This window comes from Corvus hawaiiensis, chromosome 5 (assembly GCF_020740725.1).
Source record: "Corvus hawaiiensis isolate bCorHaw1 chromosome 5, bCorHaw1.pri.cur, whole genome shotgun sequence".
In the NCBI taxonomy this organism is placed as follows: Eukaryota; Metazoa; Chordata; class Aves; order Passeriformes; family Corvidae; genus Corvus; species Corvus hawaiiensis.
The window spans coordinates 19,528,401-19,646,889 of record NC_063217.1 but is presented as its reverse complement, the minus strand read 5'-3'; the positions used below and the strand labels follow the sequence as shown (position 1 = coordinate 19,646,889).

General features: G+C 38.1%; 1 protein-coding gene and 2 long non-coding RNA genes across 4 annotated transcripts; 1 reads left to right on the top strand and 2 right to left on the bottom strand.

The window, feature by feature from the left end:
- Positions 1-15,058: 15,058 nt before the first annotated feature.
- LOC125326778 lies at positions 15,059-22,103 on the bottom strand. The gene is made up of 3 exons (XR_007203991.1): positions 21,874-22,103; positions 19,409-21,220; positions 15,059-18,935 (listed from the first exon to the last, which is right to left on the bottom strand). It is a non-coding gene; the product is annotated as an uncharacterized LOC125326778 (long non-coding RNA).
- A 9,837-nt stretch (positions 22,104-31,940) lies between these two features.
- On the bottom strand, positions 31,941-103,449 carry STIM2 (stromal interaction molecule 2). 2 transcript variants are annotated; one of them, XM_048304816.1, is made up of 13 exons: positions 103,176-103,449; positions 67,179-67,309; positions 56,344-56,458; positions 49,079-49,190; positions 48,317-48,432; positions 46,908-47,085; positions 45,826-46,003; positions 45,082-45,249; positions 44,787-44,887; positions 44,308-44,546; positions 40,481-40,682; positions 40,061-40,209; positions 39,550-39,673 (listed from the first exon to the last, which is right to left on the bottom strand). In XM_048304816.1, exons 1-13 carry the CDS (start codon positions 103,345-103,347, stop codon positions 39,636-39,638), a joined length of 1,899 nt encoding a protein of 632 aa, XP_048160773.1. In that variant the 5' UTR covers positions 103,348-103,449; the 3' UTR covers positions 39,550-39,635. The 2 variants fall into 2 exon arrangements, with proteins under 2 accessions (XP_048160772.1, XP_048160773.1); XM_048304815.1 differs by lacking the exon at positions 40,061-40,209 and having other exon boundaries at positions 31,941-39,673.
- Positions 103,450-103,480: 31 nt separating this feature from the next.
- LOC125326497 lies at positions 103,481-112,096 on the top strand. Its single transcript, XR_007203834.1, has 3 exons — positions 103,481-103,563; positions 107,017-107,080; positions 110,782-112,096. It is a non-coding gene; the product is annotated as an uncharacterized LOC125326497 (long non-coding RNA).
- The last annotated feature ends 6,393 nt before the right edge of the window (positions 112,097-118,489 follow it).

Here is a 118,489-nt window from a genome sequence, read left to right as displayed (position 1 = left end):
ATATTCAATAAAAGAAATAATAAAAGGTTAAGAAATGGAGTAAAGCTAATGAGAAAAAAGAGGTTTTTCCAGTATCATAGGAATTTCCAATATTTATTCTTATTAGTTTTGTCTCCTGCAGGCCATGATGACATGGAAGACAGAGCAAAGCTAGGCAATTCAGCTCATGAGTTACATCTCGTTCCCATGAGGAAGCTGATAAGAACAAGATTAAGTGGAATCATCTATAAACATTTGAACTATGAATTATTTTTCTGAAGCAAAATGGTAGCCTGTTTCACTGTGCCTGTTCAAAACACAGAATTCTATATCTTTTTTAAAATCTATAGAAAACTGACAATGTTCAAAAGTAACAAGAATTACATTCTTGTTCTGCAAATGGCCAGATGGAAAATAAACAAGCAAGCGCTCAATGCAATTTGTCCCCGCTAAAGAGTTTCATTGTTCTGGGGAAGGAAGGGGTTGTGATATTATTTTCTTTTTAAAAATCGGTCTTTCAAGAACATAAGTCACTTAAAGCAGAACCATTAAAATAAAATTTTTAAAAAACCAAACAAATTTCTGCCCTTGTTGTAAGATGGGTAATCACACAAAACCCAACAACAGTGAAAGCAAGAACATTACAGAGAGTTAAATAGAGAGAAGCTCCCAGAGGACCTTACTAACAGATGTGGATGGTATATTACACCATTGTTATCAGGCAAAACTATTCTCTTTGCTTGTAAATTAAGTTAATGTGTTAGTATTAATACTTAGGGATTTGAAAAATAAACCAGATTTCAATTACCGTCACATTTCTATACATGGTGAGGATCGAGTCCCTTGTGTCAGGATGCATCCTGCAGAGTATTACCTACTTAGAAGCAATTTCCCTAGTTTTTTACCTCCACTACTTGCAGGATAACAGGGCAAGAGCATGGGAGGGAGGGAAGGCTGACATGGGTGGCAGCAACAAGAATTCTGACTGGTCCTTCACTGAGCCCCCATGTAGGCTCCTAATACTACCCATCCACCAACCCAAGAGGGCTAAAGAAAAGCAAAATTAAGGCAGGCCTTAGAGCAGTCCATTCAGAATATCCTTAGGACTGATCTGAACCAACAGTGCAGTGCTAAGGGCTGTGGCATGTGCATAAGTGGGAAGAAGCAACACCCAAGGGCCCCAAGTCTGACCCAGTCAAGAGAGAGGGAATAAAAACATTTCCTCACCTCCCCTGCTGCAGCCTCGCAGCTCATTTGTGTTCTCCAGTTTGACCTTCCCATGGGCCTTGCCAGGGGACTCTCTTTGCATTTGGGCAAGGACCCTGAGCCTTTATATCCATCTCTCCCTGCACAGCTTCACAGAGAACCTTCCTGTCCCAGATCCAAGTGATACAAACCAGGCCAGAAGGTTCCTCAGTAGTACAAGGAGCCTTCCTCCCACCTCTGCAGCAAGAAACAGGAAACTTGCATAATTAGTTAATTTAGACCCTGTAATGAGCATTGTTTTATGTTCTGACATTAAAGAATGTAGGAATCATTTAAAACCTGGAAGGCAAATTCACTGTTGGTGCAAACAGCTGACTCCAGTGACATTCAGCTTGTTTATGCAAGCAGTGAATTTGGCCTGCATGTACTTTTTACTCAATGCTTCTGTCAGACAATGCAGAACAAACAATATCTGGCTTCGTCTCACTCTGGGCAGATCAACTATTTGCACCCAGGATTTTTTCTTTGCCTGCCAGTTTGAATTTTCCCCCAGCCCAGGCTTTGATGTACCTTTATAACAGCTGCAAAACACATTTCATGCCAAGGAGCAATTTGCAGGCACAGCACTAGACATTTCAGAGCATTGCTAGTTATTCATAGAGTATTTTTTTGGCAGCTTTTCGAAATATAATACCATAGAACTGTCGTCTCTCACAGTAACAAGTATTTTCATGCATTAGTCTTTTCTGTGAAAATAATTTATAATTTTTTACCACAACAGAGAACTCATCCTAGCAACATAGAAATTTTTAATCCAATAGTTTATTTTAATACTGCTAATTCTAAATCAGTCTTAACAAAAGCTATGTTGACATATGTGTACAAAACATCTCAGGTAACAGAAAGAGGAAAAAAAGCCAACCCCATAAAAAGCACCTTACGTCCCCACTGCATGCTGTAGCTGACCTAGGGAAAGAAGGCAATGCCTGATATATCACACACATGCTGTGAAAGTAAAGGCTCATGTCTCTGTTCCTGCTTTTTCTGTACAAAATGTACATAGAAGTACTTTTAATTTGGATAATTATTCCCCATAAGAAAAGGTTTCTGTTAAGCAGTCTTATGTACCTCATTTACTTGAAACCCCTAAAACTAGGCTAGGAAGGCCTTGCACTCTGTCTGAATTTATGAATGATTACATAGCAAAGATATGGTAAAAATATCTGTTTTAAAAATCCAAATGTATATTGCCCTCATAGTTCACTATCAGCAAAAAATAAAGCTGCTCATATTAGCTTTGCTCAATGAAAAGAGTTTCCATCACAGGCTAGGTTCTGGAATATGAGATAATGATTTGTTCTTAGTTTAGTTGCCTTTTAAGATCCAAATGTATCTCCTACAAAGTTGTCCAAGGACAGTTTCATCACAGAATTTAAATTCCATTGATATTCAACTACTAGTAATCCATTCCTACAGGCCAACAGCCCCAGGGCACCATTTCTAGCTTTCTATCTTTCTCAGTTCAGCAGGCACATCACTGTTTTCTTACTTTGTTTTTCACATCACAGGCAGACTGAGCCATCATCCTGAGCTACATTTTCAATGTAGAAATCAGATGTTCGAATCTCATATTTTGGAAGACATCCATCACTGCTCACCAAACCCTCCCGTCTCATTCACCTTGTCAAGAAGTCATCTCATCAGACTTAAAGGCATCCTGATATTCTGGCTTTTAGTAAAGTACTAATTCATCCCCAGGATCTGGGCTGCAGGCACTTCCATGAGAACCTCCAGAGAGGAGCCACCTGCAGCAAGTTTCAGGTCACCAGCGCTGGTCCCCTCTGTCCTGGAAGGCAGGTCAGCCCTGCTTCTGCAGGAAGGAGTGTGCTTCTCCCATCTGCTCCAGGCCCAGAACCTCTTTGGGAAAGAGAGAAAGGATAACTGCTGCCAATTCACCACTCTGCTCCTGCCCCCTCACACACCATCCCCAGCTGCCAGGCAATTTGATGTTTAGTTGGCAGCAAGCATCTTGTTCTCTCAGAGAAAGTAAACTAATTGCCTTCATTATTACTGCTGTTTCTCATCCCATTCCTGCTTTGTGCCACTTGGCTCTTTTGATCATTCATCTTAAATATACACAGACTTCAATCCTTTTAGATTTATCAGTGTTGTATTCTGCAGGTTATTACTCTTTTCAGAAAACAAGTTTTCTCATAGTATTTGGACAAGTAAGGAATCAGTGTCTCCCTTTGCACCTTATTTACTTTTCCCCTCCCTCCACATGTCAGTTAATAAAAATATATGGATGCAAAGTATAAGAAAATCTTATGAGATAAGAGCTGCTGCACAAACACAGAGAGAAGTTAAACACCATCACCTAGCAAACCAATAGCAAAGTCAGAAGAAGATCCAATCTCTTGATCCATATCCAACAGTCTCAAAAAAGTACTTTATTTCTAACATTCTGTTGGTTTCATTTATGACATATTTCTCAGTTCTGTTGCTTGAACTACTTTCAAGAGGGAAAGAAAAAATAAGTGATGAGCTCTCCTTTATTTTCCTGGTTTAGTTTTAAATTAAGAACCGAGTATCATCCCTAAATCCTATATTTCAAAATTTAAGTTTGATTAAAAAATAAAAGATCAAATGAACAGCAGAAATTGTGGATGATTTTTGTTTAAAATGAAAAAATTCTTACTTAAAAAGGAAGGAAAAGACCTACAAGTACTTCTCAACTGTAACTTGCTATACACAGATAGAAAATACAAGTATTTTAGTCCAATTTAGTTGACAGAATATTAAGTACATAAGAAAAATAGTCAAATCCTAAAGACTGATTTTTCAGGATTTTCTAATATTTAAAACTTTACTTAGAAATAGTTTTGGCTAACTATTTGGTAGGTGAAAGAGATACACATATCCAAAATGATCAGAGCAGGTAGCACACCAACCAGGTAGCTTTCGAGTTGTCATTTCAGAGACCCAGATAGCAAAATACACAGCCAGCAAGGCAGCTGGATGCACAGTTTATTTCCAGTCTCTTTTCTCATAATAAAGACTACTTTTGTGTCATGGCAGCAACATTCATTATATCTGAAGCAGCAAAACAATGAAAACATCATCACACTGTAATTGGCCTGAGGGATGCTGGCATGTCAGTTCTTTCAGTCAGAGGAAGATTGTGGCTCATTCCTCCAGAGATCCCCAACCTGAAACAGCTCTGCAGCTGAGAGCTCCTACACCTTTGTAATAGCTGTTAGTCTGTCCTGTCAGGGTCAGATATCCTAAATGGAGTAAGCAAACTCAGAACTAACAATCAGTAATCCCTACTGGATTCCACTCTGGCTTGTAACAAATTGTGGGGTTTATGAGCAATTACAATTAAATTATTTTGTGATGAAACTGTTTTTGAGAGGCACCATAGAAACAAAACCAGCAGCATAATTCAATTTGTTTTCTCACTAAAGATACTTTGTTGATCAGCATTTTTCAAATCAAGGCCTTCTACCCTTGTGTCTTGTAAAAGACAGAGGACATTTCTGTAACCTCATTAAGTTCTCAACAAAGACCAGAAGGAATACTGTCTTCAGTTTTCAAAAGATGACATATGGTGTGTTCCACAGGATTGTCAGAGCTAATCTCTGAAATCTTCACCTTAAATTGGCTGACAACTGTGCTAAGCTAAAGTTATTTTTGTATTAACCCTTAGGAATACAGATTGCCAGCAAGTAATAAAACTAGTAACCTTTGCAATTCCTTTTTGCTGTGTATCTGAAAGGCTCAAGGCAGTATACATGTGCCAGCCTTCAAAACATCCAGTAGGAGAGATACTAAAGCCACTTTAAAGATAGAAGCATTGAGTAACAAATAGAACAAATAGATGGCAAGAGAAGATTGCAACTCAAGGACAGAGATAATTTCCCAGTTCTAGCTCACAACTGCAGACAATCTTGTCATTAAAGGAAGTATTTCCTAAATGTTTGCCAGACCCACTACAATATCAGCATCAGCCAGTTTGAAAACTTCTGAAATCTAACATTTTTACATCCACAGAAAAACACATACACAAGGTACTCACTGCCATTTTGTTGACTTTTTGAAAGCTGTTCTGGTCAGGACTCAGAAAAATACTAATTCAAACACTTCTGTTGATGTAAATCTAGAATTTGATGAAACCTGAGAGATCCCTGCCAAAGCAGAGAATTAAATTGCTCTTTTCCTGAGCAAGGACCTAAAGTGAAATGCTCAAAAATATTAAGTAACTTTCCCCCCCCTCCCATAAATCTATAAAACATCATTCTGCACTTTCACAGATCCCATGGAGAAAGCTGATTAAATACTAACATAGTCAGTTATTACAGCCAGCAATCATGTAGGACAAGACTTTAGTAAAAGGAAAGTTTTTTCCATAAAGTACAGGTACAACTTCTCCCTCCATCATTTCAGATGGTCTCTTCTAGCTTTCGCTGAAGGCTGTTTCTAGCATTACTCCATACAGCAAGTGAGGCTATCTAAAAAGATCAATAATATCAGTGAACACTAGCAAAATCTGTTTTAACAACACATCCAAACTTATTTTTCTCAGAAACTAGACAATATAGGCATTCTGTATCTTCGTAGTAGAGAAGAGGAAAGCTCACATCTCTAGAAATCATTTCCCTTTGACCATTTCTTGATCAGACACAAGATATTCCCTCAACTCCATCTGGAGAAGTTGCCTTAACCTTACTAGATTTTCTTTGCACTAAGACATATCGCTACATAGCAGTGCTCCAAGGTAAGTTATTTTTTTCACAAAACATTTGACTAGAAGAGAAAAGCCTTTTTGGAAGCAAGGAATATCTATTGTCCCCAAGACAATTTTGTGTTAGATTCCTACATATTTTTATCTCTAAACCTCGCTCCTCACAGCTTCTTCCTAGCTGTATTTCCATAAACAGCTACAAGCCATACTTAATTTTGATCTGCGTGTTCATTGTGCTTGACTGTAGTGTTAGAAATCGCAGCCCATCTGGGTATGTCTTTTTTCTTTTTCTGACTACTGTTTACAAGAATTTGCCTCTGCATACTCCCCAAGCTGTGAATGTGGTTATTCAATCATAATACATAAAGATCATTTCAGAGATAATCTCAGATTCAACAAAAATTTTAAGCAAAAAGATAGGCATTCCTTTCATGGACAACAAGAAAAAAATCTTCAGCTGGTTTTTCTCAGGCAACAACATCAACTTAGACACAGTCTTTGGGAGACATCACTTGGATTCTCTGTGAATAGAGTCATCAGAGCCGGAGACTCTCTGGCATGCACCAAACATTAAGCTTGCAAGCTCCTCTAGGCAGAGAGAAAGAAACAAAGAAAGCATTCAAGTCCCTTTTATATCACATACACATAATACACAAGTGAAGGAGCAAAAATAACACCAGTATAAACCCTTCATCTAGCAGCTCATCACCTCCATGGGAACTGCTATAGCAAAGATTTCATGTCAGCTTCACATTGATCAGATGAAAATCAGTTAACCATTTTCTCCTCACAAAGATTCTAGTCATGAAACTACAAGCTTCTTTGTGATACAGAAGTTTCTTGCTCAGTTACAGAAGAGAAGCTTTAACTTCAACAGTTCTGAAAATTAGGCCACTAGCTGAATTGTGCTGCAGCCCATTTTCAAAACTCACTGCATTCAAAGGAATTATAAATGTCTATCTACTCTTCAAAATTTTATCTGCTGATTTTATGAGGGGGTTTTTTTTTGCAGCTGTACAGTCATAATAACATAGGTATGCCTAGATTCTTGCAAACTTTATTTCAATTATTCCCTAAAAATTAATTATGATCTTTTGCAGTAGGCCAGTATAAGTTCAGAATCTGTAGACTCTCTTACAGAGCTCTAAGAGGCATTCTCAAAAGAAATACAACCATTACTGCAGAAATTCACATCATCAGAACACATGAAGCACTGCACCTGAGAATACTATAAGGTTGCCAGATCAGTCACAGCTGGCCTATAATTAATAGCATTGCAGTGACAAGCATATGCATATATACTGAATTTTTAATATGCATAAAACAGCTTTATCTTGCACAATATTCATAACATATAAATTAATGTGTAATATAAATAATTCTCTCCTACAATGCTAACAATAGTGGTTTCCAGTTAGACCTCATATACAGTAAAAGCTTATGCCTTTGCCAAACTGTGTATCAGAACATACAACACTATCTGGGAAGCACTGGCAGCCAGCAGGCCCTAGGTTTGCAAACATCTAGAAATCCAAGCCTGTTTTACACCACCTATATTGGCAAAAGTGCTTTGCTTTTAAACTGAAATCTTCACCTTTCCAGGGCAACACCAGTTTCTACTCTGCATTGCCATTTCCAGATATAGGCAGAAATAGTCCTTTCTGTAGCAGGTTTACAGGAAGGCATTCTGTTCATTTTCAAGTGAAATACAATTTTATTTTCCCAAGCAGAGCAGGGAAATTCCAAGGTTAGGGGAAATGGTCTCTGCTGGCTTTCAGTGAGATCATGTCTGTTATGTGAAGATACATGGCTGGCCAGGATCTAAGTGTCCCAAGACATGTTTGTGAGACTGTCCAAAAATCATGAAGAGTGATAAGATACTGTTTCAATGGCATCTGTAGGTCCTAGCTCACACCACCTTTCCTCCTGGTTTCTGTGGTCCAATAGGTTTTACTGTGCAAGATTTGTGGCCGCACTTTAGTAGGCTCAGACTCCCCAGGTCTGTCCAGCCCTGTCTCTTCAGGTGGGGAACCAGCTCTGTAAATCAACAGTGCACTCCTGTATGAACACATAACTGCCATAAACACAACCCAGCAGCAGGGGACACTCTCCTTCCTCCTTCATCACATTTATACACCTCAGTGTTTCATCAAAATGTTCATCTTCATGTCCATAGCATATTTAGAATTCTCCTAGCTGGATACAGAAGAGCAGGATGCCACACACATCTGCTGCCTCCTCTTGACTTTTGGTTCAGCAAAACTTTAATAAACCCTATCATTTAAATAATCACATCATTACCATGGACAGTTGCCACCACTATGTTGCTTCCTCTCCTTGTACTTCCATCAGGTCTTTTTAACACATAGCATCTCTGAGATGAGGACTAATTCTTGCCTTGTGTTTGCACTCCAGCATGATTGAGCCCAACTTACCAGCATTTAAATAATAATTGCATATGTGTATAAATTGCCACAGAGACAATTCAGGCACAACTACTTTTCCTCAGTGCATGTAAAAAAAATAATATCTCACTTTACGGTCATTTGGAAAACAAGACACAGCATTGAGGACAATAGAAATTGGCAATTTTATATAGATAGAGATATGGAGAGAGATAAATAGATAGATAAATAGATAGATATTTAAATCCCCGTCTAAAAATTTCAGGACCTAGGACGAACTTTTCATACCTAAGTCTGTTCCTATCTCAACCAACTCTCTAGTGAATAGAGAAAACAATTAAATAAAGCTCATGGAGGCAGCCTTGAAATTTGGCTTTAAGATTAAATAACAAAAATTGCATGGAATTTCTTTTCCACTATTTGGGGTTTAATTAGATTAACATTTGCAAGATATAATATCATTTAGTCTAGACATTACATCTGATCTGGCCTCAAGTATCACAGACACAACCAATTCCATAACGTTTTTCTAGGGAAGCAGATTTTTGCCTGTAAAATAAGCAAAAGTGTTAGTAGCTCCAGGTTTACTCAATACATCATATAAATGATGGCATACATTAATGTGACATGAGCTTTCCAATGAGTTCATGATAGAAACATTTCCATGTTCATGCATCAGTGTGTCAAATTCCTTTCTAGTTTTATCAACATTCATTGTTCTCTCCATCAGATTATGAAGAGTAGTGCTGGGTTAGTTTGGGGTTCTTGCAAAGCAAAGAACCTGAGAAAAAGTGGAAAAATTGATCTATGTAAATATTAAACTAAATAAAATTATGATGAGACAGTTAAGGTGATACAGATTCTTACATTAACCTGCCTCAGCAGCTCATGAGGAGGAAAAGCTGCACCATGAAAACCAGCTGTAATTGTTTAATGTGGATGAAAACGAACAGTTTGGAACTGATCATTTAACTCACAGTTAGTGTGCAGTATTAATGTGCAACACCTATATGAGACAAAAAAGGCAAAAAATCTATTTTTTGATCTAGCGATTGTTTAGAGAAATGAAATTTAAATCAGAATTTAACATCTTAAAAGTGCCAACACAGAATATGAACAGTTTATTATGTTATTGTACTAAATACCCCAGTATTTTCAGGGAACAGGAGTATGTTTGCTTGGTTTCCTGGGATGTCATTAGGACATTAAAATTGCATGGGAAAGCATAATTGTGCCCACTTGCACGCATTAGTAACATCATCATGTGAAGATCTCGCACATGTCACATACTTCTCTGCCAGCTCAGTTTTCAGTTTATGAAACTTTTCATGGAATTTAGTTAACCCTGGGAATAAGCCCATAATGAGTAGCACAAATGTGACAGATAAGAGGCAGCTAAGGGAGATGCACTCTAGGCCAGCCCTGCGTCCCCACCGCTGATGAGCGCAGTCTGCCCATGGTACCCCCCAACCCCGCTCACAGGCAAAGGAAATTAAAAAGTTGAATTTAAGCTGAAAGGAAGAACAAAGTACAATATGCCTGCAGCACATGACTCATTCAATATCACTACCCCCCAGCCAGCAATGTTGGGGAACATTCTACAGGCAGTGTTTAATGCCATCTTTAATATGCTTAGCATAAGCTTTTTTTTTTAATTGGTTATACTGAGTGAAGGGGTTTTTTTTTTTTCAATTAACAATTTAAAAAGTTGGGTCCAGAACACCAAAGAGTCTTTCCAAATAAAAAGTAGCTCTAGTGGCAGTCTCTGAGCTTTTCTAACACAGTGAAATAAAGTAATTTCAGTGTCATTTGAAAGTGATGCTGGCTGCAGAATCCTGCTCTGTCCACCCCTCAGAAAGAAGCTATGGAAAATCTTCAGGAAAATTTGTTCCCCATTCAGAGGCACATGAGTAAAGACCACTTAGATCAAGTCAAAACCAAAAGTTATTTGTTCTCTCTGATTTTCAACGAGCTAATTTTGAGGTGTCACATTGATAAACAGATTACATGAGGGTCTGGCTGGGTACAGCACTGGAGTTGATTCCCTTCCTTCTCACAAATAATTTTAAAAATACAGGATTTTCAATTTAGACAATATAGTTTAATTTCACAAAAATTGTAGTCCAGTAATAAGCAAAAGAAAAAAAAAAAAAAAAAAACACCACATCAACAAATTTTAGGAAAGTTTCAATGTGTAGGAAAAAAAAAAAGGAAATATGTCTTTATGGGTTTTTGTTCCCTTCCTGTACCCACCAGAATATTTATACTCTTCACACAGTGTGACAGAGCAGTACCTTAATAAGTAGAATAAAATTGCTTTAAAATGTATTTCAGTACTGAGTAGGTATGAGTAGGATACAAACTCACCACAAGTGGTGGTATCCAAATTCTCCAGAGGAGAAGGGACTCTTCCCAAATGATTGCTTGACCTTCATAGGAGGTTAAAGAATAAGTTAGACCCCTTTCCTACCCACATATTTTGTTCTTCCTATTATTCTTTGTTTGGCTATCATAACCGATAAAAACAAAAAACTTCATGTTAAACAGCATTCCCAGTTATGGAAGTAAGATGGCACATATTGGGATTGAGGCAGTGAATAGTCTTGTAGTCCCCAAGATTTTCAAATATAGTACCTAGAAATCAAGAGAATGTGTGTGAGCAGATTCTCACATAGGGACATATGCACATGACAGTGCAGGCTATACCTGAAACACCACGTGACTTTCAGAATTAATAGGATTTGACCCCTAAAAGAAAGAAAAATATTCTGGGGGGAAAAAAAAATGTGCGACACTGAAAATACAATACCAAGCTACAACCACCGAAGCAGCTCTTGATAACTGTTATATTCTCTTCTCTGTGTGTATGACCTGTAGAGTCTCTCCAGAGACACTCACCTCACTGAGGGGCTGTAAGTTGTTCTCCAGACTGAACAGACACCCCTGCTCTGTGTGACCAACCACATGTGCTGCTTCAGGAGCTTCATTTGAGACACACAGACACAGAGACCAGAGGTGACTCTGCCAAGTAAGCTGCTTTCAATCTGCTCTGTTTTTACCTTCCCCATTCCAGCAACCATTGCACAGGGAAGAATGTAAAAGGAGAAAATCCCTGAAACCTACAAAAGAAAAACTAAGAAAATAGCAAATCTATGGCTACAGTAAAGCAGGCAGACCCTCATTGCCAGAAAGGGAGGAGCCTGAGACAAGTTCAGCCATCCTCAACATTAGCCAGGCTCAACATACTAGCAGAGCAACTGTCTGATTCTCAGGAGTCCTCAAACGCAGAAAAGATTTGTCAGATTGCCAGCAGCTGCAGGAAAAAGACCAGACCCTCTCCTCCTTCAAAATGTAAGGATGAGGGAATCAACCCTCCAAGACAGGCTCCTTTGCTGTCTAAAATCCTTCCGCTTCAAGTGCTATGAATAAATGCTGTATTTCAAGAATCTGTTCAGATGAAGTGCATGAGAATTAGTTTTGTAATCAGATTCTGGAATGTTTGGGGTTTTTTTTCCACATTGATTCAAGAACTAATATCGGCCTCTTCAAGTAAAACATCAGGTATTCGTATGTATTACTCAGTAGATATTAGAAAAGCGAAAAACTATCAAAATACAAGCAAATTTATATTGAGGTACATCAAGAGACACTTAAAAACCTATCTCATCACGAGACGGAGAGAATTTTAGCATTTTGAACAAACTTTAAAATTCCATTCTTGTGCTCTTCACAGAAAAAAGAATACAAACTATTGCCTGCAGCCAGAGAGTCTGCTCTGATAAGAGTTTTATGAGACTAAGCATGATTTAAAATGGAATAGTCTTCTTCTTTCTCCATATAATTTGATGTTTCTCCCCATTCTCTGCCTATCCCATAACTTCATTTTTTTAGAAGTAGTTTTCCCTTGAATTGGATTTTAAATACTCATCATTACAATTCTGTTAAGTAAGACTGCAAGCACAAATACTCCTCTTAGTCAGGAAAAATGTCTTGTGACAAGTAAAATTTTAAAGTTGCTTAGTTTTCAGGTAGCAAGTTTGCTTAGGTTTTAAAAAAACTACCAAAAAAAGCCCCCACCACTAAACAAAAATTCTATAACTGCTGAAAATCCAGCCTATAAATGGATCCACTTTGTTCAAGGATCTCCAAGCCCCTGTCGACAAAATAATCCTTCATGATCCTTCAATTTCCAACATGTGCCACCTATCCAATCTCATCTTTGCCATTTTTAATCATTAATAATGTTCTAGTATTAATCATTCTTTGACAATAGATGAATGATGCATCTGCATGGATTTTGAAGAAGTTTGAATCTCTAATAGCTGCAAGGTGATTCCTCCTCTCCCAAAACCTGTCACCTTATTGGTCCTAGGCTGAGTTAGATAATGTCTTTCAACAGGCAAGGAATCACGGCTAGCACTATTACAGTAAATCCCTTGGCTCCTCTCCCTCTTATAAGGATAAGAATAAATCAGCTATCCCCTAAGACTCTGTTCATTATTAGCTCCTGGAAGCTGGTTTTCTCAGCTTTACCTTCCTTACAAAAGTTGTAAATTGATATGTCCCTGTAACACGATAAATCCTCGTTGCACTTCCCTTTAAAACAAAACTGTTCCTTAAAATGCATGTAATGACACAAGCACCTGTTCCCTTTTCTTCCAGATAGTGAAATACTCCAGGCCAAAAACACTCCAGCAAACCAGGTATTAGGGTCTAGGCAGTATGTCCATTGTATGGGAGAAGGACAGGCAATGCTAGCAGAATAACTGTCTGACTCTCAGGAGTGCTCAAAAGAAGAAAAGACTTGTCAGATTGCCAGTGGCTGCAGGAAAAACACCAGACCCTCTCCTCCTTCAAAATGTAAGGAGAGTTATGTCTCATAAACAGCACATTTTAAGGGCGAGACTATAAGGTAACTTTAGCTAGGGACATGTTTTAGGTACTCCAACAGTGATATTACAATTAATACCCAAGCACTGTTCCAGCATGCATCAAACTCCATTGAAACACCTTTTAATACCAAAATCTTTATCTTTATTCTGATGAAGCCCTATTAATGCAGGGGGAGTTCAGTATTTACTTCATTTTCAGAATTTACTGTGTTGTAATATTCTCCTTTAATAATCGCATTTGAGATGCAGCATAGACTATATATTTTCAGACTATTTTGAAAACCACTCAACTTCAAATTATTTTTTCTGCCTGTCGGGGCTCTTTGGAAGTCTAAAATCATCAGACCTATAAATCATTATATTGCATTGTTCTGAAATCACAGATTTCTCACACCTCTCTTTTCTCTGCAGGTCATACACGTACAGTGTTACAACCATTCCCTAAAATGGCTCGTCCTTCTGTTAAAATGTGTTTTCCACAGAGAAAAGCTCCAAATTCAGAATAATAAAAAAAACCTCTGAAAACTGACTTCTCTCTTTTGATTAAAAGGCAAAATATTTGAGCAAATATTTACTACTACTTTATCTCCAGGTTTTCTCAGTGAAACTACAGCAGCCCCAGCAGGCAGCCAGCTTTAGCTTCTGGCAACATGCCTGCACAGGTTTTTCCCTGACAGGTTCTGCAGCAGCACAGCAGCTCACCGAGGTGGGCAGTGACCAGCACAGCACATTGGTTTCAAGAGGGCAGGCAAATCATTTCAATCACTGTGTTTGAGTAGTAAAACACTGAAGGGATATTGCTGAAGGAAAATATGGGGAACATTGATAAAAATGTCAAAGCACACAAATTGACATCTCAGAGAGAAGCTAAGACAATTTTACCTAACGCTATGTTAATAAGGGTGGAATAGATACCCATACTGTTTGCAGCTTACATAAATAAAATTATGCATAGTACTTGGTAAAGTGGTGGGTGTTAAGGTTTCACTTATGCTTTCACCAGGAGAAAACGCAAAGTCAAAAACTTTTGTATGACAGCTTCATAAAAAACGGCCAAAAAACCTTTTGTACAATAGCTTCATAACACACAGTAAAAATCCTTTTTTAAGATAGCTTCATTAACATTAAAAACATGTAAGAATATGACATTTCTCTTGTACAGGGAACAGCTACAAAGGTAGTAACCCTCACCTCCTGAACATCACTTTCTGTTACTTGATAGCAAACCCCTGTGGAAAGCACATTAAACAATATTAGCATAGAGCTTCCTGCTTCACAGAGAACAGAATCTCCTCACGGTGACTAGAGCAAGTAGAAGAAAAATGATGCCACAAAAGGTGACCTCTGAATAGTTTTATAGAGAGGTGATAATATAAACCTCTTCTCCCAAAATAGAACAGCACACGAATTGCAGTTACTACCTAAGGAGGATTACTTCAATTCTCCTATAGCAAGGAGAAAGTGTTTTGTTTAAATTTAAGAAACTACAAATTAAGAAATATGATTACACTAGGAAAAATTCAGTTTTGTATGACCTTTCCCATTGACAACAAGGTATGAGTAATCTATAGAAACACCAGTCTTGTCATATCAAGCAGTGCATAGCAGCATTAATGCTGAAGACCTTCAAGACTCCCTAATGATAAATGGTTGCATTGTGGTAGCACTAGTTAGCATGCAGAGTGCCAGAATCCCTCTAGAGTCAAAATATTCCCAAAAATCTATATCACCAAATTTGGAAAGTTTTGAAAAGTAAACACAACAGATTTCCTACAAACAAATCGAGCAGTCAAAGGCAGTCTTCAATTTTATTTGGTAATGGGGTTGATTTATTTTTTTTAGAAGCAGTAAGAATACAAATTAATACAAACTTTAGTCAATAAAATGCTGCTTTTATAGTCTATAGAAATGCTAAACTTATAAGCTTTGAGGATTTATACATAAATAAAGATGAAGCTCAGAAATAGGCACAGCATTCTTTCACTCCTGTTTAAAAATATTTAGGAGTCTTTGAACCAAGCTGAATGATGGATTTTTCACAAATTCAAGTACTCATATTTCCTGAAACTTTTACATTAAAATTTTTAGTTATTTATACATACTTTTGCTTTCCACTGTTAAAAAAAAAAAGAAAAAAAAAACCTCAACAGGATGGTTCTCCTAATTTTTCCTTTCAAAAAAAGAAGCATTGTTAAGGGATGTTGGGACCAGCATCTCCAGCCCAGGACTCAGTCCTGGTCCCTGGGGCCCAGCCCAGTGATGGGAACCCATGTCCATGCCCAGCCCAAAGGATGTGGCTGCTTCTTTTCCAGTTGCAGATTCAACCACCGGCAAAGCTGCGCACACATCCAGAGACACTGACAGGGCAGGTCATACAGGCTGCCACAGACAAGGTGCTGCCTTCAACACCTACAGAGCTCATAAAACAAACCAGACAACCAAGTGCCCTCCTCCTCTTCAGCTGGTGCCAACAGGAGGTCACTGGTGAGAGCACACATGTTTTTGTGCATCCTCCAAGTACCAGCACAGCCCATCTGTCAGCCCAACACCCCTGCCCACATCCTGGGCCCTCCTGCCTTCCCCACAGGTCCCCTCCTGGCCGGCTGGTCCTGCATGGGGTTTGCAATGAACACACCCAGGCACACCTGCTCTGGGGGGGACACTCACCCCAACAGCAGTGGCAGGTGCCAGGCACAGAGGCGCTGACCCACCCTCCCCCTCCAGCTGTGGGCACTGAGCCCCCACTCGCTGCTCCTGCCACAGTGGTGGGGACAAGACCTCCCTGCCCACTCCCGTGGGTGGCACAAAGATGGCACTGGCTCAGTGGGTGACACCAGAGGCCAGGGGAGCCCACAAGCTCAGTCTGACTCCAGCTGCTCCAAATCCATTCACACTGCACCCCAGCAGCTGGCACCCGGTCTTTGCAGCACTCACACACAGGGATTTAACAGAGAATCTTTAAGACACAATCTAATCAGAAAATCAGACAGGCTGTGGTGATCAGCATAGGGTTCAGTCAGGCAAACATACTGACCAGCTTTGTTTTGCAAGTGACCAACACCTTTTTAAACCCTTTCTGTCTGTATCCACATTGTTCCTCTTTGACTCCCCCTGCACATTTCCCCCACCAGTCTGGGCAGTACCACTGGCCCTTTCCAACATCCTGGACCCTCAGATTTACAACCTTATCAGTTTTTAAATGCCAGTTTGTTTGCAGATAGCTCGTTATTTTTTGTTTGTTTCTTGTCTCTGTCCTGTTATGTTTGTCTGCCAGGCCTGTCTCTGTATTTCAGTTATTGCTTCCCTCTTCTTTTCATCGCATTTGACAAGGTCCTTGACCAGATGATCTTACAGAAGTAAGTGTTCCCATGTTCCCCACACTATCAGTTAGTCTGACATACCTCTACATACTCCCACATAGCCTTACAAACTGCTGATTGAAGTGAAATCAAGTAAAAAATACACTTCAGAAGTATCCATGGATAAATTGCCATGGGAGACTTCCACCTTCTTTTCTTGCTTCTGGTGTTCTCAGGCAAAGACTGCATTCATACTCTTATAGAGAACTTATCTTCTCTGCATTTACAAAGCAGCTCCATTTTGTTTCAATGGATCCTCCCAGAAGGAAAGTTATACTCAGCACGAATAAAGGATGCTTTCAACTCAAAACAGAAAGCATATTATACTGCAACAAGCCAAGAAGAGAGAAGAAAAAAAGTCTAGATGGTCCACAAACCGAAGACAGCATGTAGTCAACAATTCTACTTTCTATGAGAAGGAGGAAAAAAAAATTACACTCTCTCCAACTTTAAGGAGAGTCTTCCAAGCCAATGCTATAATTGCTTTACTTTCTTTTTAATCCACTGAAAATGTAGAAAGCTTTTGGTAAAATGTAGCAAAGCTTTGAAAGAAAGGGTAATGTTTCTTTCCCTCATGTTTCAATATTTACATTTATGTGCCCAGTTTACACTCCCCACCATCAGTCTCGGGAGGGAGTAGCACTACAAAATAGTGTTACAACTCCCACAACACCAACCCTGCTACAAAATCCAGAAAAAATGGTAAGTACTGAGAAGATTTTTTTGTAAGTAGTTTTCATTTAGGAGTAGCAATAACATATTCACCATGGGTGGAGAGGAAGCCTAACAATGTGGGCAATGAAAACACATCCTAAACATAAGAAGTAGCGTCACTGAATCTGGGGAAGGAAGAACACGAACATCCTTGGAATTCTCCACCCCTCTCCACAGCTCCAACAAGAATTTCTAGACTTAAAATGTCTGGCCTCCTAAAGAGTGTAATTTAATCCTCCCTCCTCCTGAAAGCTTTCATTGCCCTCTTTTTTTCCCCCCTGTAATCTAAAGTTTGGAAACAGTGTCAGAAGGACACAAGAAATTATGCTTAAAATATATTACACTGGACAACAAAGAAATTGTATCCAATGTTTCAAAATTCTTGGAATTACAGGATCTAGGGTGGAGCTTTTGCCAAAGTGTTTATCTTGGTAACCATCAGAGGGGCTCAATCCTTCTAAGCTCTTACAATGCATGGAGCAGTTTACGCTTATGCATTTCAGCCTGAAAGAACAGCTTCTTTACAAACATGTCTAAAGCGTCCCATCTCCCTGTTTAACATGCATTTTGTGTTAGAATTTAATTCCTTCATATGCAAAGAATTTGACCTAGCACTGTTGGAAAGATTAGCTCTTCCCCCAGCCCCAACCCCTCCTAGGAAACTATACATATGCAGCAGTTCATACATGCTACCTCAAAGTCGCTTCAAGTATCAGCATTTTGTAGCAATTATACCTTACAAAAAATTCTGTAGCTTCTAATTGAGCCAGGCACTTTTCATAAAGGAAAACACTTTATTATTTTTTCCCCTTTAAAAAACACCGCTTATGAATTCTACCTGCTTACTGATACATTTGACACTATTGGAAAAATAAGGTAGTTGATTTAGGAAGCAAGAATTAGTCACACTAGGGAGATATATATCATTAACCATTTTTTGTTTCTTAATCTGTTCTTTGTGTGCTGTAGATAGAGCAATTCTGCCACCTAGAGTAGAATCCAGGTCCAAGATAAAAAGATTTTGGTGAACATAGACCATCTGCTTGACTAATTTGAAATGGAAGAGATACCTTCTCTGGCAGATAATTAAATGCAAATATTATGGGTTTATTCATTTATTTTTTTAAAGCACACTACAAAATATTTGGTAGGCTGCTTGCTATCAAAATCAGCAGCATTGCTAGAGAACCAGGTAAAATATATAATAAATACAGTTGAGATAATTTACATTTTTATTGGCCCTTTCATTACACACTTCTCCAAATATTTTCACAACTTCATATAGTTATTTTTCCCCATATAAATGGAAGAGAATTCCCTTAGCAAGGTTTTTAAATTAGGAATTAGTCTATTTGGGCAAATCAGAAAATTAAGAAAATTATAATCCAATTGAGCATAAAAATGGTTCATTCATATATATATATGTGTATATATATATATGTTATATTTCCACATATTTCTATTTTGGAGGCCAAAAACTGCTGCCAGTTGATACATAAAACACTGTCTGTTAGCTGGGAGGGGAAAAGTAAGGCAATGGCAAGGCAAAGCAATTCCTTACATAGAGCTGATGATCTTTGGTTTAATTTATATAAAAGCCAGGATTTTAACATCTCTTTAGTATGAACTAATGCATCTACATCTGTTGCTGCCTGTTTTGAGCTTCCCATCCCCCCTCCCAAAGACATGTGCTCCGAGTTCCTTTGTTCCAAGCGCGGGCAAAGCCAAATGTAACTCAGACTCTTCAGCAGTGTCTGATTGGCCGCTCACCCCGGGTCCGCCCCCAGTCATCCCCTTGCCCCTTCTCCGAATAAAAAGATGGTCGAGGGGAGGCAAAGGCTCTCTCTCAGCTCAGCTACCTTCCTGTAAACATCTCTGGTCGTCTGTCTCATTTGAAGGCTTCTAACTGCAGGGAATTGAGCGAGCAGGGAGCTATATTTCTCCCTCTTTGCTTCTGCTGATGGTATTTGCTCTGCAGCTGATTCAGGTACCGATTTTAGAGCTACTAAAGTGCTAGATCGCCCTTGCTACCTCTCTAGGCTGCTCAAGGCTTTCTAAGGCATTGAAATACAAGCGCTAGCCGGTATAAAGCTGAAAAGATACCTTTACATACATCCAGTTGTCTCACTCACAAGAATGAAGAACTTACGTCTCCTCAAATCAGAATCTGTGGTTTTAAAGATTCTGATAAATTTAAAGCAATAAATCATCCTTTTCTGGGGGCTGAAAGGACATATGCTGAGCTCTTCCATGAGCAGTTATGTCAAAGTACCAAATATCACAATTTTTCCTCTAGTGACTCAAATACATTTGTCACCGTGGTAGATGGAGATTTGCTTGCAACTAAAAAGACTAAAAATATTATTTTCTTCCTCTATTTTCTCTCTCTCGGGGAGAACACCCTATAAAGGGTATGCAAGGTTAATCCCTTGGCTCACCAAGCATTGGCTGAAAAGGCAGGGACAAGAATTCCCTTCAGGGGCAGGTACTGGATGTAACCTTCAGATTACAAAGTCTTTAAAAATTTGTTTCTAGAAGCCAGGAGAGTTTCCCAGATAAAGCCTCTGTCTTTTGTGCAGATCTGTTCCTTAAACACCTGCTACTCTTCAAGCTGAGATAGTGAGATAACGGAACCTTGGCACGACCTTTCCTGGCCATTCTCATGCGGCTGCTCTTGTGATAAAAAAAAAGCACCAAAAATTAGCTGTTGCTGGAATTAAAAATAGCCTCTGCTTATTGGCAGTAATATGTTGCACCGAATGCACATAGCACACTTCATCTGAGGATCTAAGTGTTTTGCAAACATTAATTAAGCTCTGCACTGCTATTATGATTCACAGAATGGCATTATCACACCCAGGGGATGCAGGAAAGAAAGCCATTGAAGCAAAGTATAGGGAAGCAAGCCCTTGAAAGCACAATGACTTCGGTTCCATTTCAGATCACGTCAACCTGCATACATCCCAGGACAAAGCAAATAAAGTCAAGGATTACTCAGAACAGAGCAGTTGATTTTTATGTGATTTATGAAGCATAGATACTTTTAAAAAGTACTGGTTTCTTCTGACCTTTCTTCCTTTTCTTGTCATTTACAGGATTATATATTATTAGCATTTCCCAGTCCTACTATTATTTCTGTATATTCTGTTATCTTCCTAACCTTGAATACATTCACCTTTCTTTTCAAATCTGCTAGTCTCGACCTATTTCCAATCATTTGACCTTTGAATATCACATTTCCTCCAAACACCCTATCCCTCAAGTTCTTTCACTTGACATTTCCTTCCAGAAGTCAGAGAACATTTTTTTCTCTCTCAACCTTTAGCACATTTTTCAATACTGCACTGATCATTGCTGACTCCCTGGGGAGCAAATCATTTTCTATTGCTAGGAGCCAGGAGTAAATAGGCAGAGTAGATCTTGGGAGCTGAGAGAAGTAAGCATTCACTGTCCACCACCACATCCTTTCAGCTTGTCTCCCTTACAGCAGGAACACACTGAAGGACACGTTCTGAGGTTCAATAACTGGTGTGTTGTGATAGGTCTTTATAGCATCAGTCATGTTATGTCATGTTATCAACAAGCAACCAGGATGACTGAGTGCCTCTCTGAAGTGCCTGTGCACCAACACTCAGTGTGCAGACACGAGGACTAGGAGGCCTGCACACAGTTGGCAGGGCTGAGAGCACACTGGGACCATGAAACATGGTGGGGTAACTTACACAGCTTCTGCAAGGGGTGGATGTGATGGTGAAGAGGTGAAGTTGCCCTTGAAGCAAGAGCACTGCCAGGAGCAGACAAGGGTCCCACCTAGGGATGAGTGATGAGTCAGCTGACAGCTCATGGGCCCAGAATCACTGGTCAGACCAAAACTGGTAATGCTGTAGTGAATGTCTGCTACCAAGCACCTGCTCATGCAGGCTTTGATTGTTGGGGAAGATGAAACAGGAAAGCCTTATAAATATGATTGCCTGACAAAAGATTTTGGGAATATGAAAACTACAGGCAACATCAAAATGAAAGCCACTTTTGAAATACCAAGTCTTAGTTACTGAACAACTGGAAAACAATGGTATGGCCAACTGAAGGTAATCCCCTCTTGATGGAACAATACCCTCTGCTTGCAAACAGGTCCAAGGGTCAGAGCAGACCCTACTAGCTCAGCAGAAGGGGTCCAAAGAGTAGTTTTTAGAAGTTAAGATGTAACACTCTATGGTAATATAAGAACTCTTATAGGCTGTATGTAAATGCTATAGGATTTGTATCTTGTATTAGATTGGTTAGTGACAATTAGAATATTCAGTACAGAAGATGATTTATTGTATTGTAACCAGGACTTCATTCCTTTCCTTACTTCCATTCCACTCCACTCTTGCTCTTACTCTCTCTCTCTCTCTCTCTCTCTCTCTCTCACCCGTTTACTCTCTTGCTCTCTTGGGCCTGCTCAGAGCTGAGTCTGGCAGCTCTGAGCAGTGCCCCAATACCCACGTCCTTTGCAATAAACCGACTGTGTCCCAAGGTCAGACTATAGAGATCTCTCGTCACCGTCTACGTCCGGCCGTCCAGTAACCTACATTTGATCACTCCAATATCTGGTGGAGGGACAATACAGCAGAGCACAAGTAAGTGATCAACCAGCCAAAAAGGGGAGATGCTCTGCTGGATTTTATCCTTGCAAAGAAAGAACAACTAGTCAGGGGTGTTGTGATTTAATCCCCACAGGCATCTCCACCCCATACAGCTGCTCACTCACTACCCTCTGCAGAGCTCTGAGGGAAAGAATTAAAAGAGGAGCAAAAGTGAGAAAAATTGTAGGTTGAGGTAAAAACAGGGAGGGGGGAAAGGGAAGGGAGAACAACAAAAAGAAAAAATTTGCAAAAGCAATTATTTAGCTCTAGCCAATTAATGTCCAACTAAGTCCCTGAGCAACAGCAACCCCTGGAAAGCTCATTCCCAGTTTTATTGCTGAGAACAATGTTATGGAATCTCCCTTTGGTCAGCTGGGGTCAGTTGTCCCAGCTGTGTGCTGTTCCAGCCTTGTGTCCACCTCCAACTTCCTCACTGCAGCAGTCAGAGTGAGAAACAGAGAAGGCCTTGATACTGTGTTAGCGCTGTTCAGCAATAGTGAAAATATTGGTGTGTGATCAGCATCACTTTGATCACCAGTCCAAAACACAGCACTTAACAGGTATTTTCTGCACAGGTACAGAAATTAACTCCATGCCAGGCAGACTTAGTACGGGGAGTGTGAAGGCTGGGGACAATAATGAGTTGTGGAGTTCAGGATCAAGAAAGGAGAGGACAAGGCAAATAGCAAGACCCTGCACTCCAGGAAAGAGTACTTTTGGTTTCCTCAGGGATCTGCTTGGAGAAGCCACATGGAGCACAGTTCCGGAGAAAAGAATGGGGCAGCTGTTCGATTTTTGTTCAAGGATCAAGCTCAAGATGTGTCTCTCCCAGTGTGCAGAAAGAGCTCCTACACACATGAACAGGGAGTTCCTGACAAAACTCATCTATCAAAAGGAAAAAAGAGATAGCAAGGACAAGTGGCCCGGGAAGAACACAGAGACACTGTCCTAGTGTGTAGTAATGGAGTTCGATACATCAAAGCCCATCTGAAGCTGAACCCAGTGAGGGACACAAAAGGCAATATAAAAGGCTTGTACAGGCATATCAGCAGTTTAAGGAAGATCAGGGGCAGTGTGGCCCTGCTGAATGGGCTCTATAGTGGCAGTCAACACAGATAAGGCTGAGGTACTCAATGCCCTCTACATGATGGTCCTTCCTAGGAAGATCTGCCTTTCAGAAATCTCAGGTTCTTGAAATCAGTGGAAAAGTCTGGAGCGGGGAAAGCAGTGTCAGTAGAGAAGGGATGCACCCACAAGTGCTGAGGGAGCTGGCCAATGTCATTGTGAGACCACAATCAATGATCTTTGAAAGGTCATAACGATTGAAGAAGGTTCCTGAGGACTGGAAGACAGCAAGTGTCATCTTCCAGAAGGGCAAGGAGGAAGATCTGAGAAACTACAGGCCAACTGGCCTCACTTCAAACCCTGGCAAGGTGGTGCACCAAATAATGCTGGAAGCTATTTCCAAGCACACAAAAGGTTATGAGTCAGCATAAACTTACAGAGCAGGAATCATGCCTGAACAGCCTGATTACCTTCCACAATAAAGTGATGAGCTCAGCAGGTGAGAAGAGAGTCATGGATATGTTTTATCTTTGCTTCATAAAGGCTTTTGACAGTCTCACATAACTTTCTTATAGATAAGTGACAAAATACAGACTAGATAAATGTACAATAAAGTAGGTTGAAAACTGGTTGATCTGCCAGGCTCAGATGGTTGCTGTGATCAGCAGTACAAAGCCTGGCTGAGGGACAATCACTAATGTATCCAAGGTTGATACTGGGGCCAGTAGTGTTTAACATCTTCATTAATGAACTGAAAGATGGAATAGAGCATGCCAATAGCAAGCTTGCAGATGACGAATGTTGGGGAGGAGTGGCTGATACACCAGATGGCTATGTTGCTTTGCTGCCATTCCAAGGGACTGCAACAGTCTGGAGAAATAAACAAACAGAAACCTCACAAAGTTCCAGGAAATCAAATCTAAAGCCATGTATTTGGAAAGAAATAACCCCACGCATCAGCACAGGCTGTGAGGGGTAAATGGAAGGAAAGCAGCCCTGCAGAGCAGGGCTAGGGGATCCTCGTGGACAAGGAATCAAAATTGAATGACTCTGCACCCTTGAAACATTCAGGAAGCACTAGGCAGAGCCAAGCCAGCAGCCAGAGGAAATGATACTTCCAGTGTTGATACACATCATAGGTGCTGTGACCCTTCTGCACTCCCCAGCACAGACATTCAGCATAGTCAAAGTGGAGCAATTCCGGCACAGAGATACTGTGGAATCTCCATCTGTGGAGATATACAAAACCAATCTGAATATAGTCCTGGACAACCTGCTGTAGGTAACCCTGCACTGAGCAGGGGTGTTAGATTGGACAGCCTCCCGTGATTCCTTCTGATCCTAAAGGTTCTGTGACTCTGATCCATGTTCCGGTGACTGAATAAGATGTAAATAAAATAAAATGGTTTTTTTAAAAAAAGAAACTGACTTTCCCCCAATATGTTTCAAACTCATCATACAGCAAGAGATCAGAGATTGTCAGACACTCGCACACACTACTGCGATCCACCAGCAGGTTAAACCTGCAGACATCTCACCCACAGTAAGAGCCCAGAACACTTTTGAAACACTAGGTGGGCTCAATGAGCACACTGAATTCCAATTAAGACAAGCTGCACGGCTTCTTCAAGAATGGAAATACAAACTACAGAAACAGGAACTATGCTTTAGCAGAATACTTATGTTAATGTTGTCAGCTAATGAGCAGAAATGAGGGCATAAGCTTGAACATTCCTCTCTCCTATTTGTGGGTACTCCATTAACATATACAGGATTTTAGAATAACTAGAACATAGATGTGAAATACATAGAGCACACTCCTGAAAGTATTTTTGATGTTTTCATACTACTTATGTTTTACATTCTCAGTACTTCTGTGTTTTCCATTCCCCCATCATGTCACTTTATGAAAGTCCCTGTTTAAGATGAAGGAAAGTGAAACCTGCTTTTTATAATATACTCCTTCCTGGATTTTCATTTTACTTTCCATTCACTCCTCCCCGCACCCCCCACCCTCCAAAATATTAATAGGTCCAAAATATGAATCTTGAGCAGCAGAGGAGAGTTTAATGTAGATTTGAAAATCAACATTTCTCTTTGCAATAAAAAATGCTTAGCTCTCAGAAGATTTATCCCTTAATCTGGTGAATTACTAATATCTAGAATTCAAAATAGTATTTTTAATTAACAGAAGCTTAACATTCATTCAACCCCTCGCAAGAAGCCAGTCACTATTGCCTTTATTTTACCAAACAATTGAACAGTCTAATGAAAAGTCACAAAACAAATAAGTGACAATGAGAACTAGATTTCAGCTTCTGAAGCTTAGCTAAATGTATTATGTTATCTACTTACATTCATTAGAGCAAAGATCTAAAGGCACTACCTTTGCTGATACTCACCTTTGAAGAGCCAGAAGACAAAAGAAATCTTTCATTTCAAAGTGACAATAGACAAAACAACAGAATTTTTCACTTGAAAGATTCATTGCTCTAAGGTATTAGCAGGAAATTATATAAATACTTAGCCATCTATTTATTTTACACATACATATGTATGTATACACATATAAAAATACACACACACACACTAGCTGAAGTTGAGCTTGAAGTAGTCAATGTCAATTTTCTTTTATGGAAGCTTTTGGGGTTTGGAGTTGTTGGGTGTGTTTTTCCCCTGTCACACTACTGTGAAGATTGCCATGCTAGGCAGTAGCTACTTCATCGAGACAGAACCTGGTTGAGCTGCTCAGGGTTGAGTCTTATCAGGTACAGCCCTCAAATCACACAAAGCACAGCCAGCAGCAGCCTAGGCAGATCAAATACAAAGCTGGGGTGCAGTGGGAAACCTCAGCTGGGACTGCTCTATCTGGCTCCTGAAACAGGAAGAACAAAGTCCTACCAGTTCATTAAAAGCAGCTTTGAAAGTCCTATAGTTTTGTCACCTATTTCCAGAGCCACATAAGATGAAGAGGGCTGTAAAAAGTTGTGTAAGGTTCATGAACCAAACTTCTTCCCAGTTCAGAGCAAGACATTGTTGTTATGTGTTATCACTAAAAAAAAAACAGAGAAATAAACACCACACAACCTCATTTCCTCTAAAGACAGGTAAATTACTTGCAATAGCGCAGAATATAAGTAATAATAAATTATGTTCTTCCACAGTGAGACTGCAGCTTGTGTTTTCATACACAATAGACATTTTCTGTATATTTCTACAACCCAGTTCTACAGTGTTGTGGAAAGAAAGTGCAATTAAAGATTCAATAATTAAGGTTTTAGTTGCACTTCCAGCAGGACTTAGCAAGAAGCTGACCATATCATACTAACAGAGATGGGGGGCGGAAGTGCAACAGAAACATTAGTAATAATCTAATTGGAAAATATTATTTGGAAGAAACTCCCAAGCTAACTTGCATGAGCTATAATTTCATGGTGGTGAGTTGATAGAGCACAATTTAAGTGTTTCCAGTTTATGGGATGGTATTTTAAGCCAACTTAAAACCCACAGGTGTTGATATATCTTTCTGGTGTCCATACCAGTAAGCTATAAAATTCAAGGAGCAAGGAGGCTTCCAACTATAGATCCACAATCCAACAGTATTTTCCTGAAAAGTAATACCAATGTGATCTTTGAATTCCTGCCATTTCTATTATTCTCTGTCCCCCAAATTGTCCATTGCTCCAATTACACCCTACAGTACAGTACAGATCAAAGCAGGTGTCCCTTTCTGCTGCAATCCCCTCTCTTCTTATATAGAAAAGCATCCCAGTAGGACACACAGATTTCCCTAAATCTTCATTAGGAAAATTGTGAATGTACTGTGTCATAAGCACAGCGCTGAAACAGTCACTCACTAGTGCAAGACCCTGAAGAAAAAAAACAGGAAACCGCCAATGTTTCGGCAGCGTTCAGGCTGCACCTAAAGTGAGGGAACTAGTTGTTTATTTTCCAAGCCTTTCCATTCAAATCAATGTCTGACTTCTCCCAGACAGGGAATAGAGTAAAAAGTAAAAGGTTTTTTTCACAAAAAGCTAAGAAATGGAGCTGTCTGCCTAGTTTATGTAATTCTTTGCAGAGAAGTCATCCTCTAATGTGAATACTAATTTTCCTTTGTGAAAAGGAGCAGCAATAGTAACCAACAAGTTGAATGTTAGCACATTTGCAACCTGTCAAACCAAAATGTGTGAATTACAGTGCTGCTTTCTCCACTGATGTTCAAAATCTAACATATGCCAATTTACACAGTGCTTGGAGATGGAGAGTGTCTTTAAAGACATGGAAAACATACACCCCCTCCTCCCTCTGGAACAAAAGAAGAAAATTAATGTTTAGTTGTAATGCAACAAAAAAATCAATCTTAGCGCTTTGATAACAGGTTTGTCTGAGATCCCCTGGAAAATAGGACACTTGAGAATTCTTAACTACAGTAGATAACAAATCCAAAATGGCCTTTGCTGTTACAGCAAATTAGTGCCAAGGAAGGCTGAATTATTTCCATACAAATCTCAGAATAGTTCGGTTTTGGCAGAAGCCAAAAAGAAAAGATGATCACTGGAACTAAAAGACACCACATTTACCTACAGATGTGTATGGCAAGTAAGTAGCATGGGGCAAATATTATTCACAATTTTGGCCAAGGGCATATTTAAGATAATCTAGAGAAAGGAATGAATATGTGTTATTGAGGATCCTACGCTTGATTTCAATAGCTCTAGATAAAATGGGGACCATGAGTAGCAAAACTGTATTCTCTGCTACACACCCAGGAACAAGGCATGGGGAAGTCTGTAGCCTTTAACTGAAAATGCCAGCTGGAGTTTCTGCTTTTGTGGAGCTCCCTTTCACAGTGCTCTGGGCAGGATCTTTATTTTTAAAACACAGAATCTCCAAATAATTCTCAAATTATTACCATACAATGTTACTAATGAGGCTCTGAACAGCAGGAGTCTCATCAGAAATGTGGAGGAGCCCCATTTGTGTTATTCTTAACTTGCTTTAATGCTGAAGAGTATATTACCTCTCTCAATATGATGACTCAAAAAGAGCAAAGTTAGCTCTTACAAGCGAAATTACTATTACAAGCAGCTAATGATTACTTTGCACAACAGGCCACACTGTAAGTGTCTTTATCACTGTGTTTGCACCCATCCAATCCCAAAGTTGTGCAAATTCAAGTTGATTAGCAGCTCAACACCAAATTCTACTTAAGACTGCCAAGTCTCTCTCCTGACATCTAAACTACATCTAGAGCATTCTACAGGATAAAGTAGTTGATATTATCAAAATTAATCATCTAATTGCTCTTGTACATTTTTTTATGCACATTCCATCTTTAATGAAATTAAAGACTGAAAAATCTAACAAGGTGCCTTCACTGTTCCTATCAGGTATGCAAACACATCACTCCTTTTAGTTTCTTAATTCCTGGCTGCTATGTCATGAACACTGTCACAAAAAAAGGGTTTGCAGACCTCTAAGAAGAACTACTATGTTTCCTTTTATTCACACTATTTTGGGACATTGCAGAATAAAATAGTACTAACTTTTTTCTTTTCAAGAAAATAACCTGATTCAAGACTGCAGTAACTAGAGCTCCTTGAAGGCTTTTCCTTAATTTATATTGGCATGATTTAGGTAGAAATTAGAGAATTTTCTCCACTACCTGCAGAGCCTCAACTAGTATATTTGTCTCTGGCTAATATTAGCAAAGGTACTGAGTAGCTACAGCAGCTCTCTCAGACACATGATCAATCACTAGCAATGCACAGTAGCTCTGGCCAGACCTGCCTGGACTGCAGTATTCCAGGTTCAAAAAAGGCAAAATTACAATAAAAAACCCTGAAAAAAAAATTAAAAGCCTTAGATTTGCCTGTAGGATGAGGAGATACATTGCCAACAGCAAAGCAGCAGAGCTGTCCCAGACCTGCTTTAGGCACTGGAGGCTGCAGAAGTCCATTGAAGACCATACACTGCACTGCAGAAACTTTGCATTGCATTACACAAGACAAAAGTCAGATTCACTACAAAACATAACTTCATGTCAAAGGAGATGCTGGGACTGATGGGTTGAGCAGCTGACTGAAAGAAATCAAGATCACCAACACACAACCAATTATTATATTTAGTTATTCTATACCAGAAAATTTGTCTTTAAAGGGTGTATTCTTTTCTATGAGAAGTTTCTAAACTGAGGGTTCTGAAATTGATATTTAACTTTTACAAATTAATTTTGGAACTTTTACTGTTTACAAATCAGAAGTCATACGTCAAAGCAGAAACTACAGACTTAAAGCACATCTGTGGCCAGGTAATGTCTAAATGCATGAATGCAAGAACTCTTCAAAGTGAGAGGAACCTTGTTAGAAAAAGTCCACATTCAGAAACCCTTTGCTTATTAGGTACTGGAGAGACATTAACTTTGCCAACTTTATCAAAACTCTGTGTGTTTCTTGTGTCTCTGCTACTTCTTCCAAATTATTCAAAATCTCTGACAATGTAAACTGCAGTTATCCAGGCTGTTGTATGCTCCAACTAGGCAACAGCAACCTGAAAAAAGAAAATACTTTAAACACAACAGGGTTGGGGGAATTTGGGGGTCAGGAGGGGGAGGTTGGTTGGTTTGTTTGCTGGGAGTTTTTGTCATTGTAAATATTTAGGGTAGTTATCTTGGAGTGTTCCTGGTAGATGACATTTTATCTCCAGAGGTCTATCAGATATTATTTCTGATATTTATCTTTCTCAAACTATATCTAAAATTGCTACAAAAAATTTATACAACTACAGATTGAGCAGAAAGCAGAATTGACCTTTTTTTTTTTTACCACAAAGCTGTATTTCCATTGACAACCCCTTTAGAATCTTATATCTACACCTTAAAAAAGGATGTGTTTCATGAGAGCAGGAGTAAGGGAGGAGAAAAAATTCCAAAATAATATCAATTACATAGTCTGTGTTTGAGCTTCCCTCATACATAATTTGTACCTTCAATCATTCTTCCAGACTCCTGCATTCCAGAGTACAAACAATTCATGGTATACCCCTTCTTCTCCTGTGCCCCTGTCCCCTGTCTCTTTCTTCACCCACACTTGCATTCACTTGCCTTCACACCCAGGCTGTAATTGTGACAATTTCTGGAATACTTCTTCATTGCTAAGTATCTCCTGTATAAAACTGATGAGAAAAACTGGAGGATGAGTCGTTTAGTAGTATAGATAACAACAGGAAATCTAGCATGAGGTTCAGAAATGCCTTGCAGAATATGATCAGCCACAGGCTGAAATATAAGACCTCTAAGAATAAAGACAAAACCTGGCCTTTGGAACTTAACTACTTAACTTGCTCTTTGAAACTTGGAAGAGGAAGAATTGAAACAGAAAAGTACTGCAGCATTAAGCTGACAGAAAATTTAGCTAAACTTCTCTTTGAATACAGATAAATTCATTGCATAAAGAAATATTTTCCACTGTATAGCTATGTTTGTGGATACCTAGCACATCCTTACAAGGCACTCAAAGTATCAGGGAGTATATGGTAGACCTTTCTGAAACTCTCCCAGAACCAACTGAACCAGGAACACTCTATGCCTAGGAAAAGCGAAATGCCCAAAGGACCTTACAGGAGATTACCTGTCCCATTTCAACCCTATTTCACATTCTCCATCTCACTTAGGGAAAGCACGATGCTATAGAATTTCACAAGTGATTCCATCACCCAGTGGAATTGAAAAAACTATCAGTTTAAAAGCCTAGTTTTGGCAGGGTAAGGCAATGGACTTTGATTCAATTGTAGTCAAAAGCAGTTCATCAGAAAAAAAAAAAAAACAAATCAAACCCTGACTTCATTGACTGCATGGCAGCTTGCTGAAGCTGTTAATTAACCAAAGCTCAGTAATGTCCTTTGGGATTAGAATGCTCTGTGCTCCACTTGCTTGGGTGCCAAGTCTTGCAGTAAAATAAGACATTTCTTATAAGCTATGCTGTAATAGCTCAAATCAACATTTGCAGGAGAAATTAACAGCAGGTTCCCAATAATTTAGCTCTGAGAAGATGCTGATTTAGGCTTTGCCAGCCTATATGATTTCCCCGTTGATGAACAGTTAACACTGTTTAATCAAAGAACAGGAAGGACAAATTGAAGTGAAACCAGTGACCAACTCACACACACACCACATTATTGCTTCTGAAGTGGGCTGTATTAGACAACTAGAGTTGAAAATAATTTATATACAGATTCAATTATCAGTATCCAGTTTTATCTGGAAAAAACTAATTTAAATTCTCTAAACATAATTCACACTGATCCTGTGGTTCACCCGTGTTGTCACTCACTCATTTACCCCACCACAATCTTGTCATCTCCACATATGTCGGACTTTTGGTTACAAGAGAAGCCACTTTGAAAAAGCTCTTCTTGAGCTTCTTCCTTCTCCCAGCTGCTACAAGTTAAAAGCAATATTAAACAACAACAAGGACTTTTTTTTTTTTGCTGGTAGAGAGCCACAGGCTCTCAAACTGATCCTCATGCTCAAAATCACAAGGCTACATATTATTCCAGCAGTCACTCGGAAAGGCTTTTCAGCTTGCTCAGAAGGAAAAAAAAAAAAGAGGGAAAATAAAAACCCCAACACAAGCCCAAAATCCCAAATCTTCAAAATGTTACGCAACTTAAACTCAGAAAGGCTCTTTAAAGCAAAAGCAGTAAGACTCAGGATTTACAAGCCTAACTGTAGCACCCTAGTTGCCATACAAAACTGTCCACCTTTCCTTTCCCAGTAATATTGCTGTCAAACTTTAATAATAGCATGAAAAAGAAATACTGGCCAGAACCCTAAGCAAAACCAACAAAACTTATCTCAAGAAAATATTTTTTTTAAAAAAATCAAAATTTATGTACTCAGGGAACAGGCTAAGATCAATTAAAATTACATAACATTTTCACTAACACAGTTTCACTTTTCAAAATGAAAGTCAGATTTATTCAACATTAAGTGCAACAACACATCAGAAATCAATAAAATCAATTTTCACTTATAAAGTAAAGCAAAGTAACATGAATAAACACAGGAAAATACTGTCTGAGACTCTCCAAGGAGGACATTTCTCATAAGACTCACAGAAAAGGAAAAAAAAAAGGATTTTTATATGCAAGACTAAATTCCCCAAAATTCAGATTTTTTCCAGTTGTAAAGCAATATATAGCTAATGGGAGGTAAACTAGAAAAGGGAATGAAATGCATCATGCTGTACAACACCAAAGAAATACTCCAAATGCATTTGTGTACAGCATTAACAACATGCAATAGATGAAGTTAAAAGCAAGTACAGTGTATATATTAGAGACAGAAACTAGTCAGTCTGAGGGCTTTGTTTCTTATTTTAGTTCAACTAACGAAAACAAACAGAAGCCAAGAGCAAACAGAGGAAGAGCAGAATCTGCATGGAGAACATCTCTTCCCAGAACAGTAAAGCATCTTAAGATTCAAATTTTGCACATATTTACTTGCCTTGGTCCTCTTCTTGCTATGTCATTAAAACATACCCAGATCCAAGGGGCTTTATGCAAGTATCTACATTTTCATAAAGCGCTAATAAAACAAAACAATGCAAGTCATTCAAATTCTGCTAATCTTTTAAGTCAGGCATTAATATGCTGAACACTCACTACAACTCAATGTTATTTAAATTAAAAATAAAAACAGGGCAAGACATCTCCCAAACAGCCTTGCTGAAATCTAGGGTATTCTAATTATATTTGTTGCTTGGAGGAGAGCAATTTGAAAATAGACGTGCTACCCAATTCATTTCTTTAGGAATTATTTAAACAATACTTTTAGACAACAGCTGGTCTCTTTGTTGGTTCTATTCAGTTCACAGCCTGACAGATTTCTCTTGCCAGACTTTTTTTTTTTTTAACAGCAATTTTTTAAGACAAACTCCCAAGATCTCCTATAGATTTTGTCAGCTATTGAAAAGCAAGCAAGCACAGCACACATGCAAGTTATTAGAGAGCCAAATATAATTAACTACAATGTTCCAAGCAGTAAGTACATCTACATTCCCCTGGGGAGACTCCATCTTACTGGGAGATGGATTTGAAAGCTGATAAAGAACACAGAACACCTGGTTCACTTCAGAAGTTCTCTGCCTTCCACCTGAAGACTTACAGGAATCCATTCTACTACCCAACAAGCTAACAAGCTAGTATAAATACTTAAGATTGTCATTAATTTCTGTAAGAATGGAGTGATGGCTGACAACTGCAGACTGACTTTTGTAGGGTTGGACATACTGACCTTAATTTTAAATTAATTCAAGTCTGAAAATAATTGTGCACCATTAAGACACAAATAAACAATCAAAGGATAATTTAAGGATAACTTCACCACTCATATACAAATTACACCAGGCAGTGGTCTACCTAGATCCCCTGAAGTACAGCAGTGTTTTTACAATATCCAACTGAGACCAAGTCTTTAAAAGGCAACTATTTACCATTTATTTATTAGCAATTCCCAACTGAAAAAAAAAAAAAAATGTAGTATTCTAAACAATTATCAGTACCTGCTTATTTTTTTAACAGTAGAGGGATCACAAAGAACTGAGTTGAATTAAAATAAAAGGAATGTGAAGGACAAAGTTTTAATTCAGACGTCTTTAGCACATATTAAACCAAAACTGACATTAAGACATGCTACTGAAAGTTATCTGAAACTGCTCTGAGGTCTGGCAATCACTCCAGTTAGTACTGTAACTACCAAATTTAATGCTGGGTGAAAAATAGAATAGAAATTAGAAATAAGAAGGTAATGCCCTGAAGAGTACACCTAAAGAAGAAAGTGAGGGGTTTTGTTGGATAAAAATTTACTGATCTGAAAGCCTTGAGATTGAATGTACCTTTTATCTCCAGCTATCTAAGTCATGAGTACTCCTTAGGAGGAGATTTAACACCTCTGAATATTTTTCATCCTCTCCAATGAGCAAGCAGCATTTTTTTTACCTTGCTTGAATGTGCTTTCCTTAACATCTAAGCAGAAAACAACCTTCTCACTTTCATTTCAGTGAAGCATTAAAGACACAGAACACACACACACACACAATTTGGTAAACTTGAGATTCAAAGTTGTAAAGAAAAACAAAAGATAACACTAATCTACTTTACTTCTGAATGCTTAAAGTGGACTGGTAAGTACTGCCATCTGCTTAAGCAATGCCAGATGCAAGAGCACCCAGGAATAACAGTTTAAAGGTTATTATTGTTACCATTTATATGAATTGGTGCATTCTATTTATGCAACAGAGAACTAAGTGGAGAGTCAGATAAACACCATCTGTACTGGGCTGGAACCAAAAACTATCCGTTGAACACCTGTATGACACATTTGAACTGCTACTGAAACCTCGAAGAAGGGTTACCTGAACATTTATACACTGTCAGGCAGCCAAACTCTGCAGGCAATTTTTGGTTATTAGTTATCCCAACATCTGTGTCACTAGCAGAAAATGTTAGCAGCACTTAAGACTCAATCAGACACAGTGGGCTTCACCACAAACCACTGAAGATGCAACATCCAGGATTAAAATGCCTACAAGCAATACGGAGCAGTGATTCAAACATGAGATAGTAACACACCCCTTTAGTGAGAGCAACTAGAACAGAAAAATGTGTTCTCCCTACTTAACATATTGCACGAGGAGATAAGCAAATAGACAAGAGGTCCAAGAACTAGTAATTCCTCTATTTGGCTTAAAAAAATATTTTATTTACATTCTCCACTGCTCGTAAATTTGCTTGAAATTAAATGAGAAAAAAAAAAATTTGTTGTATACATTATGAAGGTGAGGTAGTAATCCCTCTCCAGCAATGTATCATGGAAATGGAATGAAACTATTCTGAAACTCTAAGAGCTGGTGGTATAAGAAATACTAATTAGCTCACTTCCCTCCTGTGCATGCCATGTTCCCATATACTGGGAAGCAAAAGGGCAAAATCTTGAAAGCTTTGATTTCCAACTAGATTTATCTTTTTAGGCTTTCAATCAATTGTAAATTATTGCCTAACTCCAGCTGGCATCCATAAATATCATAAGAAAACTGAAATCAAGTATTCTTGGCTTCATCATCTTCTAGGCTTCCAAACAAGGAACTATAACATTACTACTTGGACTATGACTGAGAATTTTTCCTCTTTCAGCAAATTGCCCCTTAGGAAGTAGAGGGTAATCTGCTACCTAGGTACCAGTGAGGGAAGAAAAGCTGACATATGCCTGGAACTGTCAATGAACAATTTTAAGGTCCATCACTGAGCTGCGGGGGATGAGGGATGGAGGGGAACTGACCGAAAAGAAAAACCAAAAAACCCAAATACAACCAAACTGTTTTAATCTCTAAATGCAATGTAAACTGGCCAAAAGCATTCTCCATGGCAACGAAAATGCCCTTCCTAAAACTTTTAGGCTTTTAGTAATCAAGTGTCATATAGCTTTAGTAAGAATTGTGGAAAGGTTTGGGTTTGTTTAGTTTTGGAAGAACTGGGATTTTTTTTTTTCTTTATATAGAACCATACATTTGTCACTTCTTCATTTTACAAGTAACTTAAACAGCAACCTCTTTAGGGAGAAGTCTTTTAGGCAATTTCCACAAAGGAGCTGCTGTCCTGACAAAGTACTCTAACAAAATATTTAAAAAGCAAAGAGCCTCATCTTGTGAAATACCAGAAAATTAAAAACAGAACATGGATTTTAGCTATAAAAGCGAAAAAACACCCAAAAACAAAAAATCCACAAACCAATCCCTAATGACACTAGATGACTGTCTCAAGCGACTGATATGTCCTGTGAATCCTCGTGGTTGGAATGCTGGCTGGACTCACTGACTGCCAGCAAGTTCAAGTTACGCTGTTAGCAAATGGAAACGGAACAGAGAACCTTTTGAGGCAAATTGTGTCACTTCTTAGGTGTGGATATGTGCCAGGTACTTCAACACTAAGACTGGATTTGATAACTGCCAGTGAAGATCTACCTTAGGGCCAGTGCTCTGAACATCCCTCAGTAAAATGACTCGAACTATTTGAAGACGGGAATTTCCACAGTAGCTGCAGTAGGAGCAGTGGAAGCCACTTACACTGTGGACAAATTTAAACGGCAAGAAATGCAAGTGGCCTATCAAAATAATAATAAATAAACTCAATTAACTTAAAATTAGTTTGTGCTCCAACATGTAATACTCACCACTTCTGATTGTATTAATTTAAGCTTTTAGTTCTCTAACACTTATTAAGAAGCAGCTATAAAGTTACAGGACACCTGGTGATACACTGAGTGTTGAGAGTAGTCTGTGTTCCAAAGGTTTGTCATTTTGAAGACAAAATCGATCACTACGATAATTTCATCTGATTTGTTTGTACAACATCATGAAATACTACTTCCAGAAAATAGTTAAATTTTTTTTAAAAGATATTATTTTAAAAGATATTAAACACTTTAACTCTCAGCCAGTGAAGAGTTCAATAGCTCCTCTATTTCACTTTTTAGTTATACTTACTACAGAAAACTGAATTTGTCTGTTTTGGCTTCTCAGCATTTGAGTTTGCCCAATTTTGATATCAGAATTAAGAAGTGCTGCCCTCCCACTCCTCAGTACCAGATTTTTTTCCATGTGTAAATATTTACTCTCTAGTACCAATATGCCACTTCACCTTTTTTGGTAATGAAAGAGACACAGTTACTCAAATCTCACACCAAGATCTACTATCCAGCCCCAGATCTTATTTTAAACTCAATTATTGCTCTAGCCTTCAAGTGCATCAAGATTTTTCTGGTAGCAGTCTTCTCCACATTGTTTGGGAGGCACAATAAGTTCCCTACTAGCATAAAAGTAATTGTTCCCTTTGTAGATGTTCAAGTACTTCATCAGGCTTTAAACCACAGCTCTTGAAGGCTCAGCATTGAGGTCATTCTTCAGCACAAGTCTTTTTTCATCGCTGCTTTTTGTTGTCTGCCACGTACTGAGTGTACAATCTTTGTTCAAAGAGACCATTTTGATTACTACAGCTACAGCTGTTCAATCTGATGATTCAGAGAATAATGGAACAATATTATGTTCTCATTATTTTCTATTCCAACAATTTTTTCTTCTCCAGACTTTATCAAACAGTTGATTTGTCCCATGCTTTTCTGCATAGATGGCCTACAATCAGTCTCTGTTAGACAATAAAACTTTGGATTACTTCTGTTCTCTTAAGGAATTAACCAATGTACCAGGACATTTAAAGTACTTGCACATGTAAGGTCTCCACCCGATTTTATAACCCTTCTCTTTCAACCGTGTCACTAACCACAGCAAATCTGCTGTTAAAATCACCACCACTTCTTGAGGAGAGAACTAACACATTGGGTATGTACAGTAGAACCTAAATAGAAAATTATAGAAAAGACACTTATCACTTGATTTCAATTAGCTACAGGCTTTGAAGGCTCCTTACTAGAAAAAATTTAGGCAGGCAGTGAAATAATTCTTTCATACAGTACATCACAGACATATTGGCAAGAAGTGAGCTCCTAATCACAAGTCCCTGGCAGTGGCACCTGCTACTGAGGCAACTAGAACACCCCTATGGAAGATCTGAGACTGCTTAGTCATCACTGGGTAAATTGCTTGTGTTGACTAGAGCAGGAAATATTTCTTTGGAATGTACCTCAGAAGAAACTCCTGCTCAGTATTAACATTTTCAAACTGAATAAAAGGCACTGTTGCTTAAGCAGTACATTTCTTTTCTCCAACTGTTTAAAAAAAATAAAAAGATGTGTTTGATGAACTAGCTACTGCTACCCTAAGAAAGCTTTCTTGTTACCTCACAGTAATTTCATCTTTCCCTATAAAAGCTTCACAAAAATTGCTTTTATCTGAAGTATGTCATCTCACCTTTATATCTATCTTTATATCTAAAATTATGAGTTAGTATAACAGTATGCATTATAAAATTATACCATTTACTTCAGACATCTCTGAACAGCTAAATCTTCAAACTATACAAAAATAAAGTGTATGAAATCTTACAAAAGGAGGACATTAAGACAATAATAGCTAATTCAAAAAATATAACTTATACACAGCAGTAAGCATAAGCAATGTAGCCTACGACACCTTTCAATTAACAGGACCTCTGAAACATGTCTGAAACAAGCATCAGCTAAAATTGGAACATTCCGAAGCACAATAATGTTTCCAATTTATTATCTTTACCACAGTACAAACTTTCACAACCCAAATGTCCATTATCTGTCGATCTGTAAACAAAAGCTACTATTCCCCCTCCTCATTTTGAAAGGGTGAATTTTTTTCAGTCTTCAGTAAAGTTTCACAACCATCTTGCATAAGGAATCAAGAGCCTGTTCTCTTGGTAAATTACTGGTTTTTCTTTTTTTTGTGTTTTTCTTTTTTTTTTTTTTTTGTTTGTCATACAGCCTGCAGTGAATTAAAATCACAGTGAAAGTCCTGGGAAAAAAATGATCTTTACAGCAGGACTTGAACCATTCTAATAATAAATGCATCTAACAAAGCTTCCCATAATAAAAGCATGACATTTCCATTTCCAGAAATCAAGTCAATTAGAAATGCTAAATTCTACTTAAAAACCCCAAAAGATCTAAAAGTGAAAAGATTCATCTTCTCAGTCAAATACAAGTCTTTCAGTTTCACTTGCAGAGACTGTTCCAGTCTGTAAAACAGTAGTGCAATTCATTTAGTTCTACTTCTTTTATTTATGTTAAAGTCCAGTAGATAAATGTCCTAGTTCTATGGAAAGATAGGAAGATGCTCCAGTAAACAAGAAACTTTGGCAAGCCCAGGAAGGCTTACTAGTCCATTAAAGCTTAGGAGTCCAAAGTGGCTTAAAAATAGTTTATGGATAAACTTAAAAAAGCCCAACAAAACTAATTAAAAAAAAAGAAACAAACCTGAAAAAGACAAACTAAAAAAATAAAGAAATAAATAGGCAGAAATTTATGTAAACTGTCTGAACTTTTTAATGATTTCTCATTGACAGCTGGCACGACCGTTGACAGTACAGTCATTAAATATAGGTGACCTACAGAGTATTCCATTAGGGCATCCAGTCTGGAATGCTCAAATGGAATTACATTCCTAAAGATCTAAAAAATAGAGTTCTTATAACATTACTATAGGTTTTCTTCTGCCCACCTCACTTACACTTCTTCTTAAAGAGGTTTTTTATTTTTGATGGCTTTTTACTTTTTTCACCATTCTGGTAGAGGTCCTGTGGGATGCTGCTTATCCTAGGGACAGAAGCAGCTTCATGGCTGGGTTTACTATCACTGCCGGTTGAAGAACATGAGGTGTGACGAGGCTTTGGGACTGGGATCCCAGCTGAAAGCTGGTTCATGCTGCAAGACTTCTCCAGGATTCCATTATAAACTTTGCTTGCAGGACTAAAGATCATGCTCTTAGTTTCTGCCATGCCTACACAGTCAGGAGAGCCCCTAGAAATATCTGCAGTTAGAGAAGAGGAGTCTCCCGTAGAGGATTCCTCAAGTGAGAATTCTTCTGGCGATACTTTCTGAGGAGAAATTGTCTGGTACATCTCAAGACTTGCTGGAGGAGACTGTTTTCTTCCAATGGATGAATTTAAGGAGTCACATTCCGAACCTGTTTCCTGTACTTCCCTGAGTCAGAGCAGAGAGAAGAGAAAATATAATGAAACTACAATTTCCTTCATGCAGTTAGAAAGGAAATTAATTTAGAATCAATAACATTAGTCTAAAAGCACCACCCACACTTTTCCTTAGTAGTTAATTAAACAAAAAAAAATTAAGTTAAACATTTTAAGTTACAACTTGCATTACATCATTTTATTATCTAAACTTAAGGGAATTAGTTTGTGCAATCTTGCTTTTGTGGGCAGCAGCATCTGCCCAGAATCAGTCATTTGTATATCACTTCAAAGAAAAAAAATATCTTTCTGGCACGTGAAGTCAGAAAAATTATGAAACGAAAGAAGGAGATTTAAGCCTATCATATACAAAAAGTTTCTTCAGGACAAGTGTCCCTACCTTTCAACAAGCTCATTTGCTCCTTCCAAAAGGAATTTAACCTTTTCCTATGAGGCCATGTAACAAGAGTAGGTACACGCTCAACATGCTGTAAGAATTGTGTTACCATCCATCTCCTCTTCGCCCAGTAGCTGACATTGCTTTTGATCCTAGTTTCAGATGTAAAAGCCAGTAACATATTGTAATGGAGAATCAGGGTTAGTTCAGTGCACCCTGGATTGTAACATTACTTAACTGTATATGACATGCTAGCTATTTACATACACATACCAGACAAGAACTCTGTGTTCCATGTAGACTATATTAATTTATATTATCCTATAGATTACTTTAACTTTTGGTTTGGTTTAACCTCTAATTCTAAACTGTTAGTCTCAATAATCCTGTCAAGAGTTCCAAGCTGTTTGCTAGTCTCCGTACCATTGTTTATCAGCAGAGAAGTAAATGGCTTCCTCCTCCTCTTCAGTTCGATAAAGAGCTGGGCAGCTCGACACAGAAAGGATGTCAGGGTCAGGGGAGTGCAAAGCGTGCTGAGACTGTGGAGATGATGGCACAACATTGCGTCTTGATCTACACAAGCTACTGCTTCTTGCCAGTGTGCTGGGAGGTTTTACAATGGACCCTGAGGCAGAGAAAAAGCAAACCAAAACCCTCCAAGTGACATTGATGTTAACAGTATCTACTCTGAAGACTAAGTAGCAGGTATCTGCTTCAGTGACAGTAACTTTTAAACAACTTTGACATTGCTTGACTGTTTCAGAGGAAGAAAGACTGGCACACCTCATACATTCCACAGTTAGATGAAGCAGCTAATCAAGATGCAACTGCAGAGATTTTGTGCCTGCCAAATACTACCCTGACCAAGTACACCAAAGCTCTGGCTCACTATGCTCTCTTGAGAACAAAGAGAAAGATTCTACTGAAACTCCCAACCCTTTCTAAACTAAAAATAGTAGTGCTAAAATTAGTATGTTACACAATGTCCTGTATTTTACTTGTGTGGTGATTTGGAGCTTAGAAGAAAATGTAAAATTTTTGCAATGTAGGTATGACTAACCAAACAGCCCACTGAAACACACTGCACTAGTTGAAAAGTAGGTTAGACAAGACCAATTTCATTTATGTAACATGATAGGAAATATATAATTCAACCTCATTTTAAGCTCAAGAACTTCCTTTTAGATAAAATTTTCTCTTGCCAGGCTAACTGAATTTCTGGAAGCAAAAATACTAAGAATGGGTGGAGACATCCACACAAGACTTCATCAGCAAAGTACCCAACAGGAAGTGATAAACATTCCTAACCCAATTCCTTCTTCAAAAGATTATTAGGCAGGGATACTTGTACAGAAATATATCTACAGACCTGTTTTCAGGCTAGCTGTTACAAGTCTCAGGATATTTCATACCCCTCCTCAAAGTGTCCCACAGAATGCATCACTGCTTATGTAAGACACACCAGACTCTTACTGCTGTTCAAAATTGTTTGACAAACACAACATGCTAAAAATCCTTTCAATTATTTTTGTAGATGAGGATGTCTAGCCTGACAAAATACATTTCATTTTTTCCAATGCCAGTTTACCATCAGATAAATTACAGTTTCCCTTCCTGGAATCTCAGAAAAGCACAAGTTGTCCACTCTCTTTTAGCACAGGAAATCACAACTTTCACAAAACAAGAAGTAACTGCACCTTTGCCAACACATAGATTTACTTCCACTCCTGAGCAGAAAAGAAAGGTTTGCAAGTCTCAACATGAGAGTTGTCATGTAACTCAAACTTCTAATTTTACTTTCGATAAATTCCCTACTGACCTTAAAAACATATTGGGAGCTCAGAAATCATCTCGTGTCATTACAAAAAACATTCCTCAAAGAACAAATGTGAACTGAGGTAAGAGACTAAGGATATCTTTAGGAAATTTGTGCTACAGTCCAGGTAAATCAGATGCCATCCTACTTGCTGGTATAAAAAAAACCCAAAAACCAAGATTGCACCATCAGTGAATTTTGAGAGAAGTAACAAGCATTTTGATTCTTTGTAGGTGTATATACACAGGAATTTGAAGAATTCAGCTATGACAATTTAACCTGTGGAATTTTCTAGTACACATGAAACTCACTAAACCAAGGAACCAGCTGAATCCTAATCAGTCAATGAAAAAGCAGAAGTTTCACTATCATCTTCCTGCTGTAAGGATTTTGTTCCAGTGTTGGGCACTATTTCTTAATCCGTTTTTGTTCTCCAGCTTGAGACTGATCAAACAGCTCTATTACTTGACACCATATTAGCCTATCAATCCAATTGCTCTGGCACAAAGAAGCCTGTCCAACAGACTTCAAATTTTGTCAATCTCATGAGTCCAAAGGATGCTGGGGCAATGTAGTAGCCCAGCCCACTTTAGATCCAGTGACTGAAATAGCCCCATTCTTAAGTGACCTCCTGCACACTGCTTTTTGCCTGAAGCCTCATGACCAAGACAAGCTATTTTGCCTCTGTCCTTTCTCATGTGCATTTGTTATTTTTGTCTAAAGGATGGGAATAATTCAGCAGTTACCGAACTAACCTGCAATAATTTGACTCCCCAAAAGTAGTTTCAACAACAGACCATTTAGCATATTTTTCCTCTCCTTCCCCACTCCCAAGTGTTTCCATGTTTTATTTACTGAACAGAAATTTTAAAAGCTAGTAAATTAAGGACAAGCTACTTCCTTCATGTGATAACTTTGACAACATCAGGTTCTTGTGCCTTACCGAAATTCAGAAAGAAAAAAAAGGAAAAAAAAATTAAAATTTTTGTAGTGTTACTAAGATTCAGATTCCTTTCATCACTGAGAAAGAAATACTTGCAAATGAACTGATCTTTAGTCAAAAAAATTAAACAATAACTGCAAAAGCACACAGTAAAGTTTCATCTACCTATGCTCTTACAAACCGTACAGTCCTTTTCTAATTGTAGCTCCTTTGATTCAACTGCACTCCCTTCTCTGGATTCACTTCTAAGCAAGAGCTAAATGAGAAGAGTGACTAAAAAAACCACAAGTCTGAAGTCTTTTACACATATCCAAGTGTTGTCATTTTAGACCATCTGGAAAATCATGACAATAAATGGAGCTCTTCATTTTGAAGTCAGACCACAGGTTTCCCTATATAGAATTGGAAGCTTAACTCCAGGCATCCATATTTTATTGGGTCTCAAATAAATTTGTTGCTAGGGTTTAAATCAAAGTCGTTGCACTGAAGATGACTAGAGAAACAGCATTCCTTAAAAGTGATCAGAACTTGCAGTTAATAGTGTTGCAAGAGGATTAATGAACTTTTCAGCATGGTCTGAAGAAAAAAGGTTGGTACATTTAGAAGAAAAACAAATGCCCAAGGCACACAAAGCGAAGCCAGCAAAGTGGCGACCTTATGCTATTTTAAAATACAGTTTGAATTTCTTCTGAGATTCCCAGCCCTGGAAGAAAAATGTATCCATATGACAGTTTTCCTTCCTACTCATTCCTCAGCTTGAAACAGCTTGTTTGAATAGCTGCATGGGAGCTCATCTTTTTGATTTGCCTCTAGAGCCCAGTTAATCACAACTGCCATGAAACAGGCTCTTGTTCTGACACAATGACTCATGATATAAGGGTGGTCTGAATCCCCAGTGTATATCTTCTGATCATAGTTTAGCCAAAGCTGGATTTCCCTCCCTCCAGAACTCGGCCTCTCTGCCTGACACTCAAACAACCCACTGTATACAAACACAAACATTCTGCCTGAAATCTTCCCTTGAAAAACAACGGAATTTTGTTCCAACCACTAAAGAATGTTCGCAAGGCTATGTAGCATGGGGCCTCCCAAAGGATGTGATCTTCCTCGTAGATCAAGGAACCCTGGACTAAATTCATCCTTTCCATCTGAAAGAACAAATGTGCTAACAGAAACTCAGCATTATTCATTACAAACTTTTGTCTAAGCAGCAATCCAAGGTTGACAAGCACTATCAAAACTTTAGCTGAATTTGCCCCACTCTCCCACCGAAACATGAAGAAAAAGCCTTTATTTTGTTATCTTTATTGCAAAACCCAGTTTTCAATGTAAGTCCCACTAGATCTAGTATTTGAAATGCTACCTAATTTTGGTCCTTTTGACTTTGATCTAATTGTATTTGATTTTAGTACTCTTCTCCCGCCCACCTGACCTGAAAATCCCATGTCCCCACAACTTTTCCCCTTTCTTTTTACTGAGCTCATCACTTACCATGAAACTGTGAAACTATTGGAGGAGTGTCTTCATCTAAGTCATCAACTCCCCCTGCAATTGGGTAGGGAGGAATGGAAACTCGAGGCATAACTACCCAGCTGTGATCAGAGTAGAGAGAGGAGGTCAAGCTTGGTAGCCCAGAATTGTGTGCAATTTGAAACCCGCAAATCTTCTCAATCTGTTGCCATCGATAAAGACGCTCTCGCAAACATGTCGTCAGCTCAGAGAGTGCTTTCCTGAAGAAAGGCACACATTAAAATTATATACACTGTTCTTAATGATAAAGCAAAGCAACACATTCTTTCCAGCATACCAGAAGATCCATTACAGCTCTTGAAATATTCACATTTTATTATTTTTTCAACTGCTTTACTTAAAGTGCAAAACCACTCAATTCCATAACTCTCAAAAATGCCCTTGTTCTGGGAACAAATAATCACAAAAGAATATGCATCCAGTCCTGGTAACCCTCTTACTTTGCTTCAAGAATTTTATGGTCCACTTCATCCAGGGAGGAGCTGTGTGCAACATGTAATGTTCCAAATACAGTGCTTCTCTTCTTTTTTATCTTTTCTGCCTAAAAAGCAAAGTGAAATGTGTAAAACTAGTAGCATACTTAAGACATGACAAAACATTAGCAATATTGACAGGTAACAACAACAACTGAGAGATGAAAAAAACACAAATGCTTATCTGCGTCGTGTTTACTATTTCATATCTCTAGCAACAGATCAGAAAAATCTTTTAAGTAGCTGAAGAATCATTTATTACCTCATCTTTAGCAATTGCTAGTTGCATTTCTGCATGCTGTCTTTTGATATTGTAATACTGTACTTCAACTTCATGTGTTAACTGAAGCCACTTCTGCAAAGCTTCAGGAACAGACCAATTACTTCTCAACTCAAACTCCTTCTCAGCCTTTTTTAAAGCCATACGAACCTAGCAACCAAGAAGAAATAAAAGTGTCACCAAAAGTATCATTAGAACTGAGAGGTGAATTATAAGTACCTTTATACCCCACAGCAACATACTTGACAGAGCTTGACAGAGTTTTGGTGTGTGCCAATTGTTGTCAGGTAGGCAGATCTGGCATCTCTGAAATCTAGCATATGACCTTCCATACTTTTTCCAATGATATATAGTTCCTAATTCGAAGTTTAAATATTTTTGTAAGATGGTAATTTTTTTAGCACAATAATCCAAATTTATTGCCATTCAGATGAGACAAAGCTACTCTCTCATCTGATAAAAAGATAAAAAAAGGTTTTGTATATATTTTTGTTCAGTGAATCCAAAAACATTATGATAAGCTAATATACAAAGTTTACAGCTTCTAATAGCTTCAGGATTATTTTACTAGACAACGGCATGATTGACAGACAATCACTAAGCACTCTTAGACTGTTTCCATTCAAATCTAGCATTTGGGGAATATGCTTTAAACACTCCTGTGGACATAATAAAACTAGGACTGATTTAAAGTCAACACTAAAATTATAAACAGCTGGCAGATACCTGTACTAACTCTTCCTCTGCATATTTGAGCCTGCTCAGTTCACATTCAGCTCCCTCTCTCAATTCCCTTAAGCGATGAGCTTCACGTTTTGCATCATTGATCTCATCCATCATTTTGCGCTCCAGATTTTGCTTTTCAACAGCAACGTTTCTATTCTCTTCTTGTGCCTTCTCAAGCCTTCACAATTGAACAGAAAATATGAGAAAATACACAGCATATTTGTTAAAAGTTGCAGTCCTCAGGATAACAAAATGCATGCAGCAACAGGGCAAGAGGCTATGGGCACAAACCAAAGCACATGAGGTTCCATCTGAACATCAGGAAACACTTTCACCATGAGAGTGACTGAGCACTGGCACAGGTTGCCCAGACAGATGGTAGAGTCTCCATCCTTGGACATATTCAGAAGCCACCTGCACATGGTCCTAGGCAACCTGCTCTAGATGATCCTGCTTGAGCAGGAGAGGATGGACAAGATGAACTCCAGAAGTCTCTTCCAACCTCAACCACTCTGTGATAATAAAGACTCTGCAAGCTTCATGGATCAGCAGCAATTACATCACACAGCGTGAAATCCATGCCAGGCAAAACACCCAAACTTTTAAGTGAACCATCATTAAAAGTGTAGCATCAAAATACAAGTCTCTATAGACAACTGAGTTAGAAGTGCACCACAGACTATCAACTCTCATGCTGCTATATAAGCAATAGAAACTAATCAGTCGGGTGTGTTTCAATCTTAAGAGCTTAAAAAGAAATGTTCTCATTCCCATGAATGCAACTATTCAAAATAAACTGTAATTATATGAAAATAACAGTACATACTTGTAAATCTGTAGGAAAAAAGATTGAGCCTCTATTCTCTACCTTCATCCACAAGTTTGTATTGTCCGCTAAAATATACAGGAGCAATGTCTACCCAAGAAACCAGCACCACTGAAATCACAGTTTCCATGCAAAGGGAAGATGGGCAAAATCCAAAGGCAGTTAATGCAAAAAAATTAGAACTGCAAAGGATCTGCATTTGTGTTTAACCTCAAAACAAAAGGACAACTTTTTTTTTTTCTTTTAGGTTTTATACCTTTCCTGCAAGTCAAGAAGACTTTGCTCTGCTGTTTGGAGACTTTCTAAGTCCTTCATCATTTTTGTGATATGTTCTCTTGAGGTTCTGTTCTGTGTATATGCAAACCAGCAGCCTCCAAAACCGATAACTATAGAAACTGTTAATATAAAATCCTTCATCCAGTTGTGAGGGGGACCTGTGCGGAGAACAACACCATCATTAACTAGTTCATCGATACAGACAACAGACTAAAGGCCTTCCCCCCCTCTCCCCGGCCTAAAGGTGACAGAACCTGATGCTAAACAGAATTCTAGCTCATTTACCTCAAACCACCTCCAACAACTACCTTCCAAATGTATTCCACAGCATCTTCCATACAACATAACCAGCTCTGCTCTAATACTTAATCTATACTAAAACATTCATTAGATTGAGAAAAGCTTACTAAACCCCTTTGCAGTACATACTCTGTATCTTTTTTTAAAGTTAAAATAGAGTTCCACAATTGCATTTTATCAGGCCAGTAGGAGCTTTGATTACATTTGAGCAAGTTCTCCCCAGTTTGCACCCGCTTAAATACCCTATGCTGAGTTAAAAATGCACTTGGAGAAAATAAAATACATTTTAAAATGGTAACAGCAGCACTTTGTAAAAGTTGGATTGCCAAATTGTTGTATCCAAGATTCACACAACACATCTTTGTTAGTACAACATTTATAGTCACTTGCACCTTTGTAAAGACAGCTTCTCTGAGTATTAAAGGTTTAATACAAAGTGCTTCTTTTTCCCCCCTAAAAATCCCCAGCTCAGATCTGGCCTGACTAGTTCAGAAACCCCTGACACGCACAGTACCAGAGCAGAGCTGTAACTGTGTGCAAGCAAGCATGCAGAGCACTGCAGAGCACTGGTGATGTGGTATGGACATGGCTGCATATGGTAAAATGGGTCAGATGTGGAACTCCTGCATTAAATTTAACTGCACTTAAACTCAAGATGTTGGATTTGCACCACCATCTCCTTTTCTTTTCTTGGGGAAGGTCATCCCCTCTCATTTCAGCATCCCAGCTGTACTGTCCAAGCTAATTGAGAAGTGAATGTAACCTTAGCTATAAATGTAATTTAAACAGTCAAAAATATTTAGAGGAAACTTCTTGTGACACAAAAGCAAACATCCATCTATCAAGTGGGGTTAAACTAAAATTTCTACATGATCTTACACACAGAAGTGAACCTTTGTCCTGGTCACAGCATCTAAATAACCTTTTGTAATTCATTGCAGAGTTACACAATGCATGCCAAGCAATCCATCAGCATATCCACAAAATAGATAAGCTGTCCTATCTACAGTATCAAGTGTCATGGAAAACATGCTCTGTTGAATTCTTACAATTAAGAGATAAGAAAAAAAACTCCAAAAAGTTACTAACGGGTGAGAGGTCCAAATAAAACAACATCCAAGGCTTTAAGCTGAAGCTTCTGTCTATGGCTCCGGTCAATTATTTTCAAGTGAGAGATCATGAAAGCATGTTCATTTACTGCTATCCTGTTAATGATAACACAGAACATTACCTATTCCATAAATACATTCAAAATCAGTCTATGCAAAAAAAAAGACATCAGTAGCATTTTCCACAGTTATATAGATTACAGCTGTGCAATTAAGAGTGAGAAATACAACAGTAACGCTATATAAATGCATATTGGCATGTGACAAAAGAAAAAAACAAAACCATTTACCCATTCTTTTCTTTCTGGAAAAAATAATGAAATAAATCCATGTAGCATAGTTAAATGCATATTTACAGACTCATGACACCAACTCCTAAATACACACAGCGCTCAGGTGTGGTATTTATGCACCAGGAAAGGTATTCTACAGTTACATTATTATATATACCCATACAATAGACTAGAAGATGTTCAAAAGGAAGTTTGCTACCACACAGAATTATGTGACCTTTGGTAAGAGCTTCCACAGAAAGAAACAAAACTTTTATGAAAGTTATATTTTGAAATATTCTGGCAGAAAAAAAATGCAGCCACCTCTTCAAAACCACCAGGACACTTCTCTTTTCTTGCATTTGACCATATCATGTTAGACTTTAGGTTCACATAGCTGTCTCTACCATACAGACTAATGCAGCAACCTATGGGGAATTATTTGAAACTAATCCAGAAGATACATTCACCTGGGAAGTGTTGTTCCATTGACATTGCTGTCTCTAAAATTCTTTTCATATTGAGGCAATTCAACAAATTCTGACAGCCACTGAAGAGTGTCCTCTTGAGTCCAGTTATGAACTGAAAGAAAAATTCAACGACCTTAAGTTTTCTTTACAAATCAACAGCTTAGAAGACAAGCAGTAGAAAAGCAGGTTACAATAACCAAGAGAGTTTAGCCAAATATAATTCCAGAAAAATTAGTATTACCAAGGTGTTTCTGGCATTTTGCCTTTTTCATTACATGCTCCCCTGTGAAAGCTTAGGCAAACTATACACAAACAAGCATGGAACCAACAGAAGTATTTCTTTATTAAAACTTTCACAGAACAATTTAGTCTTTTGCTTTAGTTCAAATCAGGACAGCATCTTGTGACTTTCATCTACTTAAACAGATTCCAGCCTCAACTCCTTTGTTCTTGCTACCCTTGCAGAACTAAACACACATCAGCTGGTGCTGTAACCATTTGAGGCAATGTACCAAGATCTTTCCCAGGATGATGCCTTAAAACTTGTTTTGACAAGAATTTTCTTAGAGGCTTATACCTACTAACCACAAAATGGGAGCCAACAAGAGAAGGAGAGAGGAGACTGAAAGAAAACACCAAAAGACAGAAAAAATTTAACAGGAAAACTATTAAATATCTCTCAAACACACCCAAGAAAAGTGGAATTATATGCAAAAATATTTCGAGACTAAGAAAAATTACTTAATATGTAGAGAATAATTAACAATTTTCCTTAATAATAGCAACACTACATAAACATTCATAGCTACAGATGTGGTAAGAAAATGCTACCCACAGATACTGGGGAAAAAAAAAAAAAATCACATTTCTGGCCCTTACAGACCAGCTGCTACAGTTTACAGCAGGGAAATTGTTCACTGCATTTATGAGTCTGCAAAAGTCTGTATATGAAAGAAACAGGGACAGTCTCCTTCTGGTCAGACATGTATTCACATGAAAAACTTTTTTTTTTTTTTTTTTTTTTTAAACATTTCTCTATCTAGAACTACTTGCATGTGACAGTGCTGGGCAGAGATTTCTGCAGAAACCTTATCACTAGGACACATTCTCAGTGGTAAATTTTAACAATAATCCTTTAGAAAGCGCTGCTGAAAGCTTGACAGGTAAAGCTGCAGGCAATGGAAATTTTTATGAGTTCAAATTCATATTTCAGTTCACACTGTAACTGAAATAAGGACTTCTACGTCTCTTGTCTACACTAGCACAGCTGAAAAATAAGTTTAAACATTTCAGATTATTATCACTTCATATAGGCAGAGACAGAACACATTCCACAGACTCACTTGCAGCTTCAAGAAACAAACTCCCAGTACAAACCTCTTTTTATCTAACTATATGAATGCCTAAAGAACCTTCCCAGTATGCTGTCCCATTTCTTTCTCTCCTTGTGAGCCGCAGACAGGTATTGATTTGAAACAGACTTGGTTTTGTCATATTACTCTAAGATTTTATGCAAAATATCTGGGCTCTATTTATAAACAGATAGGTTTCCCATTGCAAAGATTCTTAACTGTTTTGTGAATAATAAGCAATCAGATTTACAAATTATTCAAAGTCATGTGACTGGTCATTACAAGTCTCAAGAGTAGTAAAATCATCCAGAAAAATATCACCTTAACTGCATTCTAGAAATATGTTCATAGACTGATTAAAAGTAAAAGTGTTGCTTTGATGTGACATGTGAAAAAACCACCTAAAATAGCCACTACACCCTACAGGCTATCACTGAGAGTACAGAACACTCAATTTCAGAAGCCACACAATTCACTGAGTTATAAGTTGCACAGGAAGGGTTAAAAATACCATTGAGACTTTTCACTTCTACTGCTGGAAGAATTTTCTAGACACTGTCAAATTTTACATAAATTTATAGGTTTTTATAATCCAGTAGTAATTTTAAACATACTATCCTGAAAGAAATGAGGTACACATTTAAGTGGTTTACCATAGAGCAAATCATATCTGTTGTACTGCTTAGACTGGTGCAATGTTTTCTTCATAGACTATCAAGGAAATTTTCCCAAACAAATCAGTTATATTCTGGAAAAAACAGTTCATTATTCATTATCTATCACTGTATCAGATACCTCCATTAGAAACTGCAAAAAGAAGCAACCAAAGTCTATCCTAAACTAGAACTGAAACTCATACTTTCTGTACTCTTATACTGTTACCCGTTTATGAAAAAATAATATCAATTACTTCTTTATTTATATTGTATCCCTTTAACTGACCACTCAATCATTTAAGCTACCAATACATACTGTCATCTCTTATTATGGGATGTCAAGATCTGAACCTCTGCTCATGTACATATTTCACAAGAAATTTAGATTTATTATGTAAACTAATTCTTCGTTCACAGTAGTCCAGTGCCAGTGCCCGCAAAACCCAAAGTTTTCCAGGTGGACTCAGACTCTAAACTACACTGTTCTTCCTTTCCTATTCTATCAATCAGTGAAAACATTCAGACTGTTTCTTTTCGTTGATATCTTCCATATGTCATATGTTGGTGAGGAGTATTACTTGACTTGTCTCCAATAAGACTTTATGACATACATACATGTTTGTTCTCCAACAGCATAAAGTACTGGAAAGCAAACTGGCCTTTCTCCACAAGAAGCACTTACAGTCCACTGAAACATGACACGAGGCAAGCGTGAGATACACCAGGCGTATTGGAGGGCAAGCAGTCCAGCTGAAATTCATCTTGATCAACACTGCCAATTAGAATGTGCCAACTCCCACTAATTAGCTGAGGTTGTAATTTTCCCTTAGTTTAATCACCAAAAAAGAAAGCAGTACTTCAGACAGCAGAGCAGCAAGTCACAATTACTGTAAGTTAAATGCATATAGCATTACAGAATAATTATAACATCCTTCTTTCTCACACCTCTTTTCACAAAGAGTTACCTTCAGAGAGAGGATGTCAGCAACATGCTTTGGGAAGGCAGGTATAGAAGGCACAGTGTTTACACCCCAGAGCAGCACTCAGTCTCTAGACCTCCATCAGCTATTCTACTTCAGACCACAAGTTAGAGTTCTAGGGGGGTTTTACTACTTCTTTTGGGGGTTTCTTTCAGAAGGTGAAGATAGGAAAAGTAGCTTTATACTGGCCCTGTATGAAAGTTTCTCATCGTTAACCCACATTAATGGCTGATTAGAAGATCAGGCTATTTATCAGTTTTTCATGTTAAATTTATCATGTAGCATGGTGCTTCAGGGCAGGGAGGCATGAAGTAAAATAACATTACAGTGTCAGCCTCAGCATTCTTAAGGGCCTCCTACTCCTTCCAGAAATCAAATTACATTTGGTAAGAGTATTTCATGGCAAGGAGTGAAAAACAGCCATATATTAGGCTTAAAGTTGAGAACAGGCTGGCCAGGCACACAAGACTGTTCCGTATCAAGCACACAAAAGGATTCAAAACTTAGTTTTTAGGACCTTCAGCAGTAACATCAGCAGTATAGAGCATTATGTAACTCATCCTTAGCCAAGCCCTGGCTTGCATGCATTTCCAACCTCCAGATATTTAAAACCTGAGACAGCAAATGATTAGAGTGCAATGCAACCACAACATGCTTGTGGTATGCAGTTTAGTCCCAGTTACTGCAAGAACACTTGTGCAGCAGTACATCAGAATACAACAGGTGATCACACATGCAAATATAGAGCCATTTTTGTATCTTTTTACCCTAATAAATAATGTATCAGACCTTAGTTCACATTCTCTTTTCCAGAGAAGGAAAGAGAATTAAAGGGGGGGGAAAAAAAGGGAACACAAGGAAAATACAAGGCAAGGAAAAGGTTTTTTTCTATTATAGGGTAGTCTATAGGAGATACTATACATTAAAGCTCAAATATGCCATAAGGGTAAAAAAAAAGCTACTTTTTTTTTTTTAAAGGCAGTTTGTAACAGCTAGGTTTTGGTAGGATTCAAATTAGTCTGACAACAGCCAAGCATTCATGAACTCCAGGTTTGACCACAACAGTTTTTACTTTGCTACAAAATCAAGTCTCAAGGGGCAGTGCTACATTACTAAGAATGCAGCATCCAACCCTACTGAGTGAGACAGATCAGAGAACTACCCAGCTGAAGGCCCTGATCTTACAGCCCCCTTACTACTGAGTCTAAATACCTACACCCTTCTCTTCAGACAGCAAATTCACATGACCATAGCCCATTACAGGGGCAAAAAGAGAAGGCAGGTGCCTTTGAGCGGGAGAATTTTCAAAGATAATTGTACAAAGACTGGTATTCAGACATCAAACCAAATGTTCATCTGTCCCCTCTTCCACACTCAAAACTACTATCTCCTCAAGGACCTTGTAGAAAAAATACTGAAGATGCTCCTTTGATATTAACCTAACAGTAGCTACTAAGTTTGTTACTTTTGACTAGCTGAAAGAGTCTGTAGTACATGTATGAATACTGCTTAGTTAGAAGAGGAGATGGTCAAGGAATAGCATACAACAAGCATATACTGGCATTTACATTTAAAGAACAGTAACACACTAACAGAAGTCAGAAGACTTTCAGAGAGCAGTGTCTTCTACATTTTAAACAGCTATGCTATTTCCTAGTCACTCCTCTAAATAGAGCACTCTCTGTAGAATTAGATTATGAGATTAAAAAAATTCAAAGGTGACAAAAAGCATATTCTAACTAACCGAAATTAACTTATAGTCGTTTTGTACCAAAGGAATAATTTAAACTGAATGGCAACATAGCAACAACACGCTAGATGCTGATTCAAGCTATGCTATGACTCCTTTCACGCAGGTATAGTAACAGCCTTGAACTTCCTTTAATTTGCACCAGCCTAGACTATGCCTTAAGGATTCTGCACCAGGCAGGGACACCAAAAGCCTGCCCAGTGCCAGATATATTAAAAAGCAATATTCTCAAGCCCCTTCTTTTATTAGACAATTTTTAGAGCTTTGAATGCAGTCAATCCTCAGTGTTACATTCAGTGTATAAAATCCTTCTCAATCAATTATTTAAAAGCAACCTCTATTTTCCTTAATCCTAAATGGAAATATCAAACAGCAATGGCATGTTTTCTCTTTCTTCTCTCAAATCTTATCTGTCTTGCACCACAATATGTTAAACAGAGAACACCTTTAAGCTATTCGACAAATATTTAAGAAAAACATTCACATAAATCAAGCTTTATGCCAAAGAATGGGCAAATTCTACTCAGCATAAACTACACAGAAGTAGATCCAGAAGATGTTTCTGTGTATACTGTCAAGAGCACTAGAGTTTGTAATTCTCACACAGATACCTCAACAGATTGCTTAAAGGTCTCAAATTACCAATACTGTCATTTAGAGTACCTTCCATCCTCTTGTTTAATGTTCTCAAATTGCTATAAACTAGTGGCACATAAGAAACAAATAAATCAAAATTCCTAAAACATATAGGAAGGGATGGTAACATTTTCCATGTTACCTAAAATCAAATTAAAGTAGTTCATTTTCTGAGGGGCGTCATGCTTTCTAACAGTCACCAGACCACTGTTAACACTGCTGGGGAGTCTCATTCTCAAGGTCTCCCTGTGGTGCAACTTTAGTTCTCTCAGCAGGATGCACAAGTAAAGCCACTATAAGAACACACAGTGAGATGAGACATTTCGTCTCAAAGTCTTTTGATTCTTACTCACCCTACTCACTACATTCAAGAAAACTGGAATAAAGATATACACAACAGACAAACTATACTTCTAGTATCACTATAGCCTAAATTTTTGAAGAGTTACTCATGACTTAGACCAACAATTATGAGACAATTTTTTCTGATAATTTAGTTGCAATACTTTCAGGGAACAAGATCTTAAGTGAATAACTATTTAAAGAATATTTGAAGAGATGAGGCTAAAAATTGCTGATTAAAACAGATATTTACTACATACCAAACACTTCATGCATTCCATGAGAATGCCCTTAAGTGACTTCCTACATTAGCAGAATGAACCAATGGCATGTTCCTGGTTTCATTCCTCTCTTGTTTCTACTTTCAATTGTTTGACCCATACCAAGTTTTAGATCTCTCTATGGTTGCCATTAGAACATGTCACGGTTTAGGAATGGTACTTTCAAATTTAGTGCTCCTTCTAAAAACATGGGTGCCATTTCCCCTCCCGCTCCAACTGGAGGCACAAAGGGCAAAGATCACAGGTTGAGATAGGAACGATTTACTGGAAACAGCAATGAGGTAAGGAAACGAACAATAACAGCAACAATACAGTAACAAAAGGTATAAGAAAAATTAAACTACTCATATGGAAAGCCCCTGACAATAAACAAATACCAGACCCATATGTTGCCCATGTCTCTTGACCAGAATGAACCTCTTCTCCCCAGAAGAGAGAGAGAGACTCCCTTTCCTGGGGTCCCAGCCATGATGTGAGATGGCACAGAATAACACTCGGGCCTTAGCTATGCTCCCTCCTGGCTACTGCTAAAAATTAATCCTGTCCTGGCTGGAACCAGGACAACACCTTTGGAAGGAGAGTTGGGGTGGGGAACTTAAGTATTTTTCTCCTAACAATTCTAACATTGCAGATCTCTTTTTTAATCACTGTATCCTGGGACATATTTGGCAGTGAACACTGTACTGTTGATTAAATACTCCTTTGATACTTGGAATAGTTGGCTCAACTTACTTATTTCATTTAAATCAGGGTGAGGGAGGGCTGGTGGTGTTGGCTTATCAGTACCTTTTACTGTATCCCAAGTTTAAGAAGATTTTCAAAAATGCTTTGGACTAAGAATTCTAGATCTTTGTAGCTCAAATAAAATTTAAATCAAAGAGCATTGAATTTTCCACTTAATACAACATAAAGATATTTTAAAATAGCTTGAGAGAAACCCTCAGGGTTTATTAAATTAAAAACATGCTAATCTGGAACTCAGCACTTGCACCAGTCACCTTGATAAACTAGAACCTCATACAGATGAGCACGTAAGATATCTTAATTTACTCGCAATATACCAAACACATGAGGAGGAAATTATCTCTAGCTGGACTAAATGAGTTCTTAGTCAGGTTTATTTGTGTCTATAAATAACAGTGTTGAAACAGATTCATGAAGGTGCTTCAAGAGGTCCTTCATTCACTACTCTATACTTGGTGGAAAAATTGTTGAATTATATCTATGTTAATAACCACCATCATTTTTAGCTATACTTCTTTACCTACCTTCAGATGTCTTCCAGCGTTTCCACAGATCCTCAATGGTGATATGTTTGTCTTCTCTGTGCAGGTGACTATGTTTATTAGAGGCATCCTTGTATTGCATATCTTCCCTTAGAAACTGAAGAAAAGGGAAAAAAACATCATCTTAAATGCCGAAATGACAATTTCTGAAGAGAAACTACACAGAAATCAGATAGAGTCTTTGCTATTGCTTCCCCATGCAAGCAGCAGAGAATTGATTTTCTCCATCAAAGACTCAGAAGGCAAGTTAAACACTCTTACAAGATTTGTTTTTCACAATTATTAAATCCTAGAAAAACTGATGATGCAGTTTCTAGTATACTAAGTTTAACATTATTAGGATGCCTTAGATTTAGTGATTACAGGAATGCACCACACATTCATACTGCATATTTCTTTATTCTGATGACATTTAACCAACTTCACCTCCTTGGAAATAAGACCATGTAAGATTTGAAAGTGTGCCAGTCATTTGTGGATGAGTAATGCCTGAATCCTGCTATACCAGTTAAATGCAACTGCCTGAGGGATGAGAGTAAGCTGTTTACTAAGTAGTATTAAAGTCTTTTGATTAGACAACAAAAATTTGACTTCTATTCATCAAATTGAAAAACAGAAGTCATCTGAGGGCCAATTTTCTGCTTGTTAATCATTCCTCAGTGGTTACGCTCCAAGCACAGAAGCATTACATAAAGCTGCTTAATTTTCAGTAATTAATAGGAAGCCTTTTAGCAAACAGATAAAAAGGAAGATCATGCAATCATGACATACAGAGTGGGTGGTGAGGCACTGGCACAGGTTGTGCGGAGAAGCTGTAAATGCCTCATCCCTGGCAGTGTTCAAGGCCAGGTTGGATGGGGCTCTGAACAGCCTGATCCAGTGGAAGGTGTCTCTGCCTACAACAGGGAAATTGGAACTGGCTGACCTTTAAGGTCCCCCCCAACCCAAACCATTCCATGATTCTATGATAAAATTTTCTGATGGCAGCATTGTATCAATATTCCACTAGTCACTACAAACAGTTCTCCAAATACATACCCAAGAAAAGCCCTGGAACTGTAAAACCCATTCTATTTTTTATTTCATACAGGCCTCAAAAAGTTGGAATACTGGTTAGCAAACCACCTCCCATTAATAGTGGAAACCTTCCATAAGTATCAGTCCCTGAAAGCATTGTATGAACAGTCTCTGTGGGTGAAGACTTTAGTATTAGTATCAGAAAACTAGTAGCTGGTACTAACAGTACCAGAAAACTAAGTAATCTTCCACAGTAGATAGTTTGCTTTCTTCTGTTCCTGAAGGATAAAGCTGCTCAAACAAAACCAGCTACAAACAGCCATGACTGCTAAGTCAAAAAAGTCTTTTATATGGCTGATTATATGTCATCACCACTTCAAGGGAGGTGAGGAAGAAAGCCAAGCTAGTGATGCACTGCGGAAGAGCTCAATTCTTAAAATTCAGTCCAGGTAATAATTTAAGTGCAGAGCATTCTGCAAAGGCTCCATTTCTAACAAAAGCTCAATTTCTAACAAATCTAGAGATTATACTATTCAGAAACTGCCGGAGATACTGAAAAGTAGCCAGCATTAAACAGTATTATTAACTCTTAATAAAAAGAGACAGAATACAATAGCAGAAACATGCAAGCAAAAGCTAACATTTACCAATTCTCCCTAACTAAAATCTTTTTACTAGAATGTAAGGGAATCTCAAACTATGTGAATGGATTCAAGTTTCTCCTCTAATTGATGGACTTGGGATAAAATACTAGCTGCCTTCCTTAAACGAACCCAGAGCCATAGTGTCCAAATACTGATTGGATGCAAATCCTCTCTTATTTATCTATTACTTCAAAACTTTTTCTGATTGTCAGACATTAGCTTTGTAAAGCTTTTTGATTCCTAAAATAGCTCCATTTAGCCCATACAAACTGCATAAGCATTTTTAACTCCTCTTCCCCATGTATATAAGAATGACATAAATTGAGATATATATATAAATATATATATATATATGCACACACATGCATATACATGAAAAATACATGAGAAACTTATGAAATATATGAGAACTGAAAATAGCAGCCTGTTGGGGCAAAAGCAGTTACAGAACTTCTGAAAAACCATGGATCAGCAGCAGTAAAAAGGTTTAATAAACACAGGACTGTATCCTGTAACTGTATGCAAATGCAAAAATATCTGTTGCATATTCCATCACCCAAGTGGGAACTATGAATACTTCCCATATTGGCAATACTACCATGAAGCTGGCAAATTCTACAACTGTCACACAACATGCAATGAAAGATGGATTATCTTACTCATTCCCACTCCATGTTTATAAAGTCGACACTGAACAGCGGTAACTAAACAACAAGAAAAACAAAATAATTTTCTTATCCACTAATGTCTCTAAGCCTTTCCAGATTATAGCCCAGTCTTACAGATGGAACAGCAGGAAAGAACTGATGTTTTCTCACCTTACCTTTTCCCTCCAGACTGCAAGTATCTACTATCAACTGACACCCCCAGTGTATCTTTTGGGAACTTGCAAAAAGCTCACTAAAAGTACGGCAAAAACATGTATTATATGTCCCTCTCTGTAAAGATTATCTCTTTTCACATGGGGGTTAAGGTAGATGCTAGCACTCACTCTTCAACTTTCTAGTGACTGATGATGCACTGCCCTTGGAGAATCCTAATGTTGGGCATGGACATTTTTTTTCAAAACAAGTGTTGCAGGGCAATCAAGTTTCTGAAGAGGGACAGAATATGTTGTATATAGAGGCTTGAGCCAATTTTGCATCTTCTAAGCTAAAGGTCAGGCCACTTTTGTTTGTACAAACTTGCTACCTTTACTGATAGTTGTCAGTAAAGGCTGTAAAATACCGAAAGATGAAACTTCTGCTGAGTTTCAAGTGCTGTCAAGGAAAATCTGAAGTGCTGTTAACAATACTACTCACATGGTTAGAAGTAAAGAAAGAAGGAAGACGCCAACTGATAAACAAAAAGCTTCAACGGGTTACACCTGTCCCCAGACTCAGCACGACCAGGACCCGCAGGAAAGCATCCCAGTTTAACACCGGGACGCAGCGCGGGTTCCTCGGCGCACGCATCAGCAGCTCCTCCTGCAGTTCCGGCGCGCCGCCCGCAGAGGGCGCAGGGGGCCCAACAGCGGCACGGGGAGCGCGGATCCAAGTCCGCACACGAGATTTCCCGGGAGAAAGGCTGAGAGTGCACCCGGTGTATACCGAGACACCGATTCGAATATTTGACTACGTGCCTTTTTGAAAAGCGAGTGGCAACACATAAACTGGAAAGCAGCCTGCAGTTAGTAGCCAGTACAGTTACTCCTCTGGGGCAGAGGTAGTAGATCTATGAGAACTTCTTCCAAGTGAAAAACCCCTCTTCTGTTCTGAACTACCCATATTGCTCCCAGGTCCTGTGAAAATAACCACGATGACTTCCTCAGAGAGGTTCTCCAACACCGCAAGGCCACAACACTAAAGTTACAGTGCACACAGCTGGAAAGAGGTCATCGTGTTTCAAGGAATAAGCGCATTCACCAATGAAGAGGACATAACAACATCGAACATCTTTCTTTTTGTTTCAAAAGTGGTCTAATATGGAAGTGCTTCTTTAAGAAAAAGAACTGAGACCTAAATTGAAGAAAGACAGAAAAACAGAACGACTCTAGTTAAAAAGAGGATTTTTCTGTTCCTTGTCATGGCAGCTAATCTCTCTTCTGTTGCCCTGGTCATTAAGTATACAAAGAAAAGGTTACAAAAATAACTCTAAATGGGAGGTTAAAAGAATAAGCTCTAAGAAAAATACATCTAAGGATTATCTTAGCCAACATAATTACTCAGGAAGGAGAAGTTCTTTTAAGACTACAAAGCTGAAACCAAGAAAGCAGAAGATACGTTACCTAAAAATCTGCATGAAACAAAAATAACCATTTCTCAAAGTAATTACTTCAAAAACAAGTAGAGAATAAAAAAACAACCACACCTAGACATTGAAACTACAGTTTTGATCCCAAGAGTCCTATAATATCTGCACCTCTACAAAGATTAACATCCCAAAGTCCAAGGTTCAGCAGTGCAATAACTCCAAAGGAAACCTTCTCCTGCCTGGAGGGGACAGGACTTGGGGAGCCCTGGAAAAGTCCCAGGATCAGGTACGCCCCCACCTTCCTTCCTCTTCAGAAAGGCTTTAGTACTGTAACTTTCACCAAAATCCAGTCAACTAATGACCAAAGACCAACCCGAAGAGAGACTACCAAAATAAATAAATAAATAAATAAATAAATAAATAAAAGACCTCCCCCAAAATCCAATACCGGTTTGACTGGTACTGGAGAGAGAACTTGCAAACTAAACCCAAATACAACAGTTTAAAAAGTTAAAACATCAATGCTGCAAGACACGCTTGCAGGGCAAACAAGCAATTGCATACTTTTGAGAATGCCACTGGAAAAGTAAAATTAACCACACTCACTAACTGCAGCAGGAAGCACTCTCATGCTATTTATATTTTGTTCTGGGTGAAGGCTCAAGTTTATGATTTTCAGTTTCATCAACTTAAAATAGACCCTTTAACTGACAAGTTTACTTCAAGAGCAATTAGTAACATCTTCTGGCTAGGTATTATTCTCTCCCTTGAGCATCTATTACTCAAACAGTGTTATTTCCTTTGGTTTTATTCCTTCAAAGGGAAACCTGCAAAAGTTACAACTTCAGATTTCCTATAACCCTTCAGATAAAGCCAGTCACTATGAGACAGCCTCTTAGTACATTTCCCTGCATCTGTTGCTACACCACTTGTTGCAGCTATTACAATGTCACATGTACTGACTAAATTATGATGGCAAATGTGCTCTTAAAAGGCAACTTACTAGGATTCAGGTATGATTGCCTACCCTACAGAAATGCTATGAAGTAAAATAAGAAAACATATTTAATAATATTATTAATAAAATTAATAACAAAACATGGCTAGAAAAATGTAGGCCAGGAAAGTGTTACCAAGTATATCTTAAGTAACCTACACATTCTATTGAAAAAAGATTACTGCAGCTCAAAACAAAACTGTAGCTATCTGCTGCAAAGTAAACTTTGCAATCTCTTCAAAGTCAAGATAGAATTTCAGTCAAGGGATCATTTCATTGTAGCAGGACTAAATAAAGAGGTGCAGACAGCTACATATTAGCTTAAGTACCTCCAAGGAGGCAAAGTGTGAGGTAGGTCTAGTCCAAACCACGTTGGAAGAGGTTTCTATGCAACTGTACCCATGATAACACATGCACATCTCTACAGGGCTTCTTTGCACAGGCACAGATGTGAACTAACACCATCAATGTTTTCACACAAGACCTGGCTCCTCATCCTGCTCTGAAAAAACAAACTGACTAGACATATTCAGAGTTGCTTACAAAACTTCAGGAGGCTAAAACACATTCTGCCTGGGGACAAATATATTAGCAGTTGAGTGCAAAAAAAAAAAAAATTATAAAAGACCCCTATTAAGAGAGCCACAACAAATTAAGGAATTCAAAGTAATCCAATAGCTTTGGGGGGAAATGTTTGCTGCACTGGTTAGGAAGCTCAAAATCCTTGTTTGAAAGATTGATGTTTGTAACAGAATGTCTTGCACAGTGAGATGTAAAACACACTCAGGAGCCATCCCAGTGTCATGACAAAATAGTTATAATGTCTTCAGTTTCTGAACCACTGCAGCACATATTTTTCCACATGCAGAATTTTGTCTAAACAGCTGTCATCAAAATATTAAGTTGTTTACAGAAATATGAACTCCAGTTTAAGGACTTTTATTACATAAATGACAAGAACAAAAACAAAATACTAAGGGAACTCGAAAGGACATTCAACATCTTGCTGAGAGTATATTTCCAGAGAACAGAATGAACCCTATCCCTGTCAAACTTCCTACAGCCAAAGTGCTATAATACTATGACTGTTCCAGATCATGCCAGCTACTATTCCTGCTTTAATTGCTGTATAGAACAAAATCATCTTCCCTGGCTTAGGCCACTTAAGTTAGATTCTATTTGATTCTTGCCTCCAGACAACATTTTTAAGTCAGGCACTTCAGCATATCATCTTTGAGGTTCCAACTTCTTTGACCATCCTGCCACTGCTAAAAGCTATTCTCTGATGCTTTCAATGCTGCAGTCTCTTATTCTCCTTACTGTACTTTTATGTCTCTCTTCTTTGTTTTTCTTTTTTTCTTTTTTTTTTTGTTTGTTTTTTCTGTTGTTGTTGTTGTAGGGGACAGCATGGGGTAGGGCGTTGGTGGTTTTCTATGGGGCTTGCTCAGTTTGGGTTTTTTTATTAAGTAACAAGTCCAGTTCACTCCCTAAAAAAACTTAAACAAAATATGAAGTGATCTACCCAGAGATTCCATGCAAAACTGTACATTTGTGCCTTTAGCTTGGTGAGACATTAAGTTACTAATAATAATAACAACACAGTAAATTACTAATATTTCAAAAACATGAACTTATTCTAGTACTGCAGAGAGATTCCTTGAGGAAATGACTAGATGTAGGACTTACATATGGAAGTTCTTTATAAACAGGAAAAAACAATGTAAATAGTCAACATGTGATAAGTCTGTTTTATTGCTTGTGTCTCATCATTAAAACAAAACACGTTCCCATGGTGCATCAGATGCTTCCTGAGGCAGATAGCCTCCCACAACACGACTAAAACCTCAGTCAGTAATACTACATTCTCCCTTTCAGCTACCCGTTTACAGCCGACCTCTTGAAACCAGCTTAAACAATTGCAATCCTTGACATATAAAGAAATAATATCAGCATCTAGGTCTGATAGGAAAATTTGTATTAGCCTGCCCTTATAATAACCATAGGGGTTTTTTTCCTTCCTTCTTCCTTTTCTCTGCGGTACCATACCAAATAATAAGGAAAAAAAACAACTACTCCATGCTCAGACTAGAGCCCCTCTAACTTCCTTAGAAGACTTCAACAAAACCCCTCATGTTTTGCTGACTATTAAATCCCATAGTAAAAACTTAGATCAGGTTTCTGCACATCAATTTTATCAAGGTCAAATACAAGTTTCTTTCCAGTCCATACAAAGTACATCCAAAGGTCTTTCAGTATCAGACAATTTTTGAGGAAATAAGAAATATCTTAGTTCAAATTTTCTAATATCCTAGAAAAACTCCTTTACAGAACAGTTTTATGTGGGCCTTCATTTTACAGAGGAGAAACTAGCTACAACCTAAATGAGGGCATGAAAACACTAGGAAAAAATAAACCACATGCAGATGAAATGTCTGGAATCACTGTTGGGAGTTAACTGGACTAGCAAATTAAAAAAGTTAAAATAAATAGTTCAACATCTTTAGCTCTTTTTACCTTCCTGTCTCAAAATAACTTATTAACAATAATTTCCTTCCTTGGTGTAAATATACCCTTGTAACACCATTGTAGTGCTGGTTAAACAGCAGAAAGTTATTCTACTTTGTAACATTCTTCCTGCCAAATAAAAAGCTAATGAACATCTGATCAACATACTCAATATGCTGCTCTTCAGGAGGCTTGCAAGTAAAAACCATGCAGCATAAAACAGAAAATCCATTCCCTGCTGTTAAGTAAAATCCCTGTATTTCAGGTAAGCTTTACTTCTAATAAAGTGGGTTTTTTAATTATCAGTCCCCATTCTTAATCAAGATAAGCAGCATTACCCACTGTGACAGAACAAAAAAAAATCTGGTTCTGAAATATAAATAGGACATATTTAGTACATATTCAGACCTACTGTAATCAGGTAACTATGTAACTATGTTGAGTAAATGTAGACCTTTTAAAATTATGGTACAGATCTAGTAAAAGCACTACAAGAAAAACATGGAGGTTACTAGCTGAACTTGCAATTAAACTGTATTTCTCATTAATTTCAGGTTTGCATTTAATGTCTTAGAAGAAAGCACTCCATGCAAATACATATTCATCACTGATTTGCATGGAAATTATATGTAGAAAAGCGCTAATTTGCAGGGAGTGGGTTATTAAATATTTCTTCAATAATTAAAAATGAACTAGCAGAAACAAGGGCTACAATTAAGTCATCTTATTTTATGCACAATGTGTAGTTTGAACATACAGTTTCACTCATCTCTAATTACCCCAGCTGAACAGCATGCCTCATCAACTATTATAATTTCAGCCATTTAAACAGGTTTTTAGAGTAGCTTCTGTTGCTTCCTCTGGAACAGGAAGAAACTTAAGGTCAGATATAAAGACGGTCCACTGGAAACCAGGAAAAATCTTCTGAATACTAATAAAATGTTTCCAATGTATAAATATTTCAGTATTTTCTTTTAACTTTCTCGACTTCCATGTATAAAAAATGCAGTACAAATCAAGAGAAATAATCAAAGTGCTGGGAAGTTCCTCAGGAAGCTCACACTCCATCACTAATGTTTCAATTTGCAGACTGGACTATGACTGTCCCAAACATTCTGCAATAACAAAAGTAGCCTATATGCATTATTTTTGAAAACTCCTGGCAGTCAGGTGAAGTCTCTAGTGACTGGGAAAAAGGAAACGTCCCTCCTATTGAAAAAGAGAAGAAACGAAGACCTGAGAACCTAGAGACCAGTGAGCCTCACCTCTGTGTTTTGGAAGATCGTGGCACAGATCCTTGTGGAAGCAATGGTAAGGCACATACGATGAGGTGATCCGAGACAATCCAGCATGGCTTTACTAAGGACAAACAGTGTCTGACTGATCTGGTGGCCTTCTATGATGGGAGTGATTGCAGCAGGTGATGAGGGAAGACCAAACAAACGTCATCTACCTAGACCACTGAAAGGCCTTTGACACAGCCCCACATAACATCCTTATCCCCAGATTGGAGAAAGATGGATTAGAAGGGTGGACCATTCGGTGGATAAGGAACTGGCTGACCAGACACAGCCAGACAGCTGTCAATTGTTCTATGTCCAGGTGGAGGCCAGTGATGAGTGGTGCCCATCAAGGCTCTCTCAGGACAGGGGCTCTTTGATACCTTCATCAACAACAGTGAGATCAAGTGCACCCTCAGCAAGTTTGCAGATGACACGAAACTGAACAGCACAGTTGAACTAACAGAAGGAAGGGAGGTTATCCAGAGGGATCTGGACAAACCTAAGAAATGGGCCATGAGAACCTCATGAAGTCCAAGTGCAAGGTGTTGTACCTGCATTGGAGCAATCCAAGACATGAGCACAGACTCAGAGAAGTCACTGAGAGCAGCCCTACCAACAAGGACTTGGGGGTGCTGGTGGATGAAAAGCTGGATATAAGCCAACAGTGTGCGCTCACAGGCCAGCAAGTCAGCTGCATCCTGGGCTACACTCAAAGAGGAGTGGCCAGAGGGTCTACTCTGCTCTTGTGAGATCCCACCTGGAGTGCTGCCTCCAGCTCCTCAGCACAAGAAAGATATTGACCTGTCAGAACAAGTAAAGGCAACCAAGATGATCAGAATACTGGAGCACCTCTCTTATGAAGACAGGTTGAGAGAGCTGGGCTGTTCAGCCTGGAGAACGTTCCAGGAAGATACTATTGCAACCTTCAGTACATATAGGAGGGATATAAAAAAGAGGGGGAGCAACTTTTTACACAGACAGATAGTGACCGGACAAGGGAGAATGGTTTTAAACTAAAACAGGAGAGATTTAGACTACATGTTAGGAACAATTCTTTACTCGGAGGGTAGAGAGGCACTGGAACAGGTTGCGCAGAGGCGTTGTGGATGACGCAGTCCCTGGAAGAGTTCAGAGTCAGGTTGGATGGGGCCTGTTGATGCTGTTTGCACATAGGCACACAGAAAAGTAAGTAGCATCACATTAAATTTGACAATGATAATTCATAACTTATGCAGGGAGAACAATCTTCCCCTAAATGTTACAAAAAAGGATGACAAAACAGGGCTAGATTCTTCTCACATTCATCTACAGTGAGAATGGGTGTCAGAACCACATGACAATACCCTCATTTTTAGGGGACATCTTCACTCCCCCTGGGTTCTCAAGCGTGTGCCTAACAATGGCCAGAAAGCGAAATAAGCAAGCACAATGAAACTACATAGACATTTCCATTCCTACCCAGTAATTTTGAGAATCCCACTGGTAAAGTTGAGTAAATGCAAGGGTAAGTCCTTTGCCAGGTCCACCAGGAGCCCACCAACCAAACTCATTCAAGGACAGACACAAAAACTTCAGGCAGGTCTGCATAACCTTCCTTAGGTCGTAGGACTTAATTTACCATTAGTAAGTACGATGTTCTTACTACTTGCCTGTAAATGTAAGCAAAACCAGAAATCTTTCTTCTAGTCTGCTGTCTGTAACAGGTACTGATTTGCACCATGAAGTGCCTGCAACAGATCTAAGGTAAATAGGATAGCCCAGTGATGCCTTAAGCAAGAAAACTTTGAGCAAAGAAACTGTAACATTAAGCAATGGATCACATCAACCTTAGTGCAAGCTAAACCTACCACCATTTGCCCACCTCTTACACCAAAAAAAAAAGTAAAAAAAAAAAGTAAAAGTAGCAACTTTTATACATAGTCACACAAAACTTTTCTTCAGGCTAGAACAATGGACAGTAACATCCCATTTCAGACAAATATAGAAATTAGACTTTCCTTCCATATTTGTCTGAGGAAAGGGCTGACTTAAGAAAAACAGCAACAACTACTCAAGCGCAGAAAGATAAAGAGCAGCTAGACAAAACAAAAGGATAAAAAAGACTTCATGTAAGCACAAGTAAAGTTATTTTACTCCTACCTCATCACTTTCATCTACTTCAATACCACCATCTTTGTCATCATCCATTTGCTTATGGATCATGCGGAGAGCTTCTAGGCTGAACCGGTCCTCCTCAGTAAAGCACGGCGGGCTGAGTGAACTGCAGGGATCTGAAGGGGGGAGGACAAAAAAAAAAAAAAACACCACCAGAAATATTACTTACTGTCACCTCAGAATCTAAAGTTCCCAAGCAAAAGAAAGGGTTTAAATTTCTGTATCGTGTACATGTACTTCACTACATATAATCACCAGGTCACAGATGTCAAATCTAACCATAAAATAGTAATTCTTACCAAAAAAGTGAAAGGCTTGTGTGTGTAAATCAACTCTTTTTTTTATCCAGGAAGGAGTCCCAAAAAATAGACCAGAATAGTTTTTGATTCTTCCAGTTATTTTTGCCATCCCAGTAACTTACTATCTCCACTTTTTCTTTTATCATCAACCTTTAGCTTATGTCAGTGCAGTGGCAAATAAAGTCACTGCATTTCACAACCTCCCTTCTGAAAGTCTGGACTAAACAAAGAGCAGCGGAGGAAAAGAAAAAGAATTGTCATGTCATACAATCATAGCCTCATAAACAGATAACAAAGGGATGGCAATCACACTGCAGATCAAATTCTAAATAGGTAGTACTACTGAACACAAAATACTCAAGGGACTGCAAGAGCAGAAAGCACACTGCAAAGAAAATTCAGCTGATAGTAGTACATGATGTATTTGTTCTGTACACCCTGATCACAAACTGCAGCCACTGTAGAGCAGGATTCCAAGTCAAAAATAGTACATTTTCATTTGCATTCATTACTGAAGGCTCATGATTTGCGCACATCTGATGGCTCAGCTTGCACATCAAATTGCTAAATCCGTGTTCTTTCCCTTCTGCAAGGTACCTGCCAAATGCTCCAAAATTCTGCAATGCATGATGATCAACCATCATCACACTGGCCTTGCATAGACCTTGGCATTAACTAATAGCAGCTATTTCACTAATTCTGATGTACTGAACACCAGCAAAGAACAGAAGGTTGAGAAGGATACAGAAATCATTTTTTCAAAGTTGAACTTCAGTAAGGTAGTGAATTCCCACTGTAATAGCCATTATAAAAATGCACTGACTAGTTCCATAAACTGTTACATTACACTTAAATCATATCAATGCAAGTAAAAATTGAGGGAGCATATGAGTAATTTTTGCTTCTTCTAATCTATCAAAGAATTAAGCTTTCATGTTGCCATAGAATTTATTAAAAGGCTCGCTTATATAAGTAAAGGAAGCACATCTAGAAAAAGAGAGGAATCAAATGTTTTCAGAGAAAAATAATTTTTTTTGTTTTATGATTTCATACCAGCTGGATTAGCATGATTCTGCTTTTCTGTCTAATACAAATTTTAAAATAACTAAAAATCAAGATAAAGGAATCCATAAGGCTACAAAGCTGGAAGTGCAAAGATAACAACCATGACATAGCTGGAATCTCAGACACATAATTAACAGGACTGGTTTCCACAGCTAGACATGAGCCAATGCATTCTTACTTCATACTTAATTTTTATTATACAGGAGTTAACAGAAATCTGTTATCTGTTCCCATGTATCAATTAAAAAAAACGAAAACAAATAAACGGAAGTCAGCAGAAAAAAAATGAACGCTTCACTGACGCTGTCCGAGAACTGAGAGGTGTTGCTTTTAGAACTATTTCATATAATTCAAAGACAGATTTCTGTATTTATTAGTTACTGAATTACTAGATATGAAATATTACTGAATATTTAATTAATAAAATACTAATTATTATTATTACTACTAATTACTAAATATTAAACCAGACCAATCACAAACAATATAATTTTCAGCTTTAGAATGCAACTGATATTTTATGAAGTAGGGGTTTTTTTAAATTTAAAAAAAATCCATTTTATTTGTCCATCTTTGTTTTATTACAAAAGGTTTAATTTGCACAATACTCAGCCTTTAGATTTTTGCCTTGCAATAAAAAAATTACTATCATTGGAGGCGTTAAAGGACCTATCCCTGCAATTGCAGGGTGCTTGGTGTTGAAAGATTTCCCTTGCAATAATAATGAATCACCTCAAAGTTCTTCTAATAATTACATTCCCGTGGCCATGAACAAAAAATATTATTTTACTTAAATACAATCATATCAGAAGAACAATCTTTGTATTACAAGTTTTGATCCACACTGTATTTTAAGTTAGAAGAAAGTATAATTGTCAGAACAGATAAACAGATCGCTCAAACACATCCAACTTGTTTCATTTGTACTTAATTCTGTCCTGCCATGGAATTAAATTTCAGATACACGTGTTCACAGTTTGCAAGCACCCACTCAAATGTTTTTCAATTTTGTTCAGCTGAAAGCCCAGTTTTTCAAATTAAAAAGGTTTTCTCAGAGTACATTTTCTCACAACTGAGGTTGATCAGTTCCTTAATCAGGGCACTTATCTTAAATACACCTTTTTAGAATATTTAAGCATGAAGGCACTTTAGAGAGCTATGGCTTTTCTTGAGAGAAATAAACAGGCTGCTTGTGCTTCAAATGTCCCATGTGCTGGCTCCAAGAACACTTGATCTCTCTGTTAAGAGCCGATAGAGTGCCAATTGCTCTTTTTGGGACTGAGAAACACAGTAGGACCACATGTCAACTGTAATAAAAATTAACCCACTCTAGAGAGAATCCATATTTACTTTCAAGCTTATTTTCATCTGGTAAAATTAAGCATTTAGACTGACAGACTGACAACACTGGTCATCCCCTTCCTCAGAGAACAATCTCAAAACAAACTACAAAGCCACAACCTAAAGAATAAGTGAAAAGCATTTCACAAGCATACCTATGGAGCCCTACCTAATCCAAAAAATAGCTGATGGAAATTTAATCATCTGCAGTTCTGCAGAATATACTATCATGCAGTAGTTTGCCTCAATTGCATGGCAAAAACAATTCAAATTAATACTAGATGAAGTATGGTTAGTTACCTGGATGTCTGGAAAGTTTCTAAGACAAAAGCCAAGAGAAAAGGTCTCAAGACACTGCAAACACTATAAATATAGCCCTGAAGCCCCACAATAAATCATAAGACTAGTTGATAATTTTTCCTCTTTGAATTGACACTATTGAAGATGTTCTGGGATTCCAAACCTTCTCTTGTACTTTAAGGACAAGCCTAATTTAACATCTAGACCAATTTCTCCATCCTAGTCTGGTGTGTTGTCATAAATGCACTTAGTCCAAAATCATGATCACAGGAAAGAACAGAGATGATAAATTCACTCAGGGAGTGAGCCAATACCTTGGAATTTGAGCATTTCTTTAATGAAAAGCACAGAAGAATTAGCAAAAGAAACAAAAGAGAGAAGGTGGACAAGAGGCATAAAAGCACAGCAGATGTCACTCCAGGCACAAGTTATGTTATACCTCAGTTTTTCATGTTGCTCAGAAGCCAGGAAGTTTCAGAACTAATGGTCATAATATGGAAGGAATTTTTTCCTAAAAAACTAAATGTCAGACTCGTGGCTCAACAAACTTGGCAGAGGATTTTGAAACAAACCTTCCTCCTGCCTCCTGCCTTGAGGCAGTAACTGACTCCCAGCTCTAAGGCAAGGGGGGACATTTTCACCAGTCCATTGGAGTCTCCCTTAGGAGACAGTCTGATAACGAACCAAGCACAGTTATCCAACCCAAGATAAAGAAAAGTTTGTATTTGTAGATAAAGGGAAACTAACACTTCACACCCCTTCCCCCTACCCCTTCTTTCCCCCCACTCCTCTCTTCTTCAGTGAGACTAAAATAAGGTGAGACTATAAAAAAAGTTTCAGTTTGAAATTATCCTCAACTTTAGATTCACAGCTCTTTATTCCATTTCCTGAAGACAACAGAAGTTAAACTTAAAATGTGACATTGTCAACACAAGCCAGTAAGGAAAATTAATTTTGCCCTTATCTTCAAGCACTCATCTCAGCAAAGCCCCTGAAATTTATTAGGAATACACTGTCAGAAGTGGTTCCAAAGCAAAAAGGTATATGCACCTCATAGTCTTTCATCCATCTTGCATTTGCTTCTCCCTAAACAGCTGCAAATGTTACAGACTTCAGAATAAAAAGGACTGACAGACCAACAAACAGGGAATAAGCCTGCAGTTCTCTCACACACGTCCTTTTGCATACGGACACTGGAGCACAAAAGCTATGGCTGTGCCAAGCCTCAAAGAATGACTCCAACCAGGTGTTCACAGCTCCAGTCTGGAACTTTTCAATGCCTGAAAGAGCCTTTTTAAGAATACAGGGACACACAGTAGCTTCATGATTTTCTGCAAGTGCCTGGAATCAAGTAGACACTTCCAAATTAAAACTTAAATGCCTTTAAATTTTCCCATGAGTTCACTCAGAGCAGTGTAGCAGTTGGGAGTTATTTGAAGAGACTGACTACTACACACCATTTTTGTTCTGTGAGGATGTTCAGCACTCACCAAGAAAGAAAAGCACTTTTTTTACAATAACATATGGCAGTCCTATGGAAGCCCGCAGGGTTTCCATGCCTGCCTTTTACTGATGAATTCAGAAGTGTACCATGTTGTGCTAGGTTTATAATTCCTCATTCCTAAAAAGCCATCTGGGATAAAGGGAAGCCTCACAGAAAAGGCAGGCACTATAAAGCAGCAGCTTCCTAGTACATACTCTTGTCTTAAAATAACTATGTTTCAGTATGCCATGGTGATAGAAGTGGATTTCTCTGCATTTTCCAGACAAAAAGGGAGGTGTCCACAATATCTCCAACCCCCTGCCAAATGAATCTTCACCTAACCAGGATTCTTATTTCCTTACATTTCTGTTTTGCATGTACTTTAATACACTGCAGTTTCTTAATCAATTCAATGACACCTTTTGAGGCAAAAAACCTTTAAGAGAACAACAATTTTTGAAGACCTGAGTACAAATAAGGGTGTCATAGATACAACAGGGATTAATGAAAATATTGAAAAGCAAGTGTTTTCAAGAATTTTACCTGATGTTCAAAATAGCTATTCAAAGTAAAGGCAAACATGTTTTTATCTTAAATCCTTACATAAGGTGTCACTAAAATATTCAAATGCTTGAGACACAGACTCAGAGTGAGCTTCTTTTAATCTTTCAATTAAAAGCCCCAAAGCAAATCACTCCTACTCTTAATAATTAAACTCCTCCATATGGCAAGTAGGCTGAGCAGCATCTAACAGTTAACTTGACAAAGTAATTTGTGACATTATTTTTCACTGTAATTATTTAAATAAAAGTTCATGATTGCAGCACATCTTTTCACTAAAAGCATTTTTAAAAAAAAGACAAAATTTTGACAAAAAGTGTAGAATACCTTATCTTCTAACCACAACACTGATGTTACTTAAATGAAGTTCCTGAAGAGGAAAATGCAATAATACTAATGACAGCATGGCAAGGGGAAGGGGTGCAACAGAACGGAAATTCAGAACATTGTTGTCCCCAAAGATTTTGAAAATGTTAAGTTTCCCATTAAGCTTTTCCATTGCTCTGTATTAGAAATTTAGGTAACTTCTACCAACTCATGCAATAGGAGTAGATTAAATCCGTAAATTAAACTCCTGACTGCAAAGTCTGGTATCTGGAGCACTTGTTTCCGAATACACGTACAATGCTTACTGACTGGTAACACTGCAGTTTAACAGAAAAAAAAAAAAAAAAAAATCAACAAAAGCCCCAAACTACTTGCAGATAAGCTCCATGAAAACTGCCATGATTCTTTTAAAATCCACTAAACACCTTCAGTAAAAAATTACCTTTCAAACAGCCTTAAAATAAATCACTACAACTTCAATATGTAACAAGCAATTTTCACATGAGAGATTCAAATCTGATTTTGTCACTATTGAAAAGTGTTCATTTATTCTGCTATTTCAGTATCTTTTCATATATACAGATCAATTAGATTCTTTCCCCCGCATGGAAACTTGATGAGGCAAGCAAGGCTTTGATTTTTTTCTTAAATCATCACTAGCTCATCTCTGCTTTCTCCACACCCACAAAAAAGCTGTCTAATTCTGAACTTCATTCTCTAGGTACAGGGGAAAAAAAAAAAGTATCAGTGAGATCACTTTATTTAAAGTAGAAATTCAGTCACATAATGTTACTAACAAAATCAAGTGTTAAGACAGGTTTATTAAAGCTCTTCTAACCTTTCCTAGATAAAAAGCTTCAAAACAAAGAGCAGGCACTTAATTTTCTGATCACTTGTTAAGACATTCAAAACATCACGCACTACCTTAGAAAAATATTTAAGAACTTCGTACTCAGATAAACGGTAACTCAAAGGAAAAGATATGACAGAAATTCTCTAGAGAACTAGATGTGACGGCAAATTAATTTTGCTTTAATATAACTGCATTAAAAGCAACTATTCCAAATCAGCAATGCTTGTTTTAAAAGGAAGTTGCAAAAAGGGGGTTGAATATGTTAATCATGCCAAGGATTATTCTGTCAAGACAAAAATACCAGTATAAATACTTCATTTAGACTGATAGGAAATTAATTATTAAAATTACCACACTGCTCTGTCTGACTAACTATAAATCAAGAAGATGAATTCATGGCTTTTCCATCTCCTTCTCACACCCTCCCTGAGCAATTACACAGTTTGAAGGGAAGAGGAAGTTCGACAATTATTGTATACAATGGTCAAAGTAGACTGATTTAGAACAGGAACTCCTGCCAACCCTAACAAAGCAGGACGAGAGGAAACTGGGAGATGCATCTTACACAAGCCCCTAAAATCCTGTTTTTCCCTCCTTCTAACCGTACTTGTACTTCTATGATACTTACTATACAAACCTACAAACACATATGGATGGATACTCAGTGTAAAAAAAGATGCCAAATGTCTGATACTTACTCTCAGAAATAGAAAAGTCTCTTTCACTTTACTTATATTTATCAGTACAAGACCAAGAAGGGAAATACTTAAAGTAGTGTAAATCTCAGTTTTCATGATTTGGTAGTGAGGACTGTTTAATGCATCTTCAGAAATGTATGATGTACTCTGCACATTATAGTGATTATCAACACCTAAAATTATAATAGCTCCAAGAAAAAAAGATTTTCAGACTTTCAAATATGACCTGAATTCACCTGGAATAAACATCCTTCACTCAAACAAAATTAAAAAGGACAACCTTGTTTTCCATACATGTTTAGAAGTTAAAGCTATTTGAGAAAAAGGATTTAGTGAAATTTTTAGTTCATTGGCCAATAGAACATTCATTAAGCTGATGAAAAAAGTTACAGATTTGTATTCATATGTACTTGGTGACAAGGCATAACACGCATCTAAGAGCATATAACAACACACTTCCAAGCTTTTTGTGTATTTTAGGTCTGATTGGTTCTTTACTGCTCTTCTAACTCTCTCCCTTTTCTAACAGCAGGAAGCTGGAAAAGATGCAGTATATCCCTGATTATATACTATAATCTGCCCAAGAATTTGTCAGCTCTTAAGAAAGAGCAGCAACATAGCATTTAAGCCACTTTCTAAATTTCATCAGGAAATGAGAAAAGTGATAAATACAGGTGACTTTCAAATATCTGATGATTCTGCTTAGAAATTCATCCTTATTAACACATTGACCTGGAAGCTGATCTCCAGACACCTGGTGAAAGCCTATAATCAATATTCAGTGTACTCATTTCTTTTCAGGTATGACTCGAGCTAGAAGGAGCATGAAGCATAAATTCCTTTTTGGAAGACAGTGTCTGCAAAATATAGCAACCATGATAATATGGCTGATATTTTAAAACTTACAGATTTTTTCATACTGAAAAGGTAGTTCATAACTTCTGAGACTGAAAATGGGGAAGGTGGGGGAAGCACTGGAGAAAAGGACTTTAGCACCTTTTATTTTTTTTTTTTTTTAAGTGTAATAAAAGGCATAGAAAGTTTTACAGATGTGGGTTTAAAATTTAAAAACCATCTGACACTTTCAGACATATAAACTGAAATTTTCTAAAATTAGAGGAGTTTAATAAAGTCAAATTAATTATTTTCATATAAAATTATATATATATGTATATATCTTTAAACTTGAAGTTTTAATCGCGTCAGTGTTTCCTCTGATGTATTTGTTTTCACATGTGATTCATAATCATATCCTATATCCATGAATCAGGCATGTAAGCATGACATTGCTGGCATTACTGAATTACTTCACTCTTCTACACCATCTGATCTTGTACGCATCTTATTAACTGTTCCAACCAAGGAATCAAATTTAATCCTCTGAAAGCACCATCTGTAGCATCATCAGTTCCCTCACAGTTCCTGTAACAACATGTTGTCAAGATGTATTTATACTTTAAGAGATCATATCAGAATTATACAACTGAAACCTATATTAAAAAGATGTAACATAGTACTTACAATATAGGAAGATTAAAATAAAGCAACAGGGCACTTTTCAAAATACACAATCTGTTATGATTCTATCATTTGAGTATTAAATTTGCCAGCCTATGTTTATACTTCCAGAAATACAAAGGTACTGAATGCATAGAGTCATTTTATTTAATAACACCATAATGAAACACTTCCTTTTAGCCCCGCTCAGCATATCAGTAATTTTAAGTATGTATGAATATCAGTTTCTTTAAATAGTCCTATTAGCTTTTGTGAAAATTTAGTAGTACAGATTGCTGGCTAGTTAAGGACTATCCTACTTCCAGAAGTTTACATGAACTGCTCTGCTGTTAGCACTCCAACCCCAGATCGCATAACTGGCAGTTTTGCTCCTACTAATATGCTGCTAAATATTTTTCTCATGATGAGTTTCTCCAAGTGATAAACCAGGCTGACAAATCTACTTATGGTGTGTCAGTTCACCTTGGCTTATTTGATGTCAATTAGATTTAAAGAGCCTTTTAAAAAACCCAATCTTATAAAGAAGAAAAAAAAAACTAAAGAATTTTTAAAAATTAAAGAATTAAATACTCACGCATCTCTGGAGATACCATATTATCATTGTGCTCTTGCTCAAACTTAGCACAGATAGTAAGATGTACAATTATCAGAATGTTAAAATAAACCATAGCTGCACATACCTTAGATACATCTTGGCTGATACCAGTCTGACATACGTATTTCTGGGCCCATAAAAACAGTAGCAAATGGTGTACTTTTCCAGTATGTACTTCATAGCTGTTAAAGTGGTGAATAAAATAGAAGGCAGCTCTTACACAATGAGCACACACTGAGCATACAGTCTGTGCATAAAGTCATGCAATGGAATCACTCAGAGTTGAAAAAAGGAAACTCAGCAATAATTAAACAAGAACTCCAAAACCTAGAATAAGTTCTATCATGTTAGATTTAGTTCAGATGGATTGTTTAACAAAAAGTTCATACTACAAACACATGGCTCCTGCCATCATAACGAGTTAGATATAATTTGCTTACAATTTTAAAGTAGTACTATTCCACCTCTAGACAAACCTCACATCATTGCATACAGAAGAAAACAATAAGGGAAACTACATTTGCTTGAACAACGCACCTTGCCAAATACTACTTGTACAGCTTCAAACACTGTCAGCTGTGCCCCAACAGGCTGAGCATATTTGAGATACGAGAAAGAGCCAAGTCAATAATTTCACATATGCTCTAAGGCAGAATAAGCCAAAGACTAATGCTAACAAGATTCCTAATTGTTCGTGCCCCTGCCATTCATTTCTGTCCCTGTACTAACTCCTTCCTGGTACCAACACAAGCGCATTTGTACAGTCCCACTGCAGGAAGGATCAGGAAACTGATTCTGTCTGCATTTGTTCTCTATGTGCCTGCACAAACATCTTTGACAGCAAAGGTGCAGGGGAGGAGGAGGAGGAAGCCCACGCAGAAGCAGAGAGATGCCCTGTACAGCCACAGTGCTGCTGCTCAGCCCTGGTCCTGACATGCCCCGTTCTACAACTGAATCCAGTCAGCAACACGGCAGGGGACCAATACACTGAAAAAATGGAATGGAACAACATCTGTGCTACTTGAGTGGAAAACTCCACCTCATTTTTCAGATCCTGGCTTTCACTACTAGGAGGTATAGGACAAGGATGCATCCTAGACAACTTGTTGCAATTAATAGCTATCAAGTGTTTTTTCAAGTTTTTTCGGGTGTATTTTGTGGCCTTATAAAACCTAAAACAGACATTTGCAATACTATAGGAGGAGATGATGTAATAGCAAACTCAGATAAAACAATCCACAGCACTTGAAAGAACAGTTTCAAACACCACTGTCAGTAAGCTCACAACTTGTCCTTTCTCCAAGGCTCTCCCCATGAGCATAGAGAAGTCACAAGTTCCAGGCATAGCCCACTTTGGCAGCACTCAGTCCACATCATAAACAGCAGACCTTGAGAGACACCACATCTCTACAAACATACACCAGCAAGCTCAAGGTGTCTGCTAAGTGCATGTCTGCCTCAAACACTGCTGTAATTTTTGTTGTGCCTTCATTTAAGCTCCACTTTTTTTGACCCTTTTCCAAAACCTTGGCGCCAGAACATGCATTAAGAACTAAATACACAAGGCTATAAAAAAAGCAGCATAATAGAATCTGTCCCAAAGCTGACAAACCAAGACACTTAGCTACACAAAGCCAAATGAGTTTGTGTTTGAGAGTGTTTTGCTTTCTTTAGGGGCTTTTAAAAATTTTTATTATTGGCAGACAAGATGACCACTTTCTGAAGAGGCGAAACAGACATACTTAAGGAAAGCTCAAAGGAAAGAGCAAGAAAGTATAAAGATCTTTTATAATTTAAGACTGTGACAATTGAGGTTATAACCAATTGCAAAAGAATATTGATATAAGATATCTTTAAAGGTAACCAATGACATTAAGTGATATATAGTCTACTCTTAAGTCCTCATTTAAGTCCCATTGTATGTTCCTGACATGCACTGGGAAAAGTCAAGAAGAAATGAAGAGCAGTATGCTTTTTCCAGATGATGACACTTTTACTTCTGAGATTCATTACAAGTACTTTATGACATTTACACATGGTATTTATTTAAATATAACATTTTAGTGTATAGTTTTGTCACGTAAGAATTCAAACACTAACACTGATTTGTGTCTATCATATTTGAAAATACTAAAGCATGAAAAATAATATCCTAGATTTGTTTTTTAAACTCTGCTGGACACATACTGTAAATGGAGCTGGATCTCTTGCACAGCATTACTGAAGCTTCTGTTGCTATTTGCTCTCCCCACCAGACAGTAGTAGGAAAACAGGCACCAAGTCAAACTGCAACAGGCAAGTGTTTCCACTACATTACCTCATCTTAATGCATCAAGTATCAACACATACAGGCACTCCATCATTTTCAATATCAAAGAGGAAGCAACTTCCTAAAGTTAAAAAAGCCATTTGCCTGTCATTAAACATAAACAAAAATAAACCAGAACCATGAAAGATTAATTCTACTTCAATACATTCAATTAGACTCCATTTTCAAAAAGCACAGGAAGTTAATTTCACAAGAAATGTGATTCTGTTTCCCACAGAAATACACTACAAATAGAACATATGGAAAAAAAAACAGTTTAATAAATCAGAATTGTTCTCAAATATGTTGTGGTTTCTGTCTTGTTTTGTTGCGTGTCCTGTTGCCGGGTTATGGCCTTCATAGACAATAAAATACATCTGAAGTTCTTCATTCACATCTCTGAGAAGCATGTTTGGTAATAGTATTTTGCTTTGTAATTTCACTTTGGTTTAATCAAATACAAGGAACATACATACTCCAGACTTTATCTCCAAGGTCTATTCTCATGCCCTAAATGCAATACCTGACAAAGCTGACATCCAAAAAACAACTATTCCATGTCAGTCACATCTATCAACCAGCATAAATGTTTTAATATTTTCTATACCAACACAGTGATTTGTAGGCTATAAATCTTTGCTTTAAATCTTTTTCTGTCTTTAACAATTTTAAAGCAATTTTTATACCAAGTCATCTGCTGGGGGCATGGGGACAGTGTTTTTCTATTCTGTATTTATGAAAAATACCAAGCACAATCAGCATAAAGTTGATACCAGAAAATGGGTAGCACATTTATGCCTTACTGCCCATAACAAAATGCTACATTCTCTATTTGCTCTACTAAAAAACAAAGGAAATAGTTTTCTCCCTTCATTAAATTCATTGCTTTACTGAAATTTTAATTAACACATATAAGGTAACACTTGAAAAAGTTTCCAGTTACCACGCCAACAGAGAAACATTAAAAAAAAAAATCCTCTTCTGACATTTAAAATGGTTGCTGAAGTTCTCTTCATGCAAGTGAAATTTTACTACCAATGTCAAACCAAAGCCAGATAGCATTGCCTCTAAAATGTTTTTAAACTTACTTGGTTAACACTATCAAAAAAAAAAAAGCATCAAAATTTTTCTAACTAGGAGAATATGCTCAGAAAAATTTCACTCCTATTTAAAAATTCCCTCTGGAGAAAACATGCTGGAGACAGATCAAAGAACAGCAGTATTTGCATATGCGACAAAGATGAGGCTATCATGAGAAGAGACCCCAACTTCGAAAACCACGGCTTTAATAGTTTACTTCAATGCGGTATCACAGCAAATTGAAAGCTTACTACGTTCACCATATTGTAAGAGGACAACTGTCTCATAGAATTATTTTCTCACTTCCTTTACCTATGATAACATTACACACAGCCTACACCAGACTGTGCTACTGACCCACTATCCTACTAGCTTAGTAACAATTGAGTTCTCAATTTGTTCTTCCTTTCTTCTTTAAAATTTATATTTGGTATTCTTAAGATTCGGTTAAAGGAGAACGTGTCAAGGCATTGAAGAAAAAGTCTTCCATCTAGACACGTCAGAATTTCAATTTGAAATCTTTCTTTTAAGCAAGTCTACTAATTTACTTCTCTCAGCTTTTGGGAGGTGGCCAAATTATGTGTTCTTGCAATGGTGACATTCTTGCCCAAAGCACAAGTTCGACATTTAGTGGTCCCCTTTTCAATCAGCATCTATCATCTCTTTTGAAAGGCAGATTCTACAATAACAACTGTCATCATCATTTCCTTCCCCTCCCCTCCAATAGTGAGGGCTCCAATTCACAAATACAAATAAAAATGTCATCCTTATTTACAAAATCTTGTATCCTCACCCTGTTTTCCTAGAATGCTCCTAGGAAGCACTCTGTAGCAAAGAAGTTGCTGACACAGCACATTTACATCCAAAAGTATAAAGTAAATGATAACAAACAGAAGAAACAAGGCAAGGCTGAAGAAACTCTTGGAAAATCCTGATCAAATCCCAAACAGGATTATCGGTGCACAGGTTTTACTTTCTTTCAACATGCATTTCTTGTGTCAATAGTAAAGAATGTCTGTAAATGCAAAAGGCAAAATCCGTATGTTTTTACCATCACATCAGTTAGAACCAATGCATTGTACATAATGAAAAGAGATGAGTTTCAGTGGAATTTAAGGCATGCTAAGAGAACAGGGTGTCAAGAATTGGTAGGCCTTTAGAAGCCCGGAGCTTGAAAATAGGGCAATAACCATCCAGAAGAAAGAATTCATCTCAACAAGAACAGGCATGTTCATTCAAGAATTTTTTTAAAGAATGTTTTTAAAGCTACACTACGTTGTATAAAATTGCTCTGTATCTTGTAGTTCTTTAAGAAATGTTTTTTACACAAGGAGACATCTTGTATGCACAATCTTATAAAGGCAAAAAACGAAACATCTAGCTGTAGGGCCATGTCTAGTCCCAAAGAAATGATAACCCACACTTTTAAGTAAGATCTATTGCAAAAGTCTATGCATTTGTCCCATAGCCAGAGCAAAGAAACTTTCTGGCACTGCTAGTTTTCTAAAGCTCCAGTAAAATTCCATGTTGTTTTAGTAAGAAGCCTCACCTTTGCTTTCAGTGATTTAAAAACTGAGACATCTGAGATTCTCTGGGGATTAACACATTTAAAAAGTTTTATATGGCTTTATGACATTAACCAAGTTTTAAAATATTTTGAGAAGAATTATCAATGTTCATGTGCAGAAGGAGAATGAAGAAAAGACAGGGTTTTTTTCAAAATGTTTTTACAAGCCAAAAAAGTAATTAATGAAAAAGTGTTACATAAGTTACTGCACTACAACTACAGTTGTCAAAAATAAGATTCAAGATGCCATTAGCTAACTTGCAGTCAGGAGCAGGGGGAAGGGAAAGAGAAAGGTATGGAAATAGTAGAAAAAGAGACAAGATAGTAAACCATCAGTTTTATTGATCTACTTAAGAGCAGTGTAACAAAAGCACCTTACAAAAAAATATTCAATGTATTGCAAGAATTATTTGCAACCCTAGATACCTTCAACTTTATCCATATTTTGACTGGAAAGCTGTAGAAATGACTGCATATATGACATGCACTAATAAAGACAAGCAACCAAAATCAGATTAACTGAAGTGAAATTAATATACAGAATTAATGCAATGAACACCCTGAAAAACCCAAATCTATCCCAAGACAGATTCTTAAACTGAAAGAAGTTCTACCTTAATATGGAAAGTACTGAGCCCAAAGCTCGTTGGTAACTGCCCACAGCAACACCTCACAGAAGGTTCAAACTCTGAAGCAAATTCAGGACTTAAACAGAACACTGAAAAGAATTCCAACCTCTTCTGAACGGCATCAGCTGTTCCTGATGGAACTGCACGCTGATGGGCATTGCCTAAAGGTAGGCTTTCATGCAATCAATTAAAACCTTGTCTCTAACACTTGCCAGGAGTAGCTTACCTGGTAAGCAGAGTAAAACTGTTAACATTTTTAAGTAACAGTACTTAATCAGTCTCAAGCAGCAAATTAACACAAAGAAATCAAAGCAACAAACATTGCTTAAATTTACTAAATGTAGTCGTGTAAACAATTAAGTTTCATTGCACTTTTAAATCTACAGGTTTTGAGAATATAAAAGTCAGTAGATAACAAATTACTGGCAGTAAAATTTAATCTCAGCAACAGCTTCTTTGTTCTTTTTTTTTTCACCAGAATAACACAAACTTACTTACACTTGGGTTACAACAAGTAAGTTACAACAAACAAACTTAAACACTTGGGTCCTTTAAATTCCCTTGTTTGATACAAGATCACATGGTTATTGATTTACTGATCCCTTACAAAGGTTTATCTGTTGTAGTAAAACCTGATTAATAAAATTCCTTTAGCTTGGCAATTAAAATAAATATTATACCACTATTGAAAGCCAAAGACAGAACTGCAAGAGCACTAGACGAAAGCAAAAATTAACTATATACTATTACAAATACAGAAACACAACTTACAGAAACTGTAAAATAAGTTTAAAAAAAACCAAACAACTTTAATAACAGGAAAGTTGAGAGCCAAGTACATTTTTTCAAATTACAATAAAATTCTGCAAATACATGCAGAGACAATAGAGAAATCTACTTTACTAGAAGTACAATCCTATGATGGTACCAAAGAACCACCTTTAAATGAATCATTCCTTTTGCCATCATTTACTTGTGCCTTTCCAGGCCAAACAAGAATAGGCAATTCCATAAATGCAGACAAGCGGGATGACAAATGAATAACCAGCTCCAGAACATGAATTCTCACGGCTTTTTACTCTAAAAGCTAGTATTCCTTTTATTCTATAAACAAGTAACAACTAATTCCTGCCGACTCTCGGTCACATCCAACTTCATATACACTATAAAAAAAAACTCCTTAAATGAACACAAGCACATGCTTTTCTTACCTGAAAGGGCTTTCTACCTGCAGGCCTATTTGAAATGACTCCAAAAAAGAGAGAGCAAGAGGGTAAGGGCTGTCAAAAAAGGAGAGAATATTTTATATGCTTTAACACCCACTTGCACTTTTCAAATTAGATCAGCATTTGTCAGAATTGTATACTTCTAAGTATGCACAAAAAACCAGTACAGTCACGAGCACAAATAAGAGTGCACATAATTGCTAAATAAAAGATATCCAAAGAAACAAAACACAAGCAACTACATAAAATTAAAATGAAGACAAGTAGGATTTTAGCTCCATTTTTCACACAGACATCTTGATACAAATGGGATCTGAAGATTTACATTTTCTCACAATATTTTTTTTATCCCATATGTATTGCTACACAATAAACCACATCAGTAAATGCTGAGTTCATATAACAGTAACTGAGCACAGGCCCATTAACCTACATATGAAAAACACCTGCAGTAGCCCAGTAAAACCCAGAAGGGAGGAAGAGTTTTTGAGAACCATTTTCTACCTTGTCGAAACTAGGTCAGACGGCAACTTAGAAAGAACAAACCTGGGCAACAGTTTCATGTTACATTTTTCCTTCAAAAATGCCAGTTAGGATTTGTTCAGTGATGCCCATTATCTTGATCCAAACCTAAGAGTGCCACCTGCACACTGCTCTGCCTTCGCACTGTACATTAGCCTGATTAATCTGTTTCTACAGTGCAGCGAATTACCCACCCACATGAAGATGTGGCTGATAGAAGCCACACCTCAGAGAGGCTACAAGCAAAAACAAGGAAATCAGGTCGAACATACAGCCATGTCTGCTGCATTGTGTCTTCTTGTCACCTCTGAGACTGCAAACTAACTTGAAAACCTCTCTCTTTTCATGAGCATCTTCCCTACTCCAACCAAAGCTTCCCTGCCCAGCCACCCCCCGGTCCCTTGCACAAGCACAAGACAGGAGAACAAACTGCAGCACATGTCAAGCTGAAGCTGCAGCCTTTGGTGAGACATTAGCTAATCAGGAAGATAACAAAGATGATTTCTTAAGTCAGTCTTGAGATTTTGTATGGGTGCAAATATTTAACACAGCTTGCAAGTCCTGCCTGAGGCACGTGCAAAGTGAACATAATCACTTTTAGCACCTCGCTGAGCGGTCTACAAGGAGAACCACCAGACTGTGGTTTTGCACGCTCAATTCACAGCCAGGAAAATACTTTCCCTTCTGTTAGGGGACAAGAGAGACAGGAAATGTGTTGAAACTAAAGGAAATAATATCTCCATAATTACATATTCAATTGGAGATACTGTAACTCACTAGAATCTAAGCAACTCTACAAAAGCTTTGTGCATAAACACACATAAATAAAATGTTGCTTCTTAATAGGAGTTACTCCAAAAAAAGTATTCATGTGATGCCATTCATCATTTGGTATGCAAAATGTTTTAGCAGAAATCAGGAAAATTTTGCCTTGTTCGGATCCACAGGAATGCTTGGTCACATGAAGCCAACAGATTCCTGATACAATGTCCTCCAATTGCTTGTTATTTAATATAACATGTTTACCAAATATGGGAAAATTACCCCTCCCCATAATGGGCCTTTTTTTAATTCAGCCTACCAGAGTGCCTTGAGTTTTCTCTTCCCTCAACAATATAATAAATATTGTATAAATATGTTCTAGGAGAAAATAGCCACATTCAATTCTGTCTGAAAAATGTTCACTGTTTTTATTGAAGGTAAGCTAGTATTTTACCTGTAGACAAATTCAACAGCCAGTAAATCATACAAAATCCTTTTCATAAGCTGTTGTACTCAATAGAAGAGACAGTACAACATGCAAAACCAAACAAAAGACAATTTTCAGAGACAGGATACAAATGCATCAGAGAAATATTAAACACAATGTATTGAGCACTTCTTTTGTACTGAGAGGCTTATAACCAGTTTATGCCTGAAACAAACACTGACTTCCTTTTTTCCTGCTGGAGAGCTACAAGTTCAATTGCAGAAATGACACCGAGCATAACAATGTTCTTCCTTCCTACTGGATTTTGCTGTTGGCAAAGGAAAATGTGTTAGCAGAAAACACCATCTATGACAATTTACAGAGAAATTCAAGTCTGAGCTGCAGAGGGAGATGTGGAGGGGAAGAGGCAGAACAGCTGACCATTGCTGACTGGCACACTAGGTAATTAGTCACCTGAGGCAATTAAACATATTGGAATGTTTTAGAGGAGAACTTCTTACCAGAAAGGTTGCTAATTGGTGTTAACTCCATGAAATTATTTGCTTGATAAGCAGCTATTAAAAGTTGCTAAACAGAGAAAAGCAGAGGAAATTATACCTTCCTTGTTTGAGTATTGTGTACTGTTCTGCTCATCTCTAAACAGAATGAGCATAACTTCAAAGGAAGAATGGGGAGGTCTTCATATGCAAAAAGCATAGGATAGAAAACAAAGTGAAGAAAAACAATCCAAAAGCATACAATAGAAAATAAAGAAAAGTTAACCAAATAGGAGCTTTTCTCCAACTGACAGTATTTGAAAAGCTACTAGCTAAATAAAAAAAAAAAAAAAGATACAAACTAGATAGAAACTGCCTTTACAGAAATGCCTTAATACACAGTTACGATAATGAGTTCTATTGATCATCATGTCCAAGACACCAATTTTTTTTCCAAGTGAGATCTACATGATGGAATATAAAGCCGTGTTTATATTAGGTAAGATAAAAATCAAGCAGTCTGGAACACATCTTCACATTCAGGACACAAGGCAATTAGTAAATGTTTTTTGTTAGGAAGAATTATATTAAATTGCTGTGCTGCTAGACTTCTTGTAATACCCCTTCTCAAGGCCCAGGCAGATAGTTATTTCAAGATATTAGATAAACTATTTATTTCTCTGAATTTGTAAGGTAATGATTAGGCTGTTAAACAAGGTTTTAACCAGTTACTTCTGGACCAGTGCAGGGAGAGAAGCACACAATAACATGCCTAAAATCCTATTTGTGAGTACCATCGGCTTTTGTCTGAAAGAGCCATCTCTGGAAAAAATACAACTCTCTAAAGAGTCTTTGTGGAGCTCTACATTACACCAGCATGGATAATAAACATGGTTTTTTGCTTACAAAAGCAGACACCAAAGTTTTAGTTAGCTTTTATCCCACAGGAACTGAATCTTCCATCAGGAAGTGAAATTTTAGCAATATGTTTCTGAATAACAGACAACAGTGAGAGATGCTCTGTAGAAATGCAAGTTCATTCTTTTATGAAAGCAGTAAAAATATTGCCCAAGACCACTTTTTTCCGAATATGATATTTTGATAGTCTGTGAAGATCTACAGTTACACCCAAAATTTGATTCCATTAATTCACTTTTTTTAAATGGGCTAACAGAAGAATATGATGTATGTGTCCTCCTTGTCTGTTATCCAAGTCTTCAGAAGAAAACAAATAATTGTAAGTAAGGCTAAATTACGTACAGCAAAGTGAAAAACCTTTAGGGTTTCTAGTGGCATATTTTCAGTACTACTGATTTTTGGACAATCTGTTCTCATGTGTACACTAAAACAAATTCTGCTAAACCAAGTTTTTTAAAAAAGTAAACCTACTCTAAACACAAAGGTGCTTTGTCAGTGAATTAGCTAAGAACTTCCAGGCATGTAACAAAAGTATGCAAGAATATGCCATGAGTGGAATAAAAAATACACAATGTAACCTGCCAGGCACCCTCAGAGTGGAAAATTTCAAAATCACCACATTTCTCCTATAAAAATAAACCACATAATTAAAGATGTTTCTCAATTTAGCATTTCTGGTTTGCTTTGTAACTGTTTCTTATACAGTAATAAAATTTATACAGCTAAAAAAATATTATTTACTTACATGAACAAATACACCAAAAGAATGGGAGACAAGGAATAATCCAAAGCAAGATTTCAGAGACTTGCTTACTGCTGGGAACAGCACATGCAACCATTTAAGCCCTACACAAAAGAAATCTGTCGCCTGCATGTCTTTAGGATAGTATGCCATTAATGGCCAGGGGTTTTTTCCCTAAACAAATGCAAAAATTACTCAAAAATTTTTACAGTGGACTGTGCAGCATGAACAATCTTTGCTACCCTCCCTTGACAGAGCTTTTCCCAACCCATGCCTTAGGCCACTGGCAACTTCTACTTAGTTGTTCTATCGGTGTTCAGTCCATATCCATCTTCTGTTGAAGAATCGTAAGGCCAGACTGGCAACCTCTACTTAGTTACTCTCTTCTTTCTACAATCTGGTTGGGCACCAGAGACAGCTCTTTGAGAGACCACATATTGCAGCAAGCAGGTGCATGGAGAGAATGGAAGAGTTAACTTTGACATACCTTCTGCTGAAAGTTGACTATGCTACTTTTAAATATGGAATATTTCATATCCATGGAACATTCAGTTATTTACTAGCATCATTATACATAAGCAAGGTCCCAGTTCAGAGATGTTAACACTGTCACACTACATATAACAGTCTTTTTGCATATATTCAATACAGGCATTCAATAATCGGGCAGAAATCACAATAAGTAAAAGAAATTCAGACAGTAGTAAGGCCTTAACTAATTTAAATGGCTTTGCATCATATTTATTAAGAACAAGCTCCGGATTTCTCACATCAATTACCCACATCAAACTACTTTATAAACAATATAGAAGGAAAATCTGCACAGAAATCTACTTCTGAAATTTTTTTAACCCATAAAAGCTTAGCAAGTTCCATTGGCCATTCAACTGAGGAAAAGACCAAAAGTGAAGGCAATGTTAGATAAGCAACCAAAGTCAGAGTTTTCCCCAAACATAAACAAAAAGACATAGGTACATTACCTAGAAATAGGTCATTCTATACTAGAAAAATGATTACTTCTAAAAACATTTAGTTATTAAAAGATTTGCATATAAAGAGTTGCCCTGAAGACTTCTAGAAGCCCTGATTACATGAAACACATTCGCTGTGCTCTGAATTCCAGTGCAGAACTTAGGCATAAATGTTCATCTATTACAACTTGCATTAGTCAGAGATAACAGGCAAGAGTTCCTGAAGATTCTAATGTTCCAAAAAAGTGAACAGACACTCAGGAGAATCCTGTCAGATATTCCCAACAACTTCTAAAAGATACTCAAACACAGCACAAATGTAGCCTCCTAACAAGCTGTAAATTATGTTACCAAAGATTCTGAGTTTTTTCTGTCTCTCTGATACCTTTCAAAGACAAGGCTATGCCATCAGAAAAAAAAGGCACTGCCCACAACTCTCATCCTTCTGACTGCAAAACACACATGAACAGCAATAAACCACTCAGAGCAACTCCAGGGGTATGGTAGCTTCAAAGGCAGAGTAGGCAGCCCAGCATTCTGCCTGTGACTAAACCAGTCACAGTTGCATGATACTGAACAATTGTGGGCGAGCATATCACAATTTCTAATTTAGCACAACATTCTGCTATGAAGTACAAAGTGTAACTTTAAGTTCTCTGATGCAATTAACGCAGAGGTGGAATTGTTCTTTCTTTTTTCCATAGCTCTGCTTCAAGCTTATCTACTAAGAGTTTTCAGAACCACTTTAGCTGATGGCAGACTACTCTTTACTTCTGATATTCTTTATGAACATAGGCAGAAGGGTCTAAAACCAGCTGTGCATCTTATATCCCCCCCAAAAAAAGATCTAGTAAAGCACTGAAATTCTTTCTAGAATCTGCACATTTTCACTTATGTACTCTTGCACCTAGCATGTTACAAGACCTACACAATTCCTGCATCAGAAGTTTAGCATTAGAGAAATGTTGTCTTTACCTTTTCAGTATTCCTGTTCCATTCTAAACTTAGTGCAAAAAATAAGTGGTAAATCAAATGAGTTGAGAAGGTCTGTTAAGGATGCTTGAGGTACACAATCAGAACATATAAAATATGTACAGGATTTGTTGGGGTGAAGAAGGCAAGGCAAGACAAATGCAACAGGTAAGACATTTTAAAAAGAATTTACCAAATACCATATGAAACATTGCATCCTAAAAAATTCTGTTACACTCAGATGAAGTTTGTAAAACAGTTAAAAGCTGAAGTGAATTCAAGCATAGATCTTCTCTGGTAAATAAACCATCTACTAGGAAGTCTCAAACCTTCTGAAAGTAATAAATTATTGCTAACAAGGCTATCAAAGATGAGGAGAAGGAGTTAACACCACCTCCCTTCCCCTGGATAACATATTAATTATAGCTTCCTAGGTAGTGTTACTGATTGGCTGACACCTTATCCTGCAACATTTTAAAGCTAAATAAATAGAAAACAAAACTTAAGTGCACTTAGTAAGCAAGTGCACTGCAAACATAAATATCAAATTAATAATTAATTCTGTAGCATTCAAAAAACTTAAAGACATTAAAGAAATATGGCAAAAATACCTGACTCAAAAAGCATTTAAGTTTACATATAAACATATATCCTTAAACAGAATAAAGCACTGCTTTTAGAACAGTCCTCATATAAAGCAAGGAGCGCAATGTTTTTTCCCCTGTATCTGAACTAAGTGTCCTCTTCACACTCAACAGAAATCTGACACAGTGAGCACTTAGTGGCAAGGTCCATATGTCCAAACAACATTTTCTATGTCATGACAAAACAAGTTTAGTCTATTATAGAAGGAGCCCAGATGCTGACACCTCAAGAGATGTGAAATGAATCCTATCCTCAAAGATTCAGATCGGTAACACCGTGTGTATCCACTTCAACACCTCTGCACCCTACAAACTCAACAATGTTAAACAACAAATTAAAATAATACGAATAGGTGAAGCAGGAAACTGCATAGTAAATGCTACCCAAATATGCTTTTCCAACTACATCCTTGAAGTTTGCATGGTCTGAAACACCAGCTTCCAGATGATGCTGCATTCTCTAAGTCCAGTATAACAACAACAGCCTTGGCATGAGCAACAGCCATTCAGAAAAGCCAAGAAGGAAGCAGTCTCACTGCTGGATGTTTCCAGTGTGGGAAGTAACAGCTGCTACTGGTCTGGCTGCTTTCCTCTGCTCTGGGCCCTGTACCCCACCAGCAACCATCACAAATGCTTCACCCAGCACTGCAAAAACAAAGCTTTCTGCCTGCCCTGCCAAATGCAAATCATTATTTCTCTATTTCCTCTGAAAGGAACAGCAACCGAGTAAGAACCGGAAGATGCCTGAAAGCCATCCTTTGGATGGTGATACCTTAACAAAAATAAAATATAATTTCTGATAGAAATATTTAAACCATATTCATATATATTTAGTTATACCCATTGTCTTTAAAATCTTCTAGGTTAGGAATGAAATATTGAACTTGTTTTCATTACAATTAAACCTCATATCCATTTCAATTGCTAACAGAAAATGACAATCTGTAAAATCAAGGGATTTTGCCTATTAAACAAACAAACCAGCTCCAACTTCTACTTTGAAGTATTCTCTGTTTAGCAGCAGTTTGAGATAGACCAAAGAAGTAGCAGGTTTCAAAAGATTTCTAAGTGAGAAATCCAAAACCATCAGGTGAGGCTACTTCATAAAATACGTGAACATGTCAGAGCCAATGGCTCATTTTTCATGCAAATATTACAGGCTACTTAAAGCTCCTGGGCAAGATGCACAGGACAAGAACAGCACTTACCTTGCCCTAGCACGTCTGCAATAGAGAACTTCATTATTGGTGTTGGTACTTGACACTACCACTATGAACACCATAATTCACCCTTTCCTATGTCTCTAATTTACACCTGCTTCACATGCCAACACTAAGAAAAGACTCAGGAACTATCCTCTCCACTAGGTATCAAACAACCCTGGGGTTAAGCAGAATACTTTAGGGAAATGTCTTATACGCTTTAGCTCCACACAATACAGACTGTTCTGTAGTTAAGTGCTGATGTCAAATTCACTACCTAGCCAAACAAAAGGAGCTCTTTGAAATATACAAGCAGTTGTATAAATGGCAGCCTCTGTGTTGATCCCGGGACATAAGATGTTGTTTTCCATAGCAGTATACCGTTGATTTTTCCAATTCTCAACTGTGTGCAGTAAGCAATACAGAATTTCATATTTAAGTCAGTCTTCTTCAAAATTCTGAATGCAAAACTTGCCAAGAAAAACAACTATAGCTCTGTCTTGATAGTTAAATACATGCTCCTTTCCAGCTTCTAACTAGTCTCTTACTACATTCCCAATTAACATAGGAGAATTAAGCTCATCCTTTATGGTCATTGAAACTACAGCACAGACCTGAAAAAGCAAACTCAATTTTCACTCCTTTGAACACCATATTTCCCTTAATTTTCATGCGCAAAAAGTCCTTGTTACCAGCAGTGTTTCACTTCCACTTTTGTTTTAATTGTGGACACCAACAAAATTTTGAAGAAGGCAACCTGAACTAGACACATACATGAAACATTTCTGAGGTCAGTTTTCAGAGCAGAACCCAAGACAAGACCAGATAGTTTCACTTCAAGTACTCACAATCACATGAGAAGGAGTGAAACAATTCTTTTCATTTCAACAACCCTTATAAATCTTTGGGGGTGGGGCAGGTGGTGGACTGAAAAAAAAATACAGGAGGCCACAAAGTCCAAGAAGTTAGTTATTTTCCCTCAATATCCTACAAATAAGAGTGGCATTGTAGTAACTACAGAGTAAATGCCCACTTTCCAAAGCAATTTGGATGAATGATCTTCAAAAATTAGTTGATTAACCTGCAAAATCTTCACTATCACCTAAAACCCTACAGCTGCCTAAAATCTCCACCCACAGTCAGATCTGAAGGTAAAAGACCAAAGACAGATAGCAAGACAATATCTAGTCTTTAAGCAGTTACACTATTACTGTATTCTGAAAACTCTGTATATTCGGTTGTTATGCTTAGTCCTCTGCCTCAAGTCTTCTCCAACACTTCACAGACCCCAAAAACGCAGCATCAAAACAACATATGACCAGAATTAAAGAAGCACTTCTTAAAACATTTCTACTAAAGCATAAAAAGCATCTATTTGAATGAATAATCAACTAATATATTCATATTTAAAGAATAAAAAGAATTATTTGGGCAACAAAGCAATGGCTGTCTTATTCTTTGGCTTTTGTAAGAATGTTAATCTGCTGCTGACAACCTTTTGGGCACAGAAAACTAAGTATGATAAAAGAAAATCAAAACCAAAAAAATCATTGTAATTCTGCTAACTTCTGGCATGAAAGAAATTTCAGTGTTAGGAGACTGCAAACCAATACAAATCAAGAGCAGAAACACAGTTCAATAAAATCAATTTTAAAAGTGAGTCAAGGCCAGCAAAAATTTTGCCAGTCTTCAAACTGAAAACACCCAATTAGTTACGCCTCCCAAAAACTAACCACACAAATTATGGTGCAGCTTACTACATCATTATGACATTCTCCTTTAAGCATTTTACTCTTATTCTTTCTACTTTAGCAATCACTTTAAACATTTGCACAAAAAGAAAAAATGAAATGCTAACGGAAATGGCAACTATATGGTCAAATTGTTTAGTCTCAAGTGACACAACCATACCTTGCAGTTTCACAGAAGATTAGCAAAAACATATGAAATGGCCACACTTACTCAAAGGTGTCCACCCAATTCAATCTTGCCAAGGACCATCTAGCAGCAAATGGTGCAGCACAGAGGCTGATGGCAACAAAATTTTTTCCCCAAAACAACACATTTTTCATTTACAGAACAGTCCACTGTAATGAGATTTCTAGCTCAATTGTACCTGTTCGTGCAGACATGTTCTCCCACTTCACCCTAGAAACTGGGAAAGGGGGCAGGGATATATCTATTTTCAAACATTCTGCTGATTTTGCGATTAATGCCTCCAGGCCTCATAGCATGAAAATAAGTACCAGTCTTCCTTCAGTTACCTGCTTTATAATACTCATTATTTCAAAGAGGCCTACCACACCCTTGCTATCTCCCTCCTAAGACTCGAAACCCATCTGGCTGACACGGTGCTTTTCCATCCCTCCCTCCACCTTCTTGGCCTTCCTTGCTTCCAGCCCATTGTTCATTCAACCTTTGCTTAGCTAATTTCAGCATATTATTCCAGCAAAAAATGAACCTATTAAATTGAAACAGCTCAGCATGAGGAAGAAGACAGGCTGAAGGCCTAAACCACAACTGCCTTTAGCTTCTGAAGAACTACAGCCACAGGGCAGGTCTTTTAACACCAAGAAGTCCTACTTGCTTATCTTACACAAAAATATGCATATAAAAGCACTGGCAAGCTTGATTCAAGCATCTTAGCTCGGTTGGAGCATGGCTCTAGTAACGCTGAGGTTGTGGGCTCAGTCGAAGCATGGGCCATTTACATAGGAGTAGGACTCGATGATCCCTGCAGATCCCTTCTAACTCAGAATATTCTCTGTGTGTTTCTGTGTATTTTCTAGTTTCACACATCCTTTCAAGTGACAGTGATCAGTATTCTATTTCTCTGTCTTCATACTTTGTAGTATTTCCTCCTGACCAACAACCAGGCTTTTTCCAAAGAAGAATCCACTATTATTCCCAAAAATCTCAACTATAACAGCTAATCAGAGATCCATTTAATCAGTTAAATCAATTCTGAGAATACACTTAATGGTACGAACCTACTCATTAAAGCAAGCTCCTTCCTCTTTTTTCTCCCTGCACCACTCTTTTGCATGTCAACACTACCATCTCATCTCCCTGTCACACAATATCATGAAATACTTTCAGAGACTTCTGCATGCAACAGCAGCTTACATTGAGTCCCAGCTCATCACCCCACCACACACCAAACTTCCATTTATTTCTGATCCTCCATTTGTAACCATCTAGTACTGTGCAAATGCATCCCTTTTCCTTCCATTAAGACATGATACCAGTGATTGTTCATCACTGTTTTGTAAGAAAACAGTGATTTCTGTGAACCTGATCACAGACCAGGTTGCATACAGAGCTTCCACTTTGTTGGAATAAGGAAATCTTACCAGTCATCAACATCAAGAGAAATTAGAGCCTTGACTACTGTTCATAGGATACTATAAACAGACATGAGGCAACATAAAACAAGCTTCCGAGTGCTTCAGAGACAAAAGAATAACACATCACAGATGCATAGTTTCTTAGGATGTTTACTTAATAAGCAAAACAAACTAATTTTACTTGGATTCTTTTATAACAGTGTTTAAAAGTAGTCAGTTGGATGCATTTAGAGTTCAGATAGGTGGGTTTTTTAGCTTTCAAACATCCACAGCCAAATCAGAATGGGACATGTTCTTATTATCCTGTATTAATAAAATCATATTTCATCAGTTTTACTTTATAGAAGTAAATAATTATGCCTGGGCCAGCAATTTCAATTTTGAGAAATAAACTCTCTTACAATAAACCAATAGGCAAAAACCAAATTAACTCCCAAAACAAAGGTTTCATTCCAAACCACCCATTTTTCTATAAGCTACTATACTCTACAGTAACTGATCGCTTTAAGAAGCTCTGCTAAAATCATGGCTCTACTGCTAATCTAAAAGCCCCTCTCCACAAGTGCTATGGATAGCTGAAGTATTTCCTTACCAATTTTGAATGTCATTTTTCAGATTCACAGTTGGTAACATCTGGGTAAAATGTAGCTTTTTGTGAGTACCTAAGTCTCCCTTTACCCAACTCTCTCAATTTCTATTTACCTGGCATGTGTGGGCTTACACTAAAATGGTTAATAATACTTTCCTCCAGCACTTTTATCTCTTCACAAGACACTGTAGTGCAGCTGTGCACTGAACTGAAGCAAAGACCTTATCCTGATGAAAAGAACCCCCAGATTTCAGCTCAATCAATTCCCCCAAGCAGTCCACCTCCAGACACGATAAGTGAGCAGCTGGAACACACAAAATAGACGGGGAGTGAGAGAAAGCAACAAGCACAAAGGAGGAGCACCCTTTCCTGCAGAAACAGCCCATTTCAAGGTCAAGTTAAACCAGTCACAAGGTTAACATCTTCTAAAGCTGCAGAGCTACAGGTCCCCAACCCTTGCCTGCAACACTATCACTGTAAAACCAGTTACTGGCAGTGGAGGTATACAAGACCAAAGCCAAAATACTACTTTACTTTAAATGCAGTCTTAGAATGAAATCCCAGTGAATACATAATACAGGTTCATACACTGAAGTCAATGGAATCCTTTTCAGTGGCTCTTATCTGTATTTTAGACTGACATATTACCGTGCTGTTTCCAAAGTAACTAGAATACCCTCTACGGCACTGATAACCATATTCAGGGAACTTGAACCAGGTATGAACAAGAGACTGAGGCAGCCAGGTTCCAAAAAGTACTGGCAGAGTTAAGTTTTTCAAATAAAAATTTAAAATGTACTCTGGGAAAGACAGTACTGTCTCTATGCATTTCATTTGCAACTAAAAACCACAAGTAGGAAAAGATATATTTATATTTGTCCTTCTTGACACATAACAATACAAATTTTGGAACTATATGATATTATATAATCTAATCTTCATATTTAGCAAAACAGTAAAAAGTATTTGGCACTAAAAAAAAGGCAATTTCATTTTCGCTTCCAAACAATTTTTAATACTTCAGGCAATGAAAATAACTAAAGCCAGCGGTATTTTCACATAGAAATACAATGTTACAGCAAGAAGTTACCTTGCAACCTTCTATATATAGCAATCTAGAATTAAAACTACGGTAGAAGGAAGACTCCTACTCAGAAAAACTACCTTTCATATTTGTTTCAAAATCATCACAGAACACCTGATTTGCTTAAGCTTTTTATTTGTTAACAGTATAATATTTCTTGCTTGCTGTTCTTCAAATGAAAATACTGTGTAGAATTTCAAAATGAGGAAAAACTGATCAAGCTTGTCATTTCCAGACTGCTAGAGAGAAACAACATACGATTCTTTTTATATGCTTTAGATCTAGGCATAAAAACAGAAGACCCACCTGCTAAATGCATCTAGTGAGGGCAGGAGGGGGGAAGGCATTTCAAGCAAAAGCCTGTGTCTGGTACAAAAAAAAATTCAGCAGATTGACAAAAGTTATTAGTCAAAGCTTATAATTTCCTAGCAAAGCTCACTGAACATACTTGTACATGAAAACAGAGTAAATCTAAAAAATAATCGTTTATTGAGCCATTCACTCATTTGTCAAATGCTACACATATTAAAAAAAAAAAACACATTCAGGAGTTATTCTTGATATTCTTGACACATCTCCAGAGGAGCCACAAAGAATTATTTACTATTAGAAATAAAATAACATTTGTGTGAAAATTTCCTTTCTAAGTAACATATTTAACCTGCAGAAAACTCTGAATTTAAGTAATTCAGTTCACAGAGACACTAGATGGAACTGAAAAAAACTGTTCCTTTATCTGTAACACTATTACATGTTTAATAATAGCATACAATTAACCCCTTCCAAAGGAGCATTCAGACCACACCTTCATGTGTGGAAAGTTTCTCCTTTTAAGGAGAAAGTACACAGAGCCAAGAAAACCAAAATGTCTTCAGCAAATTTTTATTCAACAAAACCTTACTTAAATTCATACTCTATCACAAGGTTTGCTTGCTTTTAAACACAGCTTTAAATAGGTTCAGCTAAACTACTGTTTTTAGTAAACTACTCATCTCAATTCTAGAAGCTGAGCACATGACCATTTCTTACAATAACTACAGAAACACAGTATACACCAAAAAAAAAAAAAAAATCAATCAGGTATTAAAATTTTAGCTGGAGACAGTATCAGAGGGCTGGGCTGCTGACAATTTTTAAATCATTCATGAGGTACAAGAAAAGGTAGGAAACAGAAAGTGCTGCCTAGAAGAAAAGGATCAAAGCTATCTTTGAATTCCTATAAATTCCGAGCTACTGCAGAAGTTAAAGCTTCACACAATCCAAGTAGCCTCAACAACAATTCCAATTTACACAAGCTTCTGTGGTGCTGCTTGTGGTTTGCAATACAAGCTGCAGTAACTCAGTGATGGGTTCCCTTCCCATCCCAACATCTAGGAATCACTAGAGAAGCAAGATTCACCTGCAGTAGCGTAACACTGTCTGCATAGAGAGAAAATCTCCTGATATACTTAAAATCTTGGCAAGAGACCACAGGAACGAGATTAAAAAGGTCAGTGGTTCTTACCTGTTAATTTGAATTCTGTTTAATCAAATGAGTCAACAGTTCTGAATGCTGTACACTCAAATTCTGAATTGTTCTGACAAGCACATTATCTTCAATTTCCAAGATGAATTTTAGTTAAAATTCTAGAATACATCTCATTATACAGATTTAAAGACACCCGCCTCTACCAGGTCTTCGAAAAATACCATGGATTTTTTGGATTTGAAGGAAAATGAGCAAGATCCAGAAAAAAGGGGCAAGGGGAAGAAAGGTATAGATAAACTCTCTTCAGTTAAGTTTGAATTGCTCAGAGAAATCAAGTAAACAAGTGCAAATTTTCTGACAATCATCATACTCTGTTTGTGCTGATCCTAAATTTTAACAATGCATTATAATTTTATTCAGTCCTCCCCTTTCAGATATGCAGACAGTTTCCATAGTAACTGAAGATACTTAGTAGTAACCAAAGGCAGAATAACTATAACTTACGTAATAACTTGAAACTCACCTTGGTTTCTAAAAATGTATATGTGCTTATTTTAGGACAACAAACATTGTGGTTATTTATTTTTTCACACTCCCTTACGTGCTCAAGATAAACATCTCAAGTTCCTGTATTTTAAAACGCCAGTTTCACAGACAGGATTTAACAGACTAATCCCAATGAAGTCTTCCCATACAGCAGGATTTCTGCAGTAAATTAGTCAATGCTTATGTAAAATAATACACTTTTGACTTCTGAAGAGTCTTTGACCATGCACTAAAAACTCAAAAAAAAAAGAGCACTAGTAATTTTCTTAGCTTTCCCACATCACAGCTCTTTGCTGTACGCCCCTCTCCCTAAATGCTGATTGAGAATGAATACTAAATACAAAAAAGATGTACAAGTTAGAGAACACAAACTAAAAACCAATTAGAAAGCTATCAAACTGCTTACTTCATACAAATGCTAAAAAAAAATATGTATTTTTAGGTGATTTTCATAGTAATAGTATCATCATGGGAAATCTAATCATGATCAACAGCTCCTGTCATTGGGTACAGTCCTCTTTTGACAAATATATGGCAGCTCAATCTAGTTATGATAGATCAGTATCCCTGGAGTTAAGCAGAAGAAAATGAGTCATGCCCAAGTTGCGTGGGACCAGCTTGTCAGAATCTGGTAGGAGGTCCTCAGAAAAGCAGAGCTGTCTTCAGAAAGCTTATAGCTGAAAGGGCAACGCAAAAACCTGCTGAAGGAGAGATGATAGAGTTCAAACATTTCAGGGACCAACACTAGGGGTTTTAAGAAAGGGTCCGCTACACACTACTACTCTTAACACAAAAAAAAAAAAAAAAAAAAAAAAAAACCAGCTAAATAACCTTTCTAAATCACAACACTAAGACTGAATCTTCAGAAGAGGTGAAGGTAAAAAGCTCACAGAACACCAGAAGGTGCAGAACACACCAGCAGAAGAACTGAAGAGTTACAATCCAAACACTGGAATGCTGTAAGGTAAAAAAACTCAGCTAAGGGCAGAGGAAGTTACAAATGCTTGATATCTTATCTCTGAGTGGGAGTCCAAACCCACTCAGCTACATAAAGGCCATGATTTTTCCTGGTTAATTGTTTTTTAATATTTGTTTCAAAACTGTCTACAGATCCAGCCATTCACAGCTTTTTTAACTGTATCTCATAGTTATGACAATGCAACTGCTGACTGAGCTATCAAAACAGAGATCACACCTGCATTTCTCCTATTCTTCATCACTAAAAATAAAAAACATGCTAAGAAATTAAAAACTTAATTCAACTGAGAAACTAATTCTATTCCAGAGACAAACGACTGCATTGAGATGCTATCAAAAAATAAACGACAACTCGAAGTCAACATGCTTTAGAGGAGACAGGACTTGAAATTTCTGTCCTCCTACCAGCAATGGTAAAACCAGATTACAAGGAGCTTTACTAGAGACAACCAGAAGTAATGGAATTGCAAAAAAAAAAAAAAGCAAACCTGTAATGCTGAGTCTTCATCACTAGAGAAATCTACTAGCAGTTTACTAAGAAGGCAACAGAAGTCTCATAGCTCACAAACTTTTAAGACCAGTGCATGCCAAAATAGCCATGCGAAAGCATTTTGCTATGTGACCAAATTCACCATCCTCTTTGTATTAGTTCACCATACACAAAGTCTCACGCACAACCACCAAAGTCCAAATACATTATTCAAGACCCAAAAAAGTCACTGATGCAGTTTCACAGTCACCTTAGTGATGAAACTCTATGAACAGCTCTGTTCTGACTATCTCTAGGTGCCATCACAGGAAGCAGACCATCCTTGTTCCCCTCTCTTGACCCCACGGTCCTCCCTCTTCTCTGCATTGGTGCTAGGCTTAAAGCAAGTCAGGAAAGAGTCTGGTAAGAAATTTAAAGTTTTTCCTGGTCCCTGTGGTTCTTGTCACGTTCCTGCAAGCCAAAGCAACAGACAGTGCCCATCACAACATTAGGGCAAGTCCAGTGGTACAAAGCAGAAAGGGAGCATGAAACTCCTTCCCTCCTTGTGGTTTTCCAGCAGTGGGATGAGCATGCCTACTCCTACTAGCTCTCTTGTGGTAACAATATTGTGTGCATGGCCAGCTGGAGTCAACTCCAGAGAAAAAAGCCCCACTTAAACAGCCACCCACATTAGAACAGCTTAAGCCAATTGTAAAATTGCAGCTAAGAACACATTTTCCAGAAACCTTCACTTCTGAAATGCCAAAGTCTGATTAATTTTAAGAGCTCAGAGTGTTAAGATGATGGCTAAGTTCCAGAACAGAGTGCAATTAAAAGAAAAATCTTTGAATTACTAAGAAAAAGGTTACATTATGTTGCCTATTGTTTCTTCAGTAAATACAGTGTAGTGCTGTAGTTAAAACTGGTCTCAAATATTATAAGACATAATTTGAGAGAAATTTATTAGCCAACTACAGGTGCAGGCTCTCTGTCACATCCAAAGGCAGACATGTTAATCCATGATCATGGATAATTTAAACAGGAAAAGAATCCACAATTATCCAGAATTACAAAGCAACTTAAAATTGGGTGACTATGAAAATGTGAAAAAGTGTTATCTTTAAGCTTAGAACAGAAGGTTCCTTAAAACCTTCTACCAAACTAAGTAGTAAACAAGCAGAGCTGGAGTGAATAGCAGCCTCATAATGTTCCCTCCAATGGAGACACAGTTTTATTGGTCCAATTTTCATAATCATGACTAAAAACCTTCAAGCACAGTGTCATATGTTACCTATGTCATTCAAAAATACTGTTAAAAAGGCACATATACACAGACAAGACAACAGTAATGATAATCTATATAAAAAATTAAGTAAATACCTGAATATCTGATGAAATATGGCAAAAATAGAATCTTAGGCACTTCCCTAGTCCTAAAACTCATCGTACATCCCTCTTCTGTCAAGTGTCTAGATTATCTTTGCCAGTTTCTTCTCTAAACCAATAAAAACCTCTAATAATGGGAACCTGTTTAACAATCTACATAATTTGACTGTTATAGGTAAAAACTTTCCAGCCTATACTTAATCTAAATCACACCCCCTAAAATTTACTTCCTCTTAGCCTACATCTCAACCACAGGAAAAAAAAAAAAGAAAAAAAGCTTAAAAAAAACCCCAATGCTTCTGTGAACCATTTCTTGCATACATACCCATCGCACAGCCTTTTCCACCACATCAAAATAATGCAATACTTTGATGAAAAAAAAAAAAATTAATTCATAGGTTCTGAGCCTCTCAAGCCACATCGTTACAGTCCTCTGTATTTTTTGGATTTAATACTCAAAACTAGAGACAAAAGTGCAATCAAAAAGAAAAAATAAAAGCCTTCTGTAATTTACACTGGATCAGCATATCCAAGGATGGCATCTACTTTTGCCAGCTGCATGTTGCTCATTCGGACCAATTTGTGACTAGGAGTCATGAATTATTTCCTACAGCTCTGTTTCCCGAACATCTCAATTTGAGCATCCCATAGCCTCTTCCTAGCACAGCATTTTATATTTAGCAGCTTTTTATCTTCTGCGTTGTACTTCTCAAACCTGTCAAAACTACTGAATTAAAAGTTTATTCTATTCTTCTCCAGACGAGTGTTGGCACTCTCTCCTAACTCAACAGGACATTTGCAACTTTTATCTTTCAGGAAAATGATAGATAATATAGCTAAAATCACCCCCTGAAAAAGTCATCTGGTTCTTTCCAAACCTTCAGGAGTTATTCCAGCTCCGCAAAAAGTAACTTAAAACTACTTGGGAGTTAGTTAGATAGGCAAACAACTTCCATGACAAATTGAAACACGTATTTATTAACTGGATGAACATGGAACTACGTTGAAACCCCCGAAAATTTAACACTGTTTCTAAGGTGGCTTTCAACCATATGTATTTTCCAGACCATACTGTCATGTAACACAATAAATCCACTCATAGCAAATTAGATTTCTCAAATAATTGTATTTCTTCTTCACCAGAGTCACTGCTAAGAGGGAGAGAACACAGTTGATAGGCATCTCGGTACCTTTACAGTCCATAAAACATTAAAAAAATTTGTTTTTTTCCATACAGACTGACACATCCAAATTGATTAAGCACAAAATGTAGACAGTGTCAGTACTATTCATAGTAAGAACTGTTTAATACCACCTACAACCAGATTAATCACAATCAAAAAAAAAAGAGAGAAAGCTGTTCTGATACAGCATTTCCACAACACCCTTGGGAGGTACAACTGCTGCTTCATAGACTGCGGATGTTCCAACTTCCTCAGTTTATACAGCAAGCCAACAGATTGGACAATTCAGATTTCAGAAATGTCGCGTCCTCTAACAGGACCGCTAGATCACGTAGCCTTGCATCTCTATCTTGGAGTTATTTCTTGACCACTGCTGACATTTCATTAATTATAATTAAAATTCATGTCTTTAAGGTGTTGGGCTGAGAAGAAACCCAGGTATGTGTCATCAGCTGAAGTTCAGTACTTTCAGCTCAGGGTGTCAATAGTATTCCAAACATCATCAGAAATTTTTCTCTGATAAGAAAAGCACACTACTTTGATTCGAAAGAGATACGGGTTTTTCTTGTTTCGTCCACCTTCCATGTTCTTCCTTCCAATTACAGAGCTTTCTGAAAAGCACATTATGAGACAGGACAAACTTCTAAATGTTTCCGAGAATTTCCTAAGATACAAATCCCATTTTCTTAAGTGAACTGTCTAAAGGCGATAATGCTTCCTCCTGCTCCTTACAAGATAGATTCAGAATACGAATAAGCAATTCAGAGCCATCAAAGCCTGCTTAAATTAGATTATTTTAAATGTTTCGGTAAAACCGCTGGTTTTAATTGCAGGAACTACCAATTGCCCTAAGTACAGTAATGCGACTTTTCTTTGAAGAATTAAGTGAAGGCTGGAATGCTTTCCACTTTCCTGGAGAATTAAACCCCCCTGGGGGCAGGGATGGACACCTCTGCCTTTGCAGGAGCTGTGCTGCGATGCAGCAGGACCCGCGAGTTGGCTGTGGCGGGTCCCTCGCCCGTCCCCGCCGCAGCCCCGTCCCCGCCGGAGGCCGCCCGCGGGTGCGGCGCCGGGGCGGGCGCGCTCGGGGGTTCTCGGCCGCGGCTGGCGGCGCCCCGGACACTCGCACGGGCGGCACCGCGGGAGTCGACGCGGAAGCGGTGGCTCCGGATCTCAACAATATCGCTATTCAACAGGATCCTGCACACATCCTGCGGCGGGCTCCTTCCCGGGAAGGGCCGCGCCGGGCAGTACCGCAGTGCCGCCGCCGCAGCTGGACCCCCTGCAGACCGGCCCGGCGCCCTCTGCAGAGCCGCACCGCGCCCGGCCCCGCGGCGGCGGGAGGCGGACGGAGGCGCCCGGGAGTGCCGCGGACCCCGGGAGAACAGCGTCCCACCCCTGCACCGACACGCGGGGGCCGTTACCTGTCACCGGCTCCGCCGCAGAGGCGGCCGCGCCTCCCCGTCCTCCCCGCCGTCCGCCGCCGCCGTCCGCAGCCTCCAGCTCGCACCCCGCGCCCGCGGCGGGCAGGAGCAGCCCCAGCAGAAGCAGGCAGGTCGGCACCGGCCGCACGCCGGGTGCTCGGAGCCCGCTCATCGGTACCGCCGCTGCCGCGGAGCAAAGGCAGGAACACAAGGACGGAAGGAAGGAAGGAAGGCAGGCAGGGGCTGAGCTCTGCGCCGCTGCCGCTCCGGCGGCACGAACCCACTCCGCACCAGCCCGCACCGGCCCCGCGCCGCCTCCCGGCGCTTCCGGCGGCCCCCGCGCGGCCGGGCGACACGTCACCGCGCGGTGACGTCACCGGGAGGGGCGGTGAGTGCCGCGCGGCCCCGGCCCCGGTCCCGGTCCCGGTCCCGATCCCGATCCCCATCCCCATCCCCATCCCCATCCCCATCCCCATCCCCCCGCAGCGCGGCCCGGCCCAGCCCAGCCCAGCCGCTCCTACCGGGGAGCTTCTGTCCGGTGCGGGCAGCAGCAGTCCCGCGGCGGCCCTCGGGGGGCCCGCCCGGCTCTCCGCCCTGCTCCCCGCCAGCCCATGCCGGCACCTGCGGAGCGCCGGCTCTCCCGGGCCGCCAGGCGTGTCCCAGAACCCCTTAGATCCAGACCGGCTGAGCCGGATTCAGGAAAGGGACAACGTGAAAATAAGATATTTTAGCTACAGGGCAAAACCCCGAGACCTCGGACTTTGTTACACTTGCCCCTATCGCACCACTAATGCAGACACCTGAGGAGAGCTTTCTGAAGTTTCGGCTCGGTGTGTACTACAGCCCTCTCAAAACATAAACAAAACGAGAAAAGGAAGAGATTCAAGTCTGATCTCACACAACTGAAACCAGGAACACTAAGTCTTAACAAAGACGGAACCGCGATTTCATTATGCTTCAATTCTTGACCAAAAAAAACCACTTTTGCTTATGATGTTTCCATCAAGCCACTGAATGGCAGTAAAGTCTGTGCTTTGTCCTGTCCAAACCTGTGGTATGTTCCAGCATTCTGTTTAGAGCCATCTAACGAAAATAACACAGCCTTTAAAGACCAAATTAAATCTATCTTAGATACACAACACATGAGAAAATAATGCAGCACGGATGCTAAAAGCTATATAAATATTACCTTTCCTATTAACTATTGTAGTTACCTAAAAAATAACAGAAGAGGGGTTGAAAGAGTCTTGAGAAAAGCCTTTGCCTGCTCTGTAGACCCTACAGGAGACAGGAGCACAAAATGGAGTTGTACAAGCTGCTTCTGCGGGTCAGCAGAAAGCTAACTGGAAAGCTAACTGTGAAATCATTACAGCACTATTAAATGCAGCAGGAAACAATTTCCCTAGTGACATAGTTGGCATGCAAACTCCATCCCAGATGAAACGTACTTTTATTGAAAAAAACCCCAAAACTTTAAAGTACTCGTATAGCATATGAAGATTTGGAAAATGTGTCTAAACCTAATGAACTCTGAATTGTGAAGTCTGTGCATAGCCTTATCATTTCTGCTGGTGAATACAACAGCCTTTAAAGACCAACAGTATCTGACCAGATCTTGTGCAAAGAAAACAATGAAAAGCCTGTATCCTAAGAAAGCTTGTTCAGTGTTGTTTAACTTTAGGGAGGGGAGCTGGAGCAGAGTAAATTTCCCAGATGGAAACAAAGAAACCAGCTGTTAATTTAATTAATTAGTTAATGTTACATTACAAAGAGAGAGGAATGCATAAAGGGTACATGAAAGAGGCAAGTTTTCTGGACAAGTGGGAACTGTTTTAACTGAGAATTACGGGAGTCAAAAGATCCGGACTGCACAGGACTGCACAAGTACTGTAAAGAAAAGCCTATTCTGCATTAGAATAGCTGTGAGATGGGGACAGTCCAAGAAAACGCTATGGGCCTAAAATAGACATGATCCTTACTAAAAATCCTTTTTCAATACTGGTTCATTTTCACCTCCTGCTTTCAACTACCAGTCTCCAAATCACGAAGCACGGAATGGATTGTTTTCAAGCAGTGTTTCAAAGCAATGTTCTGGAGTTCGGGGGACATTACTGCTGGTCAGCACACCATAGCAGAAGATCTCGCAGTGAGAAGCTTCTTAGCTGGAAATGCCTCATAAAGCACTGCCACTTCATATCATGCAGAATCAGCTGCATGAGCTCAGAATCAAGGAAAGGCTGCAGCCTAACCCATTAATCCACTGAAACCTAAATAATTTGTGGTTTCAATATGAGGACCCAAATTCTACAGAGTGCCCTGCAAGGCTTCATCACAGAATCAGAGAAAAATGTCTGACCTCTAGAGTTCATGTAGTCTAACCCCCCTACTCAACCCTAACGAACATCACTCATAAGCACATGCCAGTTTCATTTCAGACTGGTGACCACTACTTTTTAGGTAGAGTGGTTCAGACTGCCATCCACCTCATCCATTTACCCAGCCCCCACTGGACTACAGAGATGCTGTGGATGTCACAGCAAGACCCTAGCTAAAGTCAATGTGTGCTGCTCTTATCACTTCAGTCATAGAGCCAACTATCTCATGACTGAAGGCAATTGTGTTGGTGGAACTGTGCTGGTTTTTCTGAATTGACTTGTCCTTTGTCATCCCAGAAATGGCTTCCAGAAAGATTTGCTTCATGATCTCCTCTGAGAGAGATACTTGGTGAGGATGACTGTTCTGCAGTTTCCTGCACCTTGCTTTGATGTTGGATGTGACATTTGCTTTTTTACACTAACTGGAAATCCCATCTGATTGCTACAGCCTTTAGAAGGTGATAGGAAGCAGCACAATGGTGTTACTTAACTTCCTCAGCGCCTTTACAAGCAGCTCCTGTCCAGCCCTAAGGACTTGGAAACATCTAATTTGCTAAAGAATCCTCAGTTCAACCTTCCTCTACAGTTAGTCGAAGACTCCTCCTCCAAACCTTGCCAAACTAGGCATAGAGCTCTATGAGCTCTGAGGGCTGACCTTGCTAGTAAAGAACAAGGGAAAGAGGGCTTTGAGTGTCTCAGCCTTTTCACAGTTCTTCATCACTTGTGATTTGCTCCATTCATCAGCAGAGCTGTGTGGTTCTTGGGTATGCTTGCAATTTAGAATGTTTTCTCTGCCTCTAGTTGTGGACAGTTGTAAGAGAAAGGCTGGAATTTGTTGTGAATGGAGAATGAATGGTAATGTCTGGGCATGGAGTCGCTGGATGAAGCACACAGCAGCAAAAGAGTTCTCAGCATGGACTATGCTAACGGCATCCAAATTACCCAACCCAGCACATCTGTGTGCAGTTTTACAAGATACCCAGTTCTGGAGAAAAAGAGCAATGAAGAAATCCTGATGACTCACAGAGGTGAGATAGGATGGAGATGCTGATCACTGTCAGCTGCTAAAGGCTACAAAGAGGCATATCCAAAATCTGTGCCTTGTTGCCAGCTTAGAGAAACCCAGGAGACATGATGAGAACTTCACAGCTGCTATCACTTCTCTCCTGTGTAATTGCCATGGATGCTGGACCCAACAATGTCTGGACAGAGGCACCACTGTGGCGGATGGGCAGCCTGGTCACCACTGCCACTGTATGGGCTTCATAGGGGCGCATGTTCCCGGTGCTCTGGAGCGTGGGAACACCCTGAGAGTGTGAGCAAGAGTTATAAAGTTGCTTTGTTTCAAGGTCTGCTCTAAATACAACCACATTTCCCGAAGAAGGTCCGGCACTGGCATGTGCTACGTTGTTGATAGAATGTTGCAACAGCATTTCCCACAACTGCCTACGTTTATTTTTTTGCAGGGAGCAAACTGGTCTCGAAGCCTAAGGGTTCAGCTATTTATGTTACCTTCTGTCACGAATCCAGGTGAGTATTAATGGACTCCTACAGTCTTGGTCGAATTTTGTGAGTGGTCTTTGCTGTATAGATAACCTGAGAGGTTTGGTTTTTTTTTTGAGTCCTGACCTGCATTCTTCCATTGATCTTCAGAGCAGAAAGCTTTTTTTCCTTTTTATTAGTGTTTATTAACTGCTTTGAGTTGCCTTTTCTGTTAGCAATTTTATCATTCACCTAGCCTTAATCACCACATCAATTTATCTGAACAGAAAAAGGGAGAGGAAATAATCTTCAGAATTGTTTAATGCCAACAGTTCTTTCCAATACATACATTCAGCCAGCCCTGTAATAACCCTGAAGCAGGTTTGAACAGTAGAATAAAGGAAAAAAAGGGGTTTTTTCTGCTCTTTGGTGCTATTTGCAGTCTCTCCAAACTACAAGCTGTGAATGCTTTGGGTAGATGAGACGACTGATGAGGAACAATGAACCAGACTAATAATAACAGATGAGAAAGAAACCTGGTAGGGAAAACAGAAACAAAGCATAAGCTCAAAAAAATGCTACAAGGTCACCTTACAGGAAAGAAGACTCAGAAATTAATACAATAACTTTTTTTTTTTTTAATTAAAAAACAATGCAAGCACAAACTTACAATAAGTTCAAATTCAGATAAGATAACGACCATCAGATTATTGGTAAGTTGTCCAAGAAACATTTGATTCTATTAGTGCTGTGAAAAGAAACATTCCTTTTTGAACAGGCTTGAGATTAAAATTCAAATATCTTTTCTTGACTAGAGAAGTTACTCCTATATGCACCCAAATCATAAAACTCTCTAGTTCTCAGATTTCATGTGCTGATAAAATATCAAATGAAGGTGGAATTTTATAAGATTTGTATTTGCCAAGATGAGAGTTCAGGAACCCCGTCTCAGTTGTTTCTGGATTACTGAAGTGTGTATTTTGGGGAGGGAAAATAGTTAGTTCAAGAGGAAACTATATGAAGTATTTTAAGTGGTCCTGCATTTCCAGCTGTTAATGGACTCAGAGACTATGGATCTTAGATGTTATCTCAGTCCAATAAGAAAATTGGAATTTAGAGAATGGAAGTCAGTGAAACATCTTCCTTATCTGATGGGAGTATTAGCCCTTAGGATCTTCTTATCAAAGACCATGAGTCTAGATATCCCTCAAATGAGCAAATTACCTGGTAATAGGCTAAAATGCTGCAAAAAGGACAAATCTCTTTCAATAAGAAAGAAGAGGCAGTCATTAAGGGCAAACCAGAGGTGCAGATCTGCAAAGGACTTTTTTATTAAGTTTCCTAATATGAGATATTCTTTTCAGTCAGCATTGTCACAGGCATTGCAGAGGATTTTTTTTTCTTTAACACTTACAGAGTAAAGACAAATATAAAAGAAGTTTTGGAACACTCAATGTTCAGCAAGTGTTCATTGCAGCTGAGTCTTGTATTTGCATGGAAACTTTGCTTATCCTTTTCTCAAATTGTTGAGTTCTTTATGAGAACAAAGATGCCATTCCAGTTAGAAGATGTTGGCTAGGCAGACTGTGGTTGGATTCTGTTTATATCAAAAATAAACAAAGACTCAATCTGTTTACACAAGATCTGGAGGCACATCCGGAGATACCAAGTCTGAAGGAAAACAATAGCAGAATGAGTGAATAAAATATTTCAGGCAGTACTTTGATTTCTGGAATCTGTAGTAGAAGCCAAACAGCTTGCCAGGACACAATCTTACTGGTGGTGCAGGAGTAGGGAAGGATTTTGCTATCTTGAATATTTTGGCTTGTCAGATTACAACAAAGTGATGGGTTGTTACATATTTTGACAGCTAAAGACCATTTGGAACAACAGAAAAATGGTTGTAGAAATGAATTACATTACAGATTTAGGTGATAAGAAATATGTTAAAAACTACCAAGGGACAGACCTGGAGATCGTGATGTGACAGAGTTCATAATCTGGTCTACTCAGAACATACAACACTACAACTGGTTTTGCCAAAATTGATTGCCAGACTGTAAAAGTCCAGACATCTTATTAAATTTCAAGAAGACTTTTATTGTGGTAATTTTGCATTCACAGTAAAATCATAATGTGTTCATTTGTAGTTCAAACTGTCTTTAAATGATCAATGTAACTATCCCCAATGTTTCATGAACAGCAATATTAAATTGCTGGCTATCTTTTTCAGTTTTCAAGCAAGGTGAGAATTCAACCTATTTCAACACAGAATTGAGAGCTATAAACGTGACTCACCAAAAAAGGCTATCCTAGAGGGAATGGAGAACAGAGCATTTTACCACCAAATGAAAAAAAACGGTCCTAGTATGTACATAATCTTTCTTTCACTTTCCCTGAATCTCAGCAAATCTCTAAATCCACCATTACCTAACCAGAGACAGTCAGTGCTTTGTGTCTTATTCCCTCCCTTCCTGCTAGACAGGAAACAAGGAAAAGCACAATCAGGAGGTGGTGAGAGTCACTACTGCACATGACTATTTTTTATCTTATAACAAGCATACTGATCAACAGTGTGAAAAAAAAATAGAATAAACCCCACAATTTAAAAAGTATAATTTGGACAGAGTAATTTAGCACATTCTTGTGCATGCAGCAAGTATTGAAGAGTGCCTCCTGGGACATGTTTGGGTATGTTTTCTCTCAGAGAAAATAGTTCCTACTCACTTGTAACAGGACCTGTCAGGATGGAGTCTGCCTATTCAGGCTGGTAGAGGCATTCTGGGGATCAGTTTTAATCTTCTCAGTGTCTATAAAGTAACTGTTGCATTAAAAATAATGTGAGTAGTAACTTTCAGAATATTTTTATTGTCTAAATAAAGGCTTAATTCATAATATATAGAGCTGCTCTTTACCTGAATGAGCATGGTCAGAAAAATGCTGTCAGATTAATTATTTATAATGGAAATCATTTGTCCCTTTAAGACAATATTCGGGATGAGAACAAAGACTATTTATGACCTTCTGAAGAAGTAAGAAGAAAGTGGCAAAAGCTTTTACTTCAAGTGTGGTTTTGATAGTTTTAGAAGCTGTTGATTGAAAAGTGGAATGAGCAATCACTCAATCAGAGGCCAGAGCTTCGGTGAATGGGAGATTATATTCTCATGATCTGTGACTAACAGAGGGTAATAAAAAGCCTAGTGAACATGTGTATCATGTAAATACAATTCTATTGTCAGATGGTTTGTGGCAAATTGAAATGGCTGCTCTGAGGTCACAGCAAGCAGACTGTTTCCTGGAATTTCTGCAGCCAAGTTGCACATCCTGTAAACAGGAGCTCTTCAGATCTGTGGCATTCCACTGCCAGGTACTGTGAGTGACACAGAATCTGATAAATAAGATCATTCTGCAGAGGCACAGAAAGCTGGTCTCAAGTTACCTAGAAAGTTGAAGGAGACATGGAAACCACTACTGAAAAAAATCAAGTAACAGGTATATTGTCTTTGCCTCAATTTTTGTATGTTTTGAGTTGGGTAATAGAGAGAAAGCATCGGAGACTACATCCTCAGTCACAAGGTCATTGGATACAGGCCATTTTCCTACTGTCAGAACACAACCTTGGGCATCTGGTGTTATGACTTAGTACAAACAGCTGTATTTCTCACAAAAATAAAGAGTAAAATTTCATCCATGGCTTACATTTTCAGAAAGAGTACACATAGTTAATTTTTTTCTTGCTTGTTTTGCAGGTTGTGGTACTTCCAAGGTTGTGTGCAATGTGCTAAGCTTCCTTTTGAACACTGGAGTTGAACAAGTTTTCATGATCTTCCTTGGATCTGGACTTTTTTTTTATTTCTTTATCTGCCTTCATTATGAAATTGTGACAGTTTTGGTTAGGGTGGGACAAAAAAGTTCTGCATTCAGTGAAGTTTGTCAGTTTTCTGATATGACTTGTATGGGACAGGTCATATTTTTTATCTTCTACTTAATGAGTTTGAGCAGTTCTTTCTAAACTGTTCATGGTAGTTAATAGGAAATGTGGAGAAGGGCTCAACTAAAAGTCTAAATCAGAGAAAGTCAACTCTTAACCCCTTTAGAATCAATAGAGAGTAGTGGGAACTTCAGGTTGTTAATTTCTTACTAAAATAAGTGTCTAAGATCTGAAGCTTTTCAAACATGGAGAGGAGAGGCAAATCAACTTTCAGGAAAAAGAGAGAGAGTATCTTCTGTCTCTTGTCCATTAGGAAATGACCAATTAACAGTGCCCCTGATGCCTTCTTTATTCATGTTCTTGGGACACAGGAATAAAAATACCTTTTAGGCCTTACTGATATAACTAGAAAACACCCATACAGGTAACTGCTCACAGCATGAAGGAGCTGGAATGCACATCCAGTAGCAATGGGTAAACTTTTTCTAATGTTTTAGCATCTGCCTTCATGTTTACACAGAAGCAATTTCAGAGAATATCTTCAGAACTAAAATGACTAAAGAGAGTCTCAGAAGAGTATTTGGTTCCTAAGATGTGTTCCTAGGGGGATTGTCTGTGCTAACACCAGCAGTGTTCCTCTTCCCCTGGAATTAGTGTCTGTGATCATTCAATACTGAAAGATTCCATGTCACTCCAGAACAAGCCTCTCTATCTTGGTATCTCTGTAATCTGTAAAAAGAGACAAGCTCAAGAAACACGATGCAAAAAATTAGGTTCATAGAATCATAGAACGGGTTGGGTTAGCAGGGACCTTACAAGTCACCTTGTATGTTGCTAATGGCTTCTGAACTATAAAGGCTTGAGGTAGACGTGACACGTATAAAGAGTTACTGGAGAGAGATTGCAGTAAACCACAAACTATGGCAGTGGGTGTTGTTCCTTAAGGTAGGGTGGTTGCCTTGTCCTGAGAGTTTTAAGCTGAAAAGAATGAGTGGTGTACTTCTTAAATGCTATCAACTTCCCTTTTTTACATCTAACTGATCTCACAGCCTGAAAACCTCACATTGAAATAAATGGGCTAGTGAAAATTTAAAATATATTACATTATGGAAGAAATGAAAAGCTTAAATGCCTATCATTAGTCCTCACTAATATCTTAATAAAGCACTGAGTCTTGAAAGAACATTTCTGTTCCATAATAGCCCTGCCTTTGAATGGCCTGGTCCCACCAAAAGCAGAGTGCACAGCACTGACCTGATTGCATTGGAAAAATTTCCTGAACAGTATCAGTAACCATCTCTGTTTTAATGTCTGGACTGAAGTCAGGAAAGAGTAATTTATCCTGCACTTGTCATTTAATAATCTCACCATGGTGTTTTGTAAGAAGGAACAAAACTTCCATCTAGAGAAAACTGAAAAGATGGCTTACATTTGCATGAAAAACATACTCATTTCATTGGGTTGTGCCCAGTTTTCTGAGAGATCTACAGTAAATTCTACAAAAGAGGACTAAAAAAGCCAGTTCAACTCAGAATATTTTTCATTAAACTGTTTGGAATCTGTGAACAAAACATCTCTATCTATGAAGGGCTATTTCTTCTATAACATTATACATTGCATGTGTTTGTGCTGCTGAAAAAAAAGGTGGTACTTTCCTTTATAAAAATAAAACAGACTGAACTGAGATTTTATAATAATGTTCAGAATTGCCTAGCAAGAAGAACAGTAGCCTTGCATTGAAAACACAGAATAACTGTGAGAATTACAGTTCAAGCTTTTAAACTAGGAAAACACAAATACATATAATAATATACAAAGTTCATTATTCACGGAAAACAAAAAATTTCATCTGAATGGGCCAAGATGGAACTTACAAAGATTCTTGCTCTTTATATTAAAAAAACCCTCCATAGTTTACTTAAAAAAAAAAAAAAAATTACAAACCTCAGGGGCATAATTTCATCATTTTGCAGAGACCAGGAAAAATCTGACGAACTAGATAAAAGTGTCAAGCCTCTAACATTATGAATTACTATTGTAGATACCACACAAGAGGATACTTGGGTTTTCTTTGCCCAGATTGCTAGGTTAACTTAACCCTAATCCTTACATTCTCTGTCTTTTCTCTGGAAACAGCATTTTCACTTTTCCTAGTCTCATGTTCTAGAATATTGTGTAAAGATCTAGTGTATACAAAACAAGTTTATTTGTACAATATACCATCTTGGCCCTTCCCTCATCCAAAGTCTAGTAGTAGGAATAAGTTTTCTGGCAATATATTCCATTACTTGCTTGCAAGTTAGTGCCTAACACTGCTGTGTGTGTGATTTCTTTCAAAGCCAAGGTGGCCAAGGTCTTAGACAGGTTTTTTCTGACTTTGAGTGAACACATAGGTTACCATCTAGCCTGAGAAAATTTGCACTTACTCTGATGTCTGCAACTTCCTTGCTTCTCTCTCATTACTCCCTTCTAACTGAAATCCTGGTAGGCAATGCAGCACTCCCCTAGTCCACAGAGCTCTCCGGTGTCTGCATTTAGAATGGTGACCTAGGATGTTCAAGAAAACGCCCTGGGCATCACTTCCTGCTGTTTCGGGAGGAATGCATTGACAGGAAGGTCTTCGATAGATTTGGGTTTCTAAGATTGCAAACTTCTATTTAGGTCTTTATTAACCTAGATTGTTGCAAAGCCAAACATCTACTTCTTCCATCCTTTGATTGTGTGGTTTCAAGTCTGAATATTGATTAGCCGCCTAAATAAATAATACTTGCTGTAAACCAACTCTCTACTATAGTACTTACCCCTTATCCCTATTACCACCTAATGCAGGAATGGACTGACACCAAATCTTTAAAGATTTTCCAGGATTTCTTTGTAACAGAATAGAAACATATTTCTCAGGGGAGGAGAAGAACCCTAATCAGAAAGGTTCCTATTTTCTGTAAACTGTAATTCACATAGACGGAAACCCAGATTAGATAAAAACTATGTAAGGATATTTGCTGAAGATTGCAAAAAGAGAAAAGAGAAGATAAAGCTCTGGAACAGAAAAGTCTAGCAGTACAAGTAAGAATTTCAAAATTTATACAAACATATCAAAAAGACATTTTATCTTTTGTATGATTAACAGAACTTACTCAAGCTTTTAAAATTAAAAAAACCCTAATTGTTGAATAAAGATGCAATATAAAGTCAGTAGAAGAAAGCATACTTTGTTAAAATTACAAATAGCAAATGATCACTTTTTGTGTTGCAGAGGTCACAGTCTACAGCATTTGAGCACCTTTTTCCACACGCCCTTTCTTTCAAGGATGGTTTTCCCCACAGTGGAAGTGCATTCTGTGAGCATGAGGCAGAGGTGGCATCTGGGCTCTCCTGCCTCTGTGTTAATGGTGAGGGGTATTAATACTCCTAACACCACTTTCCCATGTCTATCAGTTAGCTGTAATGCCTTCAGGAACCGGGTACAGTTAGAATGTATTACAAACTAAAATAAAACATCTAATTATGTCTCAAGGTCAGGAACCATGGAGAGAACTTCACCAGTAACGTGAGTGCTGCTAGCAATTGGAACTTTCTTCACAAGCTGTAACTATGCCAGTTTTCCACAGTTAGAACTTCATGTTAACATTAATGAACCACAATTGGGCTTCAAAGCAATGCTTATGTTTTTGTAACCCAGATGCACTTGGAAAAAAAAGGGAGAAAAGGGAAAATGTTGTGACACTAGACTTATTATCAAAAAAATTTAGATAAGAAATAGTACTGAACACATAGAAAATTAAATATTATTGCTTTTTATAACATATATTTATGCCGATTTACTATTTATAATTGGACTTATTAGGCTATAACTATCCTAAACAGATCTTTTCAGAAAAAAACCCCACAGAATGTAACACTCAGAGAACATGATTCTTGAATAAAATGAACAATCAGATACCTACTAAAACATATTAGGTGGATAAAACATAATATTTTGTCGTTGGCTATCAGATTCCAACTTGTCTCTTAGCAACATGATACAGACTTTTTTGTTTAAAGCAAAGCACAGAAATTGGTCACGTGCTTTGTCTTGCACAAATTGTGTCTTTAACTCTTTTGTTAAATAGGCCATTTATTTTGGTCATAATTCCAAAAGAATCAATTTGTTCAAACTGTTCAGCCAAACACAATGTAATTTGGCAAAGCACTGTGGTCCTCCATAAAGCCAATTCTCTAGAAATAATTGTTTGCACATATCAGTAGTCCAACATCGACAACATGCTGATTTTGAAATGTGGGCCCATGGAGGCCCCTCTGCAACCTTCTTCAGAGAACCTCAAGGTCACTTCCTGTAACCAGCAATGTCTGACAGGACACAGAATCAGGTGAACCACAGACTCAAAAAGCAGTATTTCTCCCCTTGTATAATTTTAAGGCTGATCCCTGGTTAGTATTTAGCACGGTCAGATGGCAGTACCACTGCTTATGTGTTGCAGTCTCACAACGCATGGTGAACCCAAGACAAACGTCTTGTCCTACCCTACAGACTCCTTCTGTCCCCATTAATAACTGCTGACTTGTGCTGCACTGTGTCCTATGCAGAAAAGACAAGTATCCCGAGATGCTTCCCCAAAGCATAATTGGCCAGTAATGCCATAATGTGGTAGGCATACTATTAATTGCCTAATTAAAAAAATACTAAGATGAGATATTTTAACACTGTTTTAAAGCAGAGCACAACTGTCACACTGCTGGATCAAAATGATCTTCCCTGCACTAGCAATTTTGTTAAGATACTGAAGAAGCTGAGCATGAAGTGTACAGGAAAAAAAAATCTTTCAGTGATTTCAAATTGCAGCACACAACCTCTGGATTCTAGAGATTTCAGATTATTCCACAGTTATTTGCTGCAACAAGTGGTTCAGATCAGACATGCAGCCCCTCACCACAAGCACAACCATGTGCTAAAAGCCTGAAGCCTCCAGAAGGGTACTTTTCCCTTCTGTACTGAGTCCTAAAGCTGTGAATAAACCCTGAATCCCAAGCACTGGAGTTGTCCTTCAGCACTTCTTCTGAAAGTATCCACAAGAATGATACCCAGTATCACTCCTATGGCCGCTGCAGGGGGAATCATTCACAGGGGCTGTTTCTCCTGCTGGTGCTGCCCATTCCAACGGGAAGGCTGGCTAATGCCCCTCTGCCCGCCATTCCCAGGGGCCCTCACCTTCACCCTGGCCCTGGCCCTGCTGCATTCCCTGCCCAGTGGTCAAGCTTCCTGGAGCTGGAGGAAACCTGCTGGAGCTGCTGGGCAACACAAAGCTCTGTTGATCTCAAATATGTGCTTCAGCTAATTGCCTTTCCTGTGTGGGCTGTGAGGATGGAAGCTGCTGGTCCAGCACCTGCAAGCAGCCAGGCACAGACAGAAATGGCCTGGAGGAAAAGAGGGAAAAGGAAGCACCCAGCAGCTCCCATCGCCCCAGCTGCATCCGTCCCCTCCCTCCCCATTTCCTCACATAAAATACTGGACAGAATATTTTACTGATTTGTTAAAATATGTTGAAAGGCTCTTCCTCTTCCTCTCTCAAGATAACAGCCCTTCAGTTTTGCACTATATTTCAATATCTTTTATAAAATGCTTATTTTACTGTTAATTAACAGCTCATTGTATTGCCTTCCCCAAGCTGATCCTTATACAGCAATTCTGTTTCAAGGAATCCCTTCAGTCTTGTTGGAAGCATTTAATAAAATTCATCAGAAAATAGTAAAATAGGTGCAAGCTTCAGCATATTTTCTTTGCTGTTTTCTGGCAACAAGTAGAAATTTTTCTTTAACTGGAGACTCCTTGCAGCTTTTTCCCTTTACTGGGATATCTAACTGCTTTATGGTCTTCATACTCTCAACATTTCCCATAATAAAATTTGTTACTATGGTAAAAAAAAAATCCACTAAAAATTATAAACTGTTCTAGTTATTCAGTTGTTCCGTGACCCAGCCATCAAGATTTGAGCTTCAACATATTTTTGGAAGTACTGAAGGAAGATAACTTGGGTACATTTTTAGACTAGACTATTTACTTTTGCATTTTTACAACAGTCTATTTGACATTACAAGAAACCCTTGACAGCCCATCGCCAGAATCCTAAGGTAAGCAGCAAAAAATATGATCATTATCTGCAAATATGGAGACAACTCATTCTTGTACTGAAATGTCTGTTTATATCGATTTCAGATAGGGAGGAACAGACCAAAACAATTTGACTAAATTGAGCCATTGGACATTAAGCTGAGCCTGTTTAAACCAATGCAATTATCAATTTAGATATGATTCTAAAACCCCATCTGGCCATTACTTAAAACAGCAAAAATTAAAAAGGAGTTTTACGAATTTGGAAGTCAAATGACAGACTACAGATGTCAAGAAGTTTGAACTGATCTCTAAAGTTAAAGAATTAAAACTTAAATAATTGATACTACCTATGTATACAAGAGAAGTATCTAGCTGCCAGATAGAAACCAATCATTTTAATATTAACAAAAAAATTGAATTTGTACTATTTAAGCAAGGGAGATTAAAAATACAAGTATCAGCCAGAATCTGAAAGAGTATTTTGCTAGAACTAAATGAGTAACTGAAGGAAACATGAAAACAACACCACTTCAGTCAAAGCAACATTTTAAAATAAATTTTTAAAAATATATAAAAATCTAACAATATAGTTGAAGCTTAAGGTGAGGATCTAGTTCATTTTTTAATCTCATCTTAATCTCATTTTAAGCACTTATGCTCAGTATTCCGGTATATAAAAAGGTGCGTGGAGACCCTCATGAGCTCCAGAGCACAAGGTTCCCTGTCCAGTCATCAAGAAAACACCAGTGCAGGTCAGGAACAGTTTAAGTACCCCAGTGGGGAAGGTGGAGGGGATGCAAGGGAGATGGGAGATAAAACCAGACCTTATTCTGTTAGTCACAGAACTGCTTGTTCAAACAAGATTCCAACAGTCTCTATCTCTGCCTACTTATAGCATTTCCAAATTTATTGAAAATGAAAAAGAGAAAATACTGCTCAAAATCCCAATCTGGTACTGTTCGGATTCTGCACCATGTGCTAGCACAAAGCAAAGGGAATTAGAGGGTCAGCAGGCCTGTAGGGAATCTCCCTTGCTATTTAGTAAATACTTTTAATTCTTTAGAACACCATGGTAACCTTGTAATGACCTTATTGAGCCACAATCCTTGTGACTGCTTTGTAACATTATAATTTCTAAACTGCTACCCAATTTATGGATTTTAAAAACTGCAAAATGCTGCATTTTTAGAGGTAGATGTATATTATGTGTTGTTCTGAAGATGAAATAAGATCTTGTGGTTAATACACAAACTGAGTAACCAGAAATGTAAACAGAAGTTCAAGAGAGGAGAGACTGCTCACCTCCTTTAGGAATTTACTCTGTAATCTTTAGCAAATCATTTAATCTTTCTGTGCCTTCATTTCCCATATATAAAACAGGGTAATACTTGCTGTAAAGGATAAAAGCTGTCGC

Coding starts and splice junctions, on each gene's coding strand:
- STIM2 (XM_048304815.1), bottom strand. CDS start 103,347: ATGAGCGGGCTCCGAGCACCCGGCGTGCGGCCGGTGCCGACCTGCCTG. Junction 49,191..56,343: donor ACGCTGGAAGACATCTGAAG/GTAGGTAAAGAA, acceptor TTTTTCTTTCAG/TTCATAACTGGACTCAAGAG. Junction 40,683..44,307: donor AATAGTTTCACAGTTTCATG/GTAAGTGATGAG, acceptor TCTCTGCCTCAG/GGTCCATTGTAAAACCTCCC.